This window comes from Kogia breviceps, chromosome 14, assembly GCF_026419965.1.
Source record: "Kogia breviceps isolate mKogBre1 chromosome 14, mKogBre1 haplotype 1, whole genome shotgun sequence".
Taxonomy (NCBI): Eukaryota; Metazoa; Chordata; class Mammalia; order Artiodactyla; family Physeteridae; genus Kogia; species Kogia breviceps.
The window spans coordinates 4,452,933-4,583,002 of NC_081323.1; the positions used below are offsets into that span (position 1 = coordinate 4,452,933).

Sequence of the window (130,070 nt, forward strand, 5' to 3'; positions counted from 1 at the left end):
GGAATTCTCTTTGAAACAAAGCTCAGAGCTTCGTCCCTAAAGTTACGAGGGTGAGGATTTGGCCACCAAAAGAAAGCCCCCAAAGGAAGACCACACCTCTTCAGGCACAGATGCCCCAAATTTTATCAACCTTTTGGGATGGAATCACAGCAACCAAATTGGTAAGAGACTGATGTATAGCCCCCTCCCATGCCTGCTTATTCATTTGAAGGGACAAACTGTGACTGCGGCCAGATTGGGATCCTTGGGTCTGCTCCCCATGGCTTGTGCGAGTGGTTGTGAAGGGCTCTGGGGAGTCAGATGGGCCCTCAAAAGGCTAAAGGGGCACAGAAGTCAGAGCAACACCACCCAGAAGATGGAAATGCCTCGGGGACAATCCACCAGCTCCGGAGGAGTCTGACGAACAGTGTGACTCACCACAGAACCCACCAGAAATCATGGCCCGAGACTTCGCAGCTCTCAGGTGGCACTGGCCAAATGCCACCAAGTCCTTGTCCTCTGACCCCTGCCTCCTTCCTAGGTGCCCCATGAGCCCCTCCCCTCCCCTCCTGTTGAGGCATCAGAGCTCCCAAACCCACTGATGGAAAAGGTGATTGTAGTTGGTATGCGGCCAGATCTTTTTATTTTGATACTTGGGCTCTCAGAAGGGACCAGAATGAGGGAGGCAGAAGCAAAACGGAGGGCTTGGCATGGAGCTTGGGCCTGGTACTCAGCACAATCCACGCCCAGCCGCCTTCCCTCCAGCCCTCCATCCACTCTCTTAAGTATTTATTTGAATGTGAGATGAGCATCCCAACCTATGGTCATCTGCTCTGGCTTTTCCTTTAAATGTCGTTTGTTCTTGGGAGCTCTTGTTTGAACCAAATATGTGGGTGGAGGCGGGGAAATGTAGGTGATGGACGGGGGAGCGCCTTTGCCCCGTGTCTTTCCCTCCTGTCTCCCGGCGATGGCCTCGTGTCCTCCGGCCCTGGGACGGGAGTCCGGAGCAGGATGTGGCAGGGAGGTCGGCAGCGGGGACAGGGACTCCCCTTTTTCCTGCCGCTGAGCAGACTCCGGCCCCAGGCCCCTGTGGGTCTGGCTCGCGTGGGCAACCCGACCCGGCAAGCTGGCAGCTCTCGGTCGGTGGGAACCTACCGATTGCTGTGTGGCCTGAACGTTGCACGCCAGGGGCCGAGGGAAACCAGAGCGGGGCCGCAGCTCGTCCGCAGGGTAGAGGGCTCCACTGCGGCCAGGGAGGGGAGAGGCAGGAGATGAGGAGTGTGTCTATTTTGGCACCAGCTAGCCTCCGAGAAAAAGCCACAGAGAACATCTCACCACAAACGAGCAAGCCTCATGCAGTAAATCACCTCCTTGGCTTCCTGGCTCTGACTTGGAATCTCTGGGGCGCCTGCGGGAGGTACCAGGACAGGGATCAGAGGCAACACGCAGGGCTCGGCCCGAGATTCTTGGGCTTCCATCCTTCCGCCCGGGGACTGGTGGGAGCCACGTGGCGAGGAGCAAAAGCAAGCGTAGCCCCTGCCCTCTCTGAGCTCCGAGGGGCCTTAAGTACTATCATCGCTCAGTGTGAGCGTCCAGCCACAGCGCCCACAAGTTCGATGGAGGCCAGGTGACACGAGCAACGAAAGCAGAGGCGGAATCAGTGAGCTCAGGAGAGAAGGGAATTCTAAGCAGAGGAAACAGCACATACAAAGGCCCTGAGGCAGGAGGGAATGTGGTAAGCGAAGAAAGGGACCGTGATTGTTTTTTAATCCTCCCCAGGTTATCGGTGAGAAGGACTGGAGGTAGCCAGAGGGGAAACGTGTGTCTCTCAGATGAAGGATGACGTCAGCCATCCCCTCCTCAGCCAGCCCTTTAGCGGCAAACCAAGTTCTCCACCAGATTCGGCTTCCATTCCAGTACCCACAACCGCCCTGTGAGGTGGGTTTCAAAAGTCCCACTCATCACAGGAGTAAAGTGAGAATCAGAGGGCACATGGTGTGCTGAGGGTCTCAGAGCTGGTTCGTGCAGAAGCCAGGACTCCAGCCCAGGACAGACGGATGTCGGCATCCCCACCTCCACTTTCCGTGGGTCCGTGGAATGGTCAAGGGCTTCCCAGGCCCCCAAGGACTATTTCCATGTTGGGTTTGGGGTACCCACATCTCTTCAATCCTTTACAAGCACACAAGTGGGGGCCGACTGGCCCACTCTCCTAACAAGCCCCACACAGGGTCTATCTTACACCCCCCAGCGCTGTCACACATGCCTCCCTTCTCTTTCAAGAGAGAGGCCCGCTGCTGTCCCTCCTGAGCTGCGTGTCTCTGTGCCCCACAGACCAGAGCAGTTTGGATCCTGGAGCCCATCTCAGACTCTTACTGTCATTTTCCTAGATTTATTTTGTACTTTGGAGTCCCCTGTGTCCTTCACGTGACTGAGGCTTCCTTGTCTCCCTTACACCAGAACTCTAGAGAGCAGTACAATTCCTGATTCTAACACCCACGAAGTCCTGAGCATTTCAGGCCATGGTGAACTGTGTGGCCTCAGGGCTGGTCTCATGGCCTTGAGCGAGCCTACTGCATGCAGGATTGACACAGAACCGACCCTAGGGATGCTGTGTACAGCTGTTCAGGCCGTGCACTGCACAACCCCACGCAATGTGCCTTGTAGTGAACCCGATGGGGATGAAGATTCTCTGAGCACCTGTAACCATGCCAGGCACGGGGCGGTGCTCGATATATATCTGCGAGGATTATCACTCTCTTCCCTTTATTAATCATTGTTATGTCTGAGTGCTGTGCACAGCACTTGCCTCGCGTGATCTCAATTCATCCTTCTGACAACCTGTGAAGTGCTCAACTCTCTACAAGAAATCGGAGGCCAGAGAGGTTAAGTGACTTGCTCAAAGTCACACAGTCAGTGAGGAGAGGAGTCAGGTTTGAGAGCAGGACCCCCTGACTATACTCCAGGGCTTTAAGCCAGGACATTGAGCTGCCCCTCAAAGCTGCCCACTCCAAGGGTCTCAGTCAAGCCCCGGGGGGCAGGGAGGGTGGGGGGCACACTGTATTAACAGAGGAGGTGAGGGGAAGGCCATTCACTCTCAACTCCTGACCTTGGCCCTCAGGAGACACTGCATGTTTCCCCAAGTGTGGATGAAGGACCCTGTGCATCGGGGTGTCCAGTAAAGGAGATCAAAATGCACATTCCTGGGCCTCACCCCACACCTACTGACCCTGAATCTCTGAGTGGCCTTTGGCCCAGGTAGGGATTTATCCAGGGAAACGCAGGACACCCCATTACATTTGAATTTCAGATAAACAGTGACTGACTTTTTAGCATGACTATGTCCCTAATATGTCTGTAATAGGTAATATTACATATATGTAATATTATGTATTACATATATGCAATATTATGTATTACATATATTACATATATGCAGCAGCGAAGACCCAACACAGCCAAAAATAAACAAAATTTTTTTTAAAAAAAGAGAGAGAGAGAGAGAGAGAAAGGTAGGAACTTACCCCTGTTTGCTCAGTGATTTTTCAGTAGCTCTTTTATCCACCTCCCTTTGAATGTCTCAGAAGTTGTTCTTTGGCATTTGCGGGAACTGTCAAGAATCATATCCAAGTATTAATAGCCAGAAGCACAGGGGTTTTTTTTAAAACTTGATTTACAGATAAATCCTCTTGGGGGTGGGGGGAAACTGGTTTTGCTTACTATAATATGTTACATATGTAAATTTGTAAAATAATTACAGTTACATTAAAAAGTCACTGACTACTTGCCTCTCTGTTTTAAAGTTAGGAAAGAAAAAAAGCTCTCTACCACTTGACAAGAGTGCCAAAATTATCCAATAGGAAAAGAATAGTCTTTTCAACAAATGGTGTTGGGACAACTGGATATCCACATGCCAAAAAATGACACTGGATCCCTTACTCACACCACATACAAAAAGTAATTCAAAATGAATCAAAGATCTAAAAGTAAGAGCTAAAGCTATAGAACTCTTAGAAGAACACACAGGAGCAAGTCTCCATGACCTTGGCTTGGCAAAAAAATTCTTAGATACGACAGTATGCACATAAAAGAAAAAATAAATAAATTGGGCTTTAAAACTAAAAACTTTTGTGCCCCAAAGGACACCATCAAGAAAGGGAAAAGACAACACACAGAATGGGAGAAAATATTTGCAGATCTAATAAGGGACTTGTACCTGAAATATATAAAGAACACTTACAACTCAATAATACAAATAACCCAATTTAAAAATTGGGCAAAGGTCATTTCTCCCAGGAAGCTATACAAATGGCCAATAAGCTCATGAAAAGATGCTCAGCATCATTAGTCATCAGAGAAAGGTAAATCAAAAGTACAATGAGGGCTTCCCTGATGGCGCAGTGGTTGAGAGCCCGCCTGCCGATGCAGGGGTCACGGGTTCGTGCCCTGGTCCGGGAAGATCCCACATGCCGCGGAGCAACTAAGCCCGTGAGCCATGGCCGCTGAGCCTGCGCGTCCGGAGCCTGTGCTCCGCAACGGGAGAGACCACAGCAGTGAGAGGCCCGCATACAGCAAAAAAAAAAAAAAAAAAAAAAGTACAATGAGACACCATGCTATAACCACTAGGATGCCTAGAACCGAAAAGTTCAATAGTAAGTTTGGGCCAGGATGTAGATAAATCGGAACACTCGTACACTGCTGGTGGGAATTTAAAAAGGTTCAGCTGCTTTGGAAAACAGTGTAGCACTTTCTCAAATGATCAAACAGAGGGTTACCGTATGACTCAGCGATCCCAGTCCTAGATATACACTCAAGAGAAATGAAAACATATGTCCACACAGAAATTTGCACACAAATGTCCATAGCAGCATTATCCATATCAGCTAAAAACAATCCAGATTTTTATCAACTGACTAATGAATAAACAAAATGTGGTTCATCCAAACAGTGGAATATTAATGATTCTCCCTTGAAAAGGAATAGAGTACTGATACACGTTACAACTTGGATGAACCTCGGAAACGTTACGCTAAGGGAAACGAGCCAGCCACAGAGGACAAATAGTACATGATTCCATATACATGAAAGTCCAGAAGAGGGAAATCTATAGAGACAAAAAGTAGATTAGTGGTTCTTTAGACCTGGGTGTAGGGCTTGGGATAGGGGTATGGTAGCTAAGGGTGATGGGTTTCTTTCTGAGGTGATAAAAATGTTTTTAAATTGGTTGGGCATTAAAATACTAAAAACCAGGGGCTTCCCTGGTGGCACAGTGGTTGAGAATCCGCCTGCCGATGCAGGGGACACGGGTTCGTGCCCCGGTCCGGGAGGATCCCACATGCCGCGGAGCGGCTGGGCCCGTGAGCCATGGCCGCTGAGCCTGCGCGTACGGAGCCTGTGCTCCACAACGGGAGAGGCCACAACGGTGAGAGGCCCGCATACCAAAAAAAAAAAAAAATACTAAAAACCAGTGGAATCCCCAGCAAAAGCCCTGGGTAAGGCTCTTGTGCTCTGTGGAGACTCCCCATGTACCACCTGTCTTCCTGGCTGAAAATCCATCTTAATGGTGACATTTTCAAGATATTCCCTTCCCACATTTTTTTTTTTCCTCTGTGGATCATGTGCCCCAGAAACCAGAAATTCTGCTTTGGGGGTGAGTCTTGGACCACACTTGGCCTCTGTAACAACCCCTAGGTGTGGTCCCCAAGGTGTGATTTGAGAGAATCCAGGAAGACCCCAACCTTCCACACACAGCAATGCCCCATCCGCTGGGCGATACTCCAACCTCAGTTCTGTCCCGCCTTCCCCAGAGAGCCAATTTAACTGTAATCACCCCTAGGGAGGACAGAGGGTACCAGGCTCTCTGGAGAAGAATCAGCTAATCAGATAGTGTGTTCTCTTTGACAAGGAAAGCCATGGACAGCTGAAAGATGCTGGAGGCCTATAAGCTCTTTGGGGGGAAAATGAAACCTTAAATCGTAATTCAGGGCCTGCTGATAATGGTTGAATGGAAGAACAGATGACCTAAAGCAGGTTGCTCAAAGCGTGCTCCCCCCGGCGGCAGGAGCACCTGGAAATGAATCAGCAACACAAATTCTCAGGTCTCACCCCAGACCTGCTGGGTCAGAATCTCCGAGCGTGAGGCCCAGCAATCTGCGTTTGAAGCCCTTCAGGTAATTCTGATGTGAACTCACGTTTGAGAGCGACTCAGCTAATGGGTGGGTTTGTTCATTCATTCGCTCAACAAGTTCTCCCCGAGCGCTCCCAGATATACTTGCAATTGCTGGAGGCCCAAGGGTTACACACATTGGTGAGCACATTGCAGTGGCTTGGATGGCAGCCTCGCAAAAGATATCCCCCAAAACCTGTGACTGTGAACTTATTTGGAAAAGGGTCTTTACAGACATAAGTAAGCTAAGGATTTTGAGATGAGATCCTTCTGGATTACCCAGGTAGGCCCTAAACCCAACGACAAGTGTCCTTAAAAGAGACAGAAGAGGAGAAGACGCAGAGAAGGCCACGTGACGACAGAGGCAGAGGTTGGGGTGATGTGGCCACAAGCCAAGGAGTGCCTGGAACCATGAGAGCTGGAAGAGAGAAGGAGGGATTCTTCCCTAGAGCCTTGGAACGTGAGCCTGCCGACACCTTGATTTTGGCACTTCTGTCCTCCAGGACTGTGAGAGGATACATTTCTGTTATCTTAAGCCAGCCCGTTTGTTATGGTGGCCAGAGGAAACTAATATACAAGACAAATAAGGGTCATGAACTTATAGAGCTTTTATTCTAGTGGGGGAGATAGATGAGATGATAGACGATAGATAGATAGATAGATAGATAATAGATAATAGATGATAGATGATACAGACAGATGATAGATGATGGATAGATAAAGAGAGAGAGGTAGATATAGAAGGTAGAGAGATATAATAAATAGATGATAGATGATAAATATGATAGATAGATGACTGGATAGGTAGAGAGATGACTGATAGATAAACAATGTAAATAAGCAACCAAGATAACCTCACACAGTGACAGGGCTATCACAGCAATAAAACGGTGACATGCTAGAGAAAAACTGGAAAGGGGACAGAGTCAAGACCTGGGAAGTGAGAAGGAGCCGAACGCTCACACCTCGGGGGGCGGGGGGGCCGTTCCAGGCCAAGCGGCTTACAGACATGAGCACCTTAAGGCAAGGACAAGCTGCACACTTCTGGGAACACAAGGAAGGCCTGGGTGCTGCAGTGGGTGAGTTGGGGGCGGCGGGGAAGGGGAGGAGGCCGGGGAGAAACAAGGGCCACGCGGGGAGGCGCACTCGCCCAGGGTGGTGGGGAGCCCTTGGAGGGATGGGAGCGGGAAGTTGGTGGGGAATGGATGGGAGGAGACCAAGAGGCCTACACAGGGGTGCCAGTGAGAGGAGGCAGCTGAGGGGGGGGGGGGCGGGGTGGAGAGGAGGAGAATGGACCAGGGGTTTTGGAGTAAGAGCCAGTCATTCCTGCTGATGCACCAGCTGTGGAAAGGTCTGGGGTAGACAACACACCCTTTACTGACATAGGAAAACTGGGCGCATCAGTCCTCTATTGCTGTGTAACAAATCACCCCAAAACCCAGCGATGAAAACAACACCCGTGTAGCATCTCCCAGCATCCGTGGCTCAGTTGGGTGCTTCTAGCTCAGGGTTACCCATGAGGCTGCAAGCAAGCTGTCAGCAGGAACTGCGGTCATCCCAAGCCTCACCTGCAGGAGGCTCCTCTTCCAAGACCAAGGGCCTCCAGGCCTCCCTGACTGAAGGCCAGAGACATTAGCTCCCTGCCCCGCGGGCCTCTCCAGAGCGCGGCTCACAAAGTGGCCGCTGGGTCCATCAGAGCACGCGCACGTGAGCAGCCAGAGAAGGCGCGAGACGGCAGTCAAAGTTTCTGGTACTCTGGTCTCAGAGGGCACCTCCCATCACTCTTGCCACATTCTCTGACTTCGCAGTGAGTCACTAGGTCCTGCCCACACTCAGGGGGAGGGGAGTACACATGAGTGTGAACACCAGGTACCCTGCGTGTCTTTTTAGACACTGGGAGGAAAGCAAAAGTTTTATTTAGGATATGGTAAGTTTTAGATGCTTCAGTTACCACTGTAGAATGCCTGGGAATTCCCTGGCGGTCTGATGGTTAGGACTCCGCGCTTTCACTGCCAAGAGGCTGGGTTCGATCCCTGGTCAGGGAACTATCGGTAAGCCGTGAGACGCAGCCAAAAACAAGAAAAAGAAAAGAAAATTTAAAAAAGATCGCAGCGTGGCTGATGGTACACAGGCAGTTGGAAGATGAATGAATGAATGAATGAATGAAAGAAAAATGAGTAGGTGGGCTGACGGGCAAAGGGTTAAACGGTCCATTGCTCAAGGCTGGTCCTGCCAACATCCCTTAAAATACCCCTGCCCCGGGCTTCCCTGGTGGCGCAGTGGTTGAGAACCCGCCTGCCGATGCGGGGGACACGGGTTCGTGCCCCGGTCCGGGAAGATCCCACATGCTGTGGAGCAACTGAGCCCGTGAGCCATGGCCCCTGAGCCAGCGCGTCCGGAGCCTGTGCTCCGCAACGGGAGAGGCCACAACAGTGAGAAGCCCGCGTATCGCAAAAAAAAAAAAAAAAAAAAAAAAAAAAATACCCCTGCCCCTCATCCCCCCCGAAGACAAGCTCTTTCAGAAGCAGCGGCCTTCCGAATGCTTGCTTGGCCACGCCTCCCGCCCCCCCCCCCCGTGCCCCCTCCCGCTGCCTGCACAGGACAAGCTCCTGGGAAGATGAACTCAGAGGTGATTTTCCGTCCGGCCAGATGGAAACATGGGCTTCCATCCTGCCAGAGAAACACATCAGCGTGCCGGGTCCTCAGAGGGGACCACTGGCTGCCTTGGAAGAACGGCTAATAGATCTTGGAATTCCACCAGCCAAGCCACCATCTATCTCCAGGCCAACAAGCTTGAATTATGACAGAAGGATTAGGAGCCGGTGGAAACTTGGAGGTCACCCACGAAGACGTTTGAACATTTGTTTTCTATCTGCAGCCTCGTTTTCCAGCTGCGTAGGACACTTAATCCAACATGAAATCTTGCATATTAAACTTTCTCCCTGATTACAGTCCTTTTCACTCTCGAATGATCTTTGGCACCCAGTGGGCACTTCCTTTGATTTCTCTTGGTGTGCGTGGAAGTGGGAGTTGAAGCCAAGCCTTTTGTATGGTGTACTGTTTTCTCTCGGGGGTCTGTACTGGGTTGCTGGTCGGAATGACAGCTGGGGAGCCTGAAACATGCACCATGGCTATCAGCGCAACAGCGGGGCGGGTTCCTGGAGATGGGTCCAAGAGACCAGGAATGCCGGAGATAATTGGTACGGTCTGGGCAAGACAGAGGCTCTTCCAGATGAACTGGGCTACTGGGGGTGAAGATTCTGAGCTTCAAACGAAGCCTCCCAAACTTAAGCCTATTAAGTTATTATGGCTGATTACATTCAGAGGCGCCTCGGCTGGCAGGCTCTTCTAATTGGCAGCACTCCTGTGATTTTATGGGAACGGGGCTGAGATCACCGAGAAAGCAGCCCCGCCTGGCAGAGGTCAGATGATCTGGGGACTTGAATCTCTATTCTGATGTTGTGGCAGCTCATCTGCATCCCTTTACTGTCTTTTGTTCCTAGCAGCCTCTCAGCACAGCTGACCCTGGGTTCTTTGAGAGCTGCCCCCATTCACAGGGTGGGGTGGGAGCTGGGGAGGCCAAGGTGAAGGTCAGGGGGATGCTGAGGACTAGGAGTCCTCCACTGGCCTTAGCTGGCCAAGCACCTCTACCCTTTAACTTTCAATGCTTCCTCCATCCAGAAATGTATGTTGAGACCTGGCCATGGAAGAGAGCTGGCAGCTGACTGGTAGCCAGAGGAGGGGAGCTGTGGATACACAGAGGAGACAGCAGAGCAGTAGGAATGGGGCCCCAGAATTTCCAAGTGGGCAAAGCTTCTGAGCTTCATTTGCACAGCCTATGGTGTTTATTTAATTGTATGTGTATTTGGAGTGCCTTGGGGGTGTCTTATAGGTTTGGCTGCTATAACAAAGAGACCCAAAATGACAGTGACTTAAACAACGCAGAAATTTCATTTCTCTCTCCCGTAAAGGCTTAAGGTCATAGTCCTGAGTTGGTGGAGCAGCTCCACAGTCATCAGAGACCCAGGTCCCGTCCACCTCATTTCTCTGTATCTTGCGCACATACCTTCCATTTCAAGACACAAAACGGCTGCTTCAGTTCCTGCTATTACTTCTGTGTTCCGGCAGGTGGGAAGGAATGAAGGGGCAAGGAGTGGGCCCGCTCCTTCCCTTTAAGAGCACAATTTGGAAATGGTTTATACCACTTCCACTCAAGGCATGATGGCCACATCTAGCTGCTATAGGGAGGTTGGGAAATGAGGCCTTTATTTGGGGTGATCACGTGCCCAGCTGTATAGTCTGTTAATGTAGAAGAAGGAAAATCAGCAGGAATTTCCACAGAGGAGTGTGATGAAGATAGGGTAAGGACAAAAGCCTCCAGCCCCAGCCTCTCCTGAGTCTGCCTTGGGGCCATAGGGATGACTCCCCTCCCTTCTCCCTGAATTCAAGGCTGTATGCAAAATCCACCTCCTCCAGGCAGACTTCTGGGTTAAATTACTCCAAGCGGCTGGCTAACCCATCAACCTCATCTCTGGCCCACCCTTGCGTCTGCCACGTGCCCTTGGCTATTCTGGAACCTGGGCATTTGAGTCTGTCCCCAGCATCCCTAGTAGATTCTTGTTTCCTGATCCAGGGACCCCATGTCTTCTTTAGTATGTACCCAATCCACCCCCTGCAGCCCCAGATAGTAAACACCCAGGGCTGAGAGTGCTCTGGTTATTTTTTAGAAGAAAACATACTTTATCATCTTAAGGAAGAAAGCTCTGTGAGGGCAGGGACCTTGCCTTGTTCACTGTTTTATCCCCAGAGCTCAGCACATGCCTGCTAGGCAGTAAGGACTTGCGAAATGAAGGAAGACCTTCTTGGATAATCATAGTCACCATCATCCTCACCCCAGATGTTTACTGAAGACTCCTGTTCACTTAGCGAGGGTTACATAACAGTCATCTCAAACAAGAGTTGGCAGACTTGTTCTGCAAAGATCCAGCTAGTAAATACTTTCAGCTCTGCAGGCCACAGGGTCTCGGTTACAACCAATTAACTCTATCATGGTGTCTGGAAAGCAGCCACAGACAATATGTAAATGAGTGGGCATGGCCGTGCGCCAATAAAACTTTATTTACAAAAGCAAATGAGGGGCTTCCCTGGTGGCGCAGTGGTTGAGAGTCCGCCTGCCGATGCGGGGGACGCGGGTTTGTGCCCCGGTCCGGGAAGATCCCACGTGCCACGGAGCGGCTGGGCCCGTGAGCCGTGGCCGCTGAGCCTGCGTGTCCAGAGCCTGTGCTCCGCAACAGGAGAGGTCACCGCAGTGAGAGGCCCGCGTCCCACAAAAAAAGAAAGAAAAAAGCAAATGCAGGCCAGATTTGGCTGGTGGGCCATAGTTTGCTAACACCTTATTCAAAACAAAACAAAAAAATGTCCTGCGTTGGGGGTGGAGATCCACAGGCATCTTGTAGAGCTAATATGGGGCTATGTGGTAGAAGGGACAGGGGAGAAGGTGCTGGAACCTAATGTCCAGGCCTGAAGGAGACCCATTTTTGGGTGCTAACCTGACTCGGTCCTCCGATCTCTGAGCTGTACTTCGTCTCCCGCCTATGGGAGGGGGGCCTAGCACAGCCATGGGTGTACAATGCGTCGCCACACCTGACCATGGCTGATTGGACCAGCCGTGGTCCAAATGGACGCCCAGGGGTGGATGTACCCTGAGGGGGCATTTGGAATTGGGGCACAGCCCCTCTGGTCCATCTCAAACTGAGGACCCGCAGACTTGGGGATTTGGGGAAGCAGAGAGGCCTGGCTGCAGAGAGAACCAAGTAGCATTCGAGAGACTCCCAGACTCCCCAGATCCTGCTGGTATTCCTATTTGCAGGTGCCCCTGCCCCCGGGCCCCCTGACACCCGCTGTACACTTTATTGAACGGCCCCTCCCCTGAGCTGTGCCCTGTGGGTTTTCATTATCTCCCACCATGGGGCTTAGGCCAGACAGCTGCCTTCACCTCCTCTGCAGGCGGTGACACCTCCTGGGAGCCCGCCCCCCCACTGCCCTCCTTTCTCTTGTTAGGGCTCCTCTCTTGCTGTTCAAGGGCTCATTTTTCTGGAGCAGCTCAGGACATTACCCAGCGAAATGAAGAATTTAGAATACTTGAAATTTCCACTCACACACTCCTGGAAAAAAACACATTAACCTTTAAGAAGGGAATAATGGCTTCGTTTTCAAGTGACCTTATGGATTAACCCTCGGCGAGCATTTTCTAGGGGGGAACCAAGGCCCATGGCAGGGACCCAGTAGGTGCAAAAAATGAAGAAAACAGAAAACCTGGCAGAATCCCTTGCTTAGCCCTGAAGAGAGGCAGATCACTGTCGAATGATGGCGATAATAACAACACCCCTCCCTGGCTCCTGCGAGACACCAAGTCTGCCGGACAGGAGGTTGCCTGCTTCAGGACAAGACCAAGGCTGTCTTCCCTGGATCTGCCCGTGACCCGGGGCTGACCGAGCAGCTGGTGCGTGGCCAGCACAGCCCTCTGTTCTTTCAGTTGGCTCTCCCTCTACCCGACCAAAGGGGGTTCCCTCCTCTGCACGACAGCCTTCCCCGAAAAGCTTTTCTGCCGGCCTGTTGCGAACCCCATCCTTGAAACACAGACTCCAGGGTCCACGTGTTGGAGGAAACAGCATAGTCTACGTGCCTGGGGGATATTTGCAAAGCATATGAGCATCGTAAAGGCTCTGAGAAGTCCTGCCAGAAAGAAACCATTTTAAGTTTGTTGAACACCAGTATTTTCCAAACTATTCTGGCCACGGGAAGTCCTCTCCCCTTTTCGTAGTTTTTGGATAACACCGACGAGTGTTTGACAGAGCTGCTCACCCGTGGAGCGTGCTTTAGAAAAGGCAGACCGTACCGCATACCTTCTGCAAGATCATCTGAGCCACAGAGAAGACCAGGGCTCAGCCTCCGTTCTCCAATTCATCCGCTCATTTATCACGCAGGCATGCATTCCTCCTCCATCCATCATTCATTCATCGGCACAGGTTTCCATGGCCAGGAGTCTCCATTCCTTGAACGCAAACCCGAGTGCTTCTCTGCTTTTGCCAAGCTGCCCAGATGGCAGGAGAGATAGCAATGCCCAGGGGTACAGAAGAGAAAAGACAGGCACCTACACCGTGTCCCCAGACATCAAAGTCCCAGCTTCTAAAGCTGCTCTTTTGAAAATAAAGGGGCAGACTATTAAAAAATGTCTCTACTGCCGGAAAGTGTCCAAACGTAGGCAGTCGAGAAGCAGCTTGAAGGAGAGGGCTGGAGGGAGGGCAGGAGTCAGACTGAGCTTCAGGACCAAAGGTGGGATGGGAGGCTGACATCGGCTGTGCTGTCACGGCCAAGCTTTGGCCAAGGACCTGCTCTGTGCCTGGCGCTGTGCTGGCAGCCGAATATCCCCATGTGCCTCTTTCACTCAACAAACATGTAGAAGGTGTTTCTCACGAGCCAGGTGCTGAGAACACCATGGTGGATATGTCCTAGCTCACATCCAGATGAGCCGGGAGACGATCTCCCCAGTAACCCTCAAGGAGAGGGGACGGCTGCCGTGGGCAAGTCTCGGAGGCTCGCTCAAAGCCACAGAGCTGGAGAAAGACAGAGCCGAGAGTCCAAGGCAGGACCCCCTGACTCCCATGCCCAGTCTCTGGCGAACCAGTGGGCAAAGGAACAAGTTGAAAGCGTGATCTAAGCCATTAGGAAGTCAGCGACGTGCCCGAGAGAGAGAGCAACTTTCAGAGGGCAAGCTGAACGCTCATGATGGTCTCTGCCCGTGACAGCGGCATCTCCCCCCCACCTCCCACCCTCGGGCCGGCGAATCCCATCACGACCCGCCCCTTCCCAGCACGCTGACCCCTGATGAGCACGGTCTCACCCACCAGCCCCTCCACCCTCGCCTCGTGTCGAAGGGTGGCTTTGAGCAGCTCTGGGCAAGACCCTGTCTCTGTTGGTTTCTCTCCTCCTTTCCAGAAAGCCACTGTGCCTCTGTCCCTGGAGGGTCACAGGGAGCTGAAAGACTGTCGAGGGCGCCATGACACCGGCGGATGGTGTGGCCAAGGACAGCGCAGATGGCCACTCGGCTGGGGCCCCAGAGGGGCAGATCAGCCCCGCTGGCTGCCGCCTGCATCTCCGCCCGTCCTGGCTCCTCCAAGCACCCCCGGGGCCCAGTGGCAAACCCGCCCGGTGGTGCCGTGGCTGGGACATCATCTTTCCAGATACAGTCTGTATGAGTTTCCTACGGCTGCTGTAACAAACTGCACAAACTTAGCGACTTCAAGCAACACAAATCATCTACCCTACAGTTCTAGAAGTCAGAAGTCCTAAGTTCAAGGTGTCCTACCGTTCTAGAAGTCAGAAGTCCTAAATTCAAGGTGTCCTACAGTTCTAGAAGTCAGAAGTCCTAAATTCAAGGTGTCCTACCGTTCTAGAAGTCAGAAGTCCTAAATTCAAGGTGTCCTACCGTTCTAGAAGTCAGAAGTCCTAAATTCAAGGTGTCCTACAGTTCTAGAAGTCAGATGTCCTAAATTCAAGGTGTCCTACAGTTCTAGAAGTCAGAAGTCCTAAATTCAAGGTGTCCTACAGTTCTAGAAGTCAGAAGTCCTAAATTCAAGGTGTCCTACCGTTCTAGAAGTCAGAAGTCCTAAATTCAAGGTGTCCTACAATTCTAGAAGTCAGAAGTCCTAAATTCAAGGTGTCCTACAGTTCTAGAAGTCAGAAGTCCTAAATTCAAGGTGTCCTACAGTTCTAGAAGTCAGAAGTCCTAAATTCAAGGTGTCAGCAGGGCTGTTTTCCTTGTGGAGGCTCTGAAGGAGAATCTCTTTCTTTGCCTTCTCCAGCTTCAAAGCCAGCACGTGACCCTCTGACCTCCCTCTTGCAGGGTCTTGAGATACGCTGGGTCCACCCGCATTACCCAGGATAATCTCCCATCTCAAGGTCCTTAATCACATCTGAGAACCTCTTGGACATGTAAGGCAACAGGGTCATGGGTTCTGGGTTTTAGGATGTGGACATCTTTGAGGGGCTGACCTCAGAGCCTCCCCCTCAGGCCTCTGGACTTATCTTGTGGCCTGTCCTATTGCTGTGGGTATGAGCTGGGGCCTGGGTGTCTGGAGGGCTGCAGGCGATGTCTGGATGCCTCAGAGAGCAAGAGGGGAATTTGCCCTTTGCCCTCCAGGCTCCCCCAGAATATGCCACATAGTGCCGAATCCAGCCCTCTGGTTCCTCTGGCATTGGACTCAGTTTCTCACCTGTAAATGGGGTTCACAATAGCACCTGCCCATAATAGCTCTTGGGAGGATGAAATGATACGAGCTCCCCTCCTGGGCTACTCTAGAAGCCCAATATACGTTGGCCAAGTGAATGAATTGCTCTGTGCTAAGCGACTGTTGGACCCTTGAGCAAAGGCCTTCCCCTGTGAAATGGGGGTGTTCACCCCAGCTCCTCCCCCAGAGGGCTGCTACAGGCCCCTGCCCTCAACCCCACAGAGGTGAGGAAGACCTCAGAACAGCACCTTGGAGAGCAAGAGGTGTCAAGGCTCAGCCTTTCTTCATGTCAGGGACCCTCCCGGTGATCCTGGGGCACGTAGGGGTCATACCTGAAGTTCAGAGAGGTAGGTAACCTGCCCCAGGTCCCACAGCTAATACGTGATAAAGTCAGGACTCCAGCCCGGGATGCCTGATTCCAGAAGCTCACGGTCTGAACCGCTAGACTCTACGGGCTCCAAACTCAGACAGAACCAAGAAGAGTCACGTGCTGCCCACAGACCAGGGAACAAGCGAGCAGAGCAGGACACCATCCATCATTAAGAACCAATCAGAAATGCTTTGAGGGACTTCCCTGGCGGTCCAGTGGTTAGGACTCCATACTTCTACTCTAGAGGGTGCAGGTTCGATCCCTGGTTGGGGAACTAAGATCCCACATGCCGTGCAGCATGGCCAAAAATAAAGTTTTTAAAAAATACTAAAAGCACCTTTTTAAGGTGCCCACTCTTTGAGTCAGCCCCTCCCCGTCCAAGAACTGGTTCTAAAGAAATCACTGTGGATGTTCCCAAAGGCACATAAACAGGGATATTCACTGCGGCATGGTTTCCAATAATGAAAAATTGGAAACAACCTAAACGTCCCAAAGAAAATCAGTTAAACAAATGACGATGTATTCGCAACACAATACTGTACAGGAGGTAAAAATGGTGCGGTAGGACACCCATGTCATTGACACAGAGCGGGGGTTATAATCAGTTGTTAAGGGAAAACACAAAGTCACAAAACAGCATGCTTAGAAGGATCTCATTTCCATTTAAAATTTGTGTATAGATAGATGATAGGTAGATATAAGTGATAGAGAGATGATAGACAGACAGATGGATAGATGGATAGAGAGATAGATAGACAGATAGAAAGGAAGAATGAGGGAGAGAGATGCAACAAATATTTATTGAGCGTCTGCTACGCGCCAGGCACTATGCTATGTGCTGGGGAGACAGTCCTGAATAAAATAAAGTACCCACTCTTGTGGAGCTTACATTCTAGAGGGGCAATTTTATAGAGGGATTTTCTTTATCCAGAGCAGAATAGCGGAGTCTTAGGAGCACAGGCTCTGATGCTCACTGAACAACTTCACAGAGAAGTGACGTGAGGTCTGGGGGGGGCTCCCGATAACGCGGGCGGAGAAGAATCAAGGATGGCAGGCACAGATGGGTAACAGGTGATGGGCTCAACACACCATTCCCTCTCCTTTCGTGAGCATCTGAAATTTGCTGAAATCACGTGAGGGGTAAGTGGGGGAGTCAGCTCCGGAGTGAGACGCTCCAGGGTCAGAGCCCATCCCCCTGCTGAGCAGGGAATCAGGGCGACTGGGGTTTATCTGTACCTTCGACGCTTTTGTCAGGACCACGGATAACTGGGATAATGCAGACGTAAGCGGGAGGGGATAGATGCTGGCCCCAGACCCTCCATGCCTCTCCCGCCCGGGCCGTGCACACTCAGCGGAGGGGCCAGGGAGGTCCAGGCGGGGCTGACAGAGGGGTGGGCGGGAGGCCTTCGGCACAGAGCCCACCTTTGGAGGAAACGCTTGGTTCCTTGACTCTTCTCACTCAGCAAGCCCTTCCTGGACTGGAGGCTGGGGATGGAAACACTCGAGACCAAGGCCACGGCTGACACGCTCCTGCTTTACAAGCGCGTGATAAGTGCAGAATCGTCTGAGAATTTCGTGCTGGGGAGGGGTGGAGGGGAGCGGTGGGTATTGTGAGCCCCAGAGGCGTCTGACACAGCCTTGGGTCAGGGAGGGCGTGGACCCGCAGGCCTGGGGAGGGGGACTGCTGAAGGTATGGATTTGGAGTCCAAAGACCCGTGTTCTAATTCCAGAGGCCAGTTTGCTTCTTACTCTCGGTGTGACCTGGGGCCTCAGAGGTCCTCGCGAGAGTCCGACCCCGCTCTCGGCAACACAGTATTGAGAGCGTGCTTTTCCCTCTGCTGGTCCTGGATGGCAGCAGCCTCTGGGCAAATAAGCGTGAGTGCCATGCTTCCCCCTCCCATCCCTCCTGGAGCACCACCATGCACACATAGTCAAGGCTCTGACAAGTCCTGCAGCGTAGACAGCTGTCTAACTTTACCTGATGCCATGTTTAATCCCCAGCCCGAGGCATCGCTCTGTTGGCTCGAGGCCCCAGAAACATGCTCTGAGATGAGGCCTCTGGGAGAGTGATTCGTTAGGAAGCACAGGAGTGACCAGAAGGGCTCTAAGGAAGCAAGCCAGGAGGAGGGGGGAGAACAAGGGGGCTGTCCCACAGAGGGGAACAGACCCACTCCTGCCACAGCTCCGGGAACAGTGGGGGGGGTCCATCTCACGGTTGTTTCCATCAGAGTGAGGGAGCAGAGGTATTAATACCCTCACACCCACATTCTCCAATCACTGGTTAATGACCCCCCCGAGGTGGGGGGCTGAATTCCCAGGCTCTTCCTGTCACCATGATGGCAGAGAAGGTAGGTTCTGGAAGCCTGAGGGCGGCCTTCAACAGAGATACAGGTGCTGGAGCCCGGGAAAGAAAGCTCCCAGGAACCGGCACTGGGGATGTGAGTAGATAACTGACAATATGAAGGCTCTGACAGGTCCTGCAGAAGAGGCAGCTTCCTAGCTTTGCCTAATCCCAACGTATCTGGTCAGGAGCGCTCTTTCCTCCGTAGCTTCTATCAGCGGCTTCTAGAAGGAATATTCTGAGATCCACAGAATATCCACAGTGCTGCCAGCAAGTCAGACTTTGCCCTGTGGTTTTTAACTTTTCCGCCTGTGCTAATAAAACTGCTCCACTGCCAGTCCCTCTAGGGCAGAAATGATGACCTCTTCCTTCTTCTGTGTCCTACAGGCTTGACATCCCCACGGAGGAGACCCAAAACGAATCTCCCCGAGAAGCGAATGAATCAATTCACCATTTCTTTAAGCTGCGGAGTTCTATAGCCGGTGTGGGGCGGGTGGGAAAAGAACGTCTCCTCTTGGAAAATGTGAGGCGTATGTACGCTTAATAAAGTACAAACTTTCTGTACAGGTGGAACAGAAACCAATGACATCAGTAGAGCCACCAGCCTTTCGTTAGAGCTGCACACAGAGCTCAGCGGCCACAGCGCCCAAAACCTAAATGCTCTGGGACGCACGGGGCCAGAAGCGCCAGCACAGCTGAAATCAGGGACAGGTCGCAGAGGTGAGGCCACCAAGGGCTTCTGACCACTGCCATCCACCCCCCACAAGTCCATTAGGATGGTCAACTGGCCTGGGAGACTTCATATAGGTGGCCGGAGAAGAATTCTCTTTCTCTGCTCTAACCACTTGGAATAAAATCCAAACTCCTCGCCAGGGCCCCCAGGCCCTGTGGGATTTAGCCCCTGCCTGCATCTCCCACCTCCCCACCCTCCATCCAGTCCGATTCAGTCCCCTCCAGACCCACCAAGCTCATTCCTGCCTCAGGGCCTTTGCACCTGCTGCTCCCACTACCTGAAAAGCTCTGCCCCCAGAGCTTCACTTGCCAGCTCCTTCTCATCAGGGCTCAGCTCTAATATCCCCTCCTCGGGGGTCCCAACCAGCAAGCCCCACCCTTCACAATGTAGCCTCCTAGCTCTTTTATTTTCTTCACAGTACTTTCATTTTCTGAACTTCTTTTTGTTTGTTTTCGTTAAGTACTGTCTATAAAGTGGCCTCTAGGAGGACAGGGACCACGTCTGTCTTTGCTCCTCACTGTGTACCAAGAAAAAGGTGAGTGCTCATCAAACAACTGAGAGGATGAAAGAACAGCGGGAGAGAGGGATGGAGGGAAGGAAGGAAGAATAGATGAATGAATGGCTCATATGACTTTGAACCCATTAAATGATGGGGGCTCTTGGGTGAGGCCAGGGACAGGATAGTAAAAATCATAAAAGTGATGTACATCAGAGCGTGAGAGTGTGTGTGTGTGTGTGTGTGTGTGTGTGTGTGTGTGTGTGTGTGTGTGTTTTCCCCAAAAGTGAAAGTACAGAATCATAGCAAAGATCGGGTTAAGTTCTTACAAGGTGCTAGGCAGCATTCTGAGTACTTTAGATGTATTTTAATTACTTAAAGCATCATCCCAACAACTATCTGAAATAGTTCCTGTTATTATACCCACTTTACAGATGAGGAAGCTGAGGCTCAGAGAGGTATCTCAACCAAGGTCACACAGCCCGGGGTACGCCAAGCCCTCAGGCTGCCCCCAACCAGGGCCCCTCTTCCTGGTGGGACCCCTGGCTGGCTGGAGCAAGGCCTACATTTATAGCTTCGTGAGCTATTGTGCACGGCTCTGGGGACTTACGAAAGGCAAGCAGCCCCAAGGGGCCGGGCCTCGGCTCCCACGTTCTTTCCCCCGTGGACTGCATTTGCTGTGCTGTGGTGGTGCCAGGCCCGAGGCAAGGGAGAAACAAGGGAAGGCCAGAAATACGACATGGGGGCAACTGCAGGCCAGAAACACGACATGGGGGCAACTGCAGGACAGAATGTGTTCCCAGGAGGAGAGAGGGCTGACGGACACACGAGTCACCGCACTTCTGCAGCAGCTCGACCCCTCTGAACAGTGATCGTCAGCCTGTGCCAGGCCGAGCCCCCGAGACGCAGCACCCCAAGGGTTAAGCCCCTTCCCGCTGCTCTGACTGCCCCCTCCCCTCCACTGGGGTAATGAGGGAAATGTCAGCAGAAGCAATTGCTAGGAGCCCTACAGAGACACTGCCCTATTGAGTTTGTTAAATTAAATCTATTTATAATTTATACCCTGCCTGCTTCCAAAAAGGATTTGAGGTGGTTTACGATAAGGGACACATAAAATGGAAAGGCTGTTAACTAGAAAGAGAAAAATCAAGAACACCACACAGGAGGAGGGGTCGGAAACGCTCCCAGATACTCAGGTTTAGGGAAATGGCGATACATTTAGATAGTCTAGCTTGGCTCCTGCATCCTGGCAGCTGATGCAAAAAGGGAACCATTGTAATGGGCCACGCAACTCTCTCCGAGTGACTCGGGGGGAGCTCGGTGATGCGTCAGCAGCTCCCTGGCTGGTGCAGCGTGAGGCAGAAGGCTGTCTGGCCCTGGAGTTGGCTGCCGCCCCTTCTCAAGCCTTTCTACCCTGCTCCTCAGTTGTCTCCAGCAAACTGACGCCACCCTCCAGGACCCCCGGCACCAGCCTCTCCTCCTCCACCTGCTGACCCCTGGGTCACCCCGCGTAGAGGATGCTCTGGCCAACACCAGCCCTCCTGCTGGGGAACACCCCACTTTTACCACCCTCACCTGCCCCCGGCGCACACAGCTGAGCTCAGACTCCCCTCCTGACCCCTAACTCCAGGGGTGGGCATGTGACCCAAGATGGTCCAACCCGAGTGAACACTGGGACTTTCACTAGAACTACAAGGAAAGAGATCCTCTCTTCCACTGGGATTGCTGAGCTGGGGGAATGTAAGCAAGGGGCTGCTGCTTTGCCACCACTCAGGGAGAGCCTGCCCAAGAGTCAGGCCAACAGGCCAACATAAAAGAAAGCAGAACAGGATGCTGGTGAGGGGATCCACGTCCTGATGCATTTGAGCACCTGGATCCAGCCATTCCTGCAGCTGATACACTCCTTGTCTTCTCTGGTACAGGAGCTAATAACGTCCTTTTTTTTCTAGCTTCCACCTATTTGAGTTGGGTTCTGTTTCCTTACAATGAAAAGCCACCTGGCCAGCTCACACCTTCCACATCCACAGCTTTGAAGCCTCTCTGTTCAAGGTCCCACCATCAACTTGGTCTTACAAACCTACGAGTAAGAATTCTTGTCCTTGTTTTACAGGTGAGGAAACGGAAGCTCAGAGAGGTTAAAGCAAGCCTCCCGAGGCCCCACAGCCGAGCAAGTCGCAGAGCTGGGATTTGAAGGCCGGCAGCCTGGCTCCCGAGCTAACTCGCGTACCTTGCCCCTGGGTCCTCCCCACCTCTCCCATAAGCCTTTCCTTCTTCAACTTCCACTGGGTGGCCTGCCCCCAACTGGGAGACAGAACAATTGCACGGACTGGTCCTGATTCTAACTTGCAGGTCGACACCTGAGTCCCCCACTCGCCTGGCCTCTTCAGACCCATAACTTGTGCGATATTGAACCCCACGCCATCCCCTTTTACCAATTTGTGCCTACAGCTGCCCCTTCCTGGAAGGTTCTTTGCTTCCTTCTTACCTCCACTAACTCCTATTCCTTTAGATATATGGAAATACAAATTAAAATGACAAGGTACCACTTTGCACCCATGAGATCGGCAGGACACTGTCCATGTCGATAATATCTGGTGAGGACAAGGATGAGGGGAAAAGACAGATCATTGCACATTGCTGGGACCACGTGTCCCATTAGCCTGGGTGGGGACAGGGTGGTGATACCCAGTAAAACTTTAAACGTGCACTTGGGTCAGCCCAGCAGTCCTGTGTCTGCAGAGCCGTCCCAGCGCACGTGTGTGGGCATGCAGAGAGCACGGTGAAGCTGCTCGTGGCGGCACGATTTGAAATGGCAAGAACAGCAGACAACTGCAATTCCGTCGACAGAGGAGTGCGAAATAAGCTCTCGTGAGCCGCAACCGGGAATACTAAACAGCAGGTTGAAAGAATACAGAGTCCTCAGTCAGTGAAATGTGGAGTTTCCGTATGACCGTGTCCACGCCCAGGTGTACACCCCAAAGAAAGGAAAACGGGGGTCCCCACAAAAACTTGTACACAAATGTTCACAGCAGCACTATTCACAACAGCCAAAAGCTGGAAACCACCCAAAGGTCCATTATCAGAGGAAGATGGATAAAGAAGGCGTGGTCTAGCCATGCAGTGGAATATTCCCCAGCCGGAAAAGGAAGAATGAAGTACTGGTACGTGGACGAACCTCGAAACCTTTATGTTAAGTGAAACAGCCAGACACAAAAGGCTACACCCTGTATGATTCCATTCATAGCAAATGCCCAGAAGAGGCAAATCCATAGAGACAGAAAGTGGATTTTTGCTTGCCAGGGGCTGGTGGGCATATGGGGGTGGGAAGTGAGTGCTACCGGGGATGAGGGTTTCCCTTTGTGCTGGTGACTGGGAACTAAACAGTGGTGTGGATTTACTTAATGTCATTGAATTGTACGCTTTAAACAGGGACAATGGCACCTTTTATGTTACATGTATTTTATCACCATTTAGAAATGATAAAGAACAGAGTACAAAAGAATCAGCGTGATGTGTTTTGAAAAAGTGGGGGGACTTCTTGGTATGACTGGGGGAGGTCTCTAGACATTCTAAGCGGAAAAGACAAGTTGCAGGACGACACCTACAATGTGGTCTGTTAAGGGAAGAAAATGGTTCCAATGTATTTTCAACGGGAAGTGTTCACACTGGGTAATGAGGCTGCCTTTGGGGGAGGATGAAGGGACATCTCCACTTTGAATCGTCTGGGAGAGGCCGCACTCTTGCATCCCCTGGACACGCACGGTTTGCCTCTCTGCCTTTGCACCCTCTCCCTCCTCCTCTCCATGGCAAATCCCTCCTCTGGACTTCCGGTCTTCCTGGGATCGTTTAGGGTCCTTTCTAGAGACCCCTTTCACCCTTCCCATTTTCTCTCCCTTCCTTCTTGCACTCAGGCTAGCTTCTGAGGCTTATTCTGGGCAGCCCAAGGCAAGATGCCCAGCCCTAGCCCGCACGAGTACTCCCATCCAGCAGGGGGGCCGGCCCCCCAGCACGTCGCTCCCTGCAGAGGATGGCAAGCAGCACTGGAAGCATCCACTGCCTGCTCTCTGGAGCCTCAGATTCAGTGGTGCTTTCTGGCTAGAAGATTCTGGAAGAGCCTCCTGAAGACCTGAAGCTGAGGACACCCACAATTACCTGAGAGGCTTGTGAAAGCCCCCAAAGCCCAAGCCCGACCCCGGGTCCACTGAGCCAGAGTCTGCAGCCCAGGGGTTCCTCCACACGGGCAAGTTCGAGGAGCGCAGCCATCTGCCACCACCGCAGCTGCTTCCTGTCCTGCGGCCACCAGGGCCTCAGCCCCCCTCTGCTCCAGGCAAGAGCTGCTCACCCGTAGCCCTCCCGCCACCCCAGTGGGGACCCAGGGTCACAGTAGCACACCCTTCGCGCTGGCTTTCCTGGCCTCCGGTCTCCCAGAGGCACCTGAGAAACAGGAATGCCCCGAGTCGGGAAGCTCTGGAGCCAGACGAGGGGCCTGCACATCAGAGGCAGGGCCCGCTCCTCAGCGGGATCAATAACCTGCAGAGAGAAACGATCTGGCTTCGGGAAACGAGCGTGACGTCGGATCCGAGCTGTCAATTAGCCTAGGCCCGGCCCCTGACGGCGGGCCTGTTTGTTCCAGGTGACGGTGGGCTTACGGAGGTTACGAGCTTTTTCTGGGCCGGTCTGCACCCTCCCGGCCTCTTGGCAGGGCCATTCGGCTGTCTAAATCAAGACATCTCCGTCCGCAGCAACCGTTAGGAATTCACGCGCCGGGCCGCCTTCCATCCCTAGTGATCTCAGTCTAATTTACCGGCCCAGGGATGCACGGGGCAGCCTGCTCACGTGGCCGGTGTGCACTGAAGAATGTAATATACAGCGTTCCCGTGTAATAAGGCTCTTTATAGTGGGCGTTAAGGAGGGTCTGGTTTGGAGCGCCGACGAAACCGTGATTAATTCCTGCCTAGAAAATATCTATGGTACAGACCTCGGAAGGCTCCACTGGGACAGGACGGGGCCCGGTGCCTCCGAATTCTCATGCCGCTTTTCCATCTGGGTGGTTTATAAGATTAGATGTGCTTAAGCTCCCTGAGGGCAGGAGTGGTGTTTTATAGCCCCCGCTGCCCCATCTAGCCATGACGAAAGCTGTACGATAAACTCTCGTTGAATTAATCTGGAGGAATTGAAGTGCAAAGTTATTCTTTGTGCACTTGCCGTGACTTTGGGGCTGCTTCCTCGGCTGCTGAGGAACTGCACCTCCAGAGGCCCGTTAACCCAGATGGCACTCAAGCCTTGAGGCCCAGCTCCTGCCAGCACCCTCGTGGCCGGCTGGTGTGACCAAATCCTGGATTTCCCGGGTTCCTGGTTCCCACTTAGGCACCGTGGGACAACAGCAGTTCCCAGGAAGGGCAATGGCTTCTTGGAGGACATTCATGGGACGTTCGTGGGACCCCCTGCTAGGTACTCGTCTTCCCTGCCCGACACTCGGGGGCGCACACCTGAATGCATCATTCACTCACTCCTTCCTCCCTCAGCAAATGTCAAATCTCCTTTATTCTAAGATGTGGAGTTTTTCACATTATCATTTCTCTGAAACCAGGATGCCTTGTAACGTTGACATCTTTGATTCAACAACATATGGTAGGAGAAGTCCATAGACTGAGGCCCACAGCCCCAATCTGGCCCACCACCTGTGTTTGTAAATAAAGTTTTATTGGAACACAACCACACCCATTTGCACAGATGTTGCCAAGGGCTGCTTTTGCTGCCAGAGTTGAGTGGCTGGGACAGTGATGGTGGTGGTGCCCGCAGAGCCAACAGCGTTTGCAACTAGCCCTTTGCAGAACAAGGCTGCCGACCCCTTTCATCTGGTATTTAGGAGGTGCCCACAGTGAGATCTGTCAGCGCAATGGTTGGAGACCAATATGGTGGCCTCTGGGACAGCCAGCACTGGATTTGAATCCTACTTCCCCCTCCAGCCAGCTGTGCAGCCTCCAGCAAGCTACTCTGCATCCAGGTTCCTGGTCTGTAAAACAGCGACCTGATGAGGATTAAATAAAAGCTCGGTGCCTGGGAAAAGGTAGTCACTCCTTAATGATAGTCCTCTCCTTTTTTGAGGATTATTAAGATTGCTATTATTGATACATGCCAGGCACTGGGCTGTAAGAATTTGGGAATGGAATCATGGACAAATAAGCTCTTTGCCTTTAAGGTGGACTTGACAACCCAGGGGAAACAGGAAGATGCATTACAGAGAAATAAATCCTGCGTAGAAGACGCCAGGGGGAGCCCAGTGGCAACTCCTAATCCAGCTGGTGGGTAAATCAGGGAGGGCTTCCTGGAGGCAGTGAGGTCTATGCTCAAATCTAAGGGATGTCTAGGAATGAGCCGTTGTTCAAGCTAAGAGCAGGGGTCTTGAGAATCTGTCAGTCCTGGGTTTGAACGCCCACCCTCATACTTCCTGGTTGTGCAACCTGAACTAAGTCTCTTAACCACTCTGCTTCTGTTTCCTCACTTATAAAACATGGGTGATGACTGTGTTGATGGCAACTGCCACCACCAGTAGTAATAATAACCATACCACCCCCGCCAGGGGCTGCGACAGCAGTTACTTAGCAGACATCCATCCCTCGTCTTCTATTTGCCTGGCTCTGGGGAAAAGGTAGCAAACAGACACCTGCCCAGTCTCAGGAAGGGAGGGAAATAGCAAATAAGTAGGTAAAGCAGTCTACAGCCATAAGTTGGGATAAGTGCTCTAAAAAGCAGTGCAGAGGTAGAGAACGGGGAGTGCAAGGTGGGGTGGGGTCAGGGACACCAGACAGGAGTATAAACACTCAGAACGGTGCCGGGTTCATAGTTCACAGCAGCGGGTCCAGCTCGGCCCCCGACACGGGCAGCGCCCCTCCCCATCCCACCTCCAGCCTTTTCGGGCCGGGAGAGCGAGTCCAGCTTGGTGCTCCACGCTTGTTCACCTCATGGTCCCCGCTGCCCACGAGTCCCCGACCAGCCACTCAGGAGTGACAGCCCACTTAGAGACAAAATTACATTTGTCCAGCCCGCAAAATGTCTTCTTCTCAAAAATTGGACTCCACTACTAAAATTTCAAATCAAGAGCTCACCCGTTAAAAAAAAAACCCCAATTTCCAGTTTCTATCAAACCAACTGGAAGATCTGGCCACCCCGGGCCACTTTCCTTCCCACAGTGGACAAGTTAGTTTCCCGCACTCTCCACCTCGCCCATATGCCTCACACCCGTCTGACCGCCCTCATTTACATGACCTGCCTGGCCCATTAGGTTGCTTGCAACCCCTGAGCCGGGTATGAAACTTCTCCGGCAGTGGGTCTGCGCTGCTGTGCTCTGATGGCCCCTTGGAGCCACGTCTGTCCTCTCCTCCTTGCCCTGGACCCCAGGAAGCTGCTCCACATGGACCAGTCAACAGGCCCGGGGCCCTCTGGCTTCTGGGTCGTTCAGCCAGTGGAATCGCCCACTGGAGGCCTGGGGGCCTTTGCTCTCCTGGCTCTCTCCTGGCCAGGTGGCACAGGTGCCGGGTCCCTTTCCTAAGGGCCCCGGTCCTGCCAAGCAGCCCACATAGGGCCACCCTCCCTGGGCTCCGGGCATTGCTCCATCCCCTCGACCCCTCCCCCAGGGGTGGGGACATCTCCCCATTGTTGCTGGTCCTCTGGGACCCCGCCATGCTACCTTGCTTTTCCTAAACCCTGCCCACGCCGCACTGCTCTTGAGAGTCGGTTCGTCACGTGTTAAACGACCCCACTCCCTCCCGACTCTTCTCCGTGGGTTTGGCACAAGGTGGCTGCTCGGTGCACAGACGCTGAATGAACGGATCGAGTGTTGCCCCCGTGTTCTCTGGGCTTCTCCTTTGACAAAGGAGCTGGTCACCTGCAGTCCCCACCCCAGCCCCCAGCGATCACCCGTCCATCTCATCAGACTCAGGGCTGTACCCCAGAAACATCTGCAGCCCCGAAACCGCACCGTCTCCCCTTCCCAGGATTCACTGGGCCGCTTGGCATGCAGGTCTTGTCCGCCCACAAGACCATAAACAAAGCACGCTTTAAATCATGTCAACGCGGGGCCGGTGCTTCTTCCCAGGTGTCTGGGAGGGAGTCCCAGCTGCCAGCAGGTATTTCCACGTGGCCACAGAAAGCCACAGGCAGGCACAGGCGACACCTGGCCTTTGTCGGGGGGGACAGGCGGAGGCCGTCACAGGGGCAGCGAGGCCCAGCCACCTGGCCTGGCCGAGCGGTTTCCTGCACCTCTGAGGACAGAATCAGAGAGAAAAGCACCCCTTCCCTGCCCCCGCTGTGGGCACCCAGAAAGGACCTTGCTCCAAAGCACTGCAGGGTCTCCCTGGAGCCCGAGCTTTGCCGTCAGTCGACACGCAGTGGCCATAAATCGTGCTCTGGTGCGTTGAGTGCCTCCGCCATGAGGCCCTGCGCTGTCTCCGGTTTACAGAAAGTTAACCGAGGCTCGGGAATGACGGGCCCTCTCCCAGCATCGCAGAGCTAGCTGGGTGAGGAGGAGAAGGTGAGACTCCTCGGCCGGCAGTCGAGATCACTGCTCTCCACGGTGGCCCTGACGTGGGACGGTGACAGCCCAGGAACAGCCAGGCAGGGCCTCTGGGAGCTGGGGCGGGCTGGGGGGTGTCTGCTTGGAGACCCCACCTGGGCCACTGATGCTGATGGAAGACGCCAGACTGCAAGGCAGCGAGGCGTGAAGCTCGACACCCGTCCGCGGTTCACACAAGCCGCCTGCAGACATCTGCTTCCGTGAGGCTCCTTGGATGGCCTTGGGGAATTAATGGAGGCAGAGCTGAGGCCAGCCCGGCGTGGGCGAAGATGGAACTCCGACACTGAACAACCCGGGTGGAGCAGCTGGTCCGTTTCTGCAGGAGTGGGACAGGAAATGAAGCATGAGCTCGGAGAACGGTTCCTCCAGGGTATCTCAGAGAGGGCGTTCACTCTCCTGGTATCCGAGTACTCCTCCCCACTAAATATTTACTGAGCACATACTAAGTGCCAGCCCTGTGCTAGGCACCAGGGCCAGAGATAAGCAGAGCCCCTGCCAGCAAAAAGTTCACGGTCAAGTGACCTACTCAAAGATGTGCATTTCAAAACAGCCAAACTTATTAAATAAATTTTAAAAGAATCCCACTCTTTTTTAAAAAAAAAAAAATCCTCAAGGTATTTACTTATTATTTATTTTGTCATTTATTTATTTATTTTTGGCTGCGTTGGGTCTTCGTTGCTGCGCCCGGGCTTTTCTCTAGTCGCGGTGAGCAGAGGCTACTCTTCGTTGCGGTGCGCGGGCTTCTCATTTCAGGGGCTCCTCTTGTTGTGGAGCACGGGCTCTAGGCACGCGGGCTTCAGTAGTTGTGGCTCGCAGGCTCTAGAGCGCAGGCTCAGTAGTTGTGGTGCGCGGGCTTAGTTGCTCCGTTGCATGTGGGATCTTCCCGGACCGGGGCTCGAGCCCGTGTCCCCTGCACTGACAGGCGGATTCTTAACCACTGCGCCACCAGGGAAGTCCCAAGAATCCCCCTCTTTAACTTGCATCTTTTCATAGAATAACAATAAAAATGGCACTAAAGGAAGCATCCGTTTACAGTGCAAAGAAACCTTTTTCTGAGGGGTGGGGGGGCAGCAGGGGAGTCTAAGACCTGTGTTTAGACGGTTTGGACCAAGTGGAAATGATCATGGCGATGGAGGAGGAATTTGGGTTTGAAATTCCTGAAAAGTTAATGTGTCCACGAGAAATTGCAGATTGCCCTGCAGATAAGGCAGATGCATATGAATAAAAGATCAGACCCCTTTTCTTTGCTGAGAGAGGACTGGATGATCCTGGTGACCCTCTGGAAGTGAAAACACATTCTGGCACCACTGCTAACTTGCACGGAGAAATCCTGCTGGACTTGGATTGAAACTGTTTAAGCGTTTTGCCGCATCAGTGAGCTCTTGCTGCCCCTTGAATCTGAGGAACGCTGCTCCCACCGGATCTCCCTCAGAGACTCAGTCACTTCACCTCCACGCACTCCTGTCCCAACGCCGTATAGCTTTTTCTTTTTCCTCTTTCCTTTCTCTAGTTCTTTAATGGAGGTTTGCAGTCTCTCTAACCAAAGCGAAGAAGGAATCCCTCCTCTTTGCCCGAACTTCCTCAGCCCGTCTCTGAGTCTTGGCATTCAGGTGACCGCACCGGTTTGTTCCTGTTGCCCTAGAATAACTTTTCATAGTTCCCCCTCTCAGCCTCAAAAGTGTCCCAGTTTGAACAACAGATTATATGGTCTTTATATCACTCCCCCCCCACACACACACCAAATCCTCTCTAAGAAGGCCCCCTGAATATCCTTTTTCCAGATAGCTGGCTCTTTTCCCTCCTGGGGCATCTTACTTTGAAATTTACTATTTTGTTTGAGAGCAGGCAATCTGTTTTGTTTTCCACCTACACTAGGACCTACACAGTGCTTGGGGCATAGTCGCTGTAAAGGCACAAGTGGTGTATGGATGGATGGATGGTTGCATGATGGAGGGAGGGAGGGATGGAGGGATGGATGAATGGGTGGGTTGGAGGGAAACCAGTTAGGAACCTATTGCAATCATCCAAATGAGAGAGGGTGGTGACCTGGAAGGAGATAATGATAGAAAGGAGTGGATGATTTGGAGAGTTATTTGGGGCCTTAGTTTGCTGACCCCTGTTGCAGGCTAGAGAATGGAAATTATTTATTTATTTATTTATTTATTATTTTTTGGCCATGTTGGGTCTTCGTTGCTGCGCACGGGCTTTCTCTAGTTGCGGCGAGCGGGGGCTACTCTTCATTGCGGTGTGTGGGCTTCTCATTGCGGTGGCTTCTCTTGTTTAGGAGCACAGGCTCTAGGTGTGTGGGCTTCAGTAGTTGTGGCTCGCGGGCTCTAGAGCGCAGGCTCAGTAGCTGTGGCGCACGGGCTTAGTTGCTCCGCGGCATGTGGGATCTTCCCGGACCAGGGATCGAACCTGTGTCCCCTGCAATGGCGGGCGGATTCTTAACCACTGCGCCACCAGGGAAGTCCCGAGAACGGAAATTCTTTACATGCACATTTTACCTCAAATATGAGTTGTCAGATTTGTACCCGTCAGTTAGAAAATGGGCATTTATAGCAGTCTGGATGGTGGTTCTGGTGTTTTCTGTGGAAAGATGTGTCAGGAATCTCGCCCTGATATTTCTCTGTGGGAGATACTGAGGTGAGTTTTCTGATTGAACGTTAAGCCCCTGGATTGCTGCTTTGGTGGCAAGGTTTTCTTCTGTCCCTCTTCCAACATCTCTTAGGAAAGTAAACCACTCTTTCTGTGTGGGCGAAGTGGAAAAGCGCCAGTGGACTGAGAGAGGCAGGTCATCTCCTCAGCTACTCCCCCGGCTGCCATCTTGGAACCACGCTTCTCCTGGGAATACACCGCTTATGGAAACAAACGTGACTTTGGGTGGGAGGAAGTTCAGATGTGTTCCCCACATGAGCATGTTGCTTCTGGACACTAGTACCGAGGCTTCTTGGAAATATTTTCCTGAGGGCAGGGCTGGGGGTGGTGAGGCCACTTTCTGACTAAAGCTCAGATCTTCTGCCATCTTTCCATTGAGCCAGTAGCTTCCAAAGTCATCACTGTGTAGGGAGCAGAGAGGGGTGCGGTCGGGGAGGGGGCCCGGAAAGCGGATTTTTTTTGGAAGCGTGGGCGCATTTATAACAGAATGGTAACTGTCTAATGTTATTGTATCATTTAACTGACACATCTACTTTGGAATGTTTATAGCTACCGTAAATCAAGAGGCCGTCAAGCCAAGACAGAGGCCACACGTAGACATTCCAAGGAAAACGTATAAAATAAATAAAACAATCACACAGTATCAACATTCCATTCCCAGCTAGAAAACGGAAAATGTAACGGCTCTGGCACAAATGCAAGTGCCCAGAAGTGAGTTTGCTGGGAGCTGAGACGGCTGCAGTCAATAAAGCTGTCAAGGGAGAAAAAAGTTATTAAGGCAGGAAGAACAGACTGCCTGACCCCTGCCACCTGGCTTCACGGGCGCCCTCGCCCACAATCCCCTGTGGGGGACACACGGATTTCTAGACCTGAGCTCTGTGATCCTCTGCACGGGGGATGGGGGTGGGAAACCACCACCGTTTTGTTATTTCCCTATTTAGGACTTCTGTCCAGTTTACGTTACCTACAGAAAAATAGATTTGCTATCCCCCAGGCATCAAACTTTGTGCATTGACAAACTCCTTGATTTCTGATCTTTGTGGTTGTTTTAGGGCTTAAACTACTTTTATGTTTTGACCATCAGCTTGTAAAACAAAAACACACATCTAAATGAATTCTGGCTAGATAAACGTCTGTTTATGAAAACTCCACGGGCCCTGGGTTTGAAGGGAGGAGCTGTATAATCCTTCTGGATTCGTCAGCACTTTTAAGACACCTGGAACTTTCCTTTAGCCCATTAACTGGGCCCTGGAACAGCACAGTCAGAGCAATGAATCCTAAAAGTGTAGGTTTGCTTTTTCTCAAACCAAGTTGGCTCTGAGAGTGCTTTTCCCAGGCCTCTGCTGGTTTGGGTTTCTTTGGACGGCCAGTCGGTGAGGGCAGGGGCCTGGTGGGTGGCCCCGTGCCCTTGGAGCTTCTCTAATGACAAGTCAGCTAAGAGATCTGCTCTCTCCCCGAACCAGTCCTTCCCCAAAAGCCATGCTCTCTGCCCGTGAACAGGAAAGAAATTGTGCCTGATTAGCATTTCCATTTCTAAAGAGAACAGACAGGGACCAAGACTGCAGAATTCCAGATGTCGATATTTGTATTATTGGATCGTAATTGCATTTCAAAACAACAAGTGCTCTCTGGAAGTTAGAGCTATTGTCCCTTCTTTGTCCTCTGTCTGCCCCCTTCAGCAGCCCTCTGGTGATTTATTATTTCAGGGACCCCAGAGGGGGCACGCCACTGCCTCTCTGTAAAGGTCACACGGTGAGTGCAGACTTTATCCGGGTCAGAAGTTGCCCTCGGACACCGGGGGGCGGGAAACTCCCGGTGAAGTTAATCAACATCCAGCCCAGAGCGGGTCAGTGATCAGGTGCTGGATCTTGGCTGGGAACTTGCCTTCACGGTGATTTCTCCAGAGCAGATTTTCTGCACCACCTGCCCCCTCCGGATGAAGGAACTCGTGGTTTCATAACATTTACAGTTCTGAAGCTATTCCCACTCGCAGATGAAATCCTGGAAATTCATGCTCCATGGAAGGATGCCTTTCAAACAATCGTTCAGCCTGGGCCTTTGCTTTTTTCCCATAGATGGTGGCGGTGGAGGAGACTTCAACCACCCCCTGGCCGGTCAAGCAAGCTGAGGTGCCAAGGCTGCCCAAGGCGAGGTTCAGGGCCTGCTTAGTTATAACCAGCCAAGTGGGTGGAAGAGGTAAAAGGAAAAGCCAACAGGTAGACTCCAGGCTGACCCTCAAGGGTCCAGGTAGAGGCAGTGTCCTGAGCCTCCCGAGGAACCCACAGGTCCTCCTGGGGTGTCGCTCCTAAGCTTCAGTAGGGTTTGAACCTGTCACCACACCTGTCCCATCTGAGATGCTACTCCATGGCCTTGGAGGAGGGAGTCTGGTCTGCCCTGACCCAGGCCAAGACCACAATTTAGACAATTCGTTTCAACCAGCAGACAGCACAGCCAAGAGCATCTGTGGGAGTGCTTTGTGTCTCAGAAGATCAGGGGCCCCCCCGGGCCCCCACATTTCCTTTCCGTGGAACTTTTCTCTGGTTAGAGGGACTCCACCACGGAGGTGGGAAAGCCTGCTTGGCGACAGCTCTTCAACAGATGGCAGGAGGGAAGCAGTGTGAAAGATAGATGGTTTGGGGAAACCATCCTTAATTCCATTAAAAAATGCCCAGAAACACCAAACGCAGCGCCTGGCCCTTCTTCCCCATTCCGGAAAGAGAGGTAAGAAAGGACGGCAGCTCAGACCCGCCAGCCTCCGGGGGCTGCGAGGAGGGCTCGCTGAAGTTTGGGGCTGGCAGCCTTTCTTGGAACTAAGCTGCTATACCAGCCCCGGGCATACACCGGATGGAGCTTTCATGCCACTGAGACAATGCAGGCCAGGGAACAAGCCAGGATCAGCGCAAATCACAGGGACGGGCTGCCTCCAGCTCTGCGTTAATCTTTCAAAAAGGCTTCACTTGGGGGCAAGGCATTAGGTGGCTCGGCCAACTTCTTAAAAAGTTCCTCTTTCTTTACAGCGTGTCAAGTGAGATTTCAAGGGGGCATACTCCGTAACCCAAGTATGTCTTCCTTAGGGCAATAAACCACGACTAAACTTACTCTCCCCCTGGCCCACCTCGACCCTCCAGGACTCCTAGCCAAAACCTTCATCTGGTTTTCAGAGAAACAGCAGCAACAAAAAAAAAAACCCGTAGGTGTTTTCTTCAAGGGCAGAGAAGGTCCCTCCTGGGTGGCAGAAGCAAAATTAGGCAAACTTTATAAATCTGGGGGCAGGGCACTGGTGAGGGGCCGAGAGGGGTTCTTCTTCTGCTGGCTTTTAAAAAGATGGGACCCGCGGGAGCCCCATCACCTTCGGCCCCCCACTTCTGTATGCGGCGGGGCGGCCACAGAGTGAAAAGTCAGGCCCCCCCGATTCCTGGGCGACCCGCAAGAAGATCGAAGGCCGGGAGGGTGTAGGGCTGGGGAAACAGGACTGTCCTCAGTCAGGGGTCCCAAAGAGCGTGGACCCAGGCGTAACTGTCACCAGCTGAGTAAGGGCAAGCGCCGCGAGGAGAGACTTTGTTGAGATGTACGTGTGGCCTCTGCACGCCCCTCCTGGAGAAGTCACAAGCGTGACCACCAAAGGCAATGTCCCACACTCCGTGGAAAGAAGACCCTTCTCTCGTAGCCGTGTGAGGCCAAGGGGACACCTCAGTGGCAGGCGAGGGGCGTAGGGCTTGGGAGACCGCGGCTGCCTGGCCAGGAGGAGCGGGCACGGGGTCCGTGCCCTGCTTCCCACAGAGCGGCCAGGACTCGCCCAAGGTCACAAAGTGAGTTAGGAAGACAGAGTCAGCTCCTGGCTCTGTCCCTAACAAGCAGGATCCTATGGAAACAAAGAACAAAATGACTCCAGGGACTTGAACAAAGCAGCCAGGCTATAAATCCATTCTCTGCACAGCTGCCGGTGGTGCTCTTCCTACAATGCAAATCGGATGCCGCAGGCAGCCCTGCGATGCCCTCCAGAGGCGTCCCTGCGCCCTTGGGAAAGAGACCCGGATCCTTAGCCCCGGCCCCAGGGCCCGACGGTCTGCAGCCCAAAGACACCTGGACCCCACTGCCGGCCGCCTAACCCCACCCCCGCTGTCCCCACCCCAGACGCGCAGGCCCTCTTGGAGCTCTCTGTCTCTCTGTGTGTCTCTGTCTCTCTGATCTAGAAACTCATCTACTTATGCGGCCACAACTGCTCAAGCATTTCCGGCTGGTCCCGTGCTGTGTACCAAGGACAAAATGGTGAACGGTGGGCACACCTTTGTCCTCTCGGAGAGTCCGGTGAGCTGGGGGAGACCGAAGTTAACCAAACAAACACACAATTAAAATGTAAAACTATGTACACATATACTTTTAAATACCAGTGCAGAAAAGCACAGGGGACTGGAGGGCATTCGAGAGGCCCTGCTTTAGAGAGGGCTGGGGGACACTTCCCTGAGAAAGGCACCCTTGGGGACTGAAGCATGACCAGAACCGGAGGCAGGAGGGACGGGCGTGCTCCCGTGTGAGCCTGGAGCCCGAGGGGGAGGCGCCCTGATCCGAGGGGGCCGAGAAGAGTGAGGCTAGACGGGGCCTCGGGGGCGTCAGGGGTCCTGGTCCTGGAGGCCGAGCGCCGTGACTGCCACGCGTGTCTGCCTCTGACCCCAACGTCGGGGCTGCAGGCCCGGCTCCTTCACCTTGACCCACAGTTACCAAGGCCATGTTGGCAGGTGCTCGCTCCACGCTGCCCTGCCCCCTCTCACCCTCACAGCCCCGTGGGGCAGGCGCTGGGGAAACTGAGGACGGGGGAAGCTCCGAAACCTGCCCAGGTACGTAATCTAACGGGTGGCAAAAAGCTGGGATTCGAACCCGAGACTCCGGGGTGCCAGCGACCGCTTTCCCATCCCTCGTCCTGCTCCCTCCCAGGCCTCCGGCGCCTGGCTCATCACGGTGACTGGAGAGTGAACGAAAGAGCAGCCTCCACCTGCTAGGGGCTGGGGGCTCGCGCGTCTCGGGGTAACGCTGGGCCTCGGCTTGTGGACTGAGGTGTCCCCGGGCTTAAAAGCCGGAGACGGACTCCGGGAGGCGAGGGGGGCTGGCCCAGAGAAGACCCGGGCCGGCTCGTCTAACTGCCCGCCCTGCGGTGGGGCCCACGCTTCGAAGAAGGAGGGTGGGCCAGCCCGTGGGGACGTGAAAGGAAGCACTGAAACCCATCGACACGGCGGGCGGCCCAGCACCGATCCTGAGGAAATCTATTGCTTTGGAGGAGGGCTTGGTCAGAGAGAAGACAATATGTTAAGACTCTAAATTCAGGGGCAGTGGCAGGGCCCCGACAGATAGCAAGACAAGTCGGAGGAAAATCAGGAACACACATCCTTGTCCTCCCAGGACCCACCGCCTACGGCAAGGGGAGCTGGAACCCCGCTGGGTGTGGCCAGACGAGCAGGGGACACGGGCGCTGTGCCGCGGCCGCCCCCTCGTGCCACCCCACCCGCAGGCGGGGGCCGCGCAACCGGAGGCCTCGCTGCGTGAGGAGGCCCAGCTCCCCCGGCGCGCGGGAGTGAGGCAGGGCCGGGGGCCCGGCTGTGCGACCCGGGCAGCCTCGCGGAGCCCCACGCCCAGAGGGTCCCGCGCTCGGCTTAATGTTCTGCTGTCAGCGCCTCGAAATTCTGCACAGTTTTTGGACGAGCATCGCACATCTCCATTTCGCACCAGGTCCTGACAATCCTGCAGCTGGTCGTGCTGGGGAAGGACGGGCAGTGGACAAAGAAGGGCGCCTCCGTGGCGGGGACGGACGCCGACTGCGTGTCCAGACGGCCGGGGCCCCGCCACCTGCTCGGAGCCTGCACGGCGCAGCTGCGCAGGCGCGGGCTCACCCCGCGGAGGCGACTTCACGCTGCCGCGGGGACGTGCTCGGCAAGCGGCGCAGCACATTTACCCAAGACTCCTGTCGCCTCTGCCGAGTTCGTGGTCTCTGTGGTCGCTTACTCCTACCGAGGAAGGTGGCGCCCTCTCAGAGGGGAGCGGACAGGGAGGACAAGAGAAGCCGTCATCGCCTGAGAAAGGCAGAAAGCCCTGCAAACAGCAGCAGGAAAGCTTGAGGGGGCCCCCCTCTGCGCAGTGCCTGATCCTGACCCGCCCTCCTCCCTCCTGCAAGGGGAGGGGGTCCGGCCTCCTAGAGAGCCGCCTCTAGACAGCATGCCCTCCACTTGCACGGGCTGTTGGCGATCGGGGAGCCGTGACCGATAGGGCCCCCCGCCCCGCGGTGGGGCTCCTGGGCGCGACGACTTGTGGTCAGATCGAACACCATGGCCTGGCCTCCAGCGCCCAGCACAATCCTGCACTGGATTCACTGTACACGGGGCTCTCCCACCATCCCGCCGGGTAGCCCCTGGACTGGCCCCCTGGAGAACCTCTAACTGGGCTGGAGGCTTTCCTCTGCTTCCCAGAACCTCCAGGGTTAAGATCCCATTCCGTCTAACTCTGGGAAGCCCACCTGCCCCTGCAGCCCCTCCCCGGCTCGCCCCAGCCACGTCCATCCGTGCAAGGTGCTGACTGCCGAGTTCAAGGTTCACGCTGTCAGCTTGGCGCTTGTGAACACACCGGAGCCAGGTCCACTTGTATCTGAATCTCAACACTGTGCCAGCGCTGGGGACCCAGTGGAAACGAGAGAGACGGTCCCTGTCCTTGCAGAGGAGCTGAGATAATGTGTGAATAGGAAATGAAGAATGGAAGCCAGGAAACAGTCATAACAATACTATCCTTGCTCTTATTAAGAACTCAGCAGACTGAAGGCACAATTAGAGAAAGGCCGCTACAGATAAGAACATTGGCAAAAATGTACTCTGACAGACAGACAGCAGCAACCAGCTAGAAAAACTATCACAGTTACACAAGCGCATAAAAAGACAAAGCGATTTGAGACCAGGCAAGGCAAACACAAAGTGCAGTCGTGGCAGACCTGCACGGTTACTGGAGGTGATGACCAGCAACTCCCCAACTATCATCAGCCAGGGGCACATACACAAAGCGGGATTCCTGGGTCAAATGATAAGACTATATTTTCACTTCTTAAGAACCTGCCCAGCTTCTTTTCCAACCCACCACGTAGGAAAATGCGTCCTTTCACATCCTCGTCGACACTTGTTGTTGTCTGTCTTTTTAATTTTAGCCATCTGGTGAGTGTAGCGGTATCTCACTGTGGTTTTCATTTTCATTTCCCTGATGATTAATAATGCTAAATATCTTTACACATGCTCATTGGCCATTCGTGTATCTTCTTCTATGAAGTGTCTTTTCAAATCCTTCTCCTATTTTAAAAACAGTTCGTCTTTTTATTATGGAAGAGTAAGAGCTGTTTATAGACTGTAGATACGAGTCCCTTGTCAGATATGCACATTCAATATTTCTCCTCGTCTCCGTGTCTTGCCTTTTCATTTTCTTAATCGTGTCAGAAGTTTGCTTTTTTACACTCCCAAAAGTTCCTTCATGCCCCTTTTTAATCAGTCCCCTCTCTCCACCCTATGGATTTGCTTTTTCCAGAATGTGAATGTCCTATAAATGGAACCAAATATTACGTAGTCTCTCAAGCCCAGCTTCGTTCGCTCATCGTAATATCTTTCACACTCACCCAGCTCTTGTGTGCTTCAGTCCTTTGTTCCTCTCTGTGGCTAAGCCGGCCCGCCGCATGAATTCCTTTTGTCTGGATTAACCACGGTGTGTTTATCCACCCATTTAGTTGATAGATATTTGGGTTGTTTCCAGTTTGGGGCAATTATGAATACGTACACTATAAACATTCATGCACGTGTTTTATGTGTATATTTTCATTGGGTAAATACCTAGAAGTGGGATTGCTGGGTGCTATAGCAAATGTATATTTAGCTTTGTAAGAAACTGCCAAAGTATTTACCAAAGTGGCTGTACTGTTTGGCACCCCCATCAGCAAAGGATGGGTAATTTTTGACCAGATGCTGGACATCACGATTATCACAGGGTTGAGGCTCTAGATTTTGTTGTCTTCCTTCGAAGAGTATCGGGCTTTGTTTCGGCAGGGAGATGGTGAGATAAAAACTTTTGTAGACAAAAATTCTTTCAGACAAACTGAACTTGTGGTTCAGTTGGAACTTTTGAGACTCGTTTTTAACCTTCGTTAGGGTGGGTCTAATGTAGACTCGACTTGAGGATTAGTCGAGGCCCACTACCAAGGTGTAGCCCTCTGGTTTCCTGAGTGAATGCCCTGGGTGTCAACGAGGACTCTGCATGCTGGCTGATAGACCCTTGAATGCCCCCAGCACACACATCCCTGTGTCAGCCCTGACAACCATTCGGCACAAAGCTCCTGGTTCCCCATTTGCACAGCTTCATGAAATGCCCCCCTGTACGCATGCATCTTAATGTTCAGCTGAGACTCAAGACCATGCAAACTTCTGGAGTTCTCTGACTGCCCAGCTCCTTCCTCTCTATGGTTCCGCCCCACGCGCTCTAGCCTCTGTGCCCCCACCCCCTCCAATTCCCATCTGTACTTGCTCAACTTAGCAAGACAGTCATGTCTGCTTAGAATCCCACCTCTGCTCCACAGATAAGAAAGAGGCTCCGGGCAGAAATCCAGGCTGATAGTAGAGCTCAACCGGCTTGTTTCCTTCTCTGTGAGCACAGTCCTGGACTGCCCGTTGTCCAATGTTGGACAAGTTGTTTCATATATTTTGTCCAGGTTTCTAGTTACCCCGTTCACTCCCAGTTATCCACCATGGCCACAAGTGAACATCAGTCTTCCACAGATTTAAATCACATCACGGTTAACATTCTCTCTGCTCTTAGTTACCCCGTTCACTCCCAGTTATCCACCATGGCCACAGGTGACCATCAGTCTTCCACAGATTTAAATCACATCACGGTTAACATTCTCTCTGCTCTTAGGATAAAGGCTATACTCTCCGCCGCTTCCCCTAAAGTCCTGCCTGAACCGGCCCCTTGCCACCCCTCGGCTCCCATGCCTCTCTCCACTTCACCTGTATGGACTTCACAAACGCCGTTCCTTCCGTGCAGAACATCTTCCTCCCCTCGCTGCCTAGGTAACTCCTCACCTCTCTGATCCATTGCCATTTCCTTAGGGAGGACCTGTTGGACTGTGTCTCCCTATTATATCCATTCATAACCCCTTACACGTCTCCTTTGAAGAGCACACATCTTCTACGCTGTGCGATCGTTCTCTGCCTACCCCACAAGAACGCAAGCCCCGTGAGGGGATGGACTTCTCTTTCTCCTTTCTGGCACCAGAGTGCCAGTCTCCTGGCTGGTGCTTAGGGAGGATTATTGAAGAAAGGGGCATCTACTGATAGGCCTCTCACGCATCCCCTTCCCTCCCGTCCCTTACCTTATCTTAGACTCTCCCCATGTTTTGCTTGGACCACACACAGTCCCCCAGCTGGCCGCCACCCTGGCTACAGCCCCACCTTCCCACGCTGCAGCCAGCGTGGGCCTTCACACACGGACCGCGTCCTTTACAGGGCTCCCTGTCACCTCCAGAGCAAAGAAAGGAGATAAAACATCTGACCGTCACAAACTCTCTCATCCACCCTTTCACGTCCTATCCCATACTTGACCCTCCAGCGACACGAACCGATCCGCAGCCCCCAGACACCAGAGCGACCACAGGCCTCCGTGCCTGTGCCTGGGAGGTCCTTGCCGCCTGACAGAACACAGGGGTGTCTCCGAGGAGGTAGCACACGTGCTGGCCTCTGCAGAGCCACCGCCAGCTTGAGTCAGAAGGGATCAGGTAAGTTATGGCGGTTAGGCGTTACAACCTGGGAGCCCAGGCCTTGGCCACCGCCGCCGCCCTTGAGCCATGGCCCAGCTCTCACGGCCCCTGAGCTGTTTGCCCATAACTGGAGCTAGCGTTCTGTCGGCAGTGTATCCATGGCTCCGCACCTGGTCCCTGGCAGTACATGTCTATGACTCGGTTATCTAGAGAACCCTGACCCCCTGGGTCTGGCATAAGGGCCTGGGACACAGCACTTTCGACAGGCACCTGTGATTCTGATGTGAGCCGAAAGGAGACGATGCCCACTCTCTCTCTTACGAACAAGGAAGGACTCTGGAGCCAGCTGGTCCTGGCTCCCGGGTCACGTGACCCTGTGGGCTCAGGGCCCTCACGTGCACTGCATCTGTGAAAGCGTCCCTGGGAAGGCGGTGAGAGCGGAACCCAGACCCAGCAGGCTCTCCCTTCATGCCCACCTTTCCATCTTCCCCTTTGCCTGAACTCTTCCAGCATCCACTGCCATCTCTTTCCTTGGCGGGGGGTGGGGGGAGCTGGCAGGGGCTGCATCACTGCCCACACACCTTTTCTATTCCGTGGGGGGGATGGAGGTGTCTTGCTTTGTAGTGACACGTAGCTCGGGCTCTCACAGTGACTTAAGGAAACGAGGTTGGCTCAGCCCTTCTGTGATAATAGGCGGGGGGGGGGTGCTGATTGAGGGGGAATTCAACACTCAAGGGGGGAAGAGAGCCATTTAAAACACAGCAGCAAGACAAGGTACTCCCAGGCCGAACTGGAAACCTCCTCCCCACTGGCCCTGCTGCTGTTCGACTGCTTTGGAAAAAACCATCCAATAAAATCAATATGACCCATGGCGGGAGTTGACCTTCCCGGCCCTGGGGAAGGTTCCGGATGACCGGACAGGTTTCTGACAAATCGGAATTTCTCCTGCACTCGGCGAGGGCAGGTTTGGAGGTGAGAAAGCCGTAAACCACTGTGGTGCCTTCAAAAAATGAGATGATGCACTCAAGCGATACCGGCATTAGGCCGGCAGGGGAGCGGCTGAAATGCGATTTCCTCAGGAGGGACCACGTGCTCCGTGGCCCGGGGGGCTCCGGAGAGCAAGGAAGTTACCGGGTGAGGATGGGGGCGCGGGGGGGGCGGGGGCACAGAAATCACAGCTGCTTGGACTCCGGGAACTTTTCCTTGAAGCAAATGATAACTTAATGGGGCGAAAAACTTAGGCTGTTTTGAAATTCAAGCACAACAACTTCCCCTGCCTGCTGCCCCTGATTGAGCCAAGGGCACGGGTTACGGCCGCTGTTACTGATGCCTTAATGCAGCCCGCCGTCCAGATCCGACAGCTGGGGGGAGGGGCTGGCCACGGGGGACCACGGGGAACAGCGACAGAGGTGGATTTAGCCGGAATGACGGCAGCGAGCAGCCACGTGGCTGTGACTCAGGTCGGCCCAATTTCTCCCGCTCCGCCTCTCGCCTTGGATAAACTCCACGTAGGTGACACCAGAGTGATTGCCTGGTTGCCTTCTGAAGGCACCGTGACATATAATAAGCCACTCAAACCATAAGTCAACATTTATCTGTAGGGAGCCACATTCTGCACGTCCAGAAAAGGCGAATTTTCCAGATGAGAAGGACCTTGAAGATTTTCTACTTCAGTGGTTTCCATCCTCCTCACCGCCGAGCACCGCTTTGGTTCTCTTCCCTGCCAGGCCTCGTGTTTGCAAAGATTGTGTCCCTCAACTGCCTTCGTTAAGTAATAATTAATTTGTTTCCCAATTGTTTAATTAATCAAAGACATAAATAACTGCCAACCTGAGCTTTTAATCAGTGTGTTTGTGGTGGGGAGAGGGCCAAAATGCTGACACTTATAAAGCACCTTCCATGCACCAGTCCCTGGCCAGATACCCTCCCAGTTTTCTTTCCTCTCGTCCTCACACAACCCTTCCGTGCAAGGATGCAGACACTGAGGGGCAGAGAAGCCCGTCTCCTTGTCCAAGGTCACACAGGCAGCCAGAGGCAAAGCTGGGACCGGTTCCTGGGTCTGCCTGATGTCAAAGGGTCCACTCTTTCTAACAACCTGTTACGGCCTCTCTGCTCACCACCTTGGGGTGATGTAAATCCAGCCCAAGGTGGAGGGGAGGCATTGGAGTCAGCCTGGAACACTGAAATTGCCTCCTGTGTTGGGTCAGGACTCTTTCCACTGCAGGTGACAGAAGCCTGACTCAAACTGATGCAGGAAAAAAAAGGGGGGGGGATGGGGACAGGTTCGCTCATATGACTAGAGACCAAGGTGGTCCAGCTTCAGGTACGGCTAGATCCAGGAGATCAAACAAAAAGTTGTGCACTCTCCCTTCCACCCTGCCGTCTCCTGACTCGAGTGGATTCCACGCCTCCTGGTTCCCATTTTCTCCTGCCCCGAACTTCCCCATTAAATCCAGACTTACACATGCAACTGCCTCCTTGATGTCTAAAATGCATTTCTCATTCAACCGGGTCACGTGGAGCTCTTTGACCCTCCTGTCCCCAAACCTGTTCCTCCCCACCTTCCTGCAGCTCAGGAAATGGGGCCACATCTACCCAGCTTCTCAGGCCCTGTTTGGAGTGGGCCTTCAGTCACCTCTCTCTCCCACCCATAACAATCCATCAGGCTTCACCTCCACAACAATCCCAAACCCTCCTCTTCCCTCCAGGCCCCTGACAACGCTCTACCCGCCCCCCCCAGTCCAAGGCACCTGGTCCCTCCAGCCCCTCACTGGTCCCCAGGCTTCCACGCCCACCCCCATCAGCCACTCTCAACTCCACAGCCAGAGCAAGGATTTCAAAACGAGACACAGAGTTACTCACCTCAGCCCTCCTATAGCTTTACTACACTTAAAAGCAAAACTCCTTCCCATGGCCTGCAGGTCCTACGTGATTTGGCCCCTGCCCACCTTACCAGTGACTTTCCTTGCCACCCCTCACCTTGCCCAAGGGCCTCTGCCACACTAAGACTTCTGTTTCTCAAAACGTCTCAGCTCCCATCTACCCCAGGGACTTTGCACTGGCTGTTCCCTCCTCTAGCTCTTCCCTTGGCTGGCTCCTTCTTGGCATTCATGTCTCGGCTTAAATGTCACCTGCTTGGGAAGTCTTCTCTAACCACCCCGTCTAAAACTGTCCTCCCCTGAAGTTACTCTCTAGTAACCCATCCTTCGAGTGTTCGTCGCAACACGTCATTATCTTACTGAGTTATTTGCTGGCTCGCTGTGTGTCTTCTCTCATTAGAATGTTGAGTAGATGGTTCTATTGGGCAAACGGGTGATTTCCCTGCAGAGTACCAAGGCTCTCCTCTCCTTCTGGATGTGTATAGGGATCTCGCCAACTCTCTGTTGCCCCATGGCAGAAAGTTCTGGAAAGTCAGCATCTGAGGGCCCAGGTGAAGGCGCATAATGTTGGGTGCCAGGTGGAAGCACCTGTAACACACCCCCAGTGCAGCTGCAGTTCATGCCGGGGCCTTGTCTGTGGGGACTATGGTGACAAACACATCTCCGCCTCTGATTTTTTTTTTTTTTTTTTTGTGCTACGCGGGCCTCTCGCTGCTGCGGCCTCTCCCGTCGCGGAGCACAGGCTCCGGACGCGCAGGCGCAGCGGCCACGGCTCACGGGCCCAGCCGCTCCGCGGCATGTGGGATCTTCCCGGACCGGGGCACGAACCCGTGTCCCCTGCATCGGCAGGCGGATTCTCAACCACTGCGCCACCAGGGAAGCCCTCCGCCTCTGATTTTAATGGAACTACATGTTTCTGAAGCCAGCGCCCGAGGAAAAGCACGCCGACTGAAGAATTAGGCCTTGTTAGAGACGTTCTTGTCAGTAACGGGGCATCTGGGCAGCAGCTTTTCATCAGTACTACCGTCACGACCTCGAAACAAATATTCATACTTACATAAGTTTGAGAGACACTACACGCCGTAAGCCCTGGAGTGTGGTCATGGTGTCCATAGCATGTAACAGCCCTGAGAATTCGTGGCGAGGGAACACGCTCAACACCCTTTGTTAAATGTTGGCTTAAAGGCTGCACGATGAACTCACTCACAGAGCATCCCTCATCCAAGGCTTTTAAAACTGGTTAACGTTCCAAGCAGGTAGGTGAGATGGTGAAGACCCCAGGCTCAAGGAAGGGGGCCGGACAGCTGACTGCCTGCTACGTGAGGAACACGTTGGAGACTCAGAAGACATTTGCTCATGCCAACCTTCCTTCCTCCTGAACCCAGGCTGCAGGGGGGGTGATGCTGTCTCGCTTTTTCTGAGCTCTCACGACCCAAAACTGAGTCATCCCACTTTATCTTCCCTTTGTTACACTGGCAAAGCGTTCAGATGGTTTTAGCTGTAGCAACGGCACAATGCCGCAGTGATAAAATACTGTCTATTCTCCTTGGAACAAGAGGTCGTCAGGAATCTGATCATTTTTCCTGAAGAAATCATCTTAACGTTTCAAACTAAAGACTCTCCAACCTCTTCAGTGGCTACAGAATACAAAAACTTAAGATGCAAAGGCTTAGAAATTTCAGGAGAAATCTACCTGTGGCCCCTTCCCCAGATCCCATAAGGGGAGGGAGGCGGTCTATATAGATAGACTGTGCCTGCAGGGGCTAGGAGGGAGGCGGTCTATATAGACTGTGCCTGCAGGGGCTAGGAGGGAGGGCCTTATTCGGGCCCACGGTGAAAAAGTGAGGCTGGACTTCCAGCCCTTCTCACCTCTCCCTTCCCTGCTTCAACCCTTCCAGCCACACAGACCATATGCCTCTTTCTGAAACGCCCCATCAATCTTTGCGTATGCCACTGTTTCTGTCTGGATCACCCTCCTCCCACCCAGCAGAGTGGCCCCTGAGCATCCCTTGGTTAGCTCAGCTGTCCCCTCCGAAGCACGGTCCCTCTGACCACCGTCCTTTGCTTCCTCCTTTTTTCACAGAGTTTGTTCCAAGTTGGAGTTATATTTATTTGTCTACATCTTTGCCCTTGCAGACCACACTCTCCTCATGGCCAGACCTATATCTATTGCACTTCACCTCACATATTACCCGTCCCTGGCACAGTGCTTGGCACATAATAGTTGCTTAATAAGGATTTGCCAAATTAGTAAATACCTAAAAGTGGCGTATCCAGGCAGAAAAGGAGACGGGTACCACCTTTCGAGATGGCGGTACCCATCGCCTCTCAAAAGATCTACCTGCTCACGGTACCACCCCTGCCATCAAACTCACTCATGAGGCCGAAGGAAGCTGTTGGAATTAATACACACCTTTCCTCTTTCCTTCCTTCTGGCCAACCATGGAGCTGGTGGATCTGAACATTTATTTCAGAAAGAATTTCACTTTCATCCTGCAAAAGGAAATGCCCCTGTCAAGGCCCAAGATGAGAAGCTGGGGCCGAGCACCCAACACCGAGGCTCCCTGGGCAACGCCCTCGCACACGCACACGGATTTTCGGTGAAAACGTCCAGAGTCCACTGTAATCACCCCAGAAAGAGAAAGTGCATGGCAAGTCGTGGCCTTCGCGTCTGTGACTGCAGATGTCTCAGTCCTGGTTATTTAAATGCTGAAGCCACTCCACGTGCCCCATCCCACCCGCTGCCCACGGAGTAACCTCGTCCTTGGAGAATGCCGCTCTGTAATTAGACCCCTCCAGCAGGACGGAGCTGGAGCCATTTCAGAATTCTCTCTTGCTACTTCAAAGCCTTGGAGTTCCCCCCTACCCCCTCCTTGATTAGCTAATGACAGAGGGAAGCAGTTACGTAATTGCACCGGCGGAATCTTTTTCTGCCTGTGGCTTTGCTCTCAGTCCTTGGAGAATCCAACTTTAGCTTCCAAGGGGGCTTGCGGTCACTAAGCGTAAAAATCTTCAAAGCCATTCACTGTTCCCTGCCCCTAACGAAATCCCGCCCCAGGAAAAGGTGACCCGTGTCCACCCTGAGGCAGGGCTGGATGGGCAGCTGGGCACCATGCTGTCCCTTCCAGTTCTCTCCTTTCTTCTTCCACTAGCCTCACATCCTACACAACAGCTACTCTGCAAGTCCCGTTGTTCCCTGGATACGCCATCGTCAATCTCAGCTTCAAGCCTTTGCATATACAGCTCCCATTCCCCGAGTGAGCCTCCCCTTTGCTGAACTCAAGGGCTCCTAGGCATCCACCAAAACCCAGACTCAACATCCCCCGCTTCCAAAGAGCCACCCCTGACTGCCCCAGTGGATTTGGGTGGCTCTCCCTGTGCTTCTATAGTCCAGCACGCGCATCCCAAACTACCCTCCAGCCCAGCAGTGTGGCAAGACTGTCTTTGTACAATCGCGGCACCGGCCCACACCTTCACCTTCTGGTAACCGATGGGATAAAGGCACTGTTAGGACCGCCCAGGCTCCCTTTTTTCCTTCTCTCCTCTCCCCTCCTCTGGGCCTTCCCGCTTCCCGCATCGCACAAATGGGGTCTTTGAGAAAAATCTCCCCTGGTCCACGAAGAAAAACACTAGCTGGGACCACCAAAGCCGAGAGGCTCCGGGGGTGAGGTCCCCCTCCGGGTGAAGCTCTGCTGGGTCAGCCACGGACACCATTTCACCGCTCTGTTAAGTCTGCATCCATCTCTGCAGCAAATCTCCCGCAACAGCAAAACTGTGGCCAACGGATTACAGGGGGATTGATCCCCGCCCCCCACCCCGCCCCGGTGCTCCCATGACATTGTGTACCTACCGCCTCTAATTACAGTTGATCAAAGGATGAACAGAGGGCCTCCCCCCTCCTGCCTCGGGGACCCCACTTTGTGCTTTAAGATGCGGCTCAGACGCTCCCTCCTGGGGGACATTTTCCAAGCTCCCTCCCCCATCAAGCACCCGCTCGGGGGCCCGCTGAGCTTCACCACCACCCCCGGCCACACCCCACTGTCATACCACCTTACTGGCCTGGTCCGTTGACCTCTCTGCGTCCATGGGGGTCCAGGTGCCTGGGTGGCCAGTACAGGGCTTGGAGACCAGCCTCCTGGCATCCCCGGGTCCCCTTAGACCCACTCAAGAGGGGTGTATTAAAACTTTCAAGTCCAGGCAAACCCCATTTCTTGAACCCCAAAGCATTTATGTAAGAATCCAGGTTTCTGCAGAAGACTCAGGAGGCTTCACTGACCTGCCCTGAGCCTCAGTTTCCTCATCTGTTAATTGGGGGGCTGGTCACGATTCTCTTGCCTCTCCGGGTTGACATGAGCTGCTGTAGGTAAGGCTCAAGCATGAGGCCCGGCCCCTCTAAATAAATATGAGCAAATTGTGTTACTGCCATTATCAAGACGAATGCAAACTGACACGTCTCGTGGGGAAAACAGGAGCCACAGAGGGGAAAAGAGGGGTCACTCTGTTGTGATGGATGAAATGTACTCGGCTTCACCTATTCTCATGATTTTCAGTGCGGGGTCGCTAGGGATAAAGAAGCAGTTGCCCCCGGGGCAGTGTTCCTCAGCTCAACCTCTCACCGAGGCGCCCCTCGAATTTCAGTCCGGTAAGGTAGCAGCAGGAAGCACGAACAGCACCTCCAGAATCGTCCTACAGTGGCAGCATTCGACCCGTTTGGCCGATGAGGAACCTGAACACCGGAAAGGGCCGGCCCTAAAAGGGAACAAAGTGCTGGTACCACTTGACGTCACGCTGAGTGAGAGAAGTCAGACACTAAAGGACCAACATGGGAGGGTGCCATTTATATAAAATTGTCCAGAATAAGCAAATCCGTAGAGACAGAAAGCAGATTAGAGGTTGCTTAGAGCTGGGGAAGCTCGGGCGGGGCGGGTAGCTAAAAGGTATAGGGTTTCTTTCTGAGATGACAAAAAGTCTCCAAATCAGACTGGGGAGATGGTTACACGCATCCGTGAATATATTAAAATCTATTGAATTCTAATTCTTTCAACGGGTGAATGGTATGGCGTGTGAATTATATCTCCGTAAAGCTGCTCAAAAAGGAATAAAGGAAAGGAAAGGCATTAGCTCGAGGCCACACAGCCGGAAAATTGTGGGCCCCGACTCCAAGTCTGCTCCCTAAAAGACCATCATTCAAGCCCCCGGTGCTTTTTCTGCAACCCCATCTTCACAAACAGCTCTTGGGTCTCAGCCCTTGGAGAAGGTCTATCCAAGGGCAGAGCCCACCTACCCCCGATCTCCGACCCCGCCAGAGCCGATGATCTGTTTCCTGGTCACATAAACAGTCTGAGGACGGTACTTTCTGGAAGCCCCCCACTTCCACGAGCCCCAGCTTATCTGATCTGGCGCAGACAACGATAAATAAACAGTTACAGACTGCCCTGTCTGGGTGAGCCATTCTCCAACATCATATGAACTTGCTTTTAAGTACCAGCTTTTCACAGATCGGTTGCTATGAGGCACTTTATTAAAAACCACCCATTTGCAGCTAAAATCCAGCTCCAACCAAATCCAATTTTCGTATCTACTGCTTTCTTAGACATAATGATCAGAACGTCGTTTCTGTTTCTATGGGGAGGGATGGATTCGAAGGGCTGTTTTTCTGTGTTTTCTCTTTCTTAACAGGCAGGTGGACTAGTCGTGCATGTTTAAGGCTGCTATTTGCCATGGCCCTGGAGGCCTTCAACAGAGAACAAATATTTACGCTTTGTTAGCACACACAGACATCCTCGGCAATGTTGATTAGCGCTTGGGGCTGATCCAGCCAAGGTCAGGGGCTCATACCCCGCCCCCCACCCTGGGCCCATTAGCTTCTCTTAGAGGTAGAGTCTCTGCTTCAGCCCCTACGCCGGCCTCCCTCTGACGAACGTATATTACTGGCAGTGCTGGAGACTGAACAGAATACACTAGTGGGTAGAAAACGCCCTGCACCAGGCCCAAAACAAAGCACATGCCCTTTTCATAATGGTCCTCCCCGGGACCTGTGCATCACACAACCTTTACAGAAGCCCGGAGACCACAGGCACGGCAGTGGGCGGGGCCTCGCGTCCACCCCCGAGGACTCGCTTGCTCAGCTCAGGGGTCTCCTGGCTGGATGATGGTGGCTTAGGCTTTCTGACCATCCACTGCTTGACCTGCAACCAGGGGCAGGGCAGGACCTGCTTTAGACAATCGTGCAAGGTCAAAACAAGCTACTGTGTGCAAAGCCCTCGGCATGGAGCTCAGCAGAAACTAGATGCTCAGTCCATGGGAGCCGTGATGACGATAATGATTAAAACCTTCCCAAGGGGGCCAATGTATATATTGAATGTCTTTTCCTTTTTTTTTTTTTTTTTTTAAATCGTCATTCGGTTTAATCATTTGCAGTGAAATTGATCAGGACTGACTTGAGTCGGAAGCCATTTCTTAGCCTTCTGTTTACGAAATCCTCCGATCTTTCTTCCCTATCGATTGGATTCGAATACATGTGCGTTCATTTAAGAAGTACTTGCAGAGGGCTTCCCTGGTGGCGCAGTGGTCGAGAGTCCGCCTGCCGATGCAGGGGACGCGGGTTCGTGCCCCGGTCCGGGAGGATCCCACGTGCCGCGGAGCGGCCGGGCCCGTGAGCCGTGGCCGCTGAGCCTGCGCGTCTGGAGCCTGTGCTCCGCCACGGGAGAGGCCGCGACAGTGAGAGGTCCGCGTACCGCAACAATCAAACAAACAAACAAAAAAAGAAGTACTTGCAGAGACCTACTGGGCGTCAAGCCCTCGCAGGGAAATTCAAACAAGCAGGAGCAGGCCATGCTGCTTCCTTGATGACCCAGAAGCAAATCTGGGTAATAATTACAGTGGTCAGACAGGTACCAGGTCCGCAGGAAGATGGGGCTGTCTCTGCACTCAGGGGAGGGATGTGACCCCCCAGAGCAAGGTTTTAAAACACAGAGAAGCGATGTCTTGGGGATGAGGGCGGGGCAAGATGCACTGCCGAAGAAAGGTCCACGGGACGTCCTATGCGTGGGTCCGGAGCTCAGAAGATAGATGAGCCCGGTGTTGTCCCTCTAGGAACCCTATGGTCCCCCATACACCCACGGCACCAAACCAGCAGCAAGCGCCTGGATGCACTCACAATGGCTTTCTCCTAAGCTGGGCCTCTGGACTTCAGCATGTGTGGGGAAATAGCTCACTCCTTAAAAAAAATTAAAACAACCGGTCGTCGGGCTGAAATAAAACTCTCGCTTCCGCCAGGAACTTCACAGTATAGATTAGAAGCTGATCTTGAGACTTAAAGGCACCCGTCTGATGGCTTTGGGCGGGAGCCTGTTTCTGCAGAATTAATAGTAACAGCAATTTTACAAACAGGTTCTAATAACAGCACTCACCAGAGACATCCTGTGTCCTGAGGTCTCCGAATGATGAAGTGGATGGAAATAGCTTATTTCCATCCCCAAATTCACTAACAGAGAGCAGTTAGCCAAGGCAGATCATGGGTAATGATGCTCGGTTGTCTGTGAATTAATTTCTAGACAGTACTGCCAGGAGCTAATGCATTTTTCAGTGAAGAGGAACGTCAAGAAATCTCGATGCTTGTGCGGATTGGTTAATCGTTGTGTTTACCTCGCCTCAGTGGGGTGAGGGGCCAGCTGGAATGTCCTCTGGGGTTAATGGACATTTTGGAAAATGTGAGGATACAGGCTTGGCAGGGCGACATACGTCAGCTGTCTCTTCCAACCCCGGGGGCTGAGACGCTCTGCCTGTCGTCAGGACTTGCTGAATTGCTGCTCAGTCATCTCGGAACTAAAGACGCATCTACTTTCTGATTAGCAGAGTTCCGCTTCTTTTGTGAAACTTCTCAGACAGTTTTACTCCCTGGTTCCCTCCACATTTATTTTCGAATCTCTCCTCCGAGGAGAGGCTGGTGTCAGGGCGTCATTGATTCGGCAACTTAGTGTTAACCTGATTTATCGATAATGGTGTGAGATGGCGTCCCAATCTGGCTTATCATTTTGAGGTATTGGCCATACCTGATGATAAGGTATGCATTCCTACAAAAATAAACTCACTGGGGCTCCCGCACGCCTGGTTCCTTTTTTTTATTCTTTTTGGCTGCACAGAATTCCCAGGACATGATTAACAAGATGCTTCGTTGAAGCATTTCTGAGCCATCTAGAAACTGAGCCGGGACATTGGCGCCCGGATGCAGGAAAGCCTGAAATTAACAGGCAGCCATCGAAAGTATAAGACTAATTTCGTTTTCTTTTCTTATCTTATGCGCTCTTTTATGTCTTTCCCTATGTAAAGGGGAGATGAATTAATCCAGGAATGATCTTTTTGTTGGCAATTTTATATTATGTTTGACTACTTAATAGAAACCTGAACTACAGTGGGCGCGGCGCGTGGAAAGCATATCCTGAAGGACGGAGGGAGAAGTCATTTTGAGCGGAGGCGGCAGATTTCACAGCTACTGTCGAAAGCCAGGAGCTGGGAGAATAAAGCAAATGCCACCAGGCATTCATTCACTCACGGAGTCATTCCTTCCAAGACGCTTCCTGCCACCTGAAGTGGAACCTCCTGGACCCTGCCCTCTCCTTGAGAAAACCTTTGAGCCGCACCTGACCAAGTTTTTAGGGTAATTTGGAACCGATCTGAAATTCAATTCCATTCAGTAAATATTTATCGAGCGGCAGGCATATGCTCAGCACCATCCTGGCTGTGTGGGGAGTATCAGAAGGGGTGAGACATGGTGGCTGTCACCGAGGATCCCTCGCCTCTAATTGGGGAGATGAGCTATACACACACAATACAAAGCAATTATGGTAATAGCACGCATTTAAATACCACTCTCCTGTTTACCCACATTTTCATATCACTCTCTCATACATTGTTGGAACCTCTCAACAACTCAGGGAGGGGAGGCACTGGCAGATATGATGAGTCTCATTTTGCAAATGAGGGATCGGAGGCTCAGTGGGGTTGGAGGCTGGCCTCAAATCACCCAGCCATAAACGACAGCAGCGGGCCGCCAGCCAGGGTCCTCGACCATTCTGCGGTGTGTTGCAACTAATCAACGACACTGATTAAATGCCCGAAGAGGGGCGCGGAAGGCGGGCTGGAGGAGTGCCAGCCCCCCTCGGCTGCCCTGGCTGGGGGAAGCCGGCCTCATCCGGGAGGTGAGCTCTCAGCCTGCTTCTGGAAGGGGGTAGGTGACGTCAGTCTAGCTTTTGAGCCCTACCCCGATTTTCCAGCAAGGAGATTGAAAGACAGCCCCCTTCTCTGTCGTGCCCCAGTTCTGGGCTGTCCTGGGCATGACACCCCAGGACACCCACTCCCCTGCTGCTGGTGTCCTGCCCAGCCCAGCAGCAGGGGATCAGGCAGCAAGAAAATGCCAGCCTTCGTGAGGGCTGGGCCTCTAAAAGGTGTTGCCACTGGGATGCTGTGTGGCCTAGGGCAAGTGACTTAACCTCTCTGTGCCTCTTTTCTCCCTCTAGACCAGCACCGTGCAATAGAAATATAATGCAAGCCACATCTGTAATTTTTCATTTTCTGGCAGTCAAAATTTTATACAGTTAACAACAAAAGTATAAAGAAGGTAATTTTATCATACATTTTCTGTAACACAGTATGTCCAAAAGAGTAGCATTCCAGAACATGTAATCTAGACAGAAAATTAATTAAATAGTTCGCATTCTCTCTCTCTTTTTTTTTTTTGCCCTAAGTCTGAAATCCGCTGTGTCTTTTACAGCTTCTCTCAGTGAGGACCAGCCACACTTCGAGGGCTCGAGAGCCGCTCGCCACGAGGGGCTACGGTATCAGCCGGCGCAGGTCCAGAGGATAGGCCCGAGAATCGAGTCTAACTTAGGTTTCAAGTTTGAAAACAAACAAGACAGGAAAGCATTTAGCAGTGCCCCGCGTGTCACCAGCACCCAATAAACATTAGCGGCGATTATTATCAGAAAACCAGTGTCAAACAGTTCATCCAGAAAGAACTCTGATCCATGGCTCCTATTTATGAAATTTTCTCTCTCAAATCCCTTCCACAAAAACAACCCCAGACAGAGCAATGGGGGGAGGGGCGGAGGGGATTTCTTCAGGCTCTGGGTAAAGCTGGTGAAAGCGAATGGTGGCCTCTGGAGCTTGCCCTTAAAGCAATCGGTGGATCCCAAGATTAAAATTCAACAGCAGCCAAATTCTGTTATAAACGGCTTCACTCCACCTGGGGTCTGGAAGCCAGGCAGACAGAGGTAATCCCCTCTCCTGGGCATATACACTAATGAAAACCCCGCCTCACTCCATCACCCACAGCTTTACATCAGCCCTTATTCCCAGGCCTGACACTAGAGCTACTGCAAGGTTTTACACCCCTCTGTAAGGCTCTCAATTTTGTGGCCAGAGCTTCCTAAGGCTCCCTCTTACCCAGCAATCCAAATAAAAATAGTGCTATTGATCACAAAGGCATCAATAACATCAGCCCTAAAGCTCCTCATGCACATTTTTAATTGTCCTGTCCCTTTTTATATCTTTAAATATTACCATACGCTTCTAGGAGACACATCACCCCTCGTTGGGAGGGAGGAAACGGCCCCCACGGCTCAGTCCCACGCATCCCAGAGCAGTAGGGAGGGTTACTCTTGCACTATTAATAATCGGGAGGTCCCTCTTTGTAAAAAAGAAAACAAAACACCAGCTAATCCCATCTGGGGGCTCGGTGTTATAACTCGTCAGGAAATGCTGCCCAATTACGCCTAATTTCTCCTTGTTTTTCCGACTGGTCCGCATCCCGGCAATTATGCTTCATTTACTGTAACAGAGAAAAGTAAAACACCCAGCTGGTAGGCAATTTCCCCGTGATTAAAGCATCAGGCTGATCAGAAAGCTGCCGTCCAATAAATTAATCAAGAAATAAGGGAGGAACGCCCGTGTTGGATGTTTGCGAATCGCACATGTGGATCTCCAGATGTTTCAACTTAATTTTTACCGCCGTAAAAACGAAGAAAGAGAAAACTGGGAGTGGATCCAGCGGCCGGGCGAACCTCCCCACTGCCCCCACCAACCCCACGCAGCACAGCGACTGCTTAGCAGCCTCTGGAATCTCCTTCTCACCTTCTGGTGAGAGCAAGGCTGGTCCTCAGAGCCTCAAGCACGGCCCTCTCCCGGGCCTGTGCAAGTGTGTGCCATGTGGAGAAAAATGATCGGCTCCAAAATTCGACAAGAAAGCAAGAAAATCAAAATTAATAAGTGCTTCGTTAAACGCCTGCCAAATGCAGCCATGAGGCCTCCTCGCCGCTTGTTGGCTGCAGTATTCATGATGTCGTAATCATAAAAACTTCATTACATTTGAGAAAACAGTTGCAAGGATTCCTAAGGATGCTACTGGTTGTGAGGGAATCACAGGTAATTATGACGTTGGTGAATTATCTGCTGCCAGATAATTTTAAGAAGCAAAATCATTAAATTCCTTTCAAATATTTTTACTGCAAATAAATTATACTTCAAGTGTGGGTGTATTTTAATTTGCTGGTGATGATGGGGCATGCAGGAGGCATCCAAATGAAAGGCTTCCCAAGGGCTCACATCCTTCAAACATCACCCACGGTTGGGGGCCCTGCTCCCTCACACCTGAGATGCTCAGGTAGCGCTCTACACCTGTGAGGACCCAGGGGCTCTGCTAAATACCCTGCAACGTATAGGACGGCCTCATCACACCGAATAGCCCAGCATCAAGTACCAGTAGCACCGCCGCTGAGAGAATTCCTGCCCTAGTGCACCATCCAGACCAAAGCAGCCTGCCCTCCTGCAGGGTCTTTCTCGTGGACTATTTACAACTCAGAAGGGCAGGAAAACTCAAGTTGAGGGACCTCACAAATTCACTGCACACAGTACACCCAGGTCTCCTGGCCGGAGGAAAAACCGTGCGGGGTCTCACGGGCTGCGGAAACCCACTTTTTTTGGCAGCTCTCGCAACTAGACATATTTTTGATGGAGTCAGACCCAAAATGAGGCCGTGAATCGCCACCTTTCTAGAAGAAAGAGCTCTCCGTTTCTAAGCCATCAATTAAGGGACCCGGCCTCTCGGTCTCCTCCGTAGCCTCCAAACTCACCGTGTGTTCATGACTTTTCTTCTCCACGAACATCATCTCCTTTCACTTAGATCTCCCTTTTCAGGAGACTGGATTTTGTCTGGGGCTGGTTTTAGATTATTCTTTCAAGTAAAGTAACATCAGAAGAGATTAATCATAGCCTGAAATGGAAAGGGATGAAGCCACATCCCCTTGTGACCTTATAATTTCCACTGTGATTGTCTGTCCAGCCTCAGGATGGAGACCAGCTCTGGGTGGGTGGTGATTTTTTTTCCAAGTGGCCCTCAGCCCTGATCCCCACTCATTGCGGTGACTATGACAGCTTCTTGGATTTACGAATTAAGTGGCGACCTCATAAGTATGAGTTTGGAGCCTCACAATGGAAATAGTGATAATAAATACCGCTCATCGGCAACGATGCTAGCAGATATAATCTGGGGGCTGTGGGTGGAATTGCCTTCCGCCGGCAAAGGTATGAGATCAGCCCTCTGAAAAACAGTGACTAATTCTTGTGCCTCTGTGAGCAGGGTTGATATTAACTCTATTTTCCAGGAGATGAAACTAACACAGAAAGGTTAGACAAAGCCTGCCCCGCTCCACAGGGGACCCGTCCCGGGGTGGAAATTAGAACCCCAATGTTGTGGGCGCCAGGCAAGAGATAAAACCTTCATACACATGATAGATTACAGTTTGAAAAGTCTGTGCATCCGTGTTCAGGCTTGAGAGCACAACACAGCCAATGATTCGAATAAAAATCAGGCTGGAGAAGAGAAAACAGAGGCGGAGGGGGGGCCGGGGGATGGGGGAGGGCTGCTCCGGAGAGAGGGTAGGAGTGGAAAGGGTCCTTCCTCCTAGTAGAATGTGAAGACCGGCACCCTTTAGAGCAGGGATTTCCCCCACCAAACTACACCCCAGCTTCTTCCCTAATTCCAAGCCCTTTCCTTGGAAATAGGAGAATCGGAGAAGCATCTTGGAAGCAGAGCCCAGTCAGCTAATTCCAGGGCTCCCGGCTCAGCTGCAAGAAGCATGAAAGACCCAAGACTGAAGATTATTCACCGTGGGGAGCAGAGTTCTGAAAAATGACCCCTCGCTTGCTTTCGTAACTTTTCAGGAAAGGCGGCACCATTATCCTTTCTCTTCCCTCGCTTAAAAGTTGAAACTGAAATTAATTTTTTTTAAACAAGCCAGTTATAAAAGAAAACCGTAATGCCTTGCCACTGGGTAATTCCTTCTTGATTAAAGACAGGGGCTGTTGATAAAAATTGATGCCCCCCAAACTCATAACAGATGAAGACCTCTGTCTGACGCTCATGTGTGACCGGATGGGTTTTCTAGGCAGAGAATGAACATTTTGGGGAGTGAGTTTTCTTGTAAGAAAGTGGAATAAAGCAACCTGAAGTGGGGTCACTGGGAGTGGGTGGATTCCATGAATGGGGGCAAGGGAAGGAATGGGAAAGCTGGTGGTTTTTTCCTGCCCAGAATTAACTCACTCTTTTTCTAGTAATAACCCTCCATTTTACTTCGAAGGCTCTCAGTCCAAGAGGTTCATATGAGGTGGTCCTGCAGCAGCCCCTCCCACCCTCCCTGCCCCCAGGGAAGGATACACGTGCCAGCCCGGACATTCGCTCTCCAATAATTTCCTGCTCTAATTATTGGGAGCGAGGCGCTCTCTCTTGGAGGGGGTTGCGAAACCGGCAGGATGTAAGTCTGGTCCTGCTGAAAATCACTGGTGACACCAAAAGGGAGAGCCTCCTGAGAACAGAGCCACACTGGAGGAACTCAAGACCTGGGAACAAGCCAGGGTCGCCACATACAGCTGGGCAGGGTGTGCACTGCACAAGTCTTCCCGCTGAAGGGGCAAGCAGGGACTGAAAACTAGCCCACACTCTGCCAATCAATGATAACTATCAGATCCCCTTTACCACGTGCAAAGCATCCTTCTAAACACTCCAGCACCTCGATTCTGCACAACTCTATGAGTTATTATTATTATCACCACTTTAAACATAAGGAAGGAAACCCAGGCGGTCTGGCTCCAGAGTCTGTGCCCTAAGCCTCTGCCTTTTGTCAGATTCTGAGGCAGAGAGAGCAGAGCATTCAAGAGACCCCAGCGTGGCTGAAGGAGGGAAGCAGAAAGCGGGTGGTCCATGGGGAGGCTAGAGAAGTAAGGAGGCCAGAACATGAGATATTAAAAAGGAGGATCCATGAGAGGGACATGGTCAGATTTCCCTTTGGATCAGATTCACTTTGACCACTGAATCTCATACAAATGGCAAAGGGCCATACCCAGATTATACCAAGAATTACTACAACAAGTCAAAGAGAAATACGAGTAACCTGATGCAAAAAAAAAAAAAAAAAAAGGGCAAAAACCTTGGACGGGCACTTCACAAAAAAGATATGCAAACGGCCAATAAGCAAAGTAAAAGAGCCTCAACTTAATCAACCATCCGGAAAATGCAAATTGAAAGTACCATGAGGTGAAAGCAACCTCAATATCCACGGATGGATGAATGGATACAGATGTGGTCCATCTGCACAGTGGGATACTATTCAGCCTTAGAAAGGAAGGAAATTCTGACACCTGCCACAACGTGCCATGAACCTAGAGGACAGGATTGTCAGTGAGGTAAGCCAGTCACAGAAGGACAAATACCGTACAGTTCCACTTCCCCGAGGTATCTAAAATAGTCCAACTCACAGAGACAGAGAATAGAAAGGTGGTCGCCAGGGGCTGGGGGCTGGGGCACGGGAGGAATGGGAGTTGTTGTTCAGTGGGTAAAGAGTTTCAATCTGGCAAGATACAAAAGTTCTAGAGATTTCCGGCAGGACGTAGTTAACACTACTGTAGTGTATACTTAAAAATGGTTACGATGGTAAAAAATCTAATACATAAAATAAAAGCACAGAAAGGTACCCTATCTACCCAGAGAATGGTAAACTAAAGACACAAAAATACACACAAAACTGCTGGACACTAGCAAGTATTTCAAGGGTATAGGACAGCAAGAACTCTCTTACACCGCTGGCAGGCACGGAGGCTAGGACCACGGCTTTGGAAAACTATCTGGTGATATCTATGAAAACTGAACATACCCTAGAAGCCAGAAAGTCAACTTCTGGCTTAGATATGTGATAGAAATAAACTTGTACAAGAATATTTATATAAGTTTATATAAGCGTTGTTTGTAGGAGCCCCCAAATAGAAACAACCCAAATAGCCATCAAGAGTTAAATGGGTACAAAAATTATTGCAAACTCATCAACAGAATACTATACAGCAAAGCAATGAAAGAACTATACCCACACACAACAGCACGCTTGAGTTTCATTTTGTAAATGTTGGGCAAAAGGAACCAGATGTAAAAGAACATGATCTCAATTACTTGGTTTAAGGAAAATTCAAAAGCACGCAATGTGAAATGGCAGGGTGGGATGTCAAGACCGTGAGGCCATTTCTTTCTTTTTTTTTTTTTTTTAAATAAATTTATTTATATATTTATTTATTTTTGGCTGCGTTGGGTCTTTGTTGCTGCACACGGGTTTTCTCTAGTTGCAGCGAGGCCTACTCTTGGTTGCGGTGCGCGGGCTTCTCATTGCGGTGGCTTCTCTTGTTGCGGAGCACCGGGCTCTAGAGCGCGGGCTCAGCAGCTGTGGCGCACGGGCTTAGCCGCTCCGCGGCATGTGGTATCTTCCCGGACCAGGGCTCGAACCCGCGTCGCCTGCATCGGCAGGCGGGTTCTTAACCACTGCGCCACCAGGGAAGCCCCCAGGAGGGGCCACTTCTGAGACGGGGTGAAGAGGTGACTTCACGATCTGGGTTGAGGCTCCACAGAGGTGCACTTGTGATTATTCTTTTCACCCTTTTTCTGGATGATGTCACATTTCAGTTGGGGAGAAAAATCACTTTATCTGCCATGGATGATAGGATGTGGGTGAGGCATGGGGCAGGAAGACCATTTCAGAAGCTGTGACACTTGTCAGGCGAGAGGGGAGGATGGGCGGGGCCCCGGTGGTGCCCGGGAAGCTGTAAGGTGTATTAGTGAGCATGGGCTGGACAGCACTGGCCTGCGGTGAGGTTGCTGGGCGAGGGGCCGAGCACGACGCCTGCGCCAAACGACCTCTCCGTCCTCATATCCTTTGGGGCGGGCATTTTGGGATAAAGACCATCTGGTATATATATGTGCAGTGGAATATCACTCAGCCATCAAAAAGCATGAAATAATGCCGTTTGCAGCAACATGGATGGACCTAGAGGTGATCATGCTAAGTGAACTAAGACAGACAGAGAAAGACAAATACCATATGATATCATTTATAGGTGGAACCTAAAAAAGTGATACAAATGAACTTATTTACAAAACAGAAACAGGGGGCTTCCCTGGTGGCGCAGTGGTTGAGGGTCCGCCTGCCGATGCGGGGGACGCGGGTTCGTGCCCCGGTCCGGGAGGATCCCACATGTCGCGGAGCGGCTGGGCCCGTGAGCCGTGGCCGCTGAGCCTACATGTCCGGAGCCTGTGCCCCGCAACGAGAGAGGCCGCGGCAGTGAGAGGCCCGCCTAGCACAAAATAAAATAAAAATTAAAAAAAATAAAACAGAAACAGACTCACAGACATGAAAACAAACTTGTGGTTACCAAAGGGGAAAGGTGGGGAGGGATAAATTAGGAGTTTGGGATTGACAGATACACACTATGTACAATCTAGACAAACAGGGACCTACTTACAGCACAAGGGGCTATATTCAGTATCTTGTAACAACCTATAACGGAAAAGAATCTGAAAAAGAATCTTCACATATAACCGAATCACACTTTGTTGTATACCTGAAACTAACACAACCTTGTGAATCAACTAGACTTCAATTTTTAAAAAAGAGCCTATTTTGTACCTGGGCTACTTGGCCTTTAAGAAAAGGTTTGCTAACTCCTGGTTTAACCAGTAGGAGAAGAATCATATCGGGTGATTCTAAAATACACTGATACGGATGTGTATCCTGGTTGGACACAAAGAAGTGCAAAGAGACCTTAAACTCGTTTTAGGAATAATGATGGTGTTAGTAATAATATTGGTATTATTATTATTTCGAAATAGCTAGAAAGAGCCAACAAACAACAATTTTAATTATTTGCAGCCTAAGAGAGAAAAGAACTATAAACATAAAATCTAAGCAATCAAATATCCATAGTGAAGACTCCCATGTTGGCTGGGAACTGGCCCATGGCTCCTGGCCCCTGCGTAGGGGGCCTGTGTTTGTGCCTGTGTTTCTCCCCAAGATGTGCTTCCATAGCCCCGCCCCCTCCACCCCACCACCCACGTCCTAGCCCCCCACACTCACCCTTCAAACCTCAGCTCCAAACTCACACTCTCAAGGAAGTATCCCCAAGCCCCCAGACTCTCCATGATAAGCTCTCATGTCAGCCTCTGGAGCCACCAACTGTCATCAGCTCTGTGTGTGTGTGTGTGTGTGTGTGTGTGTGTGTGTGTGTGTGTGTGTGTGTGTGTGTGTGTGTGTGTGGTATGAGTGTGAGTGTGAGTGCACGCTCGCAACGGCTTGTTACCATAGGCCTGAGTCAGAGCACACATCCTCATATCCCCAACCCAACAATGCCTGGCACGTGGCACAAGCTCCGTACAGATCTACTGAGTGAAACTGCAAAGACGTCGGAATAGCTCATGTTTACTGAGCACTTACTATGTGCCGGCCTATTGTGAGTATTCTCTCACCTAATCCTCTTCCCAATAATAATCTAACATTTCTGGAGAGCACCCTCTTTGCCAGGCCCACTCTACCTGTAACCCCTCATCTTCTTTTCCCCATCAATCCTATGCTATCTGGGATGGTCAATGTCACGTGTCAGCTTGGCTGGGCTCTTGAACCTTGTTATTCCACCAAACACTAACCTAGGTGCTGAGCTGAAGGTATTTTGTAGACGGGTGAGCATTGATAGGTAACTTTCCTTTTTTTTCATTAATAATGAACATTTATAAATGCATGCAGAGCTTGAGGGTAAGCAATCTGTGTTCTCTCACTGAATTTTCACAACGTCCCTGTAGGTCATGCACTATTATTATCTCACTTTGTAGTCCTGTTAAATGAGATAGAGAACCGTTAGACCACCCGAAAAGATCATAAAGTAGCGAGAGATGAATTTGATATTGAATTCATCTCTGTTTCCCCAAATGCCCTGCTCTTCCTCACCCCACGCACATGGGACCGAGAGATTGGAACAGGGCACAGCAGCACAATTGTTTGCGTACACCGGAACTCCACGCGCCCTTTTCTTTCTTTCCTTTTTTAATTTTTTTTTTTGAGCTGTAAATTGACTTCATTCAGAAAATAAAATTTTTAAACTGACATTTTAACTGCCTCCCCCCCAATTTTAGGGTTTTTATGAGTAAATTTTTCTGCTCTAAATAAAGCAAACATCAAACACCTTTTGGGAAAAACATTAAATAAAGGAGATGATCCATAATAATGTGTGTGTGATGGGGGCCGGGGCGGGGGCTTCACCCAGTCAGTTGAAAGGCAAAACTGAAGATTCCTTGAGGAAGAAATTCTGCCTGTGGACAGGGGCCTCAGGCATCCGCCTACAGATTTCAACTTACCTAGCCAGACCCCCCCAATCCCATAAGCCAATTCCTTAAAATGCATCCCTTAACATAAATATCCTACTGGTTCTGTTTCTCTAGTGTAACCCTGACTGATGCACCATCCAAATTTCTAAACAGGGAAACTGAAACAGGGGCAGGCTTCTACAGCTGGTCCAAGGTCACCCAGCTAGAATAGGCTGGAGCTGAGATTCAAACTCACGCAGTCAGGCTCCAGAGCTGCAATTAACCCCCAGTGCTCAGTCTCCAGCAATGAGAGCTTCCTTCCCCACCCATCCTTCTCCTTGATTAAAGAGAGGTCTGGCCACAGGGGAACGGTGTGGGGGGATGGTGGAGAGGGTGAAGTTCTAGAACAAAAGTTGACTTAGAAATTCCTGCCACAGTTGGATATGGGTTGAGTTGGGTCAAGGATGGCAATCAATAAAATTAATACAGCATAACTTGAGTTTTATTCCCCCTGTTGTGATGGATGAGGTCTTTGAAGCAATTGGCGGAGGCCTCACCCTGAGCGTCCGGGAAAGATTTGTGGACACATTTATATGAAGGATCTCCTTCCAGCTCCCATGAGTGTTTAAGTTGACTTGCTTCAAACCAAGATCAAAGAACAGGCTGCAGATATTGTTTCACCAATTTGTATAAATCAGGCAGACAAACTGTGGCCTCGACAACTACGGATGTTTCTCCAGTTGGAGATAACTTGCTAAGAAACACGTCAGGCAGCTGCAAAAATCCCAATGCCTCTTGGGAGAGAAACTTCAAAAGGAATTGATCACTTGCTGACCGACTTTACCTTAACTATTCCTGAAGCCGTAATTGAGAAGACCCCAGGGTCCACTAGTCACGTATCCTTCAACCTTCCAGAATGGATTTGAGTGATCATTTTTAACACTAATGCCATGTAGGTTCGTAGAGTTTTCAGATGGTCCCAGACATCGCTCTGTTTCAACCTCATGAGGGCAGCAAAGGTGTCTGCCATCTTGCTGGTGGGAAATTGAGGCTTAGAGAGGTCAAGGGTCTCCCCCAAGGTCAAGCAGACACGGGACTGACAAAAGTGAGATGAAGCTGGAAGTTGAGCCCCAGCCCCAGGCGAAGATTTCCTTCTTCTTCTCATTTTGCCAGTGTTTACTGAGGGCTTTCTGGACGCCCTGTGCTGGGCTGGTTACTTCCCCCCTCTCTCACTCGTTAAAATATTTCCTGATCAATACATTTTCTTAACATACAATTCTACAGTGTGAGTAATGCAGAAGCTACTTTAGAAAATCCTATCAGAATCTCACACACACACACACACACACACACACACACACACACACACACACCAACCAGAGTCTAGGAGACTTGGGAATCATATAGAAAATAACCAACTCTACAAATAGCTCATACAACTCAATAACAAAAAAACAAACAACCCAGTCGAAAAATGGGCAGAAAACCTAAATAGACATTTCTCCAAAGAAGGCATACAGGCAGCCAACGGGCCCATGAGAAGTCGCTCAACATTGCTAATTATTTGAGAAATGCAAATCAAAACTACAATGAGGTATCACTTCACATCCGTCAGAATGGCCATCATCAAAAAGTCTGCAAAAAACAAATGCTGGAGAGGGTGTGGAGGAAAGGGAACCCTCTTGCACTGTTGGTGGGAACGTAAATTAGTACAGCCCCTACAGAGAACGGTATGGAGGTTCCTTAAAAAACTAAAAACAGAGCTACCATATGACCCAGCAATCCCACTCCTGGGCATATATCCAGACAAAACTCTAATTCAAAAAGATACCTGTGCCCCTATGTTCACAGCAGCACGATTCACTATAGCCAAGACATGGAAACAACCTAAATGTCCATTGACAGATGAATGGATAAAGTAGATGTGGTACATATATACAATGGAATACTACTCAGCCATAAAAAAGAATGAAATAATGCCCTTTGCAGCAACATGGATGGACCCAGGGATTGTCATACTAAGGGAAGTAAGTCAGACAGAGAAAGACAAATAGCATATGATAGCACTTATATGTGGAATCTAAAATATGACACAAATGAACTTGTCTATGAAACAGAAACAGACACAGAGAGAACAGACTTGTGGTTACCAAGGGGGAGGGGGGTGGGGGAGGGAAGGGTTGGGAGTTTGGGATTAGCAGATGCAAACTCTTATATAGAGAATGGATAAACAGCAAGGTCCTACTGTGTAGCACAGGGAACTATAATCAATATCCTGAGATAAACCAGCGTGGAAAAGAATATGGAAAATAATATATATATATGTATATATATATATATATATATATATACACACATATGTACATGTATAACTGAATCACTTTGCTGTACAGCAGAAACTAACACAACATTGTAAATCGACTGTACTTCAATAAAATAAATTTTTTAAAAAAGAAAAGAAGCCACTCCCTTCTCATCTGTGTACATCTAGAAGTGCCTCCCACAGTGTGAAAATGGCCTTTGGATCCATGAAAATGAATAACCATTTTTTACTGAGCACTTAACACAAGCCGAGCCCCAAACCAAGCACTATTTATATATTAGCACTTTTTTTTTTTTTTGCGGTACGCGGGCCTCTCACCGCTGCGGCCTCTCCCGTTGCGGAGCACAGGCTCCGGACGCGCAGGCGCAGCGGCCACGGCTCACGGGCCCAGCCGCTCCGCGGCACGTGGGATCTTCCCGGACCGGGGCACGAACCCGTGTCCCCTGCACCGGCAGGCGGATTCTCAACCACTGCGCCACCAGGGAAGCCCTATATATTAGCACTTTTAATCCTCTTAAGTAGATCACATTTGACTTCCATTGTACAAAAGAGGAAGTGGGAACTGAGACCCGCTGAGGTGGAGTCCCTCACCCAAGTTCATGCAGATATCATGAGGTGGAACGCGGGTTCCAAAGCTCCTGTCCCGAACTCCGTGTTTCCCCACATCACACGTTCACCTGTCACCTCCCCATTTTTGTTTGTCACTTCCTCTACCACCTGTATGACCGTTTGCTTCCTGTTATGAACTTATTATTTAAAGGAAACGTTCATTTTACTGACAAAAATGTATCTTTAAAAGAAGTCAGACGGCTTCAGATGTAGAAAGCTAGAAAGGGCATCACTCCCATCCTTACTACTACAACAAAAAAAACAAGCCAGACAAGTTGAAACTTGGCAGCTTTTCTTTCATCCAGCAGAGATCTGAGGTTGCCGGGGAATCAACTAATCTGAAATCTAAGGAAAGATAGGTGCCTCTAGGGAGAGACAGAACTGGGGCACTGGCTTACTGGAAGTACATACCATTGGACACTGGCATGACAAAAAGCTAAAATAGTTAACAAATTGCTAAAGGTTGATGTGGGCTCTTTAGACAGCGTAGGACTTCTGGGAGCCACAGACATAAGAGGAATTCATTCTATATGCAGTTTTGCTTCCACCGCTAAACTGGTGCTCAGGTAAAGATAGGGAAGGGCAGGGTGAGAATTGTGAGAGAGCTCCCTCGTAGGGCAGGCCTGAAGGAGGGGAACAGCGGCCACCACAGGAAAAGCACAAAGCCCCACCCAGGGCCTTCTCTCCATCTCCTAAAAGTTCGAGGGGAAGGGCAGTTAAACCTGGTACCCTTAGGACACTGGTGAAAACCAACGAAGCTGACTGAAGGAAAAAACAACAAAACCCCTCTATTCCTGGGGTAGGGTGGGATGCGAAGGAAGACATCCTGAGCCCAGACCCACAGCTGTGGTTGGACAGGCTCACACAGGGCCTGGCTGAGATCAAGACGTACTCATAACAGAGAACACTCCCCCCACCCCAGCCCACCACCAGGTAAATCAGTGTGGAGTCACAAGTAACAGCATCAGCTGCTAGGAGGGGGGCAACAGGATGCAGAGAGATGCTCTCTGGCAAAGTGCAAAGGAAGACTTAAAGCTGAGGGCGGAGCAGACATTAAGGAAAACGCTCTTGCAAAGCAACTCCCCACATAAACACAAGCTCACCAAAGAGGTTAGCCTGAAGCTAGTGGTGCATTGAGGGTAACTATAGCAACAACAAAACCTAAACCCAGCTGAACTCCTAAGTGGATTGACTCATCTTCCCATACTAAAGGCCTGGCAGAAATAAAGGCATGCTCTGTTTCCAGACATAAAAACAATTTACCTCAGCCCCTATTGTCCAACACTAGATGTCTGGCTCTCAATAAAAAAAACTTTGAGGAGCTCAAAGAAAAAGCAACAAGCCATCAAGAGACAAAAGAATCACCAGAATCAGACTCAGATATGGTATAGATGTTGGAATTATCAGACAGGAACTTAAAATAACTGATTAACATGTTAATGGCTCAAGTCGAAATGAAGACACCATGAATGATCACAGGAGTAATTTCAACAAAAGAGTAGAAACTATGAGAAAGAATCAAATGGCAGTACTGGAAATAAAAACCACAGTAACAAAGACACAGAACGATTGTGACAGACTCATTAGTAAACTTAACACAGGTAATAACAAACTTGAAGACAGGTCAATAGAAATTACTCAAATTGAAACTCAAAGAGAAAAAAGAGTTTTTAAAAAATCAGAGCATCCGGGACTTCCCTGGCGACGCAGTGGTTAAGAATCCTCCTGACAATGAAGGGGACACGGGTTTGAGCCCTGGTCCAGGAAGATCTCACATGCTGCAGAGCAACTGAGCCCGTGCGCCACAACTACTGAGCTTGCACTCTAGAGTCTGGGTGCCACAACTACTGAAGCCTGTGCATCACAACTACTGAAGCCCGTGCACCTAGAGCCCGTGCTCCGCAGCAAGAGAAGTCGCCGCAGTGAGAAGCCCACGCACGACAACGAAGAGTAGCCCCCGCTAGGCGCAACTAGAGAAAGCCTGCACGCAGCAAAGAAGACCCAATGCAGCCAAAGATAAAATAAATAAGTTTTTAAAAAAAATCTAAAAAAAAAAAACCCAAAAAACCTAGGGCAACCACTAAAAAAATTTTTTAAGATATAAATACTAAGCCAACAGGGTAGATAAAATAGAATCATAAATAGAAGAATGGAAATAATAAAGATAAGAGCAGAAACTACTGAAACTGAGAACAGAAAAATAACAGAGAAAAATAAATGAAACCCAAAGCTTCTTCTTTGAAAAAATAAAGCAGATAAAACTCTAACCAGATTAACCAATAGAAAAAGAGAATAACACAAATTATCAATATCAGGAATGAAAGACTGGACATCACATTGAAAAGATTAAAAGATAATAAAGGAATATTACAATCAACTCTATGCCCACAAATGTGACAACTTAGATGAAATAGAGAAATTCCTTGAAAGACACAAACCGCCAAAGCTCATTCAGGAAAAAAATAAATAACCTGAATAATCCTTTATCTATTAAATAAATTAAATGTACAGTTAAGACCTTTTTAAAAAGAAAACCCCAGGCCCAGATGGCTTCAATGTTGAATTCTACCAAATATTCAAGAAAGAGATAATACCAATTTTTCACATACTCTCCCTGAATACAAAAGAGGAAGGAACAGTTCCCAACTCATTTTATGAGACCAGTATTACCCTGGTGCCAAAATCAAAGACGTTATAGTAAAAGAAAACTACAGATGAATAACCTCCATGAATATAGATAAAAATCTTTAATGAAATACAAGTAAATCAAATCCAACAATATATAAAAAGGATAATTCATCACAGTCAAGTGGGCTTTGTCCCAGGAATGTATGGCTGGCTCAACATTAAAAAATCAATCAGTGAAACTCACCACATCAGCAGGTTAAAGAAGAAAACTCATATGATCATCACAAAAGATGCAGAGAAAGTATTTTATAAAGACATCCATGATTAACAACAACAACAACAAACTCAGAAAACAAGGACTAGAAGAGCATCTAAACTGATAAAGGGCATCTACAAACAACCTACAGCTAACATCACACATAATAAAGACTAAATGCCTTACTCCTAAGATCCAGGACAAGGCAAGGATATTGGCTCTCATCATTCCTACTCAATATGGTACTGCTGCAATAAACCCAGGGGGAAAAGGGCATCTCCTTCGGAAAGGAAGAAATGAAACTGTCTATATTCATAGATTACATAATTATCTACGCAAAAAATTCCAAAGAGTCTATGAAAAAGTCACTAGAACTAAAAAGTGAATTTAGTGAGGTTCTAGGATACAAGGTCTATATACAAAAATTAATTGTATTTCTAGACACTTGCAACGAACAATTGGAAATTGAAATATTTTAAGGTACCATTTACAATAGCACCAAATCTATGAATAATTAGGTATGAATCTTACAAAATACATACAAACCCTATATGCTGAAAACAAAAGAATAGTAATGAAGGAAATCAAAGACCTCAATAACCGGAGAGAGGTGCCATGTCAGTGGACTGGGAGTCAATATTAAGGTGTCAGTCCTTCTAAAACCAATTTATAGAGTCAACACAATTCCAGTCAAACAACTCTTTGCATTTTAGAATCGACGTGTTGATTTCTACGCGGAAGCCCAAGTCTTGGTTCCATTCGCACCCCATCGCCAACAAGTGTCTGCTGAATGAATGACTGAAGGATGGGTAGACTCTGGTCCTCCTAGGGGTGTGTTTCTGCTTATGACAATTTTCTGTAATAGGCATGTATTTCACGTTGGAATTAGAAAAAAAAAAAAAGAGAGAGAGGAAAGAAACCTGCACCCCTGGAAGCCAGAAGCTGTGGGGTGTCAGTTTCTCAAGATCACTCCTCACCTCCCTCCAACGCACTTTGGATGTTTTACGGACAAACAACGCGGGTCCAGAGGTAAACAGGGATGCACCGAGGTCACTGTGGCGGTGAGAGGTTTGGCTGGGCTGGAGCCAGAACCCTTACTCCTAACACCCTCACTCCTCCTGACCATTGTCTGTCGTCGTCATCGCCATCACAGCCTGACGCACACTCTGGGCCGAGCACCAGGACTGCCGCTTCACGTGCATCTTCTCACTTACTCAGCACAGCTATTGGAGACCCATCAGTGTGGTCCAACAAGACGTGCATCCTAAACACCAGAATGACCCTCGTGGTGGCGCAGCCCGTAGGATCTGCGTCCTACTGCGTCCACGCTGGGGCAGAGCTCACCCCATTAACATTTTTGGTAGAGCGCAGACAGCTGAAACCCGCCACACACTCTACTTCCCGATAAACCGCGCAGCCTGGAGACACTGCAGGAACCTATGGATTTAGGCGGGGTAGGAGAAGGCCACCAGTGCCATGTCGGGGACCAGTTTCCAAGGAAAGGCCCACTGACCCTAGGGGTCTGCAGGGAGGTCAGTCGCAGCCCACAGATGCCCCCCTGTTCCCCCACCTTCCCCAGAGGCTCCTGCTCCACTTCTGGCAGCATCCATCAGGAAGACCGGGACCAATAACACCATCTCATCCAGATCCTAGGCCTTTGGTGAGACCTCCGGTTTGAGTTCGCTTAAATTGTTCGCTAAAACTAATGGCATGTTTCTTAACTTCCTGGAGCTTTGGGGAAACAGGCCAGGAAAAACAAAAAACAAAAAACAAAAAACTGCCTCTGATTCATTTTCTCTCCACCTTCTGCAAATGAAAGAGAAAACGGAATGAATGGGGTGGTTGATAAATGAGAGCGGCTGCTTAAAGCCCTGCTTCCCCACTTCCCCCGAGGGGAGATATAGGACTACACAGCTCCAAAGAGACTTGGAAGCCAGCTCCTCTCAATGGGTGTCAATCTGAGACCCCGCCAGCCGCCAGCCGCAAGGCACAGGCAACCTCAGCCCCATCAAACCCACCTTGAAACCCGGTGGGAAGATGCTTGGAGTGTGGGAGGGGGAGGAAGACACTATCTATCTTGTTAACCCTTTTCCTTAGGGGCATTTTGCACCATCACCCCAAGTCACTTTTACCTTGGTGTTGCAGAATTGGGACATTCTGCAGCACACTCTATAAATTCTGTTTTAAGCTAGCTTGAGCCAAATATAACAGGTAAGCCGTCCAGACCTGCTTAAAAAGGATAAACCCCAGCTAAGTGCATAAATTACACCCCACTGCTTTTGTCATATAAACACGGCCAGAGAGCCAAGTGCATTAAAGAGGCGAGACACAGGCCCTCATTGCTATCTCATTAAGCCCATTAAATTTGAGGAAAGAAAATATCTTCACATCTTGGGTCTGGTTTAAACTATCAGGGAACAGATTAGAGTTAATTAATGCCGTGAACTCTGAAGCCGCCAGCCAGGAGGCTCCCAGCGGAATCCACACCTGTCACAGACTCGATTTCAGAAAATCTAAGTGGACACTGACGTGCCCTCGCCTCCTCCCGGCATCCCCGACGCTGGAACGCTGGAACCCTAGGTACCTAATCTGTAACTCCCGAATCTGGATCGAGAGATAAATCCCACCCCTGAGACAGAAAGTCGGTGGACTCCAAGAAGAAACTGTGCAAAGGTCTGTCGCTAGCACTCCGGAAATTGCCAGGGATTCCAGGCTGCAAGGCGAGACTGCTAAGTTGCTTCTGGCAAGTTGGAAAGAGCTTATCAATTATTCATGCAATTGGATAAACAGGGATTTTATCTTGTAGCGTGAATCAAGAGATAAAAATTCCATTTCAAGAGGGAGGGTGGAGACCGAACTCTGAATGTTAATTGTAAACTGAAAAAAAAAAAAAAAAGAAAAGGAGGAAAGAAAAAATAAGTAAGTTCTTCTGCTTGGGCTGTGCCCCGAGCACTTGTAAGCTTCTCCCCACCCCCAGGTTTCTGTCTGCTCCCCTGGAACGTAGCTCATCTGCTCCCCAGACGACGCACTGCCTCTTCTATTGATGTAGTGAACCAGCCATAAAACTCCCACTTGGCAGTTGATGGTGGGACCCATCTGGATGGATTTTTCAGCCCCAAACAACGCCACCTTCAAGGTATTTCTATTTAAAATCAGTTCGCTGCTTCCAGACTGAAATCGGAAGCAGAGGAAAGTTTACAAACAGACGCCTAACATGTCGAAAGGCTCAACCAAAATAAAAAAAGAGCAAATCCAACACTCAGGCTACACAAGCCAAAGAAGAATGTGGCTAATACGACTCCGCTTTCTGTCCTCTTGTTTTCCCCGCTCCCGTGGCCTTGCACCTGGCTGTTCCTTAAAGGCTGGAAAGTTAAGCCAAAAGGTGAAATTGGGGAATTAGTGGTTTATTTAGACATTCACATTATTCAATTTGACCACAGATTGGAAAATGTAAATATAAATGGAGAAGAAAGTCATACATCCCAGCATCAGCCAGGCTTGTCCTTGTGTGGTCAGATTCCGAGTGACCATCATTTTTATTCTTTCTACTTTGTATTTTCCCAAAAATATATTAGGAACAGTGTTCATGTTATAATGGGAGAGAAATAATCCACTTTGTGCCAACCGTGAGCGGCCCTGGCATCAATTAGAGATGCTGGTTGGGCTGGGGACCCAGAGATTTCAAAAGAAAACCAACCACAAATGAGGAAAGCGAGCCTGGTGACATAAGAACAAGTGTTTGCTCTTCACTCAGGAAAGAGTTGAAGCATCTTCCCATGACGCTGGGCTCTGTGGCTACTCATGGGGGAACACATGGCCCCACTTTGGTGAATGAGCACGCGTTGAATGCACGGATTATGATGCATCTCCACAGTGTGGGGGCCAGCAACACAAGGGTGAGTTAGTGTATTAGTGAATTATTACTAACAAATTAATAAATGAGAGGATAAAATCAACAAACCATTCAGCTTGGGCACCACCCAGAACAACAATCATGACAACTGTAATGGTAGGTCATTCTACCCATCCATCCACCCACCCATCCACCCACCCATCCATCCATCCATCCATCCATCCATCCATCCATCCATCCATCCATCCATCCATCCACCCATCCACCCATCCATCCATCCATCCATCTCACCCATCCATCCACCCATCCATCCACCCATCCATCCATCCATCCACCCATCCATCCATCCATCCATCCATCCACCCACCCATCCACCCACCCATCCATCCATCCATCCATCCATCCATCCATCCATCCATCCATCCACCCATCCATCCACCCATCCATCCATCCATCCATCCATCCATCCATCCATCCACCCACCCATCCATCCACCCACCCATCCATCCACCCACCCATCCATCCACCCATCCACCCATCCATCCACCCACCCATCCATCCACCCACCCATCCACCCATCCATCCACCCACCCATCCATCCATCCATCCACCCATCCATCCATCCATCCACCCACCCATCCACCCATAAACCCATCCATCCATCCATCCACCCATCCATCCATCCATCCATCCATCCACCCATCCATCCACCCACCCATCCAACCATCCATCCATCCATCCATCCATCCACCCATCCATCCATCCACCCATCCATCCACCCACCCATCCACCCATAAACCCATCCATCCATCCAAAATGTGTTCACTGAACACCTACGTGTCAGGTGCTGGGTTGAGCCCTCCAGTGCCCCCTTCCTCCCCACAATAGCCTGAGGGGGCAAGAAGACTGAGACAGGTGTGAGGGCTGGTGTGAGGAGCTTCTGGGCATCCCAGGACATTCTCACAATCTGCCTCCCCCAGAGGCAGGTGAACCAGGAGTCATTTAGGACCCAGGCAGCTAGGGTCAGGTTGAGGAGCAGGACCTTAAGCCCCAGAGCAGGTCTCATCCAGGCTCCATCTCACACCAGCTGTGTGAACTTTGACTTCCCTCCAGGGATTCTCAGGGCCTGAGAAGACTGGATCCTGCACCCAGCGCCCACTTGGGCGCTGTCTTCTTCATCCTACAGGGTAGTGTGGGCATTATCCCCATTTTACAGAGGAGGAAACTGAGACAGGGTGAGTTGCAGGGCTGGGACCAGATGAGGCCAGGGGGGCACCCGGAGCTCAGAATGTAAGGAGGCGCTCGCCCTGCACCTGCACGGCCTGACAGGGAGCACCCCTTCCGCCTTCGAGCCCTGGTCCCCTCACCCTGGCCGCAACCCTCGCGAGTTGCTAAGTGGTAGCATTAAGATTTGCAGTCAAGTCTTCGGACGTGGCCCAGTGCTCATCCTGTGATAGTTTATTTGATCATCCACTCATCCATTCAACAAAGCATAGTGAGCCCCCATCCCACACAAGGCCTGTGCGAGGCACGGGGGCGGGTGCAGGCAGGGAGCTGCATCAGTGCAATGGGGGCAAGACCGACACCACGGCAACTGCCAGAGGCGACAAGTGAGCGTCCGTTACCCCGGGACCATGCGCTTTCCCAGAAGACAAGAACGGTTTCCCCATCTGAGACACAGGGGTGGTAGTGAGGGTCTGGTTGACTCCAGGGCCAGCAAATGTGATGCTCTGTAGGCAGGAACGGTCACCAAGGGGGGGCGGGGGGCAGCCTGCTCGGATCTGCCCCTCACTTCATCCAGAGCAGCCCCCGCCTGCCTTTCCCAGGCAGGGAAGCCGGTCTGGATGTTTATTTGGTTATTAGATAACCAGGCCCAGGCACCACTTCTTTGATCAGACACCCTTGATAACAAGCAGAGGAAACAGACCATTTTATTGCAAGATTTCGTGGGGTGATCTTATCTTCCCGTGGTGTTTGTAACAGGGACAAGGAGGAGGAGGTAGGTGTTTGCGGGAGAGGGAAGAAAGCGGCCCATTCTGCAAAGCTCTGCTATCGGCCCAGCCCCGGACTTTGATCTGGGGGGAGGCTGGGGTGGGAGATCGACACAGAGCACAGAGGGCCGGCCTCCCGCCCACCCTGGACGTCTGGCTCACGGCTCCCCCTCACACGGGTGGTGCTTGGCTCCAGCCAAGCCCGCCCTGTGTCCCCCCAGTACCCCCTGCCGCTCTGACCACTTGGGAAGGGCCCCTGCGGTTGACAACTCAGAAAGCACACCTCTAGAGGCCGAAACGCCATAATGCCCACGGACAAGACTCACGGCCGGCAGAGTCCGGGCTCAGGAAATAATTGGCTTCTCCCCCAAACAGCCTTATAATTACTACCATTTCCAGTGTTCTCGGCTGATGGTCCTGTAGGTAAGAAAGGGGTCAGGAATCGAGCCAAAACCACTCTTTCTTCAGCAAAATGCGAGGTCTGGACAATATAACTTTTTTGGTTAAAAATAAACATCTGTGTCTGAAGCCAAATAAGTTTAGCTTTAGTTCCTTCTCTCTCTTTTGTTTGATCTCCTTGTGACCAATGGGGGGGTCTCGTTCATAATGGATATGTAAGGATATTCACAACGACATTGGAAGAGCAGAGGAATTGAAAATGCTATACATTGATCGATGGGAAACTAGCTAAATTAATTATATTGTATATACACAATAAAATACCATGAAGAAAGCAAACACATATATAGATAGTCTTTGGTTGACCCATACACCATTCTAAGTGCTCTACATTACATATACTATCTCACATAATTTCCCAACAATACTGCTACTGTCCCATTTTACATATGAGACAAGAAGTTAAGTAACATGCCCAAGATGACACATATATATATATTTTTTCTATGTCATAATATTGACATTCAGTCCAGTAATCCTCCACTGTAACAGCTCCTTTACTTTGCTATTTGCTCATTTTCTTTGCTTTTCTTTTCTTTCTTTCTTTTTTTTTTTTTTTTTGGAATAAAATCTGCTTTGAACAGGGAGCTTATCTGCCCTTGTGCTTCTGTTTTCTCACCTGTAAAACCAGGGTAGTAGCACCAGTCGGCCTCAAAGGCCCTTTCCAGCTTCTCCCATCCTCCCAAGCGTCACCCACCGGTAGTGTGGGGCTGGGGGCAGCCGCTGGTACCACCTGTAACTCTCAATCTCAACTGATGAGTTTAGCTAAGACTTAGGCATCACTTTGCAATCGTGCTTCCCTGTCATTCCTAAGCCTCTTCGAAGAATGGCTGTTATTATAGAATGGGCTTTCTCATTCAGGATCTCCAGATTCAGAATGAAGCCAAGAGCACGGTCAGACAGGGCATTCTGTGCAGACACAAGAGCATCCCAGACACAAGCAGGGACTCAGGAGTTCTGCCACCTTCCAGCTGTCTGGCCTTGGGACAGTGGCCCAACCTCTCTGAACTCAGTTTCCTCGATCTGTGAAACGGGGCCAACAGGACTTTCTACTTCTCATCCGGTTGTCTGGATATAAAGTATATGCATCTAAAGCACCTGGCCCACACCAAGGTCAAAATAATTATCAGAAATTCCTCTTATTTATAAATAAGCCAATACAACAATTAATACATGAGCACTAGGTTTTTCAGGGAGGTTTCCATTTCTAATAGCAGTACAATCGGTTCTGAAAGTACTGAATCACAAGGCCACCTGAGACCTCAATGTCACGCCTCCTCCCCGTGCCACACCATTAATACTCAAAGCCCCGTCAGCGACCTGGGACAGCAAAATGCCCGCATTCAGGAAGTCCAGAGAGTATAGCCTCAAACACTCACGGACCGAATAGCATGCAGTGTTTAAAACTATCCATAATTGTACATTTTGAACATTTAAAGGCACACAATTGCCACAAATAATCACAATTATGCAATTATAAATAATCACAACTCTCCTCCCACCCATAAGTTACCCCTTTCATGGAAACTTAATATGTGGCGCGTGCGTGGCCACTGCCTGCCGGGGAGCTGGTGCCATCACGGTTTCAGGAAGGCCACCTCGAGTCTCATGCTGTTCTCAGCAATCCATAGAGACCAGAAAAAAATGTCATTTTCAGGAAGGGGATTGATCATTTCTCTCACATTTCCATTTGTGTAAGATCACGCTGTGGTCTCATTCCTCACTTTGCTATTCTGTTGCCTCCAGAGAAGAGGAAAGCTAAGGACAGCCCGGAGGTCCCCCGTCGGGGGTCCTTGGGTTGAAGTTGAAGTTGAAAGTCTCCGGAGGCCCCTGGGAGCCTCACCCAAGCTTCTGCTAATGAATCAAAATATGGGGTGCTGTCTACCAACCCCCAGGGCCAAGCAGCCCACAAATGTGCACGGGTGGGTCTACAAGCCCTTTTGAGGGCAGGTCAACCGCCTGGACACGGACCCTGGACACGGACCTGTCCCTACGTGCCCAAGTCCTCCCCAAGGGGACAAGCTCCATCTCTCTTCTCTTATTCTCTCCCTCTCTTCCTCCCTCTTTCTCATTCCCTTATTCTTTCTCTCTTTTCCATTCTCCTTTCTGTCCATCTCTCTCTCCTCTCAGCCTTATTCCTTTGTCCCCGCCTTTCTCTCTTTGTCTCTCTCTCTCTCTGCCCTTTTCTCTCTTCCCCCTCTCCCTTTTTACTTTCTCTCTCCTTTCTTGGTTCTACCTTCTCTCTCTCTCTCTCTCTCTCTCTCTCTCTCTCTCCCAGTTAAGGACAACACAATGGGAACAGACACCTTGATCTATGCATCTCAGGCCTCCACCCCCATCCCCACACAGCTTTACTTCCGTTCTCCCGATGATCTGTGCACCTAGGAACAATCCAGTTACATTTCTCTAATCCAAGTGATTCTCTGCCTCTTCTTCATTCATAAATCCAAGAACTCGGGAGGTCCTCCTTCCCAGTTGCTACTCCTGTTCTTCAAGGCTTGCCCGCCACTGGGAAGCTGCCTGGGGAGGCCCGGGGCCTGGGGTCGGGGAAGCAGGTGGCTGGTTTGGGAGCATCCTGTCCATCCCCCTCCTCCTCCTCCCAGAGCTGCCTGGCCTCTGAGCTGCCACCCTCAGCTGACTCACTCAGATGGGAAATGGGTGGTGGGAGGAGGAGTTGGGGTGGGGGGAACCGCCCTGGTCTACTCCACACTGTTTGCCCAGATGCTCTTTGGAGCGGAGACAGCTAATGACAGGGAGCGGCTGTGGGCTGCGGGGCGCCCCAGGTTGGCCACATTCACTGCGCTCCTGCATGCCTCCAAGTTGACACAACTTTTCCAAGAGTAAATGTAAGGCCTGAATAGAAGCCCTGGGGGTCCGAGGGCCCAGAGGGCGTACAGGAGCTTCCCCTGACCCCCTCGCCCTTCTAGGAAACGGCTTGGAGAGGGGTGCGCTCTGGCTGGAGGAGCGCACCGCACCGTCTGACTTGTCCCGGACAAGAGTTTGAGGGAGGCCTCCCTGCTCATTGCAAAGACCTGGCGGGGAGGCAAGAACCCGGGCACGGAGGGGGGTCGACTGGGGGTTCCAAATGGCAGGAGGGGCTGCGCCAGAGGGCTGGGCGCCAGGCGCTGCAGTGCGCGCAACGCCCGAGGCTGTCTCCACCTCTTCTGGCAGCTTGGACCTATGAGTGCGCAGCTCGGCTTACAACCGTCAACAGCCCGGGAGGTGAGCGCGTGAGGGCGCCGAGGGGGGCGCAGGACCCTCGCAACTTCCTCGCAGGACCCCAGCGGGCTCCCGGGGTCCGCTGCCACCGAACAGCCCCGCGCCCACGCCTCCTCTCCCTGGGGGCCGTCCTGCCACCCCGACGGGATGCCCGCAGCCATGCTCCCCTACGCTTGCGTCCTGGTGCTTTTGGGAGGTAGGTGCTACCCTCCCCCACCGGCGTCGCCGCCTAAGGTCGGAAGGGAGGGAGCTGCCGTCTGAAGTTCCTTGGGGCTTCCTGGGGCCTGCTGTATGCGCCTGTGAACCAGGCCGGTGATCCTGCGCTTTGCCCTCTCTTCTCCAGCCTCACCCGGCCGGCACCTGCCTCACCTCCAGGCTCTTCCTGGGCCCTGTGTGCGGTAAGCCGTTCCGGCACCGCGTGCGCGCTCGCAGCACGCTGACCTCCAGGCACTCGGAGCAGCTCCTGGTGCCGGGCCCTGGGGTGGCTGGGACCTCCAAAAAAATTCAGGAGGATCCCAGGCCCACTGAGACTCCCTCGGCAAGGTACAAGCTCCACGTCACTCAGACCAGGGCTACAGAGTCTGGTCTTGCCCACTGAATCCTAGACCTGCTGGGACAGACTCAGAGCTATGTCCTGCCGCAGAGCTGGGGAAGAAGTTAGGGGAGGGTACAGTGACCCTGGGCCCTCCCCTAACTTCTGGTGCCCAGCAGGCCTGGGCCGGGGAGGCAAGGGACCACAGGACCCCTGGCAGAGGAGACAAGTGCCACGTCCAGGACTAACTGCTGTCCCGCTGCCTCTTCTTAGGGCGTAGGAATGAACAAAAGTCTGCAAATGCCAGCTGCCCGTGGTGTGCCACCATTGGCAAAAATGACATTAATAACCACAGTGTGCCAGGCTCACCCCCAAGCACCCTCACCTTGTGAAGGGTTAAGAATTCTGGCCCTGGAGTCAGTCCACCTGGTTCAAAAGCCCAGATCAGCTTCATATCAACCTGTGTGGCCTTGGGCAGGCATGTCCATCAGCTCTCTTAGACTCAACTTTCTCATCTGTCAAATGGGCTCACCAGATCCTCACCTCTGTCTGGGATTACTGTGCGGATTTCCAGAAGGAGAGCAGGAGAAGTCCCTAGCACCTGCTTCCCGGCCCTGAGGCATCAGGTCCTGCAGGAAGACACGCTGCGCAGGTACAGCCAAGCACACTTTACTCCACTACGGGCAAGGAGCAAAGTCAGGTCTCCCTGCAGGCGCTCTGCAATCAGTCCCGAATTTCTAAGCAAGATATTTGAAGAAGAGACGAACGGGGTCTGAAGGAAAGTGGAGGGAAGGTGTGTTAGCAGTTTGAAGAGCTGCAAATACATCCACCCAAAGGGGGCATCTATCTCAGGGCTGGGGTGAGAGGTCACACAGCCGTCCACCGTCATGGAGTCCTCCCTCAGAGCAAACGTAGGCCATGGCCGCCCTGTGCCAGGACGGTAAGAGTGGAAGGAAGGGGGCGAGGAGGGGGTGGCTGAGGAAAGAGTCTGTGTACTTTCCTTTGGGGCACGGAGCTGGGAGGGGTGAAGGGGGATCGCTGCGTCTTCATCCCTCCTCTACCTCCTCCCCGGCTGCTCCATCCCGTGGGAACGGGACAGTCCAGCGCAGGAGGACCGATCACCCCAGAAACCTGCAGTCTCGGCCACCACGCAATGCTGTTATCGTTGGCAAAGCCCCGCGCTCCTGTCATGCCAATAAAATCACTGCAAGTATAGCCTCGCGGCTCGTTCTCCGGACTCCTGCTGCTTTGCTCCTTGGCGACCTTTCCCCACCACGAGTCAGACAGATTCCACAGGAGAGAAGCCAAGAGTGCCCGGCGGGCCCAGGCGAGTGCAGGAGCCCGCTGTGGAGCCCGGGATTCAGACCCAGACGCCAGGAAGGGCGCCGGTCCCGTGCGGGCTGCCTTCAAGCTTCCCTGCTCTAAGCCAGGAACCATTTTCCACTGAACCCGTTTTCAAAAGTCCTTTTCACCGCTGGCTGTATCACCAGGCAAGAGGATCTTTGTGCTTTAGTGAAAGGAAACAGAACCCCACTCATCTTTCAGACACTTAGATAATTTAGGTACCTGAGATGAGGGAAGCCTGAACTTCACGTCTCCAGGTTCAAGAACTTTAGTGTAGGTGCACCAACGGCCCCAGCACGGGAACTCACCCTGACACACACACACACACACACACACACACACACACACACACACACACACACACACCAGCACACACCAGGGTTTCTCAGCCTCGGCACTGCTGATGCTGTGGTCCAGATCCTTCTCTGCTGGGGGCTGTCCCGTGCACTGGAGGAGGTGTAGCAGCATCCCTGACCTCCACCTACCACATGCCAGTAGCAACACCTCCCAGTTATATGACAACCAAAAATGTCCCCAAACACCGCCAGGTGTCCCCTGGGGGCCACAGTTGTCCCCAGTTGAGACTCACTGGTATGGGCAGATCAAATTCAACGGGTAGCTTTGGAGATGAATCTGTCAAAAGCAGCGGGTCAGATGGATTTTGTTATTCTTGCTCTGAGCAATCAAGAAATCAAAGGCACAGTTGGCCCAAGAAAAACAATACAATTTAGGTAGTTTCTAATTTGGATGTTGATTTTTCCCATTTGTCCTCTCTCCCTCTTGTCTCTGAAAATGTCCCCCCTGGGGATAACGGGAGCTAGGCTGTGGGTAAGCGTAGTTAGTTACCGGCTGGAGCAAACCCTCCTCAAAACCCTGCAACGCCAGATACGTCTTGTGCCAGTGCACTGGCTTCCAGCTTTGGTTCACTCCTCAGCAATTTCTGGCTTTTAAAAATCTCCTTACTCAACAATTTATGCTTGAGGGGGAAAATGAAAAACCACAGCTTCTTTTTTTTCTCTCATTTGTATTTTTTTTTTTTTCTAATTTCAGTCCTGCTTTTATCTCTAGCCATATACTTTGCGATGGCAAGTTATCATTTAGAGACAGATTAACTAGAACAAAATCACGGGCCATTCCATAATAAATTAGCTGTTGATATGGGGGCTCTGTTTCAAAACCAAGAGTTAAAAACTGGGGAGAAAATTAAGTACACTCGTCTGAAAAGTCAAAGGTGAAAAGAGATCGGTAACTGTATTCGTTATTTAAAACAAGAATTTTGAACAGAATCTGCCCCTTGCTGCTTTGCGAGGCTCGTGTTGTAGACAGATCATCACGGCCAGCTGTTTCACGTATGTTCTGACCGAGGCTGGACTCTCCAAATTCAAAACGACCAAGTCAAGGCTGATAGAGCAGCTTCCTTGATTTCCAAACTACCTGGATGGCGAACTAGTAAGAAGCTACATGTGAAGAAGTATTTGGGAAATGTGTTGGAAGTTCACTATTTTTCATGAAAACTGTAAGCCGGAATGAGCCCCTGGTAAGACTTCCAAGATACAGTGCTTCCCTGCCAAAGTCAGTCTCTGAACTTGAGGGCACCTGAGCTGAGCTGGGGGGACTCTAGGGAAGACAATGAATTCTGAACTTGGCGCCGGAGGTGGCCATGAGTTGTGGCCAGGGGCAGTGGTGGGACTGTTCCTCAAACCAGGATGGCTTTCAGAAGCCCTTTGTGCAAAGCCCGCCCCCGCACCTGGAGCCGGGAGTGCAGGTGTCATGGTGAACAGGATGTCCCAGAGAATGTCAGGCCTCCCAGCGGGAAGCGCAGCCAGTCCACTGGGCATTAGGGCACCGGGGAGGCAGGGCTGGTGCCCGCCCAGGACCTCTACCCGTGCAACGGGAGGCTGCCTGCTCTCGGCTGAATCTAACACATGTCTTGTGGGCTACGGAGAGCTTGAGAGCAGCATCGTGGGAACTGAACAGATCCTGGGTCCCATTTTAGCTTTGTCGCCTATGTCCCCATCAGTGAGTTGAGAATGGTGATAGCTCCACCCTCAAGGGATGATCGAAGGGTTAAATGAGATGTCATGTGGTCAGCACTGGACGCCAAGAAGCTGGTGAACCCTCCCTGCTGTTAGTGCTGAGAGCTGGACCCTGCACTCGACTCTCCAGACCCGGAGAAGAAAGAGGCAGGTCAGGGCTCTCAGCCAGGCGCCAGTTCACCTTGAGCTTGGGTGCGTCACTTCCTGGCCATCTCCTTTTGGTGGGTGCTGTATTTTCTTTCCACTCTGATGTTCCGTGTGTCCTCAAGGACACCATGGCTAGTCTAATGATACCGACAACAGCGACAAAATTAGCAACTGCTGCTATTCAGCGAACCAGGGTCAGCCCTCCTTGTATACCATCTCCTATAACCCTCCTCCAGCCCCAGCCGTCAGCCTCAGTTTCCTGACCTGTGAAATGGGAAGGGTGGCCGCCCTCACTGCTGGGGTCGGACCCGTCTAGCAGAGAGGGGCCCGGGTGAGTTTCCGATCAGAGAACGCGTTTTGGGGGCCTTGATGTGTATGCACCACTCACTGGGGGGAGATGATGCGGACCGAGAAACAAATGGGGCAGCTGCTGCCCTTGTCGAAGTCGGAGTCAAACAGACAATGAAATCTCCAGCTAGCAAGTAATAACAAGACGAGAGTGACGAGCATTTTACGGAGCAGGTCCGGGGCATCTAGCCTGGATTGGGAGGTTAAGGAAGGCCTCCCTGAAGAGGTGAAATAGCTGAAACTGGAAAAAAAAAAAATACTAGCATGTGCAAAGGCCTGGTTGCAAAAGAAAACAGCAACATGTTCAGGGACCAGAGAGAAGGCCGGTGAGGCTGGTGAGGAGGGAGTGAAGGTGCAGAGCGTGGACGAGGTCAGAGGTTAGCAGGGGCTGAATCGTTGAGGGCCATGGGGCCTCGGAAGGAGTCGGACATTATGTCGAGGGCAGTGGAGGGTCCCCTGAAGGGCTTTCAGCAGGGTGCGGAGGGGCAGGGGATGCCTCCAGAAGCATGAGTTCCTCATCACTGGAGGCATCCTAGAGCGAACGGGGTGATGGTGGGTGGCTCTGGCTAGGGAGTTGCCTGGATTTGCTTTGAGCCCCGAAAGTCTCTGACTCTAAGGAGTCCCACCAACCTCCTAGCACAGGACATGGGCCGTCAACTGTCATTTTGGCCCCCCATAGACCCCCCTCAAGATTTAGTGCCCAGTAAGGATACTGGTAATGGTGATAGGCTACAGTCACCGGCACTCAAGGTGTCCAACCATCCCGGGCTCAGTGCCGCCCCTACTTCAGCACTTGAGGCAGGCTCTGCCCTGGTCCCCACCTTACAGCATCCCTGGGAGGAGGAGCAGGGTGGGACACACAGCCTCTCCCCAGACGCCTCCTCTAGGTCATGACTCCGGCGCATTTCTCCTGGTCTCTTCTCCTCACCACCACCATCAGCATCTAACCGAGGTGATCAGCCACCCGCAGGGGCACTTTGCGATTTAAAACACTTCTATTCTATCAAGATGTAGGAGATAAGAAAGTCCACCAACTAGCGTCACTTATGTTTTATGGGACTCAGTCCCAGCCAGAGCCTCTGTTCAGCTCAGCCGTGTTCACACCCCAGCCTCCTCCTCTGAGCCCCTGCCCACGCTCCTCGGTCCCTGTGTGACCCTCATCCCCACACACTTCACAGACAAGCTTTCTTCCCCCTCAGAGAAGATGTCACCAGCCACCTTCTGTGACCAGGACACAGTCACACTGCGTCAGCCTGTCCATCGAGCCGCACCCCTTTCCACCCCAGTCTCCACACACACACACACACATGCTGTTCCTCCTGCTTAGAACACTGTTCCCTGCCCCTAGCCCCCCCTCCCCCTGCAGATTTGGGTGTAAATTCCTATAGCCGTGGAATTGCTGCAGCCAAATGGGTGTGTTAAATTCTTCTACCAGCCTTCCTTCCGAATGGGTTGCACGGTCCACACCCCCCACGGATGGCCTATGAGAGCCCCCATTTCCCACATCCTCGCCAACCCTGGTCATCATCGCTCTTTAAAAACATCTCACCAGGGGCGAGGCTTGGGTGTTTAGACTCGCAGTCCTTTAATTATGAGCAAAGAGGAACGAACGTCTTATCTGTCTTACTAACCCTCTCATTGATTTTCCTGTGAGGTGTCTGGTCGTATCCCTTTGCCCATTTTTAGATCAGACTTTTAAAAAATCTTTTCTTCTTTTTGATTCGTTAGTGCTCTTTATGCAGAGAGAAGTAGCCGTCTCCCGTATATGCTGACGTTTTTCACAGCTTGCTGTTGGTCCACCGAAGCTTCCTAAAAGAGAATTTACTCATTGTTCCTCGTTTCTTTCATGTTTACTCCATTGAAACGTGCAGAGGCATGTGGGTTTTAAGCTAAATGTGCATTTTTTTTTTTTACCCAGGAGGAGAATAGATGGCCAGATAGTCTTACCATAAATGACCATATATGGGGTCTGTGTACGAGAGAGAAACTGACTTTCCTCAGAGGGAGAGACACAGCCCAAGCGCTGTGCTCAGCACATCATCAGTGATACCCCGTTTGATTCTTGCAACCTCCTATGCCATGGGCACCCTTTTCCAGAAGACGAAAGCAAGACCACACACCCAAGATCATCCAGCCGGCAAGCCCAGGGGCCGAGATTTGTGGGCCCCTCCCGGGGCAGTTCAGCTCCAAGTTCAGGCAAGGACCTCCCTGCCCTGCTGCCGGTTTGAAAGAACCAGGGTTTAGAGCCAAGTCTGGGCACCAGGAGATACACGCGCTCTGAGGCATCTGGGCCGGTGGTTTACATAACACGACTTAATGGGGAAGATTGCAGCGCAGAGACCACAGGCATGCTAACAAGAGTAGCGTTTTAAATCCCCAATTAAATGTTAATGGGAGAGTTGTTGAAGAGGGAAGGATCCTAATGGTCCATCTGCAGAGCCCGCAGAGCCGGCTGGGCTCTGGAATTCAACTTGCCACATTCAAATTCCAGCTGCCCCACTGACTGCAAATTACTTAATCCTTCCTTGCCTCAGTTTCCTCCTTTGTGAAACAACATCTGCCCCAAGGGGTTGCTGTGAGAAATAGGTGTTACCGTCCACGGGAAAAGTTTAACACAGTGCTAGGCACACAACAAGGGATTCGTGATGTCACTCACATCATTATTTTCTTCTATGTTTTTAAAGTTAATCTATTTATTTATTTGTGGCTGCGTTGGGTCTTCGTTGCTGTGAGCGAGCTTTCTCTAGTTGCGGCGAGCGGGGGCTGCTCTTCGTTGCGGTGCGCGGGCTTCTCATTGCGGTGGCTTCTCTTGTTGCGGAGCACGGGCTCTAGGCGCACAGGCTTCAGTAGTTGCGGCACGTGGGCTCAGTAGTTGTGGCTCGCGAGCTCTAGAGCGCAGGCGCAGTAGTTGTGGCGCACGGGCTTAGCTGCTCTGCGGCACGTGGGATCTTCCCGGACCAGGGTTCGAACCCGTGTCCCCTGCATTGGCAGGCGGATTCTTAACCATTGCGCCACCAGGGAAGTCCCACTCACATCATTATTAAGGTGACAGGACACTGCCCTGCAGGGTCCAATCTTGGGATTATCCTATACTACCCTTCTTAGGGGTGGCTGCAAGGCATTCTGGGACATCAGGAGTGTGGCTGGAGAGGAAGGGTCAGAAAGGGTGGTGATACAGTCAGAGGATGATGGGGGTGCAGAGTAAGAAAAGGGAGGCAGAAGCCCAAGTCCCTGCTTCCAAAGGCGTGTGGGAGCTTGGGTTGCCTTTGTCTGGTAATGTATGCAAAGTGCCCATCTGGTGGGTGGGTCAGTGTCATGCATTTCAGGAAGTCTGTAGTTGTGTCCTAAGGCTACTGTACAAGGTACCACAAACTAGGCGCCTTAAAACAACAGAAACTTATTGTCTCACAGTTCCAGAAGTCTGAAATCCAGGTGTCAACAGGGCCATGCTTTCTCTGAAACCTGTAGAGGAGAATCCTTCCTTGCCTCTCGTAGCTTCTAGGATTTGCCGACAGTCCTTGGCTTTCCTTGACTTTAAATGCATCACCCCAGTCTCTGCCCCTGTTGTCCCATGGCTATTTTCTCCTTTTCTTATAAGGAGACCAGGCATCTTGGGCTAGGGCTCGTTCTATCCCAATATGAATCTCATCTTAACTCTTTATATCTGTAACACTCCTATTTCTAAAAAAAAAAAGAAAAGGTCACATTCTAAGGTACTGGGGTTAGGACTTGAACATATCTTTTTGGAGGATGCAATTGAACCCTTAACACCTACTGTTGTATCTGAAGGGCCCACTCTGCTGGGTGGGATGGCACCAGGTGTTTCTGGGAAGAGGAGATTCGAGAAGTTATGGGATCAGCCTGTAATGGAGAGGTGAGTGGGACAGGACCAAGCCATACCCAGGGACCTGGGAGGGAAGGGAGGCCAGGAGACCAGAACCTAAGTACTCTCCATTAGGCAATGACTTAAATAAAATTTGAGGGAATTAGGGACCCACAAAAGAATTATATATCTAAAAAACATTGAATGATGGGAAGATATTTTGGACATAATGTTAGAACAGAAACCCAGTGTATGTGCATTTGATCTCAGTTATGTTTTCATGGTGGAGGGGGGCATCCTTATCTTTTAAAATACAGACAAAATCCTATGAAATGGGTGGTTAGTTCTGAGAGGTGGGATTATGGGTGATTTCTCCCTTTGTCTTTTCCTGTTTTTTTCTGTACTTCCTATAGGATTCATTCCATCTGGGTCTGGGGAGTCCAAGGAAAGGGGCTGAGTTTGCCCCAAATCTCCCAGATTTGCACTCCCGCACGTTTGCTAGGATCTCAGCAGGAGAGGTTGGTTAGAGAAATGATGGAGGCTGGGGCCTGTGAAACCTGACCTGGCTGCAGCGCGGGGTCCTGGTGTCAAAAGTGGGATCCGCCCCAATGGCACCATCTCTCCTGGGCAGTAGACACGCTCTTAAGCAGAGGCTGGTGTTCCTGGGCGCCGATGTGAGGGACAGCAGTGTCCCAACCATTCAGATATTTAGACAGGAACTTGTGCCCTCCTTGCTGCCAGGAGAGGGGGATGCCAAGGTGCCCTGTGTCCGGTCAAATAGACAGGACTTCAGAGGAGGGAACTGGAGTCCTACTAGGGTGGCTGAGGCCAGACCACAGCAATGGATGGATCAATATCATCAACAGCCAGCATCCAGTGGGCAGCTGCTTTTGTTCAGCACTGTGGGAGCATTATATTATTTCTTCACGATTGCCGTGTGATTTGGGCCCTGCGGTTGTCACCGTTTCACACCTGAGGAGATGGAGGCCACTGGACTAGGGTGCCTCTCAAGGGGCAGAGGCTGGAAGGACTGCAGCCTGGTGGGCTCTTCGTTGCTCAGGAGCCATCCACAGCATGTGAGACCCCACAGCCCCAGTTAGCCCAGAACTCGCGGCTCTATGGTGGCCCTAAGGTCCTGACAGTCTCTCCACACAGTGAGCCCAGGGCCAGCAGACCCACCACCCATCACACAGGGAAGCAGGGAAGGTGGAGTCCAATGCCAGGGAGGTTCATTGTGCTTCTTGCTGGTCCCGTGAAGTGGGACCAAAGTGGCGCCTTTGCCCCCCGACTGCTTCTCAAGTCCTTCTCAAGTTTGAAGCCAAACTGCAGTGGACAAGCGCTGGGTTTGCCTGCCTAGGTTCCATGCTCCCTTTTTCTGCCAACAGCAAAGTTTCCCTTACTGGCTCTAATCCCGGAGGACGTGTTAATCAAAGTGCCTCCCCTCCGCCTGGGGCATGAGCCTCAGGCCGGGCAAAGAGCTATCCCCAGAGCTTAATATGCATTACGATATTTGAGCTGTCCTCCTCAAGGCTCAATATTAAATCATACACAAAAAAGGGAAGCAAAGCAATAGCTCACACCCAACCAATCTTCCCCCCAAATATGCATAAAAACAAAGCACAAGACATAGATGTGTTTAGTTTGGAACTACCAGTGACCACAGCAAAACGAAACTATTTGTTCTTTGAAATGCACAGTTACAGTTGTTTTAACATGTGTTTTTGGTGGCTGGGTGTGGTTTCTAGATAGTTTGAAAGTGAAGTCTACTGTTTGGCCCATCAGCTTTTAACCCAGTTCTGATGGGCTCCACTTTCCTTAACAGCAAACCACAGGTACTGAAGTGAAAACCAACTTGCCAGGGGGTGAGAGTGCCTGCGCTTTTACAACTCATGATTGGACTTATTTTTTCTTCCACAGTCTTACAATACTTTTTCATTTCATCTGCCTTTTGCAGGGGAGGTCAACTTAAAGTAACCACTGAAATCTCAGAAAAGGTAATAACCTTGTGATTGAGCGACTGGCTTCATTTTCCTGTAAACCCCACCCCAAGCGTTCAGGGACTGTGAAATGCCTGTTTGGGGCAATTCCAAGATGTATCCGTTTCTGCCATGGATGGTGATTAGAGGCAGCCTGGCTTCCTGAAAAGTCAGAGTTCCAGGTTACGTGGAAAGAACTGAGCCCAGTCCCATTCCGGGCGTGCATCACTGCTGTGGACAGGGGCCCGGGGAACGGAGATTAGGATCCTGAGCTTCCACAATCCTGTAAGGGCTTCAGCAGAACATGGAGTCACTTGGAATTTGCGTATTCGTGGCCAGAGAGCTTCTCGGGGTGTTTGAGGCCAGAGCTGCTGGAGTTCGTTATTAAGAGGGCGAACGAAACACATTCCCTGTCTACACAGATAATTTGCTCAGAAAGTTCTTTTCTTCTTCTTCTTTTTTTTTTTTACGGTACGTGGGCCTCTCACTGTTGTGGCCTCTCCCGTTGCGGAGCACAGGCTCCGGACGCGCAGGCGCAGCGGCCATGGCTCACGGGCCCAGCCGCTCCGCGGCACGTGGGATCCTCCCGGACCGGGGCACGAACCCGCGTCCCCTGCATCGGCAGGCGGACTCTCAACCACTGCGTCACCAGAGAAGCCCTCTTCTTTTTTTTTTAATCCCACTTAAGTATTAATACAAAGACAAACTTCTCTCTCCTCCAAATTCTGATTTAGAAGAACTAAATGAATGAGCGTGCATTTACTATGTTTTTACATAACTTCCTATCATTTCAACTCGACGATGGAAGTACTTCTTCACTCCAGTGTTCTTCAAGGGGTGTTCAGTGGGTGCCAACAATGTGCCAGGCACTGTTCGCCATCCTGGGGACACAGCAAGGAACAAAAGGGGCCTGGCATGGCCCTCATGGGGCTGGCATCTAATCGGGCAGTGGGGTTGGGGGAGCACAGACAATAAATAAGAAAGCAAACAAATAAACGAGAAAACGACTCAGGGCGATAGCGCTATGCAAAAAAGAAAAGATAGTGACTGGGAAGGTGGGGTTGCCAGATGAGGTGTCCCTGGAAGGCCCCTCCAAGGAGGTGACACGGACGCTCGCTCCTAAAAGATGAAAAGGAGCAGCCGCGTGACGATCGGGGACGAAAGGAACCTGAGCAGGGGCTCAGCAGGTGCAGAGACCCTAAGGCAGAAGGCACTTTGGCCCGTGTAAGAAACTGAAGGAAAAACAGAATGTCTGGGGCAGGAGAGAGCGATGGAGAGTCAGAGAGGTGGGCAGGCCAGCTCACGGGGTGCCTGAAGACCTCAGGGGAGGCTGTGGTCAAGTTGAAGGGCTTTGGGAAGCCAGGGGCAGGTCTGGGGGCTCAGAAGGCTCTCTGGCTGCCGCGTGGAGGACGGGAGGCAGTGGTGAAGGCTGGGGTGCACTGGTGGAGACGGGGAGAGGTGGGACTATTTCCAGGTACGCGTGGAGGCAGGAGGGTCAGGACCTGTCCGTGGACTGGACGTGGCGCTGCAGGAGTTTCCTGGGGCTGCCACACAAAATGCCACAAACTAGGGGCTTAAAACAACAGAAGTCTATTCTTTCGTAGTTCTGGAGGCCAGAAGTCCAAAGTCAGTATATCGGCAGAGCCACGCTCCCTCTGAAGGCTTAGGGGAGCCTCCTTCCTGCCCCTTCCAGCTTCTGGCGGCTCCCGCTGTCCTTGGCTTGTGGCCGCATCCCTCCAGTCTCTGCCCCACCTGTACAGCATTCTTCCCTGTGTCTTCTGTGTCTATGTCCAAATTTCTCTCTTCTTCTAAGGACACCAGTCACTGGATCTGGGCCTCCCACCCTCAGTCAGGATAACCTCATTAATCGCCTCTGGGAAACCCCGATTTCCAATACCACATTCACAAGGTACCAGGAGTTAGGACTTGATTGTATCTTTCGAGGGGGACACAATTCAACCCCCAACGGGATAACGAGATGACTCCTGGATGTGTGGTCTGATATGAGGCGGATGAAGGGACCTGGGGAGGGAGGTGGAGACTGTGGTGGTCAGGGCGCCGTGTACCGTCGCAGGGCTGTTCACTCGGCAAGAAGGCAGTGCCGGCTGTGCTCCACAAGGCTGGGGAAGAGGTGGACAGCTGGACAAGGGCACAGAGCGGTGGCCTCCAGCCTGGCCCAGAGCTCGGGCTCCATCCTGAGGCCAGCGGGCAGCTTGGAGTCCAGCCCAGGAAGGACACACTCGGATCCATGTCTTACCAATCTCCCTTTGACAGCCATCTTTATTTAAAAGCTAAAATATTAGATTTTTTTAAAAAAAAAATCTTTGTGTGAGATGGAAATGCCTGGTCCAGAGTAGGCACACACAGGGACTATTTGTTGAAAGAATGAATGGGAGAACGGAGCCTGTTGGTGATGTGAAGCCAAGGGGGTGAGAGAGGGAGTCGAGAAGGCTTAACCCTGTCTGAGGCCAGAGAAAGGAGGTCGCAGATCCCAGAGGAGAGAGGGGACTGAGCTTGGAAGAGGGGCGTCTGGGCCCGGGGAAGGGGGGCTCTGGAGCACAGGAGGACCCCACGGTCCCAGGTCACATGCTCGGAGGACGTGGGTGCTCGCTGTCTCGGGGATGGGGGAGGGAGCAGGGCTGTCACCCCCGGAGCGGGAGAGGTAGGGGCCCGGCCAGCGAAGGCTCGGCGGGGCCACCAGGAGGAGGGAACAGGGCTGATTAAGAAGGAGCCACGGGTGTGTCCAGGGGCAGTGCTGGTCCCTGCACATGTCTGGGTCTTTTCTCCAGCAGCTCTTGGGGTCGGTGAAGGCGGGTCCAGCAACCGAGCCTCAAGAAACCAAATGGCCCAGGTCACGGCTGCCAGAAGGCAGGCAGCACAGGAGCTGGGGAAAGCAAAGGGCGCTGGCTGATGTGGGAGAAAATCTCTTCTCTTAGCGACGGCAGGCGTGGCCAGGGCTGTGGTCTGTCAAGTAGGGGGAGGGGGTCTCTCTCGATGCCCATCCTCCCTCCTCTCTGTTCTAGAACCCTTATTTCCGCTGGGCGCTTGGTCGTGCAGACGGCGCAGCCTCCCTGGCAGCTGGTGTGGCCACGGCTTGGGCGCAGAAGCGATGTGTGACTGACAGGAAGGACACGCCTGCCCCTTCTCTCCTTACCTTGGTAGGAAAGCAGGCCTCGCAGGTGGACACGGGACGGATGTGTGACTCCAAAAAGGGGACAGAGATGTGGGAGTGGGAGCCATGGCACCAGTGAGGAAAGAGCAGTGGCTGGTGGCTGGAGATGACATCCGCCAGCAGGTGATGAGGCTCAGGGGAGTCCCCAAGGACAAGGGGCTTTGGCCGGAGGAAGGAGAAGCCATGATCTAGCAGCAGCGTGGGCTTAGGACCTGCCACCAGGAAGGCTAACATTCAGCTGGAGACCAAGGTGACCAGGGACGGGGGGAATGGCTTTGGCACAGGACTTGGGTGGCCAGTTTAAACGGACACCCTTAAACTTCCTCCTTCACCCCTGCCGGCTCCTTAAAGCCCTCTTCCTGGTCAAGTGTGTCCCATCAGCTTCCACCTGACCAGTGACCTTTCTTTTTGCCCAAGGGCCAATTCAGGATAACCAAGGAAGTGAACAGAATCCTTTTTCCCTTCAAGAAATTATATCCCTGTTAGTCAGGAACGCAATATCTGAAGCTGCACTTAAGCATCCTTTAATAGGTCCCCAATTACCGACGGGGTGCGTTTCGTAGGCTGAAATTTCAGCCGCATCACAGCCAGCCTACACCAGGCCTGATTATCATGCTGCCCCCAGAACACATTTCATTACTGAGCAACAAACACACTTGCGAAGTTAGTTTACACTGTCTTTGCTTGGCTGACCTTGTACGCTATTGAGTTGGAAAATGTGGTTTGTATTGTAAGGCCTCTTAATAATTTTTTTTTTTTGAAATGAGGGACGTTTCCACTGCAGATGAGATAAAGAACATCATATTTAGCACAAAGAACGCCTCCATCTATTTTGAAACATAATTTTCATTAGCTAAGTTTTTCACTGTAAAGGGGATTTAAATTTTATTCTAAAAACAGTCTGCCACCCATCCACCTACAACACATATTTATGTATATTCCTCCATAAAAAAGGTCTGGAAAGGGCTTCTCTGGTGGCGCAGTGGTTGGGGGTCCGCCTGCTGATGCAGGGGACTCGGGTTCGTGCCCCGGGCCGGGGAGATCCCACATGCCGCGGAGCGGCTGGGCCCATGAGCCATGGCCGCTGAGCCTGCGCGTCCGGAGCCTGTGCTCCGCAACGGGAGAGGCCACAACAGTGAGAGGCCCACGTACTGCAAAAAAGAAAAAAAAAAGAATCCACCTGCCAATGCAGGGGACACGGGTTCGATCCCTGGTCCAGGAAGGTCCCACATGCTGCGGAGTAACTAAGCCCCTACAAGTCACAACTACTGAGTCCATATGCCGCAACTAATAAAGCCCGCGCACCTAGAGCCCGTGCTCCACAACAAGAGAAGCCACTGCAGTGAGAAGCCCGTGCACCACAACACAGACCCAAAGCGGCCCAAAATTTTTTTAAGTATAAATAAAAATACTCGCTATGTATTTAGGTTTTATAAAATTTACAGTTGAAAAAGACATGCACACACTTACCCAAGTTGTTCCAAAACCTAAAAGTGTTCTAATAACTGAACTGAATTTTAGTTTTTGAATTTAATTTAAAATCATGTTTCTCAGAAAAGGGACATTAGGTAAAAATGAAGAAAATCCGAATCAAGTATGGACTTTAGTTAATAATGATGGACTGGGCTTCCCTGGTGGCGCAGTGGTTGGGGGTCCGCCTGCCGATGCAGGGGACGCGGGTTCGTGCCCCGGTCCGGGAAGATCCCACGTGCCGCGGAGCGGCTGGGCCCGTGAGCCACGGCCGCTGCGCCTGCGCGTCCGGAGCCTGTGCTCCGCAACGGGAGAGGTCACCGCAGTGAGAGGCCCGCGTCCCGCAAAAATAATAATAATAATAACCTGTTGGGATTCTGACCAGAATCCACTGTATCTATGGATCGGTTTGTAGAGAAAAGACATCTCTTGATATTTCCTACCCATGAATATATCACTTCATTTACTTCTATCTTCTGGAATGTCTTTCAATACATTTTAATAATGTCCTCCAAATATGTCTTGCTTATTTTTATGAGATGTATTCCTAGGTACCTTATACATTTTACTACTATTGTAAAAGGTATCTTTTTCCCTCCACCTATTTGTTGCTGTTATAGAATGTAATCTATTTTTTTACATTGATTTATTTTATCCAGCCATCTTGCTAAACACTCTTATTGTTTCCAATAATTTTTCTGTAGATTTTGACTTCTGTTTGAAGGTAATCATATCGTCTACAAATAGTGACCATCTTATTTCTTTTCTAATCCGTTTCTAATCCTTAAGCCTTTTATTTCTTTTTCTTATCTTACTGCTATTGGACCTTCAGTAAATGTTGAGAGTAATTGGCATCCACTGTGATAAGCATCTCTTATTTCTGTTCCCAACAGTTCAGTATTTCACTATTACTGAGGGAGGGAGACACAAGAGGGAAGAGATATGGGAACATATGTATATGTATAACTGATTCACTTTGTTGTAAAGCAGAAACTAACACACCATTGTAAAGCAATTATACTCCAATAAAGATGTTAAAAAATAAAATAAAATAAATATCGTTTAATGTAGGGATTTTGGTAATGCCCTTAATCAGCATAAGGATATTTAAAACTATTTCTCTTTTGATAAGATTTTTTTAAAATTGTGAACGGGTGTGGATTTTATCAAAAGCTTTTTCTTCTTCTATGAGTCATACATCACATGGTGTTTCTCACCATATGTGAACGTGGCGAATGACATTTATAGATTTTTCTAATATTAAACACTTTCACATTATTGTGATAGACCCAATGTGGACATAATGCATGACCTTCTTACATACTATGTATTCCATTTGAAATATTAAAAAAAAATTTTATTGGAGTATAGTTGATTTACAATGTTGTGTAAGTTTCAGGTGTACAGCAAAGTGAATCAGTTATAGATATACATATATGTATACACATATACTTACATCCACTCTTTTCTTTTTTCAGATTCTTTTCCCATGTACACATACAGAATGTTGAGTAGAGTTCCCTGTGCTATACGGCAGGTTCTTACTAGTTATCTATTTTATATATTTGCTAATATTTTATTTAGGATTTTTGCAACCATGTCCATAAAACTAGGTTGTCCTGTAATTTCCCTTCCTCACACTGTCCTCAAAAAGGCTTCAGGGTCTCTCTCTTGTGAGGATCCTTTCCAAAACCGGGAGGAGGGGCAGGACCCTAGCAAGGTCTTCACGTGGACATCCATTTTTGTAAACATTGGAAATGTAAGCTATGTTAACATTAGTCATTTAGGAGACAGTCTCTTCCCATTCTTTCGCTGGTCCTTCTCCCTCTGGCTACCTTCTATCACTGCCTCTTGCTGTGAAGTGTTGGGATGGCCACAGGCATTCAGGGATCCAGCTTAAGGATCTGGGAATTCTTTTATTTAGTGAGATGTGTCCTTGAGTCTCGAAGCCACTTCCCTGTGTTGTTAAGTTATCACTGGCTGAGCGGGTGGGTGGCTGGCTTCCAGGAAGACTCTAGCCTCTCACTGGACTCCCTTACCACTGTCAGGACATGAAGGCACATGTCCTGAAGGTACATGAATTTGTCCTCTGGCACCAGTCACCAGAACCACAAGGGTAGAGAAGAGACAAGGCATGAGCTGCCCAGAGCTGGAGCTAATGTAGGAAATGTTGTTTCCCATCTCATAGCTTATAGGTGAAAGAAACTTAACAGAGGTTTTCCAAAGCTTGATTACAACCCGAAAAATGTATGACATTATAAGGAGCTGTGGAGCTGAAAAGAAACATTTCTAAATTATCAAAAGCCAAAAATACATTCAATCAACAAAGGTGAAAGAAAGACTGAATGGCTTTCCGTTCTTGCCATAGAAAAAGAAAATACAAAGTCTTTGTCTTATAAAGAGGCCATTGAAGCCTATACAACCCAAAAGATGCAGGAAGAAACCTGCTGTAGAAGATTCAAGCTGTTGATTAATAAAAATAGTATGTTCTGGATTTTGTAATGTGTGTAATATTTGTCGACTGTATAAAATTTGTAATTTCATATGATTTTTTTCTCATTCTCAATCAATATGTACTTTTATGCTAATTTTGAATTTTTGTCTAAATTTGCACCCTTTTTCTTTGGAGGGTCTCACAAGTTGAATAACCTTTAGGCTCCACAAAACCTGGATCTGCCCTGGGTGACAAAGGACTCACAGAGGAGCTGGGGGAGGAGGCCCTCTCCTCTTGCTCTTTGGAGGAATTTATGTGAAGTTGGAATGATCTGTTTCTTTAGACTTTAGTGGAGCTCCTCTGTAAAAACACCCCGGCCTGGGTTTTTTATTTGTTTGCTTTTTGTTTATTTGGGGGAGTGACTGTGGTAAACTACTGTTTGATTTCTCAGTTATAGAACTATTCGTGTATCTATGCAGGATCTGTAGTTATGTCCCCTTTTCATTCCGAATATTATTCATCTCCCTCTCTTCTCTTCTCTCCCCATCCACCCACTATGCTGCTCTGTTCTTTCTTTCTTTTTCTGATCAGTCTTACCAGAGGTGGATCCAATTTATTGGATGAACTTGGGCCTTGTTGATTCTGTCTTTTGAAGCTTTGTTTTCTACTTTATTAATGTCTGCTTTTGTTTCCCTTATTATCTCTTTCTTTTTACTTTCTTTAGGCTTATGCTGTTTCTCTTGCTCTAACTTTTTAAGTTGGATAAGTATCTTGAATGTTCAGACTTTCTTCTTTTAGATGTAAGCCTATAAGCGTTCCTCAAAGTCTTGCTTTCTTCACATTTCACGTGTTTTCATAGGTACTATTTTCACTTTGGGCTTAGCTCTAATTTCTGTTTTTTATTTTATTTTATTTTGATTTCTTCATTGAGTGGTTCAGAAGTATTTTAAATTTCCAAACACAGGACTTTTTTTTTTTTTCCCCTTTGCGGTACGCGGGCCTCTCACTGCTGTGGCCTCTCCCGTTGCGGAGCACAGGCTCCGGACGCGCAGGCTCAGCGGCCATGGCTCACGGGCCCAGCCGCTCCGCAGCACGTGGGATCTTCCCGGACCTTCCCGGACCGGGGCATCGGCAGGCGGACTCTCAACCACTGCGACACCAGGGAAGCCCGGGACTTTTAAAATTGTTTTTTATTTCTTTTAATTTAGTTGCAGAAGTATCACCTGTATGGTACCAAATCTTTGAATTTGTTGAGATTTATTCTATGGCCTCATATAGAGTCAGTTTTTGTAAATGTTGCATGTGTGCTCAAAAAAAAGTGTGCATTCTCTAATTGTTGGGCACAGTAATCTATATATATATAGATAGATTATATATATATAATCTATCTATATATATATATAGTCGTGTATATTCTTACACAACACACAGATGTACACACATGTATATGTGCACACGTGTATAAAATGAATTACATCTACTCACTGTTTTTTAAATCTTCTGTATCATTACTAATCTTTTGTCTGCTTGACCTAATTGAAAGGGTTGTGCTAAAATCTCTCATTATGATGATGGATTTTTCAATATCTCCCCATATAGCAATTTTTGCTTTGTATATTTTGATGCTGTGTGATGGTCACATCTTCCTGGCAGATTGGACCTTTTATGGAGAGACCTCTATCCTTAATAATGCTTTTTATAGTAAATCCTATTTTATCTGGTTTCAGTTTTCTTTTATTTTGTATTTGGTAAGGATTTTCAATCCTTTTACTTTCACCTTTCTGTGTCTTTAAGCTTCAAGTATAAAAGTAACATATAGGAGGAGTTTTAAAAATCCAATTTGATAATGTCTGTTAACTGGCAAGTAAATGAGATTTGTTTTTATCATATTTTTGTTTTCTACAAATTGTGCTTTTTATGCTTTTTTCCTACTGTCTTGTCTTTTTTTTTTTTTTTTTTTTTTCGGTATGCGGGCCTCTCACTGTTGTGGCCTCTCCCGTTGCGGAGCACAGGCTCCGGACGCGCAGGCTCAGCGGCCGTGGCTCACGGGCTTAGTTGCTCCGCGGCATGTGGGATCTTCCCGGACCAGGGCACGAACCCGTGTCTCCTGCATCGGCAGGCGGATTCTCAACCACTGCGCCACCAGGGAAGCCCTGTCTTGTCTTTTTTTTAAATTAGGTGTTTTTTTTTTTTTAATAAGGTTGGGTTTACTTATTCCTATTACTTTTTTTTCTTTCTTCTGATTTAGAAGTTATATGATACTTCTATTATTTTAGTGGCTACTTCTGAAATTATACCATCTTAATACCTTAATCCTTTTCCTGATAGTGCAAGGAGTTTAGAACATTAACCTAATCATTCATCTTCTAAATTACATGCTACTGTTTTCCAGTATTTTAGTTGATGTCCTTCTTTTTAAACTCCACAAAATTATAGATCATCAGTTTATTCACTTTTTTTGATTAAATTTTCAAGTTCTTTGCTCATTATACCTTCTTAAAAATCACACCTTCCTTCATCACAAATTCCTTTGCATACAATATCATTTCATATAGTGGTAAACACTCTCAGTATTGCTTATCTGAAAACGTCTTTGTTTCATCCTTGATCTTGAAAGGTTGTTTGGCTGGGTGCAAAAAAAAAAATCTAGGTTGATGGCTCTTTTCTCTTCTTTTTCTCTTTGGTGTTCTGAAGATTCAAGTGTTGATTTATTTTTACTAATCCTGCTTGGTACTCACTGTCCTTGCTGGTACCAATATTTGGTGTCTTTTATCACTTCTGGAAAATTATCAGACAATTTTTCTTCACCTATTGCTTCTCCTATAACTTTCCTTTCTCTCCTTCCAGAAGACAGTACTTAGGCTTTCTCACTGTAGCTGCTATGTCTCTTAACCCCTTTTTTAGTTTTCAGCCCCCTCTCTTTCCTGAATTTTGGGTAATTTCTTTACATCTATTTTCCAGTCCACTAATTCCCTTTTCAACAGTATCTAATCTACCCCATGATCTAAGTGCTAAGTTTTTATATAAACAATTATATTTTTTTATTTCTTAAAGTTCCATTGATTCTTTTTTCAAATCTGTTTGGTCATTTTTATAGGTTCATGTCTGTTCATTTTTTTTTAATTCCATGTTTTATTTCATTAAACATTTCATACATATTTTTCTTTATTTTGTGATAGTAACTGCAATATCTGATGCTCTTGGGATGTAAGCTTTTTATTTCTGCGAACTCTTACTCCATAGTGGGTTGTTTACTTGTGTACTCGGTGATCTTTAATTGGAAACTCATGGAAATCTTTGGAACCTAAAATGATCATGCTTTTCTCAAGAGAACATTCAAATTTGCTTCTCCCAGGAGTCAAGGGGCACTAGCAACCCCCTAAATCCTGGTTTCCCACAGCCTCAGTGCTGACACTGATTTTTGCTCTCAGGAGAGTTTCCACAGGTCCCACTTCAGCTCATTTTGGGGACCAGAGAACTCAGAGGCTTCCCTACTTTCTGAAAAATTATGCTTTACATCAAATCTAGTTGTGCATAGGGAGGGTGTCCCTCAGAATATTCAGACTCACACTGCAGAATCAGGATGCCAGTTTCCATTTTCTAAAGATCACACTTGCTGCTCCATGGAGAATGGATTATAGGGGGCAGAGTGGATTCTGGAGAAACAGAGACGGACCAAGGTCAGTCTTTCAGGTGAGAAATGATGGCTTTACCCAGAGTGGTGGCAGTGAAAATGGGCAAAAGGGTATGAATCCAAGTTAGTGGAGTATCTGCTTAATAACTTGTGCCTCTTTATTTATAGGTATTTCACAATCACACACAAAAATGTGTGTTTAGCCACAAACTTTCATTAGCTTGTAATTTCTCTTCCATTGTTCATATGTTAGATTTGCAAAAAGTGAAAAGTTTGATCATATCCAGTGTGACCAAATGTGTAAGGACATAGATACTTTCCTGTACCATTGGTGGACGGTAAATTGAAATGGCATTTTGGGAGGGCAATTAGGTCAAATCCATCAAGACGTTAAATGCACATACGATTTCTTTGTATGACACCCACAAAACTTATACCAAGCTACATTAAAAGGATGTCCAACATATTGTTGTATGTTAAAAAACTGACCACAATCTAAATGACCATCTACAGAGAATTGGTTAACTAAATCAAGATTCATCTGTATAATGGAATACTATTTTGTCTTTTCCACAAAGGGATAAGTCTAAGGTGGAAAGATACCTGTGATAACTTAAGTGTAAAAAGCAAAATGCAGAACGATGTGTATAGAAAGACTGCATTCATAAAAAAATTTCAATAGCCAAATAAAAAACATATACATTTATATGCGGCGGTCGGCATGAACGCATTTTGTGGGAGGATGCACAAGAGACTGTAAAAATGATTCACTTTGGAGGGAGCAACCAGGGCTTCAGGGTAAAAGGCAACTTTCACTTTTCATTTTACAACTTTTTTATACATTTTGAAAATTCCACTGCAAGCCACATATTGCTTTTGTTTGAAGAGATTAGCCTGTTTTTATTGGACTCTTCTTGATTAGAGCACCTGCTTTTCCTGGTTATTACATCCCCTGTTTGTGCCACTTCATCATTTCCTCGGGTTCTTCCTTCAAAGACCGTGAACATGTCTTAGTCCCTCCAGTCCTAAAAGGCCAACCTTCCTCAAAGATTTCCGAAACCCATTATTAAGTTAAAAACATAGATTTCCTATAATATACATAGGACAGTCCCATTTTTGTTTAAAAATATTGAATAAATGCAGGCATGTGTGTGTGAAAAGAAGAAAAGTCTAGAAAGATTTATTCATTCATTCAGCAAAAATTTATTGTGTGCCTGCCATGGGCCAGATATTGTTGTGGAGCTGGAGGTTCAAAGGGGACCAGGGTCCCTGTGCTTGGGCTCTCTTGACAACCCAGACTCTAGAATCCAGAGGGTAACATGTACCAGCAGGTTAATGGCAAGGCACTTTGCATGAGGTGATGGGTGTGAGCTTTTACATCACCTTCATGCTTTTCTGTATCTTCTGATTCTTTATTTTGCCCTCTGTATGGCATGAAAGAACTTACATAAAAATAATAATTAAGCCATAAAACACAATCTCTCTATCGCTTTGGTCTTGTCTCTCTTCTCCAAACCCCTGCACCCATCTGTGCAATCGTTGAGACACTGATACTAAACCATTTTTCATTGTGTATGTGTATATCAAATTTAAGTGGGCATCTTGTGTTGTATCTGCCACCCTACTTATATACAACCTGCCCCCTGGCACTCCTGCATCTCCCTGGGTGGTCCTCCTCGGCCCCTGCCTGGCCCTTCCCGTGGGGCTGCTTTCCTTGGGATTCTGCCTCTGGCTAACTTTGCCCTCTGTCCTCACCCTGCGCGTGCCTTGTAGACAGATGTGCGGCCCCAGCCAGCTCCTCATGACAGGCGCTTCCTGGATGTCCCGTCAGCTCCTCAAACAGCACACCTCCAAAACGGAACTCTCCCCAGGTCTCCATCTCAGGAATGGCACCACCAGCCCCCCTCCGCCGTTTCCTGGCTGAGAACCCGCATAGCCACGACACCTTCCCCCCTGCCTTCACCCCGCATCTCCGCAGCCCCAGGCTGGCTTTCCCATCTCCAGCACCTACTCCTCAGCATCCCACTTCCCCAGCCTCACCTCTACACCTGGGATTGGAGGTGGTCTCCCACGGGTCACCTGAAGCCCCTCCTTCCCCTTCGCGACATACACTAGATCATCCTTAACACAAGCCAGCAGGGCCTTAGCGCCTTGGTCCCCAGCCACCGACAGCAGTTTGGCCACATCTGATTGCTCCTGTCCTATAATTGGGTCGACGTTTCTCTCCAAACCAACGAACTCATTTTCACTTATTTTTAAAGATAACCTATCCTTGTATGCGTTAGCCTCATGCTAACAAAATCCCAGGCTGGATGTGTCACTTATCCAGCTGAGTCGAAATAGACATGTAACTGCTCAGATGTAAACTGTCCATCACCTACGCCTGGAATCCCCCGCAGTGCCACCCAGGTAAGCACGGGGCCCTTGGGAAAGCACTGCCTTTCAAAACGCCCACCTGCTCTCCGCCCCCGCACCGCGGCACTCCCTCTGCTTGAAGGCCACTCCCCGCTGCAACCCCCCCCACCCCCCCCACCCCCGTGCGTGCGAGCAGGCCTCCCGTGGAGCTGCCGCTGATGACGTGTGGCTCGCCGGCTGCTGGTTCACACCTCCCTGCTACCTCCTCAGCCTCTGCCCGAGGAGCCCGAGGGCAGCGAGGCTCCCCCTGGAGGCCCCCTCCTTGTACCTCCCTTCAGCAAACCGGACCAGAACACCTCCACTTATCCGCTGGGTCCTGTGTCACCGAGCCTTCGGGGTGGCCCTGGCTCAGAGCATCAGGCCCTGAGCCCTTGTCGAAGCATCTTTGCCACCCCGTGGTCAGGCACATGCTCTGTTGTGCAGAGAGCAGGGGCTGTGTGTGCCTTCGGAAGGAGAGTGGCGTTTCCAGGTAACAGAGCTGGTTCGCAGTCTGGGCCTTTCCACCAACCGATTTGCGTGATGGAAGCTAGACACTGAGAGACTCTTTTTCGGAGTCTCTGTTTGCTCGTCTGGAAAATGGGGGGGGGGGCAATCTCAATACCAACGCCAAAGGCTCGGTGTGAGGACCCAGCGGATAAGTCATCATGGGCTTTGCAGCCTCTAGAGCTTCACAGAAATGGGCACCTTGTTATTAGGGTGGTAACAAGATGCCCGACGGTTAATCCGCTGTGGTGCTTATCCCACCAGCGCTGCTGCTGCCCCTCGGTGAGCCGCGTGCTCTCTCCCCGGGGTAAGAACGCAGCCATCCAGGGTCGCAAGGGAGGGCAAGAATTACAAGCCTGTTTAACATTTAGGAAGCCTGCGCATTTTCCTGTACCTTGTCTGCAACACTTACGCCAATATTTGCGTCTTGGGGATTCTATTTGTATGGTAATTTACAATAGGGTTCGGACTTGCAGCCGGCCTTTCTCCCGAAACTCCAAAAGCACATTAATTTTCTAGACAGTAAAATAATGCCGTAATTAAATGTTACCATTTCTTTTAAAATAAAAGCCAGTAACTCCCAACAAAATGGGTTTTTCGAAACATGATGAAGGTTTTCCCTCAAAATCGCACTCTAGGGAAATTCCTTATTTCGAATGTATGGAAGAGACCACGAACTTAATCAAAACACAGTGCAAGAAAAATTGACTTGTTAAATGACAATAATTTTCTCGCATTTAAAATCTCCGTGCCTCGTGTCATGGCTGACCCAAAGGCCCCCCGGCATGCGTGTTTGGGGAAAGGCCCCCCGAGGAGCCACGACGGTTGGATTCACTGTTGCTGAAGCTTCCCAGATGCCCTTTCTCGCGGTTCCAACTGGAGTGTTTGCTCTGCGTGGCAAACTTCTTCGAAAGAAGAAGGAAAGGAGGCGAGGCTAGGGGAGCCCGTGACCCTCGCCCTTCGGCCTCCAAATACGTCCTCTCTGCAAGCGGAACCCAAGACCTCCCACGTGGAAGGAAGCATGCGCCCCGGCGCTGGCCTTCCAGGGCCTCCGTCTTCGCCAAAGCCAAGGTGAACGGAGGGAGCCCGGGGGCCCTCGGCTGGAGGCCGGGTCTGGACGAGGCGGTGCCGGGTTTCACCCGGGGCCGCCCAACCGCCCCGGCCAAAGCTCAAGAGGGCCCCCTTGTGGAAGCTCCCGAGAACAGCCCCGCGAGTGATGCACTTCCCCCAACGCTGGGGCAGCTCCCCGGACCCCCGCCCGCGCGCGCACACACCGCTGGGCAGCTCTCAGACCCAAAGGCACTCAGTGGGGACCGACAGACTCCATCCTGCTCTCCTCGAAGTCTAAATAATTCTGGGAGACAAGAAGACTCTTGGGCCCCCCGGGCAAGACCTGGTGGAGAAGCAGTTCCTAAGGCCCCGTGAAGAGTTAAGCTCCTCAAGCTGCCGCCCCAAGTTCCCTACTCCTGCGCCCTTTTCCGGGAGTCTTCACCGCGATTACACAAACGTCTTCTTTCTTATTGAATGTGTCAAAACCTTGTGATCACCTCTGCCAAATTCCTGTTCCGTAGAACAATGGGAGCTTCAGTCTTCTGCCAAGAGAGCGAAGAAGGATTCGATCCAACGGGAGACTTCTAGACACACGTTCTGTTTAGCAAACACTGACTTGTAACTACATCCCTCAGGGCAGGCACCAGAATGTTCCGCGAGACCGCGCCAGGTTCAGAAGCCCGGAGAGATCTCACATTCTATCTCTCCAGGCCCCAAGTCCCCCTCGCCGCACCCCTCAAAGCACAGGGCTGAACGCCGGTGTCCACGGAGAGCACTGACCAAACTTGGTATAAATTAGGAACATCTAAGGGGTCAGCATGCAGATCTGGGGACACAGGCGTTCAAGCTGAGCGGAGGGGGCCTCGTCTCCAAGACACCAGAACATCTGGGTGAAAAGGGAAACACTTCCATCAATCACCCTGATGCCTTGGCTATTTGGAAACAGCTGGGCTTTGGCTGGAATTTTCCAGTTTTCGTCTGGGTGGAAGCCCCAGCCAGAGCGAGCGATAATTAGTATTGTCATGGGGCTGAAGGAGTTTTGATGTGAACGGTTTTTGTACTGGAACAATCCTAAACAAACAAACAAACAAACAAACAAGCCAGGCCTGGTGGGCTAGACTTTTGTCTTCCGAGCCCCCCATTCCTTTCCCATCCCGTGAGCGGTGCGTTTCCACTTCCATTAGCAGGAAATGCTCAACACAGGCCACGGGGAGATAGCTACACGGTCAGCCACTCCCCTTGACAAAATGTTTTCAATTTTGGAAACACAAACATAAAACAGTCCCCTTCTCCAAGTGGCACCAATTAAGTCCACCTTTTCCACCGACCCCCCCTGGTCCAGCCCAAGCTGGGACTTTTAACCCAGAACGGGGGAAAACACTGACAAACCAAGCTATGTCCCTTCCGTAGCCTTTCAACACACTGACATCCGAGTCTGAGGCCCTCCTGCGCCTCAACGGCTCAGAATCTGTTTTTTCCGGGCACGTGGTCCCTCCAGAATTCCTCAGGGCAACTTTAAACTCTGAGCTCACCAAGCAAAAGAGGGCACGTGTCACAGTCCTGGGATGCTGCGGGGCTGGGAGGTGGTGTGTACTTTCTTCTAGAGCACACCATTTCTGAGTTTCCCAAGAACGCAAAGTCTGTCCTGCCTCACACCCACGCCCCAGCCTTGAAGGCAAAGACTCTCCGATTAGATGGATAATGAGATTCAATTATGGCCAAATGAGGGACATATGAGGAATGTGAAGGCCAGCCATCCACACCAGAGGGGAAGTTTAGGCTCCTTAGAATTCAAAGTTTGTCTTCATATTTCTGTGATTTGCTGGCACTGTCATAGCGTGCCAATCTGTAACCCTCTCCCGGGAGTTTAAACGGAGACTCTGCGTGCCTTTTGTGCAATGGCTTCATTGGAGAGCACATCTTTTGCTGTAGCAACACAGTGACAGCTGCCATTTCAACAGCCGGTTTCTGAAGCTTGTTGGCGAAACATTCTGTGTGTGCTGTTGCACACCAGCCCATCTTGATTTGTAAAAGGCGGCCGCCTCTAATCAAGAGAGGTTATTTTTTGGGGGTGGGGATTTTTATTTAAATGTGCGTAAGCTTCCAAGTACAAACATTCTAGGTGCATTACCTCAAGCTAAGGATTTTGAAATAAACCAGAGGGTTTCAGCCTTTTGTTTGTCTGTTTTTAAGCAAGAGAACCCTTTTTTCAAAGCAGATCCTAATTAGCCAGCCTCCCAGTACATAAACCAGAGCAAATGGCGGAGGCTGCAGGGGCTAAAGCAGAAGGAGGGAGGCCAGAGTCCCACTCTCGGGAGTCTCCCCTTCTCTCCTGAAAAAAACACCTGTGGGCTTCAGAAAACAGCCTGAAACCTCTGGTGCAGCGAAATTTGACACACACATCCCATTCTTGAGCTGGAGCTATGCTTCCAGTACAGCAGCCGCCAGCCACATAGGGCCCCCGAGGCCCTGAAATGTGACCCCTCTAAACTGAGCTGTGCTGTGAGTGTAAATATATGCCCGATTTCGAAGACTTGTATTTGAAAAGGCATATAAAATATCTCATTACTAGTTTTCATACCTATTACATGTTGAATGTATTACATATACTATTAGGGGCTGGATAAAAATATCGTTAAAATTAATTTCACCTGCTACTTTTTAGCCTTTTTAATGTGTGACTCACAGTCTCTGTTTACTGAACAGTGCCGTGGAGCTCGATGGAACCTTCCTTGGGGGTGTAGAACCGTATCAGGGTCCTGGTTTGGCTGGGGCAGGTCCCAAGGGTCAAAAAGGCTATAAAGCCAAGGACCCAGCATCAGGTTCTTATGCCAGATCCGGCCCATCCTCAAAACTCTCGGCAGGACTTGATGCTCAGACTTAAATCTCCCTTTGCCTACTTCTCTTTCCTCTCTACCTGCTTTTGGATCAGTCAGGGTTCCCAGCCTGCTGGGAACTCCCTTACCGACTCCCCTTTCACCCTCAGCCAGATTCTCAGTGATCCCAACAGCTGCAAGCAAGCCTTCTCTTTCTCCACTTCCATTTCAAGCCTGACCCTAATAGCCACACGCATGATGGAAATCACCAGCCAGTTTTTAGGAGGAGAAACCTCAAGGGGGTGGGAGAAATGTCAACAAGGAATTCACGTGCATCGGTCTTTCGAAGCACAAGTCATTCATTCATCCGCTCAGCTAAAAGCAGCAATCACAACTAGCGCTTATTGAGTGTCTACTACGTGAAGGCGTTGTTCTAAGTGCTGTCCGTGTACTGACACAACAAATATTTATTTAGCATCCATCGGGCACTGTGCTAGGGGCTGGGGATCAGCAGGGAGCAAGAGAGATGAGGGCCTGTCCTCGTGGGAAGGAAAGGAAAGGAAAGGATAGGGAAGGAAAGGAAAGGAGAGAAAGGAAAAGGAAAGGAAAGGAAGAAGAAAAGGGGAAATGAAGGAAGGAAGGAAGAGAAAGAAAGAAAAGAGGGAAGGGAGGAAAGAAGGAAGAGGGGAAGGAAGAAAGAAGTTGAGGCACCTCGGGGGACACCTCAGTGGCAGTGAGCGCCCAGTACCTCCATCTTGGTTTCTAAATACTGTTCCCCGGTAAAAGGAACCCAGTCTCCTCGGAGAAATGGCTGATTCCAGGGCTGGGTCAGGAAAAGTACAAAATGAGCCTGGAAGATCTTCTAGTGCCAGAAAATGAGGACATGCTCAAAAAAAAAAAAAAAAAATGACAAGTGCATGTAAAAAGGACCCAGGAGCTATGTCGATGGAGCTCCCAATGGCCAAATCAGGGCCAATTTGAGCCACAAAGTAAATAATGACAGCAATGGATTGTAACCTATAAAATAAATATCCTTGAGTTCATAATAATAATTGAATAAAGAGATAAACAGGGAGAAGGGACAGTGCTTCCTTACAGCACAATTCCGATCAATAAATCCAGAAAGTTATAGATAAAACAATAAAAAATAAATAAATCCAGAAAGAATGATGGAACTAGAAAATGACCATTTGGAAAACACCACAGTAATAACTGTTGTAAGTAAGAATCGTCAATGGTCATCAAGAGATGCTAAAATTAGTGGGGGGAGTATAATGGAAAACAAGATATTTGCATGAACTCTAAGTATATCCCCATACGATAATTATTAATTACAAAGAGGAAAGGAGTAATTTAACAGTGGAGAAACCTGGCAGACACCTCCTTAAGCAAGTGGTCGAAGTTAACGTCACCAGCGTTGTGGGACAAACTGACATCTCAGTACCTCCTGAAGCAATGACTGAGAGGGGTACAACATTGCTTCCTTGGGGCTCCTACCAAAACTGCCCAAGCTGAGTTTAATCATGAATAAACATCGGAAACCCCAAACCGAAGAACACACTTCAAAATAGTTGGCCAGTACTCTTCAAAAGTGTCAAGGGGGCTTCCCTGGTGGCGCAGTGGTTGAGAATCCGCCTGCCGATGCACGGGACACGGGTTCGTGCCCCAGTCCGGGAAGATCCCACATGCCGCGGAGCGGCTGGGCCCGTGAGCCATGGCCGCTGAGCCTGCGCGTCCGGAGCCTGTGCTCCGCAATGGGAGAGGCCACAACAGCGAGAGGCCCGCGTACCACAAAAAAAAAAAAAAAAAAAAAAAAAAAGTGTCAAGGTTGTGAAAGACATAAACCAAAGAAGCATCTCTGATTGAAGGATACTAAAGAGATGTGACAACTAAGTGTGATGTGTGATCCTGGATTGGATCCTGGACCAGAAAGGAGACGTTACTGGGACAACTGGTGAAATCTGCATAGGATTTGTAGACTAATTCTAACATGGGATCGGTGTTGATTTCCTGGTTTTGATCATTGTACGATATATCTTTGCAAGATGTTAACCTTTGGGGAAACCAGGTATACTAGAGCTCTTTCTACTGCTTTGGCAAAATTTCTGTAGGTCTGAACTGATATCAACTTGAAAAGTCAAAAAAATAAAAGTAAATACAAAACAGCAAGCAGGTAAGTAATTGAGAGAGGTGATGAGTGCTGCACAGGTGAGATGGGAAGGGGAAAATAGCAGAAGGGAATGTCTGATGTCAGCCTGCCGGGAAACACCAATTATGCTGAGACCCCAGTGAGTGGAAAGCACCCAGCTCAAAGCAGAGTGAGAGGTGCTCTGGCCGAGGAACAGCATTGCAACAGCCCTGAGGCAGGCAAGAGTTTGCTGTTCACCCCTAGGAACACACAGTAGAGAATTATGCGGGGGGGGATCTGATGTACGGCCCTGGAAAGACAGAAAGACAACCGATGTTGAAGGGCCCTGGAGATCATAAGGAAAAGCGTGGAATGTTACTCCGAGTGTGTTAGGCAGTTTCTGGCCATCGTGTAAATTTCCTTTGAGACACTTAACGATTCTTTGAAATTATAATCCATAATGGGACTGCTTGATTCATGCCAGCCTCTCCGAGAGAACAGGAACTCCGGCCATCACGGGCCGCTATACAAAGGCATGTAACAGCCACGCAAGGTTCATGTGGGGGAGGAGTAGACGGACAAAGGTTAGGGTGCTGGGAGACCTGGGTGGCCCTTGGTATCAGTTGTGAATTGAATTGCGTCCCCAAAAACATATGTTCAAATCCTAACCCCCTGGTACCTGTGAATGTGACCGTATTTGGAAACAAGGTCTTTACAGATGTAGATGCAGTCATATGGGATCAGGGTGGACCTGAATCCAGTGACTGGTGTCTTTATAAGAGAAAGAGGAGGGAGGTTTGGATACAGAGCTGCAGCTACACAGAGAAGAAAGACGGCCCTGTGACGACAGAGGCAGAGATTGAAGGGATAAGCCAAGGATGCTTGGAACCCCCAGAACCTGGAAGAGGCAGGAAGGACCCTCCCCCAGAGTCTCAGGAGAGAACGCGGGGCCCTGCCCTTGATTTCAGACTTCTGGTCTCCAGGCTGTGAGAGAATAATGTCCTGCTGTTTTCAGTCCCCCAGTCTGCTGTCCTTTGTGGTGGTGGCTCCAGAAGGCACAGCCGTGAGGGGAAGTGAGGCGTTAACCTCCGTCTCTCCCTCTTCCTTCTGTGCACCCCCTCAGGCTATTGACCATGGTTACTTATTAAATAGTCACTTATTAAATATTATTTACTTAAAGTATTACTTAATTTTTTAAAATCCAGTTCAGACGAAGCCCCTTTTAAAACTCAGTCTTGTCCTTGGCAATGTGGGCTGTGAAAGCACAATTCTGCTACGGTAACTGCAGCTGCTTTTTAACACCCTCTAAAATCGCCGCATAACCGCTGGAATAAGAAATGCTCACCACTGCACCTAAAATCACCTGGCACACCTCCCAGGACCTCAGAACAAGCCAATTAGGATAGAGGGGGGAAAAAAAAAACAAAAAACAGTTGTTTTCTTTTGCTTTTTGCCCCTACAAGAAAGGCATCTGAAGCCCTGATTATTTCTCCATCAGCTCTGGCTACAAACCCCATGTCTTTTCTCCACCCCTCCACCCCCGCCATTGATTCAGACCTACGCTTTTCATGTTCTTTGAAGAAAACACGGATGGTGGACCTGGGTGTAAATCTTCTCCCAAGGCTCCATGTTTCATCTGGAAAATGAAGATAATCACATCCATCTAATAGAAGTGTTGTGAACAGGAGATAAGAAAAGGGAAGTAGATAAGAAAAGGGCAGATATTTTTTATTCCACTTATACAAAATATCCAGGATAGGCAAATCCATAGAGACAGAAAGCAGACTACTGGCTGCTAGGGTTTGAGAGCAAAGAGGAGTGGAGAGTGACTGCTAATGCATACAGAGTTTCCCTTTGGGGGGATGAAAAATTCTGGAACTAGACAGAGCCGATGTTTGCATAGCCTGGTGAACATCTTAAATGCCACCGAATTTTAATTGTATGCTTTAAAATGGTGACTTTAATGTTAGGTGTATTTTACCATATTTTATTTGTTAATTGGATAAGAAGCATCTGCCTGCGGTAGGGTGGCCAAGTCTCTCCACCCTCTGAACCTCAGTTTCTTCATCTGCAAAATGGGGGCACTGACTGAACCTGGACCATGGGCAGTTGTGCAGTTGACACCTGCTGGTCCATAGGTATGGCCAGCACCTGGAAGCACTCCATCGGTGCACTGACAGGCTGCCTTCCCCGGGATTCCTGAGTGAGACAACCTCTGCTCAAGACAGACTCCGAGGTCTCCCTCCCCCCTAAGACCCCAGGCAGGTTCCACACGATGTTTGCCCTGTAGCCTGCTCCTGGCATTCTGACTCATGATCATACCACAGGCTGGAGCAGATCATATTTTAAACCCCAGTAGCCTGGTCTGAGCAATTCGACGCTCTGGATTTAATTCTGCAGGTAATTTGAATGATGCGATCTAATTTCAAATGTCCTGCTCTTATGAGTGCAAAAGCAGCATAATTTTTAATTAGTGGGTAAACAGTAAATAATGGATGGCGGTAAGTGGACACCACTGTTAATTAAAAATCCATGGTTGATAAAAATCAATTTGGCCCACGCATTTAACTCAGTCTATCAGGTCCCCAGGAAAAGTTGTGCACGCCGGCCCACAGCACCATCCGCTTTCAGCTGTGGTTCCCTGAGCTCAGACTTTTCTAGGGGAGAAAAGAGGGAGAGAAAGGAAAGAAAAACTATAAGCTACCTCCAAAGCTGGGACTGGAAACATTTCATGTGTTCATTTCTAATCGGTTGGTTTCACTTTTGCAATCTTGAAGTTGAAGCTTCAGCCGAGAGGCAAGTGTCACGCTCCACTCGGGTTATTACAAAGAAGGGCTCCAGTTGTGTTTTGTGTTTTGCATGTACATGTTCTGAATATGGTGAGATTTCACCGTATCTCTTTGTCTCCTGACTTAATTAAATCCCAATTTCTCGCAGAAAAGCAAGACAAACTAAAACACACTTAGCTGGAACATACTATCTCAGGATTCGTGTCAAAATGTGACGTCGTGAAGGCGACATCTCTTCGAGGTGCCTTCAGAGGGAGTACCTGGGGGAAAGGCTCGTTTCCTTTTGAACAGAAAACATTTCCTCGAGAAACCAAGCTTTGTGGAAACAGAGCCAATGTCACATTCGGGGCCTGTTCGCGGTTTTGCTCTGAGACATAAGCTTGATTTTCCTACCAGGCAAATAACACCCACCCCCTTTTGACCTTTTACTTCCCTTTGCTCCCATCCATTCCCCAAATCAACACTCGCACTGTCAAGCTTCACTGACGACCAGTGATGTTCAAATTAACCCTCAGAATTGGATCCAGGGGACCCAGAGGGTCCGGGTGAAGTTGATTTCAGGAGCACAAGAAGGTGTGAGCCGTGGACGCGGATGCATGTACGTCCCGGCTCAGCATTCCCGACGGGGCCGTGCTGGGCGTTTGGCCCGACGGGGATGCCCACCCATCCACCCCAACATGCTGGCTCTGGTCCCCAAAAGGCTAGATGTGCCCGAGTTAACACAGAACCACTCTTTCAAGACTCCCCTTGGCGTGGACTCACCGCAGAATGGCCCTGAGAGCCCTCGGGCAGCCCAAGTGCCCACTGTCCGTGGGGACACCACAGCCCTGGTACATTGGTTGTTTATTTTCATCTCTCTTATTTGTTTAAAGCCTGTAAAGCAGGTGTAGGATACAGCAGGACTATACAGGGACCCAGTGCTACACAGGATCTTTACTCATTCCTTCACTGAGCCCCGCCCCCGGCCTGCAAGGCAAAAAGAGCCATGGCTAAGCCGTCAGGCCAGAGCCCATGGCCTGGCTCGGAGCCCGGCTCTGTAACCAGGGGCAGCCTGGGCCCCAGGCCAGCTGAGCCCGGGTCGCCCAGCCCGTGGCTCTCCCCATCAGAGGCAGCGGATGCCAACACCATGTCCTGGGATCGCTGCAACGGTGGGCTAACGTATACAAATGTAAGAGAATCTAATAAGAACGCACGGAGCTGGTCCTGAGTGAACAGGAGCCACTGACGCCTCATCGTGGTTCCCGTCGGTGTCACTCCCGTTTTCGCAGCTGGGCCCTGGGGACCCCGAGCGTCTCCCGGTGAGACCCCAGACCCCCAGGAAGGTGGGGAATCCGCCGTGAGAGGCCGAGGTGGGCAGAGAGCTTGGGGGCCACGGGCCCGGTCAGACGGCTTCGAGGGGGCAGGGCGGGGACCCCAGCCTCCCTGGCCGGACTGCCCTTCCTGACCCTCACAGGACCACGGTCGTGTGTGCTGGGGGGTGAGCAGCAGGGGGCACCATGCATTCACTCCTCAGAGCCCACACGCCCTCCTGGGCCTCCTGGAGCGGCCCAGCAGGTCTCTCCCGCTGCCTGCCATCTCCGCCAGGCCCCCGCGCCCCCCGACCCACTTCAGCCACAGGCGTGGTGGCAAGCAGCGCCCGCGGAAGGCCCGCTGCAGGAGCGGGGCCGGCGGGTCGAGGCGGCCGCCCCTGAGCGCAGCCTGTTGCTGTGACGTCTGGATGCTGCTCTTCACCAGGCTTCCCATACGTCCCGCCGTATGGGCTGCGTCAAGCCCGACTCTCTGAGCGGGGATGTCAGTTTCTAGGGGAACTGCTGCTCTTTAGCAGCTGAAGGCCCTGGAGGTCTCACCTCTGAGCCGCTCCTAGAAGTGAAGATCCCACGGCCAGGCCTGGCGTGTCTCCACGAGACGAGCCCGTGTGGAGAGGCCGGGGACCCCGGGCCTGCCCCACTGCTCACAGCCTCCTCCCTGAGGCCTCCGAGCCCTGCCCTGGCCCCGCTGCCGGCCTCACGCCTCAGCCTGACCCCACCACACGCATCCCGAGCGAGTACCACGGTGATCCGGGGCCGGCCGGGTCCCACACGTGGGGATGGACGACACCCGGGCCTGGCGCCGCGGAGGGACCACGAAGCGAGTGGCCACAGGCGGCGGGTGCAGGGCCGGCGGCTCCAGGGGCAGAGGTCAAGCAGAGCCTGGGCTCCTGGTGGGAGGGGGTGGGAGTCCCACCGTCCGGCCCCTCTGAGCCCAGGCTGCCTCCCGTCCTGGGTGCAGGGCCCACCCGCGACTGCCCGGCGGCACTCTGCCACGGCAGGCGGGCGCGCACAAGGCAGATGAGCCCCGAGGCTGACTCGAGGCGCCCCGATCTGGCGAGCCCCTTGCTGGCCGGGCAGGTGAAGAACCAGGGTGTGCTGGGACCGCTGACCCGGGTCCGTCTGCTTTGCAGCCCACACTGCAGAGGCAGCCGGGATGGCAGAGGGTAGCCGCCTGCGCTGGGGACCACGCTGCCAGCGGCTCCTGCCCAGCAGAGCGTCCGTCACCGCACTGCTGCCCCCACGCCTGGACGGGCCCTGGATCTCCACTGGGTAAGGCCCCGCTGAGGTCACACTGACCACAGGCCCCTGGGCTTGGAGGCTTCACACACCCCGAGCCTCAGTGTCCCATATCTGTGAAACGGGCACAATTCGTGCAACGGTCCAGAGGCCCGCCAAGCACGTGCTTGCCTGTCGCCCTCCCCAGGGTGAGCCTGGCAGCTCGGGCCTGTGTCGGGCATCCTGCCCCAGCCACAGACAGCAACTGGATGAAATGCACTGGTCCCACACGCTGAGCGCCTGCTGCGCAAACACATTGAGGAGCTGGTGTGAGCCGGGTGCAGGGGCAGCTGCGGCGGAAACAAGCCCTAAGCATAGAAATAAGTGACAAACTTGAGACGGTGAAAGACGTAAAATGGAGGATGTGAGAGTGAGTGGCCTGGGAGGGCTCTTTTGAGGGCGGTCGCAGAAGGCTTCTCGGAGGTGGTGACATTCAGTCGAGATCTGAAAGGAGGAAGGAGTCAGCCATCCAGGCAGCCAGGGGCAGAGCCGGGCAGAGGCAGCAGCTGGTGCAAAGGTCCTGAGGCTGGAAGGAGTAGGCCAGAGAGGGCCCAGGGGTCCTGCCTGCCCCTCGAATTCTCCTTCTAACCTGACAGGCTCACCTGACCTTTCAGAGGCCCCGGTGCTGCTCTGGGGCGATAGGCTTTGTGCTCTGCCCTCATCTGCGGGGCAGCCAGCTGGGTCCTCCCTCCCAGGGTCAGGGAGAAGGAAGACAGTGTCCTCCTCCACACCTAGTACATCCCCGCCTCCCCAGCCGGCCCCTTGGGCCAGTCCCATTCTGGGGTCAGGGACTGGACTTTCCATGTCCTGCACGCACCTCCCGAGGTCAGGGAAAAATCCAACTGCCAAACATCTGCTAGCGCACTGCGGGAGGAAGGGGACTTGAGTTCTGCAAAGATGCTCTGGATGCACTCCCAGGCTCTGCCCCCTCCTCGACTCCACAGGCCAGGTGGGGTTCCTGCACCACTGGCCGGGGTCACTCTGAGACAGAACTGAGACATGGGGAGGATGGGGACTGGCTGCAGGCTGTTCCTGCCCCAAGACAACAGCATTCCAGATAGTTCTAGAAACTTCTAATACTTTCTTCCTATAAAGTCCCCCACTGTACCCTTCAGACAGGCTTTGCTGTTTTCCGGGAGTAGTGCAGGGAAAGCCCCCGAGTCGGGGAACCGTCGGGCTGTCTGGTGTGACCCGCTGCGTTCCTTGGGGCAAATCTTCCTACCCTCGGGCACGTGAGTCACCTCTCTCCATTTTTAGCTACTGCCTGGACAGGTACTTCCTTATGATTTTTCTTTAAACCAACTTGCTTTTGTTGGTGTAAATATATTCATGCATTTTTACAGCTTTATTGGGGGATAACTGGTTTACGGTACAGGTTTACAGCACTATGATTATTTTTAAAGGAAGTGTAACATCACTACAGCTACGGTCAGCTGAGCCACTTGCCATAAATAGGAGGTAACCATAAAAAGAAAGTCAATGAAAACAAAACAACATCATTAAATTTTCACCTGATTCGCTGCCTGCCTAAGGCCCTGAGTCTGTTCACTTTGGGAGAAAAGGGAGATTGGTGTTAAAGACACATGAACTCCAACCGAGACTCTTTCCTTAATATCACCAGAAAGACTGAAAGAAAAGGGCGAGTGAGAACCTACTTCTTCTGCTCCAGCAGCGCTGGTATGAAACATTTCGAGAAAATAACAGCACGGGTGGCACCTGGTTAGCGTAACATTGTGCAGGGGGTACCTGCCTGCTCTTTTTCCCCAGGAACTTGTCCACCATCCACCCCAAGCCAGGGTGTGATTGGGGGTCTAGGAGTCATGGTTTCATCGCCAGCGGAACAGGGTCAGGGCCAGCCTGACGCCTGGCTTTGCAAATAAAGTTTTATTGGCACCCAACCACGCCCACCATGTACATACTGTCTCTGGCTACTTTAGCTCCAGAACCACGATCCTGAGTAACTGCCACAAAGACAGAAACACTTATTATCTGACCCTTCACTGGAAAAGTTCGCTGGTCTAGATCAACAAGCCTGTCACAGATGTGGGTGAAATGTGGTGGCAGGGGGCCCGTCAGCTTAGCCAGCGGGGAGACAATGTAAGCACCCATCATTCACGATTCACTCAGCGAGGACCAGGGCTGGGGGGTCCAGTGTGTGCCAGGCCCTGGACCAGGTGCCAGGAATCCAACGGGGAGAGAACAGGCAGGACCCTGCCCCCAGGAGCTCAGAGCACAGGGCTCCCCAAATGGTGCGAAGGAGCCCCCGTTTCTTAAGCTCCTCCCAGGTGCCACCACTGTGCTGGCTGCTTCCTCGAAACCCTGACTGTGGATCCAGGGCCTCTGAGTCCCAGAGGAAGGAGCCAGGTGTTAACCCAGGCTCACAGTCCTCAGGAGGGACGGAAATGGGATTTGAACCCGGGTCCTCTGGCTGCAAAGCCTGTGTGTTTCTTGGGCCAAGGGGGATCCATGGGACCCACGGGGAGCCGGGCCAGGAGGGGGATGGCCGCTGAAAAAGGCATTTGGGATGGCATGGAAGGAAAGCTTCTGCTGAGGCCACGAGGCAAGAGTGGAAGGCCCCCAGCCCTCCAAGTGGGTCTGAGATCAGTTGCGGAAACTGAGGCTGCAGGCTCCCAGCCCTGAGCTGAGGCCTGAAACAGAGGCTGTAGGAGGGGGATCCCGGAGCGAGGCTGGGGGACTCACTGCTCTGCCCAACCCCCCTCTGCCCCCGCAGCTGCGAGGTGCGCCCGGGACCCGAGTTCCTCACCCGCTCCTACACCTTCTATCCCAACCGCCTCTTCCGCGCCTACCAGTTCTACTACAGGGACCCCTCGTGCCGGGAGCCCGCCCACTCACTGCTCATCAAGGGCAAGCTGCGCCTGCGCCGGGCCTCCTGGGTCACCCGGGGCGCCACCGAGGCCGACTACCACCTGCACAAGGTGGGCGTCGTCTTCCACAGCCGCCGCGCCCTGCTCGACGTGGCCGGCCGCCTGGACCAGAGCCGGACCGGCCGGGCCTGCGCGCGCCGCCTGCCCGCCGCCCGGACCTGGATGCCGGGGGCCCTGTACGAGCTGCTGGGCGCCGGGGCTGAGCGGGACTGCGCGGCCGCCCTGGGCTTCACCATGCACGAGCTCAGCCTGGTCCGCGTGCAGCGCCGCCTGCAGCCCGAACCCCGGGACTCGCCCCGGCTGGTGGAGGAGCTCTACCTGGGGGACATCCACACCGACCGGGCCGAGCGGCTGCACTACCGGCCCACCGGCTACCAGCGCCCGCTGCAGAGCGCCCTGGTGAGTCTGGAGCCCGGGAGGGCGGGCTCTGAGCGCCTGTGGGATCTGCCCCTGCCTAGGGCCCTCTCTGCACAACCCCCCACCCACCCCCACCTGCACTGGTCTGCTTGCCTCAGGACCTTTGCACATGCTCTTCCCGCTGCTCAAGACATCTTTTCTCAGGTCTGGACAGAAGGAACTCCTGGGGAGCCTTCTGGAGTGTGGTCCTCCTGACATCCTCCTCGTGGACCCAGCAGGGTCCCTTCCTGCCCCTGCTATGCACGGGCAGGTCCCCCCTCCCTCAGTTCCCGGCTCAGATGTTCTCTCCCGTCCCCACTCTGCACGGTTCCCAGCACTCGGCACACTCTGGGCTGCACTGTTTGTTTACTGGCTGACCGCCTTCTCCCAATAGCACCCGTGTGTGTGGGGGGGGGCCCTGTGCCCCTCCATGTCCCCACAACTGGCCCAGGGGCTGGCACACGGGCTGGGCCAGTAAACGTTGGTGAGTGTACTGGGGGGCAGCTCCTCCAGAGCTCTGCCAGGCGGCCGCACAGCCCTCGGAAGGCCCCTCTGGAGAGCTCCGTGTGGACCCACCGTCACCCTGCAGCCAGCGGCACTGAATGCTCCCCGTCACACTAAAGTCAGGCGGAGCAGCGCTTTCTCAGACTCTGCCTGTTCTCAAGATGCCGGCACCTGGGCATCTTCTTAGAAAGCACAGTCCAGTTAGAGGGTCTGGCCTGGGATTTTGCATTTCTAACAAGCTCCCAGGTGGTCCATGGACCACCCTCTGGGCAGGAGGCTGCAGTCTAAAGGGAGATGCCCTCTCTTTGAGATAGGCCCACCCCAAAGTGAATTTCACGTAAGTCAATTAACCGAGACTTTAACTTAAAGACATCACAAACATACCCTCCTGATTTGGGGAAGCTCTAACAGCCCTTTTTGGTCCGATGAGCACACAGGCAAAAAAGAAACTGAACTTTACGTATGTAAAGTTCTCCTGGCACATAGCACAGAGGCTGGTGGGCAAGGCTAGGGCCTCGTGACCACTCCAGTGAGGCTGGTGAAACCCCAGGACCCCTCCTCAGAAAAACATTTGTAAAAACATAAACTAAAAGACATGGGATTGAAACAGAAACCAATTCTATGAAAAGAGTTACCCAAGTCTTAAAACACTCTGAGTTGGGAATACCATGAAGGGGAATTCTTTATTCTCCCTATTTCAAAGTAGCAGTGCGTGTGAACAGTGTTTCTAGTATCTGCAGCACTGTGAATATGAGATCGGCCGCAAAGCAGAAGGTTCCACTGAAGCCACAGGGGTCTGTTGCCCACATTCACGATTAGAAGAAACTTTTGATTTTAGGTTGAGGTTTGTAACAATGAAGTCGAGGTTAGGCCTCTGGTTTAAGAATGTCTGTAGGAAATATCCAAGGGGTATTTTTCAAAAGTGAGGATGGATGGATGGATGGATGGATGGATGGATGGATGGATGGGGGGATGGATGAGTTCAGGCATCCCTATCAAGTGCTCTTTGAGCCCACAGGCAACCCTCACATGTTCAGCATGTAGTGAGTGCCTGCTGTATACTAGACACTTACGGAATTAAACCAGATGGGGCAACAGGTCACCCCTGAGAGCAGCCTCTTGTCAAAGCATCCCCAGTGCGGGGCGGGGGGGGCACCAGGTTTGAGCCCATCTGCACTCTCTCCTTCTCCCACCTCCCTCCTCCCAACCCAAGATCTGGGTGGCAGAGAAGAAGCACCACGTGAAGCCCTCATGATCAGAAGATCAGCCTGAGTTCTCTGCATGACCTCGAAACGATTCCCCTTTTGGCAGCCAATGTTCTAGGCTGGTCTGACGTCCATCCTTCTTAGAGCAGAGAAGGAAGGCACTGGTGGTGGGGTGATTACCGGCACCCACCACCTCATTAGGAGGGCAAAGTGCTCTGAATGCCGAGAGAACAGACCCCGGGGCACAGAGGAGGACAATGTCATGTCTCCCCAGGCCAGGCTCTGGGGCTGCAGACTCCTGCCCTCTTGCTGCCTGACCAGCCAGGGTGGCCCATGCAACCTGCAGTGCAATTGCCAGCCAGAACATACAGGACCAGCAGGGCCAGATGTACGGATGTGAAATTAAACGTTCACTCACCAACCGCCCCCCTCCGCGTTAAAAAGAAAGAAAAAGGAAGATAATTTCACACAGGGATACACTGCAGATGAACGCCCCAAGTAACGAATTAGTCATTACCTTATGCTCTCCGGGGCCCAAGCCTTGCCCACAACCCAAACCAGATGGTAAACATGGACGTTTTTAGAAGTTAATGAATTTAGAACCAATTTGACCCCCAGATTCACTGCCTGGATATAGAATCCTAATCAATCAGGCAGCGCTCGGCCGAAATCACCCAAGCCTGGTGTCACCTCTGGGGGTTAATTCGAAACTGTACGTGCTGTTGGCATAACTTTACACAACAGGCTTAAACCAGTAAGAGTTTGGCTCGCACACAAGTGTGAATGCTGCTGGCTCGGGCCTTGTTTATCAACACGCGCAACTCCGGACCCGCACACGATGCCTGGAAGGTTTTTGACAGAGACAGGTACTTTCTTCCATCCCCTTCCAGGGCATCGGGGAAGGAATTGCTTTCTCTCTCCCTCTCTCACCTTCAAGTCTTGCTAAGTTCTCCATTTGTTTCTGCCATGCAGAAAACTGCTTGCCCCAAATTACCAACCAGCATCCCCGGATGTCCTGTCTGCCAAAGATAGCTCTTTTGAGGGAGAAAGGCGGCCCTGAGATTATTCTGACGTAATGCACTATGTCCTGTCAATACACATTAGTGTAACAACAGTTTGAATGTGGGTTAAAATGCCTAAATTAGAGGCGACTCTTACCAGCCAGCATTCCAATTACCTGCACTCCAGCTAACTACCCAGCTTTCTTGCCTCTTCCCGTCACAAACCTTTCTGTAGCCATTTATTAGCTTTTCCAAGTGCCTTCTAGTCCTCTGGGTCAAAATCCCCCAAACCAAAAATAATATCGTTTCCTGTATTATGGGGGAAAAAGGCAACTTCAGGTTCACCATAGAAATAAATAAGACGAGCTTATAATGTAGCAATCCAAAATAGAAAAAAAGCCTGTTCTCAATCATCCAATATATTTTCTTTCTAAACTAGAACTCCCAAATGCCCCCTTGTTTGGCATGAAACTCATCCAGCAGCAATCTGTGGAAATCTTTTGTTTTTTGAACAAAAAAATTGGAGCTGTTTTCCCAGCTGGGGCTTCAAGATGCCTTCCCCTTCCCTGTCCTGTGTGCACCCATGGTCCTGGGTGTCCTTCTGGAACTGCAAAAGCTGGGGATGCTTGCTTTGACAAGTGGCTGTTCCAGGACATTTACCTCTCAGAATGATGCTCTGAACTAAATTCTGGGCAGCAGCTCCCTTAAAAAAAAAAAAAAAAAAAAAAAAAGTCTGTATCTGCTTTCTTTTTGGCCTGGACTGAGCTTTTTCACTCCAGAACGCAGACTGACTACTCTCACGCAATTGGGTTTAGCATCTGCTTCCTGTTGACGTGTTTTACTGTAAACCCAGCTCGTAAGAATTTATAAGACAGGGGCAACTGTAAATAAGGCCAAAGCGAGAGGAAAACAGCCTCGGGCAACTGAGGACTGTGGCCGCACCTGACAACGCAGAGGGGGCTGGGTTTCCAAATTATAAATAACACAGGCATGAACATCTTTGTGCCAAATCTCTTTGCAACTTTTCAGCCACGCCTCAGCACAGATGCTCAGCCAGGGGTCCCAAGGGCATGAGAATTTTAGTGGCTCTAAGGTAACAGCGCGTGGAAAGTGCTCAGCACAGCTTCTGGCCCTTATGAAGCACCTAAGAAAGAATGAGTTGTGGGTGGGGGAAGTAACAACAGGCAGGGGAAAGACAGTAAACGTTAACGGCCGAATTTCGGGACCAAGCAGGCCGGGTGTGGGAAAGGCCAACTTCTTTCAAATCCCAGGACACAAGTTCCGTCCATCTCTCCTTCCTGCGTTTGCCCAATACACCTGCTGCGAGCAGGTACTGTGCCAGGCCCTGGGGATGGAGCAGCCACAGAGCAATATGGGCTTCCTGGAGCTCACTCTCCAGTGAAGGGGGAGGAGTAGAGAGCAGAGGAAACAGGGCGTGACACGTCCCTGGACACTAGAAGGGGCTGGGGCCCACCATACAAGGGGTGGTCGCGAAGGGTCTCTCTAAGGCCCCTGAGCTGAGACTGAGAGGTCGGAAAGGAGGCAGCCAGGCTACGTTTCTTGGGGGGCGGCGGGGGGGGAGTTCCAGGTAGAAGCATCAGCAGGTGCAAAGGCCCAGAGGATGGAGGAGCCGCCTGAGGTCCACAAAGAGTGGAGTGACCGTCTGGGCTGCAGTGGGGAGTGAAGGGGTGACGGGGGGCCGGTGGGGGGGGGTACCCCGAGCCAGCCCGCCGCAGGTGCACCCCGACTTCCCCGCCTCGGAAGTCACCGCCTCCCCTCTGTCTCTGCCAGCACCACGCCCGCCCCTGCCCGGCCTGCGGCCTCATCGCCCGCTCCGACGAGCATCGCCCGCCCGTGCTGCCCCGCCAGGAGGCCCTGCCCCTGCGCCTGGCCGGCCGCTGGGTCAGCCCCGGGTGCGAGGTGCGCCCTGCCGTGCTCTTCCTCACCAGGTTCTTCACCTTCCACGGGCACAACCGCTCCTGGGAAGGGTATTACCACCACTTCTCGGACCCCACCTGCCGGCAGCCCACCTTCACCGTTTACGCAGCCGGCCGCTACACCAAGGGCACGCCGTCTGCCAAGGTTCGCGGCGGCACCGAGCTGGTGTTCCAGGTCACGCGAGCCCGCGTCACCCCCATGGACCGGGTCACCACGGCCATGCTCAACTTCTCCGAGCCGGGCAGCTGTGGCGGCCCGGGGGCCTGGTACCTGGGAGCCGAGCGGGATGTCACGGCCACCAACGGGTGTGCGCCGCTGGGCATCAGGCTCCCCCACGAGGAGTACGAGCTCTTCAAGATGGAGGAGGACCCCCTCGGGCAAAGCCTGCTCTTCATCGGACAGAGGCCCACCGACGGCTCCAGTCCCGACACCCCGGAGAAGAGGCCCACATCCTACCAAGCACCCCTGGTGCTCTGTGACAGGGGGCCCTGGGGCTTCTCCAGGCCTCTGCTGCAGACGCCCGCCAGCGGTGGGGGGCTGGGTCCCCCGGCGGCCCCTCTCCCCTTCCCGCTCCTGGTTCTCGGGCTGGCCTTCCTCCAGCGGCTATGAAACGGGTCTCTGACTTCCAGACGGCGCCTCGGGACACTCGTCCGACCCCATGGACTCCCTTCTGGCACCGACTCCTCCACCCGCGACCGCCCTGGACAGTTACACAGCCCGGCCTGCGTCCCAAGTGGCTCGGCACCTGAGTCTCAACAGCACCTGCAGAGTCTACACCCCGGCCGGCAACTCGAATCACGACCACAGACTCGGGCATCGCAGCACCGTCAACTGCCGTGAGCTCCGAAGTGCTCACTCCCGACTGTCCGGGGCAGCGCGCGGACCGGCGTCCGCACACCCGTCTCCCTGCCCCACGGCAGCCCAGTTCCCTCCCTGAGCCCCCGAGATTCAGTGAAACGGCAACACGGTCCTGCACGCGCGTGCTGCCACTGCTGTGCTGCCTTGTTGTTTAAAGATTATTAATTCGAATTTAGCAAGACAAACTGAAACCCGAGCCATGAATTAAAGATGCTGCTTCGGGCTTTCAGTACATCTCAGCTCACTGGCAGGGGGCTCGGCTCGGCTCGTCTCTTTGGGAGCAACTCGGCTTTCCTGAGTCGTGACTGCTGGTGTTTTGTCTGCGCCTATGCTTCTGCGAGTCAGGCCTCGAGCTGTCAACACCGCAAGCGGGTAAATCCAGCCCTCCCCGGCCAGCAAGCACATAAAGGCAGCCCCATCCGCCCCAAACCCCAGCGTGTGGGGCTGGCGGCCGGGGGTCAGGTCTTTGGAGGAAAGCAGCGTTTCCAGCCTTTGGAAAGTAATTAATACCAATGACAGCGGTGACACTAACGTGCTCTGTAATTAGCCCTGCACAGGCGTCCTCTGTTTCCAAGGTTCCCTGTGCTTGGCTGACAAGGAGGGAGAGAAACCTCCGACGCGTCTCTGGGACCATCCTAGGGCCGGCGGGCTACCCGGCCTCGTCCGGGGGAGGAGAGAGCAGAGAGCCGCACCCCACCCAGCCTGCTCACTGCAGTGCTAATGTGCTGACGTCCTCTGCTCAGAGGGGGCTGTCATCAAGGTGGGGACAGGCTGTGCCTCTCCAGGGACCCTGCCTGTGTTCCCGGGGCCTCGTCTGTACACTGTGAAATTAACTGGCATCCTGGCGGGCTCAAGGGTTTCCGGGATGCTGTGCCGGTGATCCGCGCCTTCCTCCCTCTGCCCGAACCCTGTCTCTGGCTCTTATCACAGATCTTGAACAACAATTGTCTGTGAGGCTAATGGTGCTTTCAGAGGAAAGCCCTTGTCCTCTGTTCGGCTGTGTGGGGCTCAATCAGCCCGCTGAGATTGCCCTACCCTTATCTACACAGCCTTCTTAAAAAAAAAAAAAAAAAAAACCAAAAAACCTACCGAGTTAATATTCTCTGTAGGTCTCGGAGAGCTACGAGCGTTCGTGGCGTATTTACCGAAGTACAAGAAATAACGAGATTATTTACTGTCTCAGACTGCATTGGGGTGGGCGGTGTGGCAGTGTTCGTGGTCGGGATGAGGGTGCGTGGTGGGAACACGTCCACGGCTGAGCAAGTCTTGTATCCAAGGCTTGAGGCAGCCATACTACCATTTATCATCAAATTTGAATCTTTTAATAAAATTAAACAGCCTGAAAAATGTTCCTGCTGGTTATTAAAGTCAACCAAGGGGATTATGGTTCTAAAGAAAGGAAGAGAAGTGTCTTGAGAGAATGTGTGAAAGAGAATAAAACTAGTGGAGGTAAACCCCAGCTCTCTCTGTTATGCACCTTCACTTCACGCCACTGCCCTGTCCTAATTAAAGCTCTCTGGGGGCTTCCAGTGCACACAGAATAAAATCCCAGGTCTAGCGATACCTCCCCTTGCCCTGGCTGCACTGGGGTTCCTTCTGTTTCTTGATCACACCAAGCTGTTTCCTGCCTCAGGACCTCTGCTTGTGCCACGGCCGCTGCCCAGCACCTCTTCCCCCAGATCTGCAGAGGCTCAGCTCCTCTCATTCAAGTCTCAGACCACGTGTCACCTCCTCAGGGCAGCCACCACGCGCATCTCCCCACCCGCACCCCGAAAAGCAGCCTCCTCTTGCCCACCGTCCTATCTACCCATCCCATCACTCTGCTTTACGTTCTTTATAATGCTTACTGACCAGTGTCTGTATTCACGCTTATTCTCTGCCTCAAGGGAAGGACTGAGTCACTCGCTGGGATCTCTTCCAGCAGCTTCAGCTGTACCCGGCCCACGGGAGAACTTCAGGGGACGCTGGTTAACCCTTGCCAGCGAAGAAGTCACTGCCACATGCCCGGCGTGGCATCCTGTGAGGGAGGCCCCACAGTGCAGGGTGTGACTCTGCAACTTGCAGAGAGAAAGCAGGCTCGGAGCAGAGAGGGACCAGCCCGAGGCCGCCGCAGCCAGGCCCCAGAGCCTGAGAGCTGAGCCTCCATCTTGGGGTGTCCCTCTGGGGCTCTGGTCCCAGGCAGGGGTGGGATTCCTGACGGTATTTGGGGAAAGCAGTTCAGAGCTGCTTTGTGGGACTGGCTGAGCCTCCCCTAATTAGGAGGCCCGTGCTCAGGAAGAGAGGAGGTTCCTGGCCCCATTGACTGGAGTGCGGCACCCTCCTCTCCCCGGCTTCTTGGTTCTGGAGCATTTGGGGCTGACAGAAAATCCCAGGCTCTTTTCTCCCGGGCAAGAAACCATGCTTCCCAAACTCTAGGCTCCAGTGAGGGGTGGGGTTGGGGTCTGAGGGCTGAGGGGACTCTTACAGGGACGGGGACCCACCTTATTGTTAAGTCTAGACCCTCCGCATAGAACCCAAGATAGCTTTCAGCAGAAGAGGGGAAAGTAAAACCTACAGTTCTAGTTCAAAACAAAACAGTACAAACATTCTCCTTTGTACGTTCAGCCACGTTGAAGAGGAAAACAGAAACAAACCCGTGCAGTTTGTAATTTCATAGCACAGGCTCCCAGGAGGGTAAATGAGTATTTTTGTTTGTTTGTTTTTAATAAAATGTTTAAATTGTATACAGCTCTCAGAGGCCCATTAACAGATGCTGGTTATCAAAAGAAGTTATTTCTTTGCTTGCGATAAGCGAATGCGTTTCATCTCCCAGCGGTGCTGCTGGCCCGATCGACACCGCTCACGGTGACGCGGGCTACGCCGCGCTGCCCTGGTCCCTGGGGCCGGTGACTCAGGCGGGAGCCGGGAGGGGCAGCGCTTCCTGCTGCAGGAGGGACCGTGGCCCAGGCGGGGAGGGGCTGGACCTGGGCAGCAGCGTGTGACCCCCAGTCTGCCCCTGATGGCCTTAAGTGACAGCCAGCCAGTTCCCTGTCACCCGCAGCCCCCATCGGATGGATGTGAGCATGGAGTCAATTACCTGCCGTTACTCCTGAGGGCTCAGCTTCTCAGCTTCCAGGCCAACCCTCCTGCGGCCCCCCAGGTGCCCCGGGTCCCCCTTTTGCCACCTCCATCCTCCCTCGGCCCCAGCCGGGTGGCCTCCCTGCTCTCTGGAACTCGGTCCCCCTCAGGCTCGTTGCCTCGGCCCCACCCCCCTCCCTGGAGTGCCCTGCCCACCGGGGCACCCTCTGTATTCCACCGCAGCAACTTTCAGGGTCTCTAATACCCTGTTTGTTCGTTTCCGTCTTTCCAGTCAGCCTCCCTCACCGACAGCATGAGTTCCTCGACATCCAGCCCCTGTCTGCCTGCCTCCCCACTTGCCCCCCGTTGTGTGGAACGGGGCCTGGCACAGAGCAGGGGCTCAGTGAACACCGATGACTTGAAGACATGCTCTGAGGCCTGGCTGGAAGTACTCTGAACTCAAGCATCAAGAGGATAACCACATACTTTAAATAGCAGCTTGGAATTTTGATTTTTTTTTTCCTTTTTAGTAAGATGGACAGAGCACAACTGCGTGGTCTTGGGGACCCCTGTTTTCTGCCAGCCAGGCGCTCTCTAGGAGGGACATCAGGGACTGCTGTCCCAACACAGAGGGAAGCAGGGCCTGACACGGGGCCCCCCGAGAGTCCACCTCAGGTTTCTCGTACTTAACAGAGGTCCGGGAGACCGGGGCCCCTCAGCCTCACAGACACACCTAAGACTCTCCTCGCTGCTGCAGTTTCCCCACCAGCAAAATGAGTTGAAACCTGGTAATTCCCGGAGCCACCCAGCCTCAACACCCAGAAAGCCCATAGCTGGCAAGTGAATCCAGAGGAATCAATGATATATATTCTAGGAGAAATGGCTTTAAACCAGGAAACTCTCAGTGAGGATGGGTCTTTTCTTGGTGATGTCATATTTATTTCCTAAGGGCTACTAATTAACAACTTACTACACTCTTCTGCTTGCATTTGATATTTTTTTAATCCCTCAGGAGAAAAAAGTTAACACAAAATTTAGGTGGTTATTGCTTCTGTTAAAATCAGCCATGCCAGTTTAATAAGACCTACATATATTGACTTAGCACCGACCATGAGCCAAAGACTATACTGGGTGCCTTGGAAGGACAGTCTTCCAAACTTCTGGCTAAAGTGGTCAGGTAGAACCCATGCTTTTCCCTCCAATTCCTTCTGAAGTCCCAATAAATCACAGGAAAAGAATTAAAAGGCACAGAATCACACAGATAAACAAAAAAAGGAAAAGACAAAACAGCCAACAAGAGATGTCAGCAAAATTCTGGAATCTGGAAAGCTGATGGGTAAGTGTACCATGGACAGCAGGCTACAGAAAACAAAAGAAAAGGGCTGGCAGGTTGGTCAGAGGGGCAGAGCTCAGAAGCTTGTACACGCATGCTCTGAAGGCTTAGGAATTGGTGGCCCAAGGCACCTCCGAGGTGGCACAGCAGTGGGGCTGAAAACAGGAGGACCGTTGGCAAGTCTATAAAAGGAGTTTTGCCCCCAGATTCTCCCCCTAACCCCTCGAACAACCAGCAGTTTCATCAGGGGATCTTCGTACGTGGACACCACCCAGGGCAAGGTCAGGTACAAAGCTGAAAATAGACGGAGTAAAGACAGCTCTACCACGTGAAAACAGCGAGGCTGTACAGTCACTTCCTTCTTAAGAGATGATGGCCAGGCTAACGCTGCCAGGAAGGAGACTGTAAGATTCCTCTTTAGAGAAATGAGCCCGAGGTAAACCAACTACAGATACTGACAGCTAGACATTCCCCAAAAAGGTGTCTGTTAGGTCCCTACCCAGTTAGCTTTCACAGAAACCCACCATTCAACAAATCCCACCTTTACCCATGTAGCTTCCCATCAGCTTTTTAGTGCTTCACTAATAAATACCTAAGGATTGTCAAGGATAACCAGGCATTTGAGAAAACCTCCAAAATGACAGAGACACAAATCTAGTCCAAAGTGAGTAGTAAGTAGTAGATAATGCAGGAGACAGAACAACAAAAACTATACTTTCCTCGGTGAAAAGAATGTTAACCTTTTAAAGACCACAACCATTTTTTAGTCCCTCATACAGAACATCAAAATGAAAGCTCTAGAACAACAAAAGAACGATAACATCTGCAGTGAAAAGAAAATTATATCTATATATATCTAGCAAGAGCAGGGTGCTATAAACAAATAATAGTAAGTGGAAAAGAAAGAATTCTTGAAAATGATAAATACGTTAGCAGAAAAAAAAAAATTGAAAGAAAGTTGGAAATTAAAGCTGAAGAATTTCCCCAGAAATAGAAAAAGGATCAGGAATTAAAATGGCCTTAGACTTCTTATGGGCAACACTGGAAACTGGCAATCGGTGAACAATGCTTCAAAATCCTCTGAATGATTTGCCAACCTTGATTTTTATAACCAGTACAGCTATCAATCAAGTGGGAGGGCAGAATGGAACACTTCCAGAAATGCAGAGTTCTCAGAAAAATGATCTCCCACGTACTCCTCCATCAGAAACCTGCTAAAGGATGTGCTCCACCAAAGGGAGGTAGTAAAAGAAGAGAAAGCTAGAGATCCAGAAAACAAGAAATCCAACCCAGAAGAGAACAAAGGGAGTTTCCAAGATGAAAGAGAGGGAGGAGCCCTCCTGGGATGAGAGCTGGGCAGGCAAGCCTAGGAAGCCCTGGGTCCAGACAGTAGCAAGAGAATGCAGAGCTCCAAGGAGGGACCTTCCTAAGAAAAAAAATCACAGACTACCCGATGTGCAAATGTACTAAAGAGAGTTATACTTCTGTCAGAGCCTGGGGCTGAATTTATCATAGAAACTAAGCAAACAAAGCACTGAGATTTAGTTACTCCGGGGGGGAAAAGGACTGTGGATAAAAGGGAAATATAATCACAGAACATACAAGGCAGAGCTGTGAACAATATGTTAAGTAGTCTTAATCATGCAAAAGGATACCGACACAGCCAGAAATGATGACATAACACTCTGAGAGGGACAGGGAAGGAGACTCTGCTTCAGACAGGGATGGAGAGAAAGGTTATTGGAGCTAAATCCTTATCCTCCTTAGAAGGAAATCAATAGACAGTATCTAGACATGAAAAATCAAGAAAAAGTAATACAGGCACATTATTCAGAAATATAGAGGTTGACACCCAGAAGAAATTAGTGCTAAAACGGCTAGGCAATGGAAGCTGGGAGTGATGGGGGTCTGCCGGTTTTCATTATGAGCCTATGAGAACTATTTGCCTTTTTGTACCATGTACATGAAATGCTTCGGTTAAAAAACAAAATTAAAAATACCACACGACCAAATCCAATGACAAAACCTAGAAGGTCCCTTCAAAATTGCTCTTAATCCAGTAAAGGGACAGAGAGTTGGGGGGGGGGGGGATTGGGACGGTGCCGTAGAGCAGGCAGTGCCAGATGATGAGAGAAGATAACATCTTCAGTCTGCAAAGTGGGCTTATCCTCAATGTCTGAGCCTGAAGGAAAATACCCAAAGTATGACAGGGCCACAGGGACTGGATAGCTATTCTTTGATGGTTTCATCTCTGCTAATGGAAGATACTTCTATGTTGTGGGATCATGTTTAGCACTGGCAATGTGACTGCAAGTAGGGGCTTAAAATATAAACGGTGGGTCTTGGTTTGACTTTAAAGAGTCCGGCCTTTTGCATACACATTTTCCTAACATTTCTGAAATAGCATAAAAGTACATTTTTCCCAAAGTCCAGAACACTAATTTTGTATTTCTCCAAAGTTTTGCTATTTCTCTGCTTCTATGATGTGACCTTAGCAGTCAAACATTGCTAAGAAATAGAAGTTCTACTTGAAAAACAACGAAGTCTAGACTCCGAGTACAATTTCTGAAGGTATTCTCAGCTTCTGACGGGGCATGTCACTCCCGTTACAGGACCCTGGCAGATTCTCAGGGAGATCGGTCTTCCAGTGCACTAACAAAAGCTAATGGCAAATTGGTGTGGTTATTTCCTCAGGATGGCACCTTTTGTTGTTTAAAAAGGCCTCTGTTTCACAGCTTGGATTTTAACCCTTTAAGGATTACCAGCATTTTCAGTCCCTATGGACCGGGAGGCTGAAACATCCCACCTCATTCGCATCCTCTGTGGACTCCATAGTCCAAGGACCCCAGGAATGGGACACAAGATGTTCGGACTGGTGCAGTAGTGAGGCTGCTCGTGCAGGTCAACAGTCCAAGCTCAATTCGTTGGCCACAAAGGCTGATTTCCTCCCCCTGCCCAATCCACTTCTATACCCTTCGCTGCATGTGATTTTCCTATTAGTAAAATCATGTACAGATTCCTATTTGCACATTCATAAATGTGTGTCCTCAGAATCTTCATTTTTGCTCCTCTGTCATCAGCCCTTTGTGTGGCCCTTTAACGTCCCTGCAGATCCTTTACCGTATGAAAAGCTGCTCAACCTCATGTACATAAGAAACCACAAATTAAAGCTGGGAAACCAAGTGCGCTTTTCAGATGAGCAAAGATCAAAAAGGCGGACGATGCAACACGCCGGTGACGGGACAGGGAAGGGGTCCGTGCTGGGGCCACGTGCTGCCACGTCCTCTGCAAGATGGCGTGGAGTCACGTGACCAATTTTACGCGCAGGCGCCCTTTCCTGTTTCTCTTCCAGGAACTGTCTCATTTACAGGGGAGTCTGCTGCAGCTGTGTTTGCAGCAGCGAGGCTAGAAATGACTTAAGTGCACCTCATAGAGGGCTGGTTAAGGAAATGACGGGCACATCACCCAGAGGAGGACCTACAGAACCATTCAGATGTGTTGTGGCCATGAGATGATCTCCGAGATGCATCACAAAGTCCACAAGCCGGACTCAGGATGTGCTGCCGCTTGTGTGCCAGAACACACGGGGGCTCTCTGCGTACACAGGCGCACAGGGAGAGGCTCTCTGGAGACAGTCCAGCGAGAATGGGGCACAGGAGCCCCTGGAGAGGGGAGCGGGCTTGGGCCTGGGGGGACACTGACTTGGAGCCGTCTATCCTTTGGTCTTGTATGAAGTCTTACTGTTTGCATGTGTAACTTTCCCCCAAAGAGGTTAAAATGTTTTCAGTAATGTTTTAAAAAGATAACATCAGAAGATGGAGCCTATCAGCCACGGCTTAAAGACCAGCACCACCCCACCTCGCAGGCTTGGAGGCAGCTTAACACCCGTGAGCAATCAGTGAATCAATGACAAACGCCTCCCCCAGTAGGAAAACATGGGGATGCAGGTCTGGTCCCCGTGCTGAAGCTCTCTGGCAAAAGTTTCCTCATCAGTAAAATGAGAAGGTTGACCTAAGTCATCCCATAAGTCTGTTTTCGGGCACAAAATATCCGATCGCTCACTTAAACCATTTCATGTTCCTAAGACGTGGTGAGAGAGGGCTGTACTGTCTTCTCTAAAGCACAGCTAAATTGCTCATAGGCCATCCACTCAAAATAATTGTACACTGAAGCATCCTTTAAACATATTCAGAGCACAGAATTTATTGAACATAATATGGAGATGGCCAGTACAAAAAATTCATGCCTCAGCAGGGCAGGTTTCATCAGGCTGACACGGAACATGTGAGAACATGCTGTGAACGGCTCTTTCGAGCTGGACACTGCAGAAATACACCTCCTTCCCTCCGGGAAACAGAAAATTAGCCATAAAACCGTGAATTTATTACATATCAGATAACCAACACATACGATGGTAAAGAGTCCTTCCCTACACCAACTTTTTAAATGAATTCCATGTCAA

General features: G+C 50.9%; 1 protein-coding gene across 1 annotated transcript; it reads left to right on the top strand.

Moving 5' to 3' along the window:
• Positions 1-77,396: 77,396 nt before the first annotated feature.
• On the top strand, positions 77,397-121,297 carry APCDD1L (APC down-regulated 1 like). Its single transcript, XM_059037519.1, has 10 exons — positions 77,397-77,483; positions 77,593-77,792; positions 100,565-100,574; positions 100,791-100,978; positions 102,110-102,276; positions 111,804-112,046; positions 112,287-112,425; positions 115,163-115,715; positions 120,214-120,889; positions 120,990-121,297. The coding sequence occupies exons 1-10, from the start codon at positions 77,397-77,399 to the stop codon at positions 121,295-121,297; spliced, it is 2,571 nt and encodes an 856-aa protein (XP_058893502.1).
• Positions 121,298-130,070: the final 8,773 nt, after the last annotated feature.

Excerpts from the sequence above, each read along its gene's own strand:
- APCDD1L (XM_059037519.1), top strand. The coding sequence starts at position 77,397 with ATGCCCGCAGCCATGCTCCCCTACGCTTGCGTCCTGGTGCTTTTGGGA. Across the intron at positions 77,484-77,592 it reads CACCGGCGTCGCCGCCTAAG|CCTCACCCGGCCGGCACCTG; the intron begins GTCGGAAGGGAG and ends TCTCTTCTCCAG. Across the intron at positions 120,890-120,989 it reads GCTGCAGACGCCCGCCAGCG|ACGGCGCCTCGGGACACTCG; the intron begins GTGGGGGGCTGG and ends TCTGACTTCCAG.